This window comes from Triturus cristatus, chromosome 5_1 (genome assembly GCF_964204655.1).
Source record: "Triturus cristatus chromosome 5_1, aTriCri1.1, whole genome shotgun sequence".
NCBI lineage: Eukaryota > Metazoa > Chordata > Amphibia > Caudata > Salamandridae > Triturus > Triturus cristatus.
Window position 1 is genome coordinate 907,953,474 of NC_140587.1, and position 144,179 is coordinate 908,097,652.

At 43.7% G+C, this 144,179-nt stretch overlaps 1 long non-coding RNA gene across 1 annotated transcript; it reads left to right on the forward strand.

The window, feature by feature from the left end:
- The first annotated feature begins 138,607 nt into the window (after window positions 1-138,607).
- LOC146831586 (uncharacterized) lies at window positions 138,608-139,713 on the forward strand. Its single transcript, XR_014961315.1, has 3 exons — window positions 138,608-138,714; window positions 138,816-138,950; window positions 139,462-139,713. It is a non-coding gene; the product is annotated as an uncharacterized LOC146831586 (long non-coding RNA).
- The last annotated feature ends 4,466 nt before the right edge of the window (window positions 139,714-144,179 follow it).

A 144,179-nucleotide genomic window follows, 5' to 3' on the forward strand; every position in this document is an offset into this window, starting at 1 on the left:
TTTAAAGAGCTTATTTTATAAACCTCGTGTCCTAAGATGCAGTACTTTGGCTAACATAAGCAGACAAATGATTAAGATCAAAACCATCAGCATAGTTACAATACCATAGAAAATGAAAGGAGAAATCATAATAAAATGACAGTGGATTACAGCCACCTTCCTTTCGCTAGTAAACTAATATTATTATTATTAGACTAATAGATGGTCTCTAGGCTTGAATGGGGAACCCCATACTGTAAAGATCAGCTTAGTGGAATCACATCACAGGATCAGGTATACTCTGCTCATGGGAAAGCTCTTCTTCCGAATGTGTATAAAGCATGCAGCTGCGTGCGTGTTATGGCTAAATAGTGGGCCGATCAACCTGAACCCAACAACATGCACCGTCTAGCGACCCAGACTATTTCTTTACACAATGTTCCGACCAAGGTCGCAGCTCACTGTTAGGGATGTGAACAACAGACAGTTCTCATGGGAAGCAAAGGCGAGCAAGCATTTCTCAACATGTAACTGCAGTGTCGTGTGCAAAAGCAGCAAAAGTGGCAAGATGGCTTTCTAACATCTAACGCGGTTGTGCTAACTTAGCAATGTACGTATATAAACAGCAGTCCTCACTACACCCCCCCCTTGATCAGACCACTAACCAGTAGGGGCGCAATTTAAGAACGCAGAGTTCAAGTTCGATAGAACGGAACTAAGGGCACAAATTGTGAATCCATATAAGGTAAGTGAAAAGTTCGAAGAAAAAAGAGAGAAAAAAGAACATTTAAAGGGGAAAAAAATATCATCAATGGATTTTCAACGAAATAAAACTAAAAGGCATTCCACAGGAATTTTGGATGACCTCCAAGTTAATCCATCAAGGTATAAGCACAATAAGTCGCAACGGCTTCCAAGAGGAAATCATTGGAACGTTCTGCAAAATTATCTGCCATCCAATTCAGCAAGGGGAATGAACACACATGTTCCTTGACAACTGGAGCCTCCAGTACCATCAGAGGACAACTGGTGTGTTCTTCAAGATAACTTCTTTCCAAGAATTCAGCGGCAGCCGTTCCGATGTCCCAATTCCCTAGGACTCCATGTGCTGCTCCACAGGCCATAATCCTGACACCAGAACAGTCCAACTCATGAGCCACTAAGGGGCTCATTAGCCGATCATAATCCGGGGCGGAAGACACCGAGTTCGACAAGCACAAATCCAGAGCCCATTGGAACGGACACTCTAGGCAATGAAAGACAGGCTGTACGCAAGTAAAGTATGGAAACCGGAAGGACAACCCATAGGCTATGCTCAACGTTGCCAGTGGTAGTGTTCCATAGTATTCAAGCATCCGGTTACGAAGATGGAGCAGCCGGGACATGCTGTCGTGTGACGCAAGTTGTGCATCCATAGCGTAGTACGCAGACCAACAAAAGTACCCCAGCTACGAGAGCGAGAATCAACAGGAGACCTCCGAAGACGCTGGAAAAAATAGAATGAAAAAATGCCGGGATCACACCAAAAATAGTTTGGAAGGAGGTCACGAGGCCGGAGCCCACAATTTTGAAACAATGTGCCAGGCCACTTGTTGACGAGGCATTAAAGATAGTCTGAATTAGGGCCCCAAAATGAAGTGGGAGATCAGTATTCAAAAGCGCCTGCACCTCGGTGCGCGTGTTTGCTACGTGAAGGACAAATGTTTCCCAGGATGAAGTCAACGCGACTTCTTTTTGAGACAATAGAGCCCTTATTCTGCTCATCTTGTTGAACTCTGCTTTCAAGGTTGGAATGGAAGGCCAGATGGATACATCGAGCCGTCCATGCGGGGGTGGAAAAAGAACGTTATTACAGCAGACTACTCTCTGTGATACAGTCACTATGTAGGGAATTCTCACTAGCATCCCACAGCAAGCTTCATTATTTAACAGCAAATAACTACAGTTAGCCAGCAGCGTAAAATACGGTGTTATAACTGGCACCGGGATCCCTTTCAGGATGCAAGCTAAATTAGGAGCATGCACATTACATGCACCATGCAATTGAATGTGCCGACACACCACAGAGTGATCCGGAGTGGAAGTGCATTCTTCCCCTTTTAAGTAAACCTCTTTTCCGTCCCTCACGCATCTGTACGTGAATGGGAGTGACCAAACTTCATGCAGGAAGGCAGTACCTAGTTGTTCATATCTGCCTAGTGCATAATGTTTCATGCAGGAACTGAATTTAAACAGGGGAAACGGTAATCTGATTAACCCGTGGATAAGCCACACAGCGGAGTTTAGTTCGGCAACAGAGAAAGGTAAAGGTTCTAACTTTTCAATGTGCAGCAATGAGTATGTTGCATCCTTCATGGACATGAACTGTTGTTTTGCAGTCGAATTGAAAGGAAGGAACAAAGATGAAGTATTCATGTAATCCCAAGGGATTTTCCCAGCCTTTAACGTTTGCAATGTCCATGCAAACTGCATAATAGGACGCAATTGATTTTGACCATGATATAAAACAGACAAATCATCCTGCACAATAACAACAACAGATGAAACAATATTATCTAACGTATAAATTCTGGAAGACAGGGTGTTAATGCTATTATCTATAACAGCCAATACTTTCCCCATATTGGCTTGATCAATAGCTCGTAATCTGGATGCAGCTTCAATCTGTGATAGCTTCCAAACTTCGTTATAAACAGCATATACAAATCTTTTGGACCTGCCAACTGCAGGACCCTTAACAAAATCATTCAAATCTATTTTGTCGTTCAATTGTGATAAATAAAGTTTAACAGATGCTAAGGTGGAATGTTGCAGCCAAGATTGGCATAACTTCCCTACTGAGTAGGTAGTTACAGTGTGAGAGGATTCAAAACGGGGGTCCACACGAACTTGCGTATACCCCGGATTCAAATCCAGAAACCGATGTTGACAGGAATCTGAGCTCGTTTGCCATATTAACCACCCTTCCGGATTTAATTTGGAAATATTGAAGTATGTGTTAGAAATGTAGGACTGCAACATAGCAAGGGACAGATCAGTATGATTATCCCATTTAGGATAAGCACCCAGATCAGGAGTGGAGGGAGAATTTAATTTTTTAGAAGTAGCCAATCCAAAACAGGTGGTCTGAAAAATTGCCGAATTAAAAAATAACATGTGGTTCGGGATGAGGCAGGCATGATGCAAAGCTTCTGTTCCCTGTACCTACCACCGTTTACAACCCCAAACCGATTTAAGATCGATAGTAGCTTTCCACAGATCATAACCTCCGATTGCCAACTCGTCCATAAAGGACTTGGAATACAACAATTTAGTGTGTGTCAGTCTAACTTTCGAGGCAGACTCAGCCGCCACTTTAAAGTAAAAGGAGGAATAGGTCCCGCAGACATAACATTCGGATTCGAGGAGTGAAAGCCTCGGACGACACCACAGATCTCTCTGCCTTTGTCGTGGGCCTCTTCCGCCACATCTTGGCAGCACCGGATGGCGCTGAGATCGTCCTGGACAGAGTACATAGGGTCGGTCCACCCCGGGCATCCAACAGCCCTCCGGCAGACATACTGGTGTGTGTCCAAGACTTTAAAACCAAAGAAGCTATCCTCGCGAAAGCAAGGGCCCTCCACCCCGTCTCTTACCGGGGGCACTTTCCGGTGCTCTACCAGGACTTGGCCCTGATTACTTTGCAACGCCGGCGACAGTTCCGCCCTGTCACGGACCATCTGCGGCAGCGGGGCATTCCATATTCGTGGGGTCACCCATTCCGCCTCATCTTCCGCCTCGATGGCAAACTCCACCAGCTGCGCTCGCTCTCCGAGGCCTACGGAGTGTTGGACCTGGCGCCGCCGAGTGGGGAGGAGGACTGTTGAGCTGCGGACTCGGGGCCAGGGCCCTCGGCGTCAGGATGGCGGCGACAGGGAGGGCGCAGACGGGGCTGGAAGCCCAACAAAACAGACATAGCTAAGAGCCAGCAGGACGCGTTGGCCTCGGCGACGGACGCACTGGCCGGGGCGCCTTCCGGTGCTGAGTGAGCAGCGGACACCGGTGGCTTCACGCACCTAGTCCAGGGGTCTCCGGTGGGAAGCGGGCGGCGGGGGGAACCGATACTCCCCCTTTTGGTCACACTATGGCCCCCACGCCGACGTTCTCCTGGAATTGCCAAGGTGACGAACAATTTTTCTGGATCTTGACTTTGTTGTTGGTTTTTGCCAGTGTTGTTATCACTGGAACATTTGTTTTGCAGGGGGTTTTGGGGTTCTTTTTTGGGTATGGGTTCCCTCGTCCACTTTCCCCTGTTGCACCCCGACAGTTGCTGAACAATGGCTTAGAGGGTCTGAGTTGTCACTCGCACTTGCTTAGGATAGCTAGCGTCCTACAGTGACTCCTTCTTTCTCACTGGACCATAGATGCCACACACCCCCCTTAAAGTCCTTACGCTAAATGTGCGGGGGCTGAATAATCCCGTCAAACGAAGGACAGTCCTTAGTTACCTGGAACATTCGAAAGCAGATATATGCCTTCTACAAGAGACCCATCTTTTGGCCAAGGACCAACACAGATTGAAATCCCGAGCTTTCCCAACACAGATGTTTTCTTCTGCCAACTCCAAGACAGCTGGAGTGGCCTTTTGGTTTCCCGCTCCTTCACGGGCAGGGTCTTACAAAAAGGGGCAGAGATTAAGGGTCGACTACTCACCTATCAGTTTTTATTGGGAGGGGTGACCCTGGGGGTTGGCTCCATCTATGCACCCAATGAAGGGCAGATTGCGTTCCTCCTTAATGCTCTTGATGAAGCGGCCGCTGCTTTGAGCCGCTGTCTGCTGCTGGGCGGCGATCTCCATATTGTTTTTGACAACACACTGGACCGTTCCTGTCAGAGAACTGGTCAGGCGGGTGTTCTTACAGCTGTCGGGCGAGCTCGCCTTCGAGACCTGGGGCTGTCGGACCTGTGGCGCCACTTTCACCCGACCAATCAAGGATACACCTTTTATTCCGGGGCACACAAAACGTATGCACGCTTAGATTACTTCCTTAGCTCCCCATCACTTCAGGCACACGCATTGAACACTGACATCTTACCGGCCTCCTTTTCCGACCACTCCCCAGTTCTGGCCACCTTCCAGCTCCCGCCATCCTTGCAGCCTCTCCGACACTGGCGCCTGCGTGACACACTGCTACACCACCCCTCTGTCATCGAACAGCTTCAGAAAGCCATCACGAACTTCCTCACTCTCAATGCTAATCCGGATACGACTCTAGCGACGCAGTGGCTGGCGCTGAAGGCTGTCCTACGGAGGGAATTTATAGCCATATCCTCTGCCCACAACCGCGAGCGCAGCCGCAAACGGGCGGAACTCTCCAGACGTGTCTCGGAGCTTGAACAAATGCATCAGAGGACCAGCGCCTCCCGGGCCTGGCGGCAGCTCTGCATAGAAAGAAAGCAGCTTGCAGCCCTGGACCAGGACAGGGCCGAGTTCGCCGCAATCCGGCTCCGACACGCATACTATACGGGAGGAGATAGGTGCGGCCGCCTGCTGGCAAACAAACTGCGGGAGACCAGACAAAAGCAGGGAGTCCGCATGATCCGGACACCAGGGGGGGAGTCTGTAACTGACGACGCAGATATAGCAGAGGCATTCCGCGACTTTTATGCGGACCTCTACGCCGGGGACCCCCTGGAGACCCAGATCAGCGCTGATTACATAGCGGGGGCCCACATGCCCTCCTTAACCTCAGCGCAGGCAGACCTCTTGGAGAGGGATATTCGGACGGAGGAGGTTGTCTCGGCGATCTCACGCCTTAAGCCGGGTAAATCGCCGGGCCCGGATGGCTACACAGCTGCCTTTTATAAGACTTTTTGCAACCAAGTGGCCCCTCTCCTGACGAGTTTATTTAACACCTTCAACCAGGCGGGAACTATTCCGAGTGAAATGCTAGAGGCCGCGATAGTGGTTATCCCCAAATCAGGGAAGGATCGGACAGCTTGCAGCACGTACAGACCCATCTCTCTGTTGAACGTAGACATTAAATTATACACTAGCATTATCGCGGCTCGATTAGCGCCGCATATGGCCAGCCTGGTTGAACCTGATCAGGCAGGTTTTATTCCACAGCGGCAAACAAGTGACAACACTAAGCGCATTTTACATCTGATCGAAAAGGCATCCCGTACGCAAGGAGAATACATGCTCTTGGCCATCGATGCAGAGAAGGCCTTCGACAGAGTGCACTGGCCGTATCTAGAGATGGTCCTGGTGAGCGCTGGGTTCGGGGAGAAGCTACGCACCAGGATCTTAAACTGCTATCGTTCCCCCATGGCGACGGTCCGAGTGAATGGCTATACCTCCTCCCGCTTCCCCATTGGGAGGGGTACTAGGCAGGGGTGCCCCCTGTCACCCCTCCTGTTCGCACTCTACATGGAGCCTTTGGCTCTACGGGTACGGCGTTATCCCCTCATCACCGGGATTAAATTTGGAGGAGACATCCACACCATTAGTCTCTATGTGGATGATATTCTGCTCTCCCTATCGGATCCAATACCGGCTCTGCGCGCTCTTTTCATCGAACTGTATGGCTTTGCGCGAGGGTCGGGGTTCAAAATCAATTTGGAAAAATCCATAGCACTTAACATCTCACTCTCCCCGCACACTCTGGCCCATATCCAGGAAGAGCACACTCTGAGCTGGACATCTTCCTCGATCCCCTATTTAGGCATTCACCTAGCCCCAACCCTTCATGCCACTGCGGACATTAATTACTCTATCCTCCGCTCCCGCATTCGTACAGAACTGAACAGATAGAAAACTTACACACTCTCTTGGCTGGGCAGGATTGCGGCCGCCAAGATGACGGTCCTCCCGCAGATCTTGTACCTCTTTCAAACTCTTCCCCTCCGCCCCCCGTCCGGCTGGATCCAACAAACCCAGACGGACCTAGCGCGCTTTATCTGGCACGGCCGCAAACCCCGATTCCGACATGCAGTAGCGACTCTCCCACCGGAACGGGGGGCGGTAGGGGTGCCCGACCTTCAACTTTATTACCATGCTTCTCAGCTTCGATACTTAGTGGAATGGCACCAATTGGAATCGGAGAAACATTGGCTGTTCCAAGACCAAGCGGTGGCGGCCAGACCACTGCAGGGCATCCCCTTCCTGCGTAAACAGCATAGGCCACCCAATCTCTACTCTTCCTATATCACAAGTACGGTACTGGACTCCTGGGATCGCACTAACCTTGCCCACCGACTGACCTCCTTTCCGTCACCTCTCACCCCAATATTTGACAATCCAGAGTTCCGTCCTGGCGCGGACGCCCAGACCTTTCGCGCCTAGCGTTCCTCCTTTTGTAGATCCTTGGGTCATCTCTTCGATTTTGATGGCATAATCACATTTCAGCAGCTCAAGGAACATTATGGCCTCCCGGAATCAGAGCGCATGCCGTATTTACAAGTCAGACATTGGGCACTACACCAACAGGTTAGGCCTCAGGCGCAGCGTCTCCTGACCCCTTATGAAAAATTGCTGATGACGCGCACGTCCAATAAGAAAATAATCTCTGACCTCTACAAAATGCTCCTGGACACTACCACACACACATATAACGCAGGTCGGGCTCGGTGGGAAAGGGACCTGGGCCGATCCTTAAGCCACAAGGAATGGGAAGGTATCTATCATAGAGCACGGCACTCTGCATACCACATGGGACTCGCAGAGACTCTGACCAAAATTGCCACTTACTGGTATTATACGCCAGAACGCTTGCATCGCTTTGACTCTCGCCGAAGTGCGTTGTGTTGGAGAGACTGTGGAGAAGTGGGCACCCTAGAACATGTTCTCTGGAGTTGTACCTGTATACAACCATATTGGTCCCAAGTTTTGGACGAAATTGACCTACACTTCGAGACAGAGCTCCCGCGCTTCCCCGCGTACGTTCTCCTGGGCTTGCCCAACCCGCTGACATACCCACTCAAATCCCGGAGGGGCAGGCTGATTGCCATCGCCTTAGGCGCAGCGACACAAAACATACTAGTACACTGGCGCTCGGCCCAGCTCCCGACACACTCTGGATGGCTCCAGAGACTCTGGGTGGTGTTGGGTATGGAGAAACTTACTCTCACTTTAGCTGGTAGAGAATCCGACTTCCCAGAACTATGGAGGCCCTTTCTCACCCTATTGGTGTCTGAATTTCGTGAGCTGACCTGTCCCCGCTATCTTCAGTTATTGCGCCTAGCGGACACGCAGATCCCAAACGCCACTTCCCAGAATCGCCGCAAGCGGCGGCGTTGATCCTTAGAGGCTGTCCTCACCTGATCAGTTAAAGCGGACGAGGGAAAGGGAGGGGGGAGGTATAATTTGGGTTTATATGATTTTATTATGTGTTTTTATTTTTAGTTTTTGGCCTCAGTTGATGTCTATTGCCCGTAGTAATGGGGAACCCCATACCGTAAAGATCAGCTTAGTGGAATCACATCACAGGATCAGGTATCCTCTGCTCCTGGGAAAGCTCTTCTTCCGAATGTGTATAAAGCATGCAGCCTGCAATATTAAAAGCACTCGACTTTCAGGTATTTGCAGCTGCGTGCGTGTTATGTCTAAATAGTGGGCCGATCAACCTGAACCCAACAACATGCACCGTTTAGCGACCCAGACTGTTTCTTTACACAATGTTCAGACCAAGGACGCAGCTCACTGTTAGGGATGTGAACAACAGCCAGTTCTCATGTGAAGCAAAGGCGAGCAAGCATTTCTCAAATATTAACATGTAACTGCAGTGTTGTGTGCAAAAGCAGCAAAAGTGGCAAGATGGCTTTCTAACATCTAACGCAGTTGTGCTAACTTAGCAATGTACGTATATGAACAGCAGTCCTCCCTACAGTTCTGTCCCCTCCTCTATCATTTTGTTTTACCATTTTAGCTCCGAAATATTTTAGTTCTTGGATATTTCCTGAGTGTTTCTCTGGGAAATGCTTTGCCATTGGGTAAGAAAGATCTTTGCTTTTTAGTGCTTTGAGATGCTGTAGTATACGCAGTTTTAGTTTATTGGTGGTACTCCCAACATGGAGTTTTTTACATGGACATTCTAAAACATATACCAAGTATTTAGATTCACACGTGATATGTTCAGTAATCCTTTCCCTCTTTCCATTTGGCAGCTGACACGATTGTGTGTTACATCCATGTTCACAGGCCTTGCATTTGGAACATTTCCAAAAGCCGGGAGTTGTTAGCCATGTTCCTTTTTCTTTTTTTGATGTTTCCAGGTGACTGTGTGTAAGAAGATTGCCCAATGAGGCTGTCTTTCTGTACGTTATTTTTGGAGTTGATGGTAACTACCTCTTTAATGACTCATCAAGCATTAGAATACTCCAGTGCTTTTTTATGATGTTTCTTAGGCACTTATTTTCCACATTGAAATCTAGGATGATGCATGGTTGTGTCATCATTTTCCAATTGCTCATGATTTTCCAGTAGTTCTAATCATGTTTTTCCTGTTACTCTGTTCTTGGCACTTTCAATAACATCCAGTGGATAGCCCTTTGCCAGGAATCTGGTGCTGGTTTCATCTAGATTTTGCTCAATGTCAAGGGCTTCAGAACAGTTCCTCTTGGCACGGATCATCTCTCCATATGGAATGCTCCACTTCAGATGTGGTGGATGTCCGCTGTTCACGTGAAGGATACTGTTCGTGGCGGTCGGTTTCCTATGGATTCTAGTACAGAGCTTTTGTTTTTGTACAAATACTTCTACATCCAGATAGGTCACTTGTATTTTGCTACAAGTGAATGTGAAGGATAGATTGTAATCATTTTGGTCCAAGCTTTGGGTGAACTCTTCAAGACTTGACAGATCTCCTTCCCATATCACGAAAAAATCGTCGATATATCTCATCCAAGACTTGATATTCGACTTGTACCCGCTCTGTAGTATACCTGCCTACCAAACTGCCATAAATAGATTCGCATATGTCGGAGCGAATGACGTCCCCATTGCTGTGCCTTGTCTTTGGAGAAATATCTCACCATTAAAAAGAAAAACATTGTGCGTTAAACAATGACTCAACATACCCATAATCATTTCAGAGTATTCCAAGAAACTCAAAGATCTCGTCTTCAAGAACCTCCTGACTGCTGTTAAACCATCTTTATGGAGAATTGATGTATATAACGAGGTTACATCAATCGTAACCATAGTCTGATGGTTATTCCAATTGATGTCTCGTAGTCTGTTTAGGAAGGCCGTTGTATCCTTAAGGTATGAAGGAAGAGACATCACATATTCCATCAAGAACACATCAATGTAGTGGGAGGTCTTTTCAAATAGAGAACCCATGGAACTGAGTATTGGTCTCCCCGGAGGATTGATGAGTGACTTGTGTACCTTAGGCAGAAAATATATAGTTGCTGTTACTGGGTTTTCCACCTCAAGGTACATGTATTCCTCAAAGTTGATCAGTCCCCTTTCTTTCCAAGCTTACAGTTGTGAATGGTATTCCGTAGTCCATTGTTCCATTGGGTTCCTCTCCAGTTTTTGGTAGTGCTCTTGATTCCTCAGTTGCCTAAATGCCTCAGAGATATATTGTTCTCGATCTTGTAAAACAATATTCCCGCCTTTGTCGGCAGCCTTTATGACAATTTTCAAGTTTTCCCTTAGATCTTTCAATGCCTTTTGTTCTTTTGGTGTAAGGTTCCAAGACTGTTTATTATTTCTCTTCTTTATGGATAATTGATTAATCTCTTCTACCACAATCTCGCGGACAAGGTCAATTTTATTCCCTAGGGGTAACCGTGGGCAGAACTTGGACTGAGATTTTAATCCACTTTCTCCACCTTTATGTGTATTAATACCTTCTCTCTGACAGACTGTCATCATCTGTTCTTATAGTGGAATTCAGGCCATTATCTGGAGTGTCAGTCCCTAGATTTGACAGTGCTCTTAAAGTTGGTAGGTCGTTTTGGTTCAGGGGGGAGATTTCCATGGGTCTTAAATAAGTACCCCCTATTACGGCTGGTTTTTCCTCAAAGTATTTCTTTAATTTGGCTTTAAGACAAAATTTGTACAGGTCGATGCGGAAATTTGGAATGTCCATGGTGGAATTCGGACAGAAGGTCAGTCTCTTATTGAGGAGGCAAATATGGTCATCATTTAAAATCATGCTGGAGATATTTATTACCAGATCTTTATGTAATTACATCTTTTTTATTTTTGCTTTTTCTTGTCTTCTCCTCTTTTGGGCCTTGCTCCTTCTTTTGCTGCATCTGGTTGGGGTGGGTTTTGTCTCCTTCCCCTCCCCCACGTTGTTCCTCCAATTTGGATATGTCAGTATCCTCATCTGCGAAGCTCAGGTCAGAGCTGTTGTATGTGCCTTGAGTATCATAACTGATACATCTGTCCATTGCTGCTCTGTTCCTCAGGGAGTCGTATTTTCTCGCGAACGTATAAATCCGACCATTCGCATAGTCAATACGATCGCGATTGAATTTACTGGCCTTTCTCTTCTCCACATCAATCTCATGTTTAGTTATCTTGTTTTCCATTATGTCCATCAGTTCTTTTTTCTCATCATTATTCAGTAGTTTATCCAGTTCTTCCTCCAAATTTTAAATTTTTTCCAGAATACCTTCAAGTTTCTGTTCAGCATGCATAATTAACGTTTTCATTAATCTTAATGAGCATTCATTTGTGTCCATTTGCCACTGCTTGATCAAATCCAGGTCTAAATCGTATAGTGAGGGCATGATTAAAATTCGCAATCTCCTGGGCACTCTTTTAAATTCAATATATTTCTCCAGAGTTGTCTTCTCCCACCATTTATTGATTTTTATGATTTTCGCTTGTTGTAATTCTCTAATAAGGCTCTGGACAGTCTTTCTTCTCCCTTCTGTGTGCGTGCTCCCGGAACTGGGGCGATCCTTGGTCACCATGTTATCATCTAAGAGCTCATTGGCTCTCGGCACCCGGCTCGAGTTTCTTTCAGCCATGTCTGTTATTAACTTTCAGTCTGTAGGGTTAAGTAATACAATACTAGTTCGCACTTGGTGTATATTTGTCAAGAAGTTTATAATATTTGTTGATTCCTTGTACGGATTCTCTCTTCTTCATATACCTCATTAGTTTGAGCGTATACTGATCCACAAAATGCCACTTTTCGGATTTCCGCTGTATCTATCTTTAATGAGCGGAACTTTGCACGGGAAGCGGTTTCATATTCAAACTGCAGCAGGCTCCCGTGCGGCTACTCGCTGTGACGGCTTTTCGGCCGGGACGGAATCGGCTATGCGACACACCTCCCCCGCCGCACCTGTAGCATGGTTGGAATCCCACAGCGCCTACCCCAATCCCCTGTACTCACCGCCCAGCTTTCGCCGCCGCAGCTTCCAGCTTTCCGCCCCGTCCCGTGATATAGCAATCTTCCTTCTTTACTCGTGGCAGAGGCGTCGGTCCTAATACTCCGTCACTCAAAAGCGGGGCTTAGTCAACGGCATGGAACCGCTTCGCCTCAGTAGTGGAGTGCACGTGGTGTGCAGATCACCAATATTTTCAAACAAACTCGGCACGATCCCCACCAGAGTATCCACGGCACAGAGGGTGTCCACAGTTTTTTCCTTTAAGGTACTTTTATTCTTTAAACACCATCAGTGCAAAAAATGAAAGGACGGTCGACGCGTTTCGGCAGATGCCTTCAACTGGACCATAGAGTCCCACCGTCTAAACTGTCTATTTAAAGTGACTAGGTGCATGAAATTATATATATATATATATATATATATAATCTACTGGCGGTCGCCAGTAGATAGTTATAGTTAGGACCTATTTTCCATAGGAAATCCGCAACATTCTATTTAAATTAACGTTAGCGCCGGTTGACGAATCCTCGCAAAATTTTCCAAACTTTTGGCCAGCCCCGCTCCGCTCCTATCCTGAAAGTTTTGCGGTGATCCGTCAAGCGGGGGCCGAGAAAAAAGGGGGGTCCCAAAACGCGTTTTCCCCATGCAATTTCCCATAGGATCTGTTGTCGCAGCTACAGCCCGAACCGCTGAACGGAATGACACCAAATTTGGCAAAGAGGTAGTCCTCAGTTCGGACTCGTGCCTTTTGCATATATGGTGTGAATCTGTTCCTGAGAAAATTAGGGTAAAAAAGTTAGTGATATCTATGGCCGCGGAGGATCCGCGGACCGTACCTGCACCGTAAGCGCACCCTCCTCTGACCCTCTAGAGGTGCTTAGGGGATCCCAGAAGGACCCCCTGGGGCCCCCTTTTTAAAAAAAAAAACCCGGGGAAATGCGCGCACGGTGCGCGCATCCTATCGCGTTGGATGCACGGATTCTCTCGCGGTGGGTGCGCGGATCCACGGTAATGTTTTTTGAAAAACGACAAGAAATCATTGGTTGTATGACAACCTTCTACACTGAAAGGTAGGGTGTATATTTCTGTTTTTTAAAGGTATGATTCTTATTGGTTAACAAAAACAGATTGTAAGGAACATTATATATGATAAGCTGATATGTTGAAAAGTCAAGCACACTTCCTGTCTTGTGTAGGAACATTGTGTGCTGAATTTGTGACCTGTGAGCTCAGTGCAGTGTTCCATGACCTGTTTCTATGGTAACAGGCAGAAGGCAGATTGGGGGAAGGGTTGAAATGTATTTCAGTTGGAAAGGGTTGAAATGTTTAACCAATAGAAATGTGTGTTTGCTTTTGAGTTTATGTGCGAAGGATTGTGATTTGATGTTTACATGTATATGTGTGGAAAATAAAAGGGAAACTTTTTCATTCTTTGCTTTTGCTGAGAGGTGCACAGTGCAGAGATTCTGTAAAAGAAAATATGGTGAGTGATTGATATACTTCCTAATCTACAAAAGAACATGAAAGATGAGTTATTTAATTGTGAGGGGATGTATGTAGACTATTTTGATTTTAATCAGACTAATGTATTTTTCCTGCTAAAGTGTAGGGAGTACTTTTTTTCTCTACAATGTGTGTGCATGTAGAAACCATTCTGTGATAAGCATTTGTGTTTTTCATGTGTTTGTAAACAGATAACTGTGCAGTTTTTATATTTTGGTAGAATTAGAAACCAGTCATTGTTTATGAATTTGTGAAATGAGTTATGCTATGTTTCTATACTAAAATGTAGTACTACTTCTAGATGAAGAAATGTGTTTTGGTATAGTGCAAGGGATAGTGTTGTTTGTCTAGAATCACACAGTGAGTCTGTGTGCATTTGGGAACCACTGTGAGAGACGCATTTGGTAACATTGTGTATTTGCTGACAGATAACTGTTTTAACTTGTCATGTTGTGAAGTTCTAGTAGCATTAGAAGACAGTTATGGCTTATGATTTGATTAAATGAGTCAGGCTTTGATAGAAAAGTGCAGTCCTGAAATATGTAGATTGGGTGCAGTTCCCTTGCCAGTTGCACTGTAGTGAATACGTTTTGGTAAACTCCTAGGGATAGTGGTGCATGTCTAGAATCACAGTGTGAGTTAGTGTGTATTTGGGATCAGTGTGAGAGAAGCATTTGGTGATATCATGTATTTGCTTACAGATAACTTTTTTAAAACCTGTCATGTTGTGAAGTTTTAGTAGCATTAGAATCCAGTCTTTGGTTATGCGTTGATTAAATGAGTCATGCTTTGACACTGATGTGCTATACTTAAATATGTAGATTGTGTTCAGTACCATTAACTCTTCTAGACTAGTGAATGAGTTTTGGTAAACTCCTAGGATAGTGTTGATTGTCTAAAATCACACTGTGAGTCTGTGTGCATTTGGGTAAGGATTGTGAGAGAAGCATTTGGTAATATTGTGTATTTGCTGACAGATAACTGTTTTAAAACCGGTCATGTTGTCAAGTTTTAATAGCATTAGAAGCCAGTCTTTGTTTATGCTTTGATTAAATGAGTCAGGCTTTGACATAAAAGTGCAGTCCTGAAATATGAAGATTGTGTGCAGTTCGCTTACCACTTCCACAGTAGTGAATGATTTTTGGTAAACTCCTAGGTATAGTGGTTGTTGTCTAGAATCACACTGTGAGTCTGTGTGCATTTGAGAACCACTGTGAGAGAAGCATTTGGTAACATCGTGTATTTGCTGACAGATAACTAATTTAAAACCTCTCATGTTGTCAAGTTTTAGTAGCATTAGAAGCTAGTCTTTGCTTATGCATTGATAAAATGAGTCAGGGTTTGACACTAAGGTGCAGTACCATGTACTATTCTGTTCACTGTGGCAGAACTGAAAATTTTAAAGTTTTACCTACGCACTGTCCTATAAGTAGTCTGATTATTTAGTCAGTTTCTAAGTACCAAATAGACTGCTTCAAATGTCTATGCAGTATGCATGTAGTGTTCTAACATACTATACACTTGTCTTTTACACCTTCAATTCCCTAGTCAGTATCCATACACTTCCAGGAAATATCCTGTCACTTCCTTTGCAGTCCTCTAGAGACCCATTCAACAGCATGTACTAATCCATTCACTGTGCCAAAACCCAAACACTTATAAATTCACCAAGACACTCTCTTTCCAGTACTCTAATGATTCAGTCACTGCCTAAGTAATCATGCACAGAGCCAGGTCTTAGCATATGGACTTCTTCAAACCCCTATCTACTATACTTGCAGTCCTCTAAGCACCTACACACTTGTCTTTCACACCTTCAATTCCCCAGTCAGTATCCGTTCACTTCCAGCAAACACCCTGTCACTCCATTTGCACTCCTCTAGTGACCCATTAAGCATCATGTACTAATCCATTCACTGCGCCAAACCCTAATAAATTCACCCAGGCACTCTCCTTGCAGTACTCTAATCATTCAGTCAGTACCCAAGTACTCATCCAGTGACCCAGGCCTTAGTATATGGACTACTTCAAACCCTTATCCACTATGCATGCAGTCCTCTAACCACCTAAACAATTGTCTTTCTCACCTTCAATTCCCTAGTCAGTATCCATACACTTCCAGGAAATACCCTGTCACCCCCTTTGCAGTCCTCTAGTGACCCATTCAGCACCATGTACTAATCCATTCACTGTGCTAGAACCCAAACACTTATAAATTCACCAAGATACTATCTTTGCAGTACTCTAATCATTCAATCAGTGCCTAAGTATTCATACACTGAGCCAGGCCTTAGCACATGGACTGCTTCAAACCCCTATGCACTATGCATGCAGTCTTCTAACCACCTAGACATTTGTCTTTCACACTTTCAATTTCCTAGTCAGTATCCATACAGTCCAGCACTTGTGACTGCCTTTGCACTCCTCTAGTGACTCATTCAGTACCAAGTACTAATCCATTCCCTGTGCAAAAAGCCTAGCACCCAGTACCCAAGTAGTCATGCAGTCAGCCAGGCCTTAGCACATGGACTGCTTTAAATGCCTATGCAGTATTGATACAGTCCTCTAATCACCCACACAGTTGTGTTTCACACCTTCAATTCCCTAGTTAGTATTCATACTCTTCTAGCAAACACCCTGTCACTCACCCAGTGTGTCTCCTTATAGTACTGTAATCATTTAGTCAGTTAGCATGTAGTCTTTTAGTGAGGTAGGCTTTAGGGCATGAACTGCTTCGAAGAAGTATGCACTATGCATGTAGTGTTTTAACGATCGTCACACTTGTGGTTCAGGACTATAGTTTCTTAGTCAGTTTTTATATAAAATGTGTTTGTACAGTAATGGAATAGTATACATTTGAAAGTTATTAATATACATTTATTTGTGATTCTTTTTTACAGATACAGAGCAGGAGTGTTTCTCATCTGTTTGCACTCTTCTCATGCAAGATTGTTTGGATGAAGGGTCCTTAGGTGTTTCATCATACTTGCTGTGCCGCACGAGTATTTTTTGTTAGGATCCCCTCGTAACAGAACTCTTTGGCAAATTTTGCGAATGAAGAAGGTGGCATTGGTCTTTGTTTGCCCCTTGGAAAAAGTTAAAAATGTCTTCACCACTGAAGAAAAACGTTGTGGGCGTGGTGCCTTCTGCAAAAAAAAATCCTCAGATTCGGTAAATATTTTAAAGCGGCAACATTTACAGTTTTTGTAAGTTAAACTTATAAAATTTTGTTAGCTGTATACATTTTATATATCTGTGATTTGTTTCTTGAGGTATTTTGTTGAGAATACCATGTTGGTTCTTTTGTTAACAATCTTTTTGATTTTCCAGGTCTGTCGTCGACATCCGTGGTTCCCACAGGAGTGTTCCGCCTTGTTGTTTTGTATTATTGTTGTTACATTTTGTTTATTAGTTTATTGTTTATATTTATGTTAATAAAAAAATAAAGTTTGAAAATAGTTTATCGTTTATATATTTATTATTATAAAAAATAAAGTTTGGAAAAAAAATTAATAATGTTTTTGGTTGTTCTCTTAACTGCTGTGTGACTCTTTCTTGTTCTTATTACTGTTATTTGATGGAGTCCACCATGGTGTTAAATTTTGGGGCACTTATCGCTGGAATACTAGTGATATCTGCAGTTTGCACCAACTTCTGAATAGTGTGTTAGATTTATCTCAACTTTACTTCCGTTAAAGTGGTGATAATGAAATGGAGAGTAGCCGTTCCTGTGCAAAAAGACATGAGGTGCACCTTTGCGATTTATTCTAAATACTAAAATCCTGTATTCTATTGCACTGAGGTATTGGCTGCACTTACAGTGTACGAACAAAATCTATTAAGAAATCTCATTGTATTTATATTGATTGGGAATAGTGCGTCAGGTGCTGGATCTTGACGAGATACACTGCTCAGTTCGTATATTGTTGTGCACACGAATAAAATCACATCACAACTTTCACACCAATTGCAATGCGAAACAAATTCCGGCGATAAGACATGTTAGCACCAGGGATTTTACACCTGCTTTCTGTTGGTGTTAAGCAGGACAACTACCTGCACCATAAAAGGGAACACAGTCAAGAGCCACACCAGAACACCCACAGGTGCCATAGAGTCAATGAGCATGATACAGGGATACCCATGAGGGCCAGAAGACTCATCTCAACAACTCCAGGACCGCCAATGCCCCCCAAACCCACATCTTAGTAAGTGTGTCCCTGTGGTCATTGTCTTAGCATGATAGGCACGAGCCCTGCAACATCATAGTGTGCTGTCACCTCAGCGTTGGCAGTGAGCCTGGATGTGTAGATATGTACGCACCCTCCTGCATGCACAACTGGCGTGTGCTGGTCTGTTGTTCACAGGTCAGTGCAGGGGTGTGCCTATCCGGCAAGGGGAACGGGGTGTCTCGGACATGTCCGTGTACAGGAAGTACGGTAAGTGTGTCTCTGTGTTCTGGTGTGGCCTGTTACAAGAGCCGTAGCAGTCGATATTGTAAAGTGGCATGCACCACCTCCAAACGGCACTGTGATGTTGTTGTTGGATTGTAGCAGGACATGCGCAAATAGGCATTACAATGGCGTGCCGTACGAGTGCACGAGATACAACAGCTCACTGTACGAAAGTGTGGGGGCTCGTGGGAGGGAGGAGCAGCCGTTTGGCAACATAACACACAGTGAACTCGACCATGTGCCACATGCTGGGCCTCTCATCCATGATGACCACGGTCGCAGACATCCCACAACACCAATGACTGGCCTTTGTACACATCCTGTATGAATGCAGTGTGGTTTTCACTTCAATGCTCGTTCAGTGGTGTGATGTTGGCAGGTTGTGTGACTTGTGCTCCTTGTTGGTGTGTTTCATTTTGGCAATTGTTAGTCTATATGTGTGTTGTACTTAATTGTGCATGTGTGCCATTCTGCCCATCTTCCCCCCTCCCCCCACTCCCTGCTTCTTCCTCTTCCTAGTGCTGTTGTGTCTATAATTTTGTTGCTGCACACACAAATACATGTAAAGAATAAATTAGAATAGTTCCTTGATTCTTTTAGGTTTCAAAACTTCTCTATTGGTTTCTTTTTAATTTTCCATATGAACCGTTTTTTAAAATATTCAACAAAACATAGAAGTCAGAAGTGCAATGTATTCTATCAACACACTTTCTAGAACATTCTACAATACGTGCAGGTTAAAAGTTCATCAATTTTTTAAAACTTTACAATATTTTTTCGTAACATTTTCTTGAACATTTAACGACACATGCAGGTTAAAAGTTGACGACTGTTTTAAGTTCGAACAGTGCCTTCCAAATGCAAGTAGCAGGTGTGGTTGAGCTGAGCAAATTTTATCCTATGATATGTACCCCACGTTGAAACTGCTTTTTCTTAACAAATCACAAAGATGCTTTTCCACAAAACTAATGTGCACCCTACTTTTAAAAAAGAATGCTTTTCATGATATCTTCAGAGATAAGTTATAGATAGGAATTAGCATTTAAAAAACCTTTGAAATTCACTGAAAAAACCATAGGTTTCATGCACGTTATAGTTAGGAATTGGCATTTAAAAAACCTCTGCAATTCACTGAAAAAACCAAAGGTTTCAGGGGCGTTATAGTTAGGAATTGGCATTTAAAAAACCTAAGAAATTCACTGAAAAAACCATTGGTTTCAGGGGTGTTATAGTTAGCTGGACACTTCCCTCATACAAAACCCTAGAAATTCCCCTGTTATAGTTAGTTCAGCTAACTATAACTCGCGCCCCCGCAATGCACTGCTGATGACGTCACATATTACATCACTCATGACATGGTCAGTGACATCACTGATGACATCTCAAATGACATCACTGATGACATCACTGATGGCGTCATCCATGTGATAAATTAGTGCATCCTCTCACACCCTAATATAACCTTTGATACACCGACTCAAAATTTCAGACGGCCATTTTGACAACCATAGATACTCCAATACCAATAACTACTCACCCACTCATTGACTTTTAGGTCTACATACATCTTCACTCACTCACCTGTACTGTCACTCATACTTACAGTCACTCTGTGCATTTATACACCTATATAGACACTCACACACCGCCAATCATCCATTGAGGTACTGATACATCTAGTCAGTCATGCAAATAATTAATCACAGTAAAATTTACTCATCTATACAGTTAAAAACACTCAAGTTCACTTACTCATAAAAATACTAACAAATTCTGTGTCTTCCTGCAGAAAAACAAACAGCACATGACACAGATATCCTTGCACTATGGCGCATACAGCCACTCCCAAAATCACACACTCTCACATATAGATAGTTATATACTCTTACACACATATACACTGCGTTTCACATATGTAGTTACTGAGACATGTACAACTGAGATATACATTCAATCACTAACACACCCATACATACACTCACCCAACCATACAGTCCATCACAGATGCACTCTTAAAAACATGCACCCACTGAATCACCCACTCACACATCTAGTCACAGAGTCACACACACCCTACCCACACAAACACTCAGGCACCCATACAGATACTCAGACAACCAATCAATAACCCATATAGACACTCATATAGCTATTCACAAAACCGTGCAGCCACTTATACACCAACACACAGACACATACAGACATTCACACAGTTTAGTCACTAGTCTGCAGTAAGATACATTTAATGACTCACTTATAGACTCAGTTACGCACCTAGAAAATCATCCATTCACACACTTGTACACCCACTTATTCTTCAACAGGCCTTTCCCTATATATATTAAACATAATAAAAATGTTCAGAAACACATACTCAATGGATGACATCATCAGTGATGTCATCAGTGATGTCATTTGAGATGTCATCAGTGATGTCATCAGTGATGTCACTGACCATGTCATGAGTGATGTAATATGTGACGTCATCAGCAGTGCATTGCGGGGGTGCGAGTTATAGTTATCTGAACTAACTATAACAGGGGAATTTCTAGGGTTTTGTACGAGGGAAATGTCCAGCTAACTATAACACCCCTGAAACCAATGGTTTTTTCATTGAATATATATATATATATATATATATATATATATATATATATATATATATATATATACACATATACATATACACTTTGATATCCATTACCGTTTTAGAAATGCAATCTGAAGAAATTGGCCATTATAACCTTCCTTATAGGCTGCACATAACTATGCTTCTGATTTCCATTGAAAATCTTGACCATGTGCTGTATTTGTATTACTTTGTTGTTTAGGCTGAAACCGTGACTTGTAGGAGCAAGGCTCGTACTTCCTTTGCCTACATTTCTCATGCAGCTTATTCATTTTTTCAAAATATCTTGACTTATCTGTATGATTTTGGTTCTTAAGAGACACATGGACAACCACTTCTAACTCTTATCCAAGTTGACTTTTACATTTACATTTTCAACAACAAGATTTTTGAGATGCATCAAAGTTTCATCCGCCTAAATGGATCTCTCTTTTAGCTGCAACAAACTCACTTGCAGACATGGAAGAAGCTTTCAAATTATAAAAGGCTTTATTTGAAAGGTATCTTGCCCAAGTCTCCATTATTGCTAGCAATTGGGAGATACCCTTCAAATTTTGTATGATGCAGAAAGAGGTAGAACGTTTTTCAGTAATGACTGAGATGGGTATAAATCATAAATTCCTGCTCTTATTCCCAAGTTCAAACCTGAATAGGATGTTTTCAATGCTATTTCCGTTTTTCTTTCCACTATGTTTGCCAACACAATGTTCTCAGTTAAAAAGCAAGTCTGCCCTGTAATGTTCACAAGTAGTGGATCAACAGTGAGTTTCTGAGGCAAGTGCTTTCAAATTTAGCTAAGAAATATTGGGGTATATTCACAAGAACGTGTGATAACTGCCGCAAGAGTAGCGTAACGCAACTTCCAATATCGCAGCCCATCGTGGGAAAATTACCCCGTGTCAACGGGGAATTCACAACAAGGCGGTACCATGCGATAGTCCGCCGACACCGCGGACTTTGTTCGCAATACAACCACCACGACGGTGATAAAAATACAAACCACAACACCAAAAAACACGCGATGGGCCAAAGCGTGATGAGGAAATCAGCGATAAGCAGCACCAGGCCTGCAACACACACCTGGCAGGCCCAAAAACACACCATAAAAGTAGAAAAAACACCCACACCCAAACTGACCTACACCCAAGCACCATGGAGGCAGCCGGAGCAGGCGCAGAGGACAAGCGCAACCCCACAAGCACCCCGGATGACCAGCCTGGGGCATTGGGGACAGGGAAGGGCAAGGACAAGAAGACAAGGAAGACGATGTTCAATCCGCAGACGAACAGGACCATAGTCACAGAGGTGATGGAACACCACCAACAACTCTTCGTCAACTCCAACGTGTCATTGGGCACCAAAACTGCAATATGGCGGGATATCGTCGAATAGGTGAATGCCATCGGAGAGCACAAGCGGACAATGGACGAGGTCAAGGGGCGATGGAATGACATCAAGCAGAAGACCAAGGAGAAACTCTCCACCAACCAGAAGGCAGCAATGCAGACCGGAGGTGGGGGCCCAGCGCCACAGCTCGTGCTGGATGACATGGAGGAGCTGGTGTCGCTAGTCATCAGTGTGGATACTGTGGCCGGAGTCGGGGGACCGAACACTGCTCGACAGGACACAACACAACCGCAACAGGGTGAGTGACCACCAGGTACTGGGGGACGGGTGGAGATGGCCAAGATGGCACACATGCACAATCAAGCAGGGCACAGTACACACCCACAATGACCCTGGTACCTCACCCAGACCAACAAACTGTCACAATGTACAATGCCATGCTGTCAGAATGTCAACCTGTACCATGCGGCTACATACATGTGGACACATTGTAATACACCATCTCCCCTTCACATCACAGGCGCATCATCAACACCTCCTACAGAGCAGTCCCAGCCACTCTTCACTGATGATGAGGAGGACAACACCAGCATCGACACACAAGCCCTCCTAGACACCATTGACCTCATCCGCGACTCACCTCCAGGATCAGGGCAGCCCAGCTACATTGAGGAGCTCCCACCCACCACCCAAACCACCCAGCAGGAGGCACCCACAGCCCGGCACCCTCCCAAGTCCCCCAGGAACAACAAATGGCTTTCCAACGCCATGTACTGGAGGGCCAGAGGGAGACGGCTGATCAGGTGTGATTGGGGTTCAAACTCATGGCTGCCAAACTGGATGTCATCCATGGGTGTCTATGTCCGCCCCATGGTCTCCAACGAGCTCTGACTGACATCACTGGAGTCATGACGCGGAGAGTAGAACAGCTGTCCGCTCAGAGTGGCTCCAGCGATACCAGCTGTGAGCGCACACATGCGGAGGCTCATGGAGGACATGGTGCGTATGAAGGCGGAAAGAATGGCAGCCACCGCTGCACATCATCGGAATGTAGCTGGCATTTTTCATGCTCTCCAGACCGCCATAATGGCATTGCCACCACAAGGTGTGGCGCTGATGAATGCTGCTGCCCCCACACCATCCACATGGTGTGTCAGTGCCTCACAGTGCAGCAGACATATCCACCCAAGCCCCTGATGTGTGAGTGGCACATAGTGCCGCAGCCGGGACTGCAACACCCACAGGGGGGGCAGGGCACACATCCGGGGACGAGGACGTGGATGGGTTTGTGATTAGGAGGCACTAGCATTAATTTCCGCCACCTGGCCTGTTTCTGCTTGGTGCCGCACATGGCCTCATGACCTTCCACTGACCCCCGATACACTCCGATGCACTCACCTTGGACAGCGACATGGACTGCCACATCCTGTTCGACGACCAATGACACGGCGGACAAACTGCGGACTGTACCCTTCCTCTTCCGCAATACATGTCATCCCCGGATGGACTCTGGCTGGCCCTCCACGGCATGCATTTTCCAGCTGACAGTGAAACGGGGCCAGTGAGCTGTGAGATCGTAGATGTAAGGTCATTCCTTTGTTCTTTAGAGGTGAGACGTTTTCATTCTTAGGAGGATACATGTTCGCATTATTCAGGTTTGTAGCCCAGGTTACTTAAAGGGTTTGCCTTGTAATTATAGGTACCAGTTCTCGTGTATCCTAAGTCAGTCCTCATTGGTATTCATTCCATGAGGTCGGTTCATATATTTTTTGGTATTTTGACCGTGCAGCATGAACAGCAAGCGTTGGTGTTTTACTTGGGTGTATGTGTCTCAGAATACTTACCGCATGACCACCTTTGTACCAGGGTTCTATGTCAATTCGTTTGGGCAAAGTTGGGTTCCGTGTTTTGATACGTGACTCGGTTTGGTGTCGGTTTCTTTTCTTCTCACGAATCTTTCACACCGGATAATTTCGGATTCTCTACGTTTTTTCTTTTTCGTTTCTTCTTCTAGCATGCTAAAGTAGTAGTATTGTCATGAAAATTATTACCATTTCATATACATGATTACTTTATCTAACAAGTAGTTTGTCCTCTAATATTTTTGTAACTTTTGTACTTTGTACATTGGAATATCTGCTTCCCTGCATATTGTATGGCGGTTAGCGGGACGCGGGGGCTCCGGAGGTCGGGGCGGCTTTTCATCGCGTAGCAGAGCACTATAGCCGTAATACATGCGGGAATTTATTTTGAAGCTGCGGACTTAAATTGGGCCAAAATACAACTATTTTTAGGAAGACAAAACGAGAATCAGCGCAAGGCACCTCACCGGCAAGCCGTGGGCGGGTCACCGTCCGGGTCTCGTGTTTGAAGAGGCCAAGGTGAGCTGGAAAGTAAGCTGGAGCTCTTCCTTTGCCATTTCTTTGAGATTCACTCGTTGGGCTCTTCTGGGCATTTCTCTTCAGGATATCCCCCCAGAATTGTGGCAGAGGTGGCGGGGCTTGTTGTAGCCACCCCGGACGCGGTGCCTTCTTTCAATGAGCGAGAGGGAGAGTCTCGGGAGGAACAGGTTGCTTTATGGTCTCGGTTGGCCCTGGAACTGCATCGTGGACGGAGGGAAGCAGCAAGGCTTCCCATTCACGGCGGTAGGGGGAGAGGAGAAACATGCGGGAAACTTGAAATCTTCAAAAGTAACCAACTTACAACAAGAAGCAGAGCACAAGCGACCCCCTGTGAAGACATTGATTATCGACACATGTTTGCAACAAAAACTAAGTATTGCATCTGTGGAACAGGGTGGGGGAGGTCGGGCTAAAAAGGGGTTACTAGGGAAGAAGAGGGGATTAACTGGTAAGCTACCATCACGATACATCTTAAGGAGCTCAGGACGGGACTCACTCACTGGGTTAACAGAGGACTTAGAAGCAGTTGATTTTAGTGCAATAGCCCGCAAAGCTCCCCTTGCCGGTCTATCCCCTCATTGCAAGACCCAGACCCAGATAAGTTCAGCAAAATTAAAAGCTAAACCTAAGGCAAAGAAGAAGGCAAAGATATTAAATCAGGATCAGAAGAAAAAAACAATAAACCCTATACCCTCATTAAGAGATTATTTTAAGTCAGTGCCTAGTACATTGGTACGTAAACCGATAGAGAGCATGTCTAAAGAAATCACAGGCAGTAATTTGGGTGATAATACCGAGCTGCTTCAATATTCTGACGGTATACTAACCCCTAACAAGTTTCAGCCATTAGCAAACCTCTCAGCAGAAAAGGGAATAGACAGGCCCAGGGTCAAGATACAACTAATAACATTCCAAACCTGGAAAAAGACGGGACCTCTTTAATCGACTCCCAAGAAGGGGGAAAGGAGAAGAACCAACATGAAACATCAAGCGAAAAAGTAAGGAGCTTAAACACTCAGCGGTCATCCTTAGATCTCCTACAGGCTCTAACTGATGAGATGAGGAATAGATTTCAGGTCTCAGAAAAAAATCGAGCTGAAATTAAGGATTTCTGCGGAAAAATGGAAGACAAGCTAGATTCATTAACAGTCAGGCTGCAGCATTAGAGACAACGGTGGCTGAGTTAACAGCAAAAGTGGACGAAAATGTAAAAGATCTCATCAAAATAAAAAAACAAGAAACTAGACTCCAGGATAAGCTGGAATCTATCGAGAATGCTCAACGAAGGAATAATCTTCGCTTACTCAAGAGGCCTGAGGGTGTCGAAGAATGAAAAAGAATTTGTAGTAAAACTAATCAAGCAAACATCGAACATTGAATGCTCAGAACAACTCCTCTTTGCCGACATCCAAAGGGTGCATAAAGACACTTTCAGATTGAGTCGAAATAAGACTAGACCCAGAAAAATGTTGATTCATTTCTTGACATACAGTCTAAAAGATGAAATATTTAATAAGGCTTTGAAAGTGAACACACTGAGGGGCATATTATCGAGAACGGTGTTAAAATTATTGCCGCTTTAGCGGCAGAAAACTGCCGCTAAAGCCGCGGTAATGAGCTTGATAATATGCCGCAGAGAATTCCAATAGAAACCCATGTTGACACCAGAACATGGGCTTCTATGGGAATTCTCAAGGGCATATTATCAAGCCCATTATCGCAGCTTTAGAGGCAGTTTTCTGCCACTAAAGCGGCGATAATTTTAACGCCGTTTCTTGATAATGGCCCCTAAGTGCAGAAGGGTTCACTTTTCAAATCCGGTCTGATGTCTCCTCCATAACCGCATCTAAACAGTGGGAGCTGGGAAAGCTATTAGAACCATTTAGACAGTCAGATGCAATGGCACAACTCAAATTTCCAGCCACACTAACAGTGATGTTTAAAAATAAAATGCACACATTTAGACGGGTGGAGGAGGCAGAAACCTTTTTGCAGCACATCATAGTGAAGAACAGTGAACTAATGGCTCGTTAAAGAAATAAAAAAAAGAAAGGGAAAGCTTAACTGCTCTCACTTTGAGTCTTTAGGGTAGCTCCATCAGGAGACTTGGAAGCTCATCCTGAAATTAATATTTGATAAACACAAGTTAGCAGCTATTCAAGGAGCTATAAGAAAGTAACAACCGTCCAGACCAAAGAGAGGGTAGCCTCAAAGGCCAGGGTAGGGCCATAAGAGAAATAGTGGGGGTTCTCCAGGGGAGCACAAGGGTGGGAGAAGGGGGGGAGCAGGGCAGGTCACCGGGTGGGGAGCAGAGGGAAAAAAAACAAATAAATGTCTAATTCTTCATGTAAAATCTTTAAAAAGTTCACCATCTATTTTAATGAGCGATGACAAAGGCCTCAGCTGATTATGCTATATATCTGAGGGCGTTAACATGGAATCTAAATGGGTTGAGGGTAAAACACAGGATGGAAAGGATATTTCAGTACTTAAAAGATGTCCCAGAACACATTCTAATCCTCCAATAAACACATCTAGTTGAGAAAGAGATGAGGAGTCTGTGCAAAACCAAAAGTTGGATTAAGGAGGTTATTTGCACTACACAGCAAACAACAATGAAGGGTGTAGCAATTATCATAAAGAAACATACTGCCTTATCAGTGGAAGGGTTTCAAGTGGATAGGATGGGAAGATGGGCCATAGCAAACATAAGGTTTTACTCTCATAAATTCACGGCAGCAGGATATTATGGTCCCAATTTAGATGATCCAGCCCCTTTAAAGTGCCTTGAACATAGTCCTGGACCCTGTAAAGGACAGATTACTGAATAGTAAAACACTACAGTATTGTAAAATGAGATCTCTACTGAAAAATATGATGAAGCAATTAGGCTGGACGGATATATGGAGAGAAAGAGAGGGAGGCAGAAGAGGCTACACGTTTCATAACAAGAGGCACGGTCACAGGTCCAGGCTAGACTTTTTTTTAATCAGTTTGATGCTGAGGGGTTGGGTGACAGAAACGAAACATCTTGGGGGTCACTTATCTGACCATGTGGCTGTAATACTAACATTGAAACTTCCCAGTAAACCAACAAATAAAAGATGGACGTTAGTTCGAGCTATCCTGTCTGAGGAAGAAATAATAGGAAGATTAGTGGTAGAAACTAAGATCTATTTCTCAACTAATATTGATAGTGCTTCCATAGAAATAGTATGGGATGCCTATAAAGCTTTTTAAAGAGGCTGTATAACTTCCATTCAGATTGCTAGACAGAAGAAACACAAATTAGAGATAAACGAAATAGAAGATAAAATTCAGGAGCTAGAACATGACCTCATTGTTCAAGGAGATAGAATAGAAGGGAACATCCCTGACAGATTATTATCTCTTAGAATGGATTTGGCAGGGGTACTGGATGTGAGGCTGCAAAAGAGGTGGGAGACCAGTAAGATGGCACATTTTGAATATGGGGAAGGCTCTGGCAAGCTCCTTGCCTGGAAAACTAAACAAGAACTAGCTAGAAGTAATATAAGGGAAGTAGTATGCAATGTTACGGGGAAAGTGTGCCAGACTCCCGCAGACATCGAAGAAGCTTTTCGAAAACACTTTGAGAAAGTTAACAGAGAAGAACTTACCTCACAGGAAAGCATAATAGAATCTTGGCTTCAGTATTATCCCTCAAAAATAGTCAGTGATGAGGCCTCTAGTAATTTTAACAAACCTATATCTCAGTTTGAGATTAAGAAGGCAATAGAATCGGGCAAGAAAGGCAAGACGCCAGAACCAGACAGTCTTCCAGCCGAGCTATAAAAAATCTTTAGCGGAGGTTCTGATTCCAGTAATGGATACATTGTTTTCTCATGTTTTTGAAAAAGGTGGGAATATGCCCCCCTCATGGGATGAGGCCACGGTGTCCTTGATTTTAAAATCATCAGCCTGCGAATCAGTGTGACTCATATAGACCAATCTCTCTGCTTAACCTTGACTATAAGATCTTTGTTAAGGTTTTAGCAGAGAGGTTAAATGGTATTATGAGTGGTTTGTTACATCAGGACCAGAAGGGCTTCGTTAGAAGGAGAGGTATTCAAGATCTAACTTACAATTTGATTGGCGCTATTGATCTTGCAACATCTTATAAATTCCCATTGGCCATTATCACGCTGGATGCCACGAAAGCGTTTGATCGGGTCAATTGGGCTTACTTAACTAAGGTATTAAAGAAATGCAACTTGGGGAAAAAAATGTGTAGGGTTATTTCAGCAATCTACCAAGCTCCAACAGTTAGAATATTGATAAATGGCAATCTCTCCCCTTCTATACAAGTGCAAAGAGGTACAAGGCAGGGATGCCCCCTTTCGCCAATGCTTTTTAGAATCTTTTGCAGAAAGTATTAGGAGACATGAGGACATACTTCTGTTTAGATTTGGTAATTGGGAAAAAAAGTCTTGCTATATGCCGATGACATCATGGTATATACGTCAGATCCTGAGAAAACCATTCCCATTATATATAACTTAGCCCAACAATTTGGTAACATCTCAAAATATGAGATTAATCAGTCAAAAACTGAGTGTATGGCCTGGAATTCTACAGTTTGTTCCCTTCAATTGAAAAGAGAAATGAGATATCTTGGAATAAAAATTACTCAGGATATCAATGATATACCCAACGCAAATTTACGCAAAATTGATAAAGAAATCTCCGACTCCCTAAAAAGCTGGGCATATTTACCTTTAACACTAATAGGAAGGGTCAATTTAGTAAAAAATTATGCTCTTACCTAAATTGATCTTTATATTCCAAAATATACCGTTAGCCTTTAAAGAAGAAAGTTTGAAGAAAATTCAGTGAAAAATGAACTCATTTATATGGGCTTCTAAAGGTATTAGAATTTCCTGGAAGAAACTTCGGAGAAGGAAGAATAAGGGAGGGTTGAGTGCGCCTGATATAACTATTTATGCATGGGTCTTCCCAATGAAGGCAGGTAAAATGCCTATGAATGGGCCCAATTTTTCAGACATAGGAAAAATGTTTAGGGAAATGTTGGAAAACCCAAAAGGAGCTGAACATGCTTATTTATATAAATTTGGAGATCCACGCTTCTTCAAGAAAGTCCGACTGAAATCTTTAAGGGACCTAGCAAACACCTGGAGCAAAATCAGCAAGCTTTTAAAAATCAGCTACTATAGCTCTATGGCACCTATATGGGACACACCTGGCTCACCTGAGTGGACTAAAGACTCACTAGTAACACCTTTAAAATCCGCTGGCGTAAATTGCTGGGCTCAACTTATTCCAGAAGGATGTCTGTTACCCTGAGAAGATCTGAAGCTTATAACGGACAATCAATTATCTAAATTAAAATATTTACAAACAAAAAGTTGGTCTCAAGCAGTTGGCACATCGGTTGGTTTTACAAGTGATCTATTGACTGCTCTGAGAACCGGACAATGGAACAAGAAAGAAGTGGCAAATCTTTACTGGCTCCTGATAGATCTGGCAGACGGGGACTTTATCCTTCCAGCGCAGCTGTGGGGCGAGTGCTTGCCGGGGGTCAGCACAGTAGCAATATGGCAAGTATCTTTTGATCTACTATATTCTACAGTCCAAGCTGCCAATTTAGGGAGAAATCATCTTTTCTCTCTTCACAGAGTATACTGGTCTCCTTTTAAATTATCAAAGTTTGCAAAGGGTACTATTCCATGCTGTCCAAAATGCCAAAAGGATAAAGCTAACGATGAGCATATGTTTCTAAGCTGCCCTATATTACAGCAATTCTGGGGTCTTGTAATAAAAGGTATGGAAGACATATTTGGGTTCAACATTCAGGTGAGCATTTCTTTAACATTTTTTGGTATTCTCCCGAATTATGAACTGTTATCCTTAGATATTAATAAGCTGTGTTTTTACCTTAATCTACTAGCTTGTAGAGAAATTTGTAAATGTTGGATCAAATGTATCCCTCCGACTTTCCTAGATTGGCTAAACTCTATTAAATATGTATTGAAATTGGACATAGCCACAAGAAAAGAAAATAGCAAGAAGAGGGCCTTCTGGGCACCATGCATAGGCTGGTTGAACAACCTTTAAATTAGGGGTATGTATGTCCAATGATTATGCCTCTGCATGGAATTACTTCACCACTCGGGTCAGTTCTTGGGCCTTACAGACAGAAGAATGGAACAGACTAATTACGAGAGGTTCTGTGTAAAGTGCAAACCATTAAGATCAGAGCTCTCTTGCTGGTGCCAACAAACAGGGGGACAGCAGAGTAAATCAATCTAGCTCTGGAAAGATTTAATGGTGTATGAGGACAAAAAAAAAAAGATATTACTGTTTGTATTATTTCTAGATACTAGCCCCAGAAGAAGGGCCAATGGGGCCCGAAGTGCATTGGGCGGGCATGTAAAAGAATGATCTTGTGGAATTAAGAAACAAAGAAAGAAGACTCTTGCATATGTTCATCTGTGATTGCAACAGATTAAACGTTGTTTATGTATGAAGAATACAAGTTCATGTTTTATGTTGTATAACTGTACGGTGTATTATACATCAGAGTTTGTGGTGATTATTGGAATTAGCGAAACTATTTTGTTTGAATGCTAATATAGCAACAGCCTTCAGGTTACAGTGCACAAAGGTCAAGCCTGTTGACTTGAATTATGCTGTGTTGTCTTATGGGATGACTAGACAGCATGACAGCCCCTGTAGCACGCCTAATTTAAGTTGTTTGAGTTTAACTAATTACAAACAGAAGGAGTGCTCCTCTCTCTTATAACATTAGCCCTCCACGGGCCCATATTGTGTAGTGTGCTCGGCATTGCCATGTACCGCTCCGGCTGCATAACTGCACTGGATGTGCAAATAAACATCCAGTGACGCACTGCTGTGTCATGTCTTACATCATTCAGGTATGGATGTGTGGATAAAAGTGGGGACAGTGCCTTCCCTTGCGTCAATGATGTTCATCTTGTGGGATGATAGTCAGAGGGTGAGACATTGCATTTTGTGTACCTGGTCCTGTGAACACTACAACAGGGACACATGCATCAGTCACTTCCTTGACCAGACACGGACTGGACCACGCCCCAAGCCCACGAGTCATTGTGGTAAGCCCTGCGCTGGTCCGGCTTACGGCAGGCCAGACCGCTCCGATGACGCACCGAGGGGGGGCCATCATTGCTACCCATCGCAGGCGTACTCGCTGGTGGTGTGCAGGTCACTGGTCTAGTTGTCAGCATGTCACAGCCACTCCCTGAGGGCAGGTTTGCACACACACCACACCCATCCAGCACAGGCGTCACTGGCCATGTGACTCCGCCAACATAAGGGGCCGACGACCTCACATTCCCCTTTTCCGGTGGTGAGTGGTTGACGGCCGCTCCATGCTTCCCATTCATAAAGGGCCCATGACTTGTTGCGCACGGGGTTGGTGGCATCTGAGGCCTGACACACGACACAGTTCTACCGCCACGTGGCACTGACTGGACTTGCACTTGGTTAGTGGCACACGAGGCCTTGAGGCCGGCACGGGCCTGCCACCACGTGGCGCTGACTGGGGCTGCACAGGGTTAGTGGCACTCGGAGCATTGCAGCCGGCACAGGCACCCCGCCACAGGACGGCGACTTTGGGTGCACTGAGTCAGTGGCACCTTAAGCTGCTGAGTAGGTGTGCAGCCTGCAAAGACTCCCCGTCCTGGCGGTCTGGACAGCTCAGGTTTTGTGTACCCTGCTGGACCGCAGGGTAGGCCTGAGCCAGCAGGCAGAGCGGGCCTACCGCCATGTGGCATCGCTTCCGGGATCCCAGAGTTAGTGGCACCCATTGGGCTGAGCAGTTCTGCAGCGTGCGATGGTGCTGGGTGCACTGGTATGTCCTCTGCCATGAAGTAATCAAGACCCAGCACCAGACGTGAGACCTGTTGGCCTGCAGAGCGTGGCTGCATGGTGTGGAGGGTGCCATGTCCGCGGACCCCGGGCTCGTGGCTTGCAGTGGCACGTGGTGGGACCTCCCGTATATGTGCCGGTGGCGGAAGGTGAGCAGTGAGGCCTGAGTGTGCATGGGTGGGCATGCTCCAATGGGCGGCAGGAGAGGTTGGGGTGCCTCTGCCTGGGTGTACATGGTCGGGTAGGTGATCTTGTCTTATGCAGGTGTGTGTACTGTACCAGTAATGTATCTGGACTCTGTTTCATCTGGCGGCTCAGACTCAGCTGTGTGACCTGGTGAACTGTGATACATACCTGCACGTGGTTGGAGACACACCAGTGGCAGCAGGTGAGCAGTGTGGCCTGGGTGCGCACGGGTGGCACTGTCTCTCTCTCCCCCTCTCTTCTTCTCTCTCTCTCTATCCCCCTCTCTTCCTCTCTCTCCCCTTCACTCTCTCTCTGTCCTTTGATGTGCGGTGGACACACCTTCTCATCATGATTTTTGTCTTGCAGGCTGGGACATACGGATTGTCCTGAGGGGAGCGGCCATGTGTCTTCATTTCATTTCAGTGTTCATTTTGTTATGTTATGTTAATTTACTCTTAATATAGCGCATATACACCGCCAGGTCTCTTAGCACTCTGGAAGAGAGAGAAACATAATCAAAGAGATGGACCAGGTCTTTAGGTAATAGGGGGCCTCAGGGCTATATCAAAAGCTTCTGTGAAGAGAAAGGTTTTTAGTTTTTTTCAGAACGGTAGGAGTCTGGATTCTTTCTGAAGATCTCTGGGCAACTGATTCCAGAGTTGTGGCCGAAGGACCGAAAGAGCTCTCCCACCTTTGGCTGTGGTGTTGAAACGTGGGCAGGTCAGCTGACTGGCTTCTGCTGAGCGCAGCACGCGCCCTGGCACGTATTTGAGAAAGCGTTCTTTTAAGTACCGTGGGGTGTGTCCGTAAAGAGCTTTATGGGTGGTACACAACCCCTTAAACTTCGCTCTCTGCTTAATGGAGAGCCAGTGCAGTTCGCTCAGCAGGGGAGTAGCATGAGTTCTTCTGGGCAGTCTGAGAATGAGCCTGGCTGCATCATTCAGTACTACCTGCAGTTTGTTTGTAATTTTCTGGAGAAGACCCACATAAACGCAAGTCTTGAGACAATACTTGCTGCCACTATCGTTTTCATTGTTGAGATCGAGAGTAGAGGAACCAGTTTCCTCAGCTGTCTCAAAAGCGCTATACAAGTTCCGACCACCAAATTGACTTGATTTGTCATAGAAAGCTCCGAGTCGATCATGATGCCCAGACTTTTCACCACTGGTGCTGGTATGGGGGTGGCTCCTAGCTCCTGGGGCCAGAACTGATCGCTCCAGGGGTTATTTTTGGTGGAACTGGCTAGGACTTCCGTCTTATCTGGATTGATTTTTAAGGAGTTGGCAGTCATCCAGTTGACTGTAAACCTGAGTATGCTCCGGGCTGACTGTTGGGCGTGAGCCGAATTATCGATCCTTAGGATGAGTTGGGTATCATCCGCATAATTGAATACCCGGCAGTCCATTTGGCTAGCGCAGTCACCAAAGGCTGTAGGTATATATTAAAGAGGAGGGGGGATAGTGCGGAGCCTTGAGGGACCCCGCATAGAATGTTACCCTTTTCCGATAACTGCTCAGCTAATTGGATCCTCTGCGTTCTTCCTGAAAGGAAGGACTCAAACCATTTATGGACCTGCCCTTGAATGCCTAAGTCCGCTAGCCGAGTGAGTAATTTTTGGTGACAGACTGCATCGAACTCCGTTGACAGGTCTAACAGTATCAGGGCACTCAATTCCTTCTTGTCAGCCTTCAGCCTAAGGTCGTCCAGGACTGAGAGCATGACCAGCTCCGTACTATGATTGGCTCTGAAGCCTGCCTGGCGGGCATGGAGAAGCTCGTATTTTTCCAGAAACGCTGAGATGGTCCTCAAAACGTGTTTCTCCATGATCTTCGCCAAGAAGGGAAGCTGGGAGATAGGTCTGTAGTTTTTTAATACGTTCCTGTCTGCCCCTGATTTTTTCAGAAGAGGAGTAACTCTGGTCTCCTTCAGATTAGCGGGGACCCGGCCGGTCGCCAAGGAATTATTCAGAAGAGTGAGAATCTGGCTTTCCAAGGCAGGCAGAGCCTTTCTAAAGATCCGTGGCGGGCATGGATCTCCAGGGGAGCCTGACTTGATGCCGTTGGCCAATAGTGTAAGAGCCCCTGAGTCTAGTTGAGGAAAACTGGTGAGAAGATTGCCCGTAAGGGGTAAGGGAGTGGACAGTTCCGAGGCACTTATGGTTATATGTGTGTTTTCGATCTCTAAAAGAATGTCTGCTACCTTCTGAAGGAAGAAAACCTGCAGGACATTGCAGTCGGTGGGAGCTACTGCAAGGTTGGCATCCGACTTTTTGCAAAGTTCTTTTAAGATCATGAAAGTCTCCTTTTGTATATTTGACGCTTCCCTAATTCGCGCTGCGTAGTACTCAGCTTTCCTAGATGTGATGGCCTTTTTGTAAAGTATGAGTAGAGATTTATAGGTTGCTAACTCGGTGGAATCATAAGCTTTACGCCGCCTTCTTTCCGCTTGCCGAAGGCTTTGCTTCCTTTCCCTCAGTTGTTCATTATACCAGGGAGCCCCCTTAGCTTTATGTATAATTCTTTCCTTGCGTTCGGGAGCTACCTGATCCATAGCGGCTTGTAAGGTGTTAATAAGAGATTCGCTTTCTAGATCAATATTACCTTCCACCAAATTGGGTGAGGGTAGCCTATGAAGAGTATTCACCAAGTTCTCTGCTTGAATTTTTTTCCAGCTCCGCACCTTCCTCCATTTAAGAGGAAACTGTGGTAATGGGCTGTCAGTGGGTACCCAACACGAGATCAATGAATGGTCCGACCAGGCGCAGGGCCGAATATCCGTAAGCCTGTCCCGCGGGTCAGAGGACCAGACCAGGTCCAGGGTGTGCCCTTTGATGTGGGTTGGGCGATCCACCAGTTGATGAAGTCCCATGCATGACATGACCACTTCAAGCTGTTTGGCCTGTGGTTCTCGAGGGGTATTTTCCCAGTGGTGGGTGAAATCTCCAACCACCACGAGTCGTTGGTACCGTGTACTGAGATCAGACATGATCTCGTTGAAATGGTCACTAAACACAGGGGTTGCCCCTGGAGGGCGATAGACCACCATTAGAAAGAGGTAGGAGGATTTGAAGGAGATTTTGATACCTAGCATATCAGTGTTGTCTATGCTCTCTGCTAGGATCTGGATGGCCATAATCTTGGTGTAATAAAGAATCGCCACCCCACCCCCTCTCCTGTTATCTTGCCTGTTGTGCCACAGGGCATCGAAGTCACCAGAAAAGGCGGCGATGATGTCCGGGGCAGAGGTATCTCCCAGCCAAGTTTCCGTTAATGCCAGTATGTCAATATCCCCCTCCTGGAGAAGCGTGAAAATATCCAGATGGTGTTTCTGTAATGATCTGGTATTCAGAACGGCTATTTTTAAAACCGGAGACTGGCCTGAGCTGATGTTAGTGTGAGGTGCTAGCCTTGGTCCAGTGTGTCTGCCTGTCCCATGTAGCCTTTAATAAAGTTTCATTTGTTGCTTCGAAAGTGAATGTGTGCTGCTCTTTTCTGTGTCGACACATGCATGTCACCAGTTGTGATTGTGCGACGTCAGGCGGATTATTTTGTGCATGTTTAGGTGTAGCTGATGTGGCATGTCTTTGGTCGGGGGGGTGCCAGGGAGGGGTGGTCCTGGGGGTGGTGTCGGTGGGTGTTGTGGCCCTCTCGGGTGTCCGGGCCGCATGGTGGGTGGCTCCATGGCTTCTGTTGCCCTTCGGGTGTGGCCCTGGGCTGGTCTCCCTTTTGTGGTGCAGCCTGCCGTCCGACTTTAAACCAGGTCAGAGCAGGTGTAGATTTCCTGGTGCTAACGCGCCTTATCGCCTGTTTTGTGTTTTTATCGCTGATGTGGCTGGTCATTGCGAATGTTGTGGTGTGATGTTGTTGTGGATTTTGGCACGGGAACGCCCACTCTGCATCTCATTAGCGATAGGTGCGAGGGTCCTCTGTGGCGATGTTTTTTGCGGCTGCTATCGCGGGTAAACTGGTGCTGTGGGCTGTTAACACCAGCTTGTGACTGGGGCGATGGATTTATTGCTACTTTGTCTGCGATAAAGTGCCGTTGACTCGGCGATAGTTTCTTGTGAATATGCCCCATAGTCTCTCCATAAATCTAGGAACGTACGTTTTTTTCCGGGTCCTTCCATTCCCTTTTCAAAAGATTAGGAATTGCAGAACTCGCCAATAGGTTTGGTACAGTTTGTCTTTGCTCATCTTGGTGCATATGTAAGCATGATGATAAATTAATATATATCCCTCTAGAACCAACTTCCTTTTTAATATAGTTCCCTCTAGGACCAGTACCATCATTTTCATCATCATAATTTGGAGAGGACCAGGAAAAAGAAATCAATGAAGTGGACGAACAGGAAACTTGGGGGAGTTAGATCTTGTTAGGGAGTAACAAGCCCTGCATCTAATCTTCTGCTGCCTTTTCAATACCTCAGAAAGAGAATTGACCAGCCTCGTTATCTGTTTGTCAGACATCATGCCTGATGTGTCTGCTTCTTTTCTTGACTTTTTTCCCTCACGTACCTTATCATTAGGAAGAGAGGGAGACAGATGTTGTGGCTTCTGTGTATGTTTCCGCTAAGCTTCTCTCCAATACACTGGGAAATCACACACTACTAAGCTTATATAGCCAATGTAAGAACCCCACGAGAGACTAATGAGCTCAATCTTTTTAAACATTGACACGTGAACACAGTGACAATGCCATAAACACATTAAACATATAGCCTGAAATCATACATGCTTGAATGAAGAATAAAATAACTGCAATTATGTTAAAATGAGGTTCCTGAAAGACATTAACATAGACAACCGAAAGTCAGGACTCACCCCTCCCCCATTTTTTTTTAGAGAATTCTTCCTCACTGATCGCTTTGTGTTAGATGGTCAGATGCTCCAGATAAGAATCTCCTACATTCTTTGAAACTAATCTGAGTATTTGTGGCTTATCGTGCGTATTAACACCCTACATTGGAGTTGTGCCCACATAACACTGGAATCTACAAGACAAGGGGTTGGATCTCCTGTATTTGAATTATATCTCCTGGCTCCTTGTTTACCAACCAACATGGGCCTAAGCACCACAGTACTACTCCAAAAATAAATAACCCCTACCCACAGGATCTCAAACATTTGGACCTGTGTACTACTCATTACGCCAGTATCTAACTACGATACTATAATGGCAGGACCACGCGCTGCCAGATATCAAATAAAAACATCTGAGTAAAAATGCATTTTAATTTGATGCAGACACTTGCGCTCCACACTAACCTGTACACCGACCAATAAATGTGTAAAGCTTAACAAACGTAATTTATCCACCATGTTTTCATGTAGACCTCTGGCCGAGGCCGGACTAGCCATCAGGCGTTTCACCAGGAGGCTGGGAGGGAGGGAGGCTGGTTTTGTTACTGGGTGATACTTTTGTTGCAGTGCAGCAGTTTTGAAAGCACCCACTGCAGAGTTCCTTGTATATCCAGTAATTTTCAGGCAACAAAAAAGTGTCAACATAACTCTGGTGGTTAATGCACCTGCTGGAGAGAGATTGGAGTTTTGTCTAGTGGTAGTTTTGACTCATCTAAAGTAGCGCAGAGGGTTACTATGCCTGTTGCAAAGGATGTGTACCATGCAATTCACAGAACAGTATTTCATGTGCATAGCTCAGTGGGTTAATGCTTTTGCCACTGAGACCCTTTTGTAACTGTGCAGTTCATAAGTTACAATCATAAGTGTCATCAAAGAGTAGCATGCAAAGTACATGGTACTGGTTAGAACGTTTTGTTTATTTTGGAGTCTTTCATTATCCGAATGTTGCTAAAAAAGGGTTTTTATACGTAGAAATAAACTCTCTTTAGTAATTCTGAATTCTGCGTTTGCCCTTCTCCAGACCAAGCACTGTTAAAAAATGCCTACCAGTATAGATGACATGAATACTACACCTTGTAGTTCCCTTTGTGTACAATATGAAAATATAATTAAAAATGTATAGTAGAATGTACCATTGTTGCTCAGATTTTCTTGGGGGAGAACCCCCTCCAACCCTCCTTGTAAGGCTCACTCGCTGCACTCACTATGCACCGTACGGGGGATTGTCTGCCAAAATTTGCCAGGGCTGCTTTGGATTCCCAGTCCGGCCTGCCTCTGGCCCACCCATCCATTATCACTACAGGCCGATACACCCCTTTGCAAACCAATACGAAAACGGGCCCAAAAACCGGCTAACAAAAGAAATAGGACCAAGCAACCGCTTCAAACAAATATGAAAGAACCTTACGTAGTTTATGAAGAAAAAAATGAGTCCAAATGGGCATAAGGAAATACAGGAAAGTAGGAACGCTTCGTTCCTTTTGATAATGAAAGGGGGTGGTGCCTGATAGTAAATATAGAGGAATGATGTCTTGGGAAAGGGTGCATGATGTGAGGGCTGAGCCTCAAAGGCATAAGAAAGGGGACCAGAAGGACAGATGAGGAGTTGATATTAGGTTCAACTGAGAAGTTGGCCCTCACCTTTCCGTTTACTATCGCAAACAGGATTTCACAAACCAGAAATAATGATCTACTGGAAGCATTTGGTGTTTCCCATAGACCCACTGCAGACTGTTATTGTAACCCATTCATTTGTAGTAATTGGGAAGCAGCCATTGGTCACTTTAATCATCACAATTCAGCAGTTAAAAAGGTGACTGACAGCTCCAAACTGTATGGCAGTGAAGTGATGAAGAACGTGCCTGCTTATCTTTATGGATTCAATGCCCCTAGACAAGTAACTGGGAAATGAGGTCCACCCATTGCTATAAAAAACAATTCCGAAAGGTGTAGTTAACCTGCACTTGTAGTCCTGCAGCAAAGTTAATGGCAGTACTTGCACCATACCATTGGGAAGAACATGTACCACTTGCAACACCTCTCTTTAATTTTCTTCTGTCTGAGATCCAAGACTTTGTCCATTCTTTGGACCTTTTAGGTCCCCTGAACAAATACAATGTACTAGTAGTTGCTCAAACACATTTACGTTTTAACGGGACACAATAAAGCTCCCATAGAGCATAAGTCTAGTTTTTGGGCCCTCACTAAAGGAATTTTCCTTTTGACTTTGTCTAGATAAGCTGACCTCAGGCAATGTACAATGACCTAGTAGCATGTTGTACAGCCAATGGGATCACAATCCTACCATCAAAAGCTTTTATCGGCCCAAGATCATAGCATCATGTGTGGTCCTTGCCTTGTGGAGCCACTCTCTTGAGCACGGGGACCTCATTCTAAAGGAAAACCATTCTCTTTGGAACTTATTTGGAGGGAACAACGGTAAATGGTGCCACCCAGTGACAGCTGTTATTACCTGCGTCATCATGAGTATATTAAGAAAAAGTAAGCTAGACTCTCTTGACATGTACATAAACTTTAGGACTGCAGCCATCATTTCAATGATACTCGGTGTCAGTCATTAAATGGTTATTATTTTATTGAGATATTACTTTTTGCCTGTGGCATGCTATACTCATAGAAATATACAAAAAATTCCAATGTGAGCTAGTATGTTTCCCTTGTGGGCTAGTGACGTTTATGCCATGTGGGTGGTTGGCAGGGCACAAGTCCTAAAATAAGAAGTGGGGGGACTCACGTAATTAGGCAGTATGCAAGTGACATCACGGCGTATGACATCTTGGCGCATGACATCGCACGCGGCAACACAGGAATTGACATCACAAGAAGTGACATCACAAGAAGTGACATCAGATCTTAAGCCCTCACATATATGTTTAACAAGGTCTATCATGAGTACATTTGGGCACCTTTCAAGTATGCATGCAAACCCTCCTGATTTAGGCAGAGGATTCACACTCTTGTAAGCTACACATAAAATAAAGTTGCCTTTTGTCAGCATAAAGCTCCTTCTCCCCAAGGATTGAACAAACTAACTCTACTTCCAGCCTACTCAACCAGGCATAATATTCCAAATACAGCACATTTCCATAGATGTGATTGCTTTAGCTGCCTGTGCTCTCCGGAGGTCAGACCATTCTCCTATGCAAGGTATTCTTACTCAGTCTTACCACCTGCACTCATTTTAGGAGATTGGGACTCATGTTTTGCCAATAGCCCATGACCCAAAGCAAGAGAGAAAGACAGAAAGGGAAGAAAGGAGAGAGAAAAGAAAATAATGATAAAAGGCAGAAAAGGGGATGAAAAAAGCAACCTGCAAGAATAAGCAATTTTTGGGTGGTGGAAGAAAAAGGTTATGGCAACCTTGGCATTCAGCAATAGGACCGTAAGAAGGAATTTGGGGCTCCGCGTTTATGTTTTTACAAATTACACAACCCCCCTCCCCCCCACCCCTCCAAAATGTCACCTCCACATTTAGCAGCAGACATCTCTCATGTACTTATTGTTGGCATAACTTTAGCTAAACCACCCTCACATTTATCAGCACAACATGGCAACTCACCCAGGGATCAGAACCACCAGACAGCTCACACAAAGATAATTTCAAAGTAAGAGGTATCCGCTCCTCATCAAAATAAGAAAAAGTTGCACAGTATCCAATGATGAAATGGAAATGATGGCAAAGTTAACTCACAAGAAAAAGACACATGCGATGCCAGTCCCAACTAGCACTTTCAAGAAAATATTGGCCTTCCAGAGGAAATATTACTAGTTTGCATAGAAAATGCCCAAGTGTAGAGACGTAGGAACAGCTAGAGACACCACAAACTATCGCCAGTAATCAGAATCCACACTAGACTTTGCTCGCTGATAAGACCTCTGCATATTGTAGACATTTTACACTGCCAACATGGTACACCAGAGACGGCCTACTTGACCTATTTGCTTTCAGTAACACTGACCTGTAGGCTCACTATTCACTGTAACCTAATCCTGAAGGAGCCAGCCCTAGGTAACATGATCTTTCATTTCATAGATAGTATAACCCTGAATTACATCAGTATCCCAGACCTAAGAACATCATAACAAAAAAGACAACCTGTGCTATTGTGTTTTAATGCAGTACATTGCAAACTTTGCAACATCGCGGCAGTAAGTAGGTGTAAAAAGGGAAAAATACAAGTCCACCCATACCTTGGCATGGTAACGACTGGGCAAAATTTAACACAGCCATATCCAGAGCTCTCGAATTTCCAGAGTTACAAAAATGTAACTTGTCTTCCTTTCAAGGAAAACAGCTCTTTAACATTTAGTGATTCCCCACGTACTTTCTTGTGGCTTCAGTGCTTAATTTGTGCCGGTGCTTTCCGGTGTTCAGCACCGGCACTTAAATCACCGGGCCGGGTCTATAAGATCTTTCTCCTCCTGCAGAGGACCCGGTAATTATTAAAAATGAATTCCTGTTCATTCCTCTGTTGCTGCCTGGTATGTCCTCTTCGTGAGGCCCACCCCGGTCCAGGCATGGTAAAAGATCGACAACATGACATTCATCACGTCAGTGATGTCACGTCAGCAGATCGTGCCTGCCTTCCACAAAGAACATGCTTTCATTTCCGTTGGGGAACTGCCGAGGGCGGGCTTTTGGCTGAACGCAAGGCAGGCTGGAATTGTGTAATACTGAAGTCAAATGTTTTACAATAACGTAAAACTTCCAGCAGAAGTGAATTTAAATGAGCGCCCACGATAAAAGCAGCAGATATGAGTTTCATAGATTCTATTTACTTGCTTCATAAGTAGAGAGGTAACGTGGTGCAGTCGCTATTGGGCTTCTCAGAATCCCGTGAATAAATTGTTATTTTGTGAAACCGGGCATGAAATGCCTTATGTTACACGCATTCCCGATATTTTTCCCTGACACCCTCATCGCGATTTAGTTGGGCCGCTTATTTCCTGCTTAGTGTAATTTATTCGTTTGGGCCTTTTCACGTAGTTTAGCAGTATCATGTTTCTAGAATAGCTTTCGTTTGCTTTGTTTACATGTGCTTTAAATCGCTCCTTGTAAGAGAAAGTTTTATAGTGTCAGTTATGAATACCTTCGTGCACATGGACGCGTACTTGGTGCAACTCACGTTTTGCCTCCATGTGTTTGGCATTTGTATCAGTCAACCATGGTTGTATGTAAAGCGTGGCTACTCACTCGTGAGGGCCGGGGAATGGAGAGTATTATATCATTATTTTGTCATTTTTGAACGTTGACACTGTCTGGGAAAAGGTTTCACCTCCGCACCAGTTTGACACCCAAATACAGCAAATGACCGGAAAAGTGACAAATCAGCGTTAGAGAAGTGCCTTCCAAAATAACTTGACTAAAATCATTGTTGGAGCTTGTTGCAATGATACTTGGGTGCACGATTTGTCGACCATCCTGAATCGTGGCCCGCTCAGTAACATGAGACAACTACTGGCAGAAAGAGCTCTTTGAAGCAGATAACATATTTATCTGAATCCTGATAGGTTCACGCGGAAACGTCAGTGTGGAACATAGTAATATCTCATAGAATGAATGCTGCACGCCCTAAAAGCTGTTCTTCCCAGTGTTGGCTGAAGATTCTGGTGCGTTGTTGTGCACAGCTGTCTTAAGTGAGACCTCAGATTTTCCTGCCTCTCTAGTCCGAGTGCACTGTGGCAGAAGAGGGTGTGCCAGGAAGCCCTTTCCTGTGTGTTTTTGTATACATTATTGTTAACATTCTGCTTTACCAATTAAGCAAACGTAATTCAGTCCTATCCAAAGACAGGAGAAAGAGCATAAACAAGTGCATGCAAAGCCATTCTGCTTTCAAAATGGATGGCTATTCTAGCTTCCTGCAGCTAATCATAACATCTTATATCTTGTTTCAATAATGTTGCTTCTAGGTAGGTTTATTACTACAGAAGCCCTGTTCCGAACCCTGGGCTATCATTCTGAACAGTTTCCAGCAAGTTTAAAATGTAAGGGATTTTGAGGCGAATTCTTTTCTGGGCTTCATTCACATTGAGCAGCTGAATCTGGCCTAGTGACAGTTCTGACACTTCTGAATGTTGCCCATGTCCGCTTTAGTTCTTTCTGGTCTTTCGGGCCCATTTAAGACTGCCCCATGTTAGAGGTAGGCCTATGCAAGTATTGTTTAACATGGGCCATTTCTTTTTCCTTACATTTCAGTTTTCTGCGCTGCCTCCACTTTCAAGCGCACATTACAGGAAAGGTCTCTCCTGTGCTGTGACACATTTTCTACATGTGTGGTGGCTACGAATATGTTTTCTTCTGGTTAAATTGAAAAATAGTTCTTGTCTATCAAATTTGTTGCCATGCATGTTGCCCATTCTTGATTGAATGAACTGCAGTTGTCTAAAGTTGAATCTAGCAAGACAAAGTAAATGGTTGCAGGTGTATTGGAGGACCATAGCTCTTTTGTATACTGGCCACAAGAGTTAATGCTTGCCCAAACCTTTAATGCTGATATGCGGCTTAGGATTCCATTTGACTACATTCTTTCTGGCACCCCAGGGAAGATTGTTGATGTACGTACTTTTTCGAGATGAGAACTCTGGAGTAGTTTCTCGCCAAAAAAAAACAAAAAACGCTTGAACACCCCATCAGGGATAACCAGTGCTTTATAAATGAAAACCTTTTCTCTCTTCTATCCCTCCGCTATGCTTCTTAATCCAAATAACTGATTAATATCCACCACTAAAATTACTTTGATATTTCACGATGCTAATTCATCACTAATCCTTATGGGTTCTGGAGTAGCGTGCTACTTGCCGAAAAAAGTGCTTTAGCACACCATCAGGGGTAACAAACGCTATGTAAATATTAACCTGTTTCCCTCTTCTATCCCTCTGCTATACTTCTGAATCCAAATAACTGACTAATCTATCCACCACTCAAATTACTTTCATATTTTACTATACTAACTCAACACTAATCCTTTATGGGTTCCGGAGTAGAGTACTACTCGCCGAAAAAGCGCTTTGACGCCTCGTCAGGGGTAGTATGCGCTATATAAATGCAAATACAATACATTAAAAGCAACAAGAGCCGCACAAAAAATAAATACATATCCGGCATTAAGGCACATTATTAATCTCACGTCTTTCATGCTGAGGACCTGCGCTTCAGATGTATTGCCATGTGAAATCCGACCGATGGTTGCCAGAAGCTGCGCTTGAGTCATATATTTTGGGTTTGATAGCCTGATGCTATGAAATCCTCTGTAGATTTATTTTACTGCCCTGCCTTTCTGAAATTAAAAAAGAGTGCATTCTCTAGCATGAATTTTTATCAGCACTGACCTGGAGAGCTGTCTGTAATTCTGCTTTCGAACTTAGTACTCATAGCCCAAGACTAACTACAGTGTGCACCTGCTGCTCTGCACTTAGTAACTGCCAGCACTCTAATTGCGTGGCACAGGACAAGACAGCATTACGAGGAGCAGCCGGGCAGCAGGGATAGAAGGACATTCTGAACCCAGTCAGCACAAGGTGACCCAACACAATGTGACTAGCCCATCATCCCTCAGAGATCAGGTAACAGGAGCAAATAATTTTCGGCGCTGGGAGGGCCATTGCTGATTTTGTCAGTTGTGTGTTTGCCTTGAAAATGAGGACTCTGTGCATTTTTGTAGTGTTTTCATTGCGACAGATAGTTTGTACTAGCTCAGCTGTGGTATATAAGAAGTCCACTTTTGTTAAAAGAAATAGCTGAAAGAAATAGCAGATACCTGAAAAGAAGGCAGTTTCTAATCTACAAGTTGCTTTTGACTTCACCAAATTTAAAAGACTGGCTATCGAGAACCCTAAACAAAGAAAGCTTTTAAAAAAGGATACTCTCATTTAAAATTGCCACCTCCCATCATTAACTGCTTTTCATTTTTCACCTTCTCATCTTTCCCTTTTACTCTCTTTTCACGCACTCCCCACAGTCTGCTCTTCACTTTCTCCTCTTTACTTTTTTCATTCTCATCCTGCTCCACTCCAATCTCTGCTTTCTTCACTCCTCCTCACATTTTTTGTCTACTTATCTATCTTTGCCTTCAGACCTCTCCTCCTTCCTCATTCCCCCTTTTTTATGTTTTTCCTTCTTGCACATTTTTTTATATCCACTCCAGGAATCTGTGTTTGTTCTCAGGGTCATAAATTTAAATCTTGATGTGGCAACTCAGTCTTTCATCTTTCTGAGGTCAATAAAATGTGTGCAGTTGAGCTGGATCACAACATTTTAAATTCATTGTCAAGGCTTCTTTTGGTGAATATGTGCTTAACAAACATACATGGTATGTTAAGAACACAAATGTATTTCAATCTTTTTTTCAATTTCTTTGCAATATTGCACTGTCATTATTCTCTCAGTACCTCCTGGCCCCAGTACCTTTCATACTCGTATCCGTTCCCCTGACCTCCTTTCTTTCCTTCGTCCCATCTTTTTTCTTTTCCTTTTTCCTCTCCCTCAGCACCTCCAGCCATGCCTTCTTTCCCCTCTTGTTTCTTGCTTCCTTACACCCTCATTCATTCCCCACCCTTCCTCCCTTGGTGCATTTAATCCTTCTTCCTCCATTCATTTCGTACTTTCTTTTTTCCTGCTCCTTCCTTCATCCCTTCTTTAATTTCTTCCTTTCTTATCCCCAACCCTTCCTTCTGCGTTTCTTCCTCCTTTCCTTTCTTCTTTCTATTCATCTATCACGCATCATTGATTTCCTTTCTCCTTCTATCCCTTAATTTCTTTTTTTCACATTATTTTCTCATTTCTTCCTTCTTTTATCCATTACTTATTTATTTCCTCACTCCAGTATCCCCTTCCACCCTGCATTTGATGCTGCCTTCTATAACGAATTCCTTCCTTCATCCCTTCCTTTCTTTTAAACCGCACAGTACAAGCACATTCTCTTTAGTTTGCAAAATTGCCTCAAGTCCTCTATTGACCTTCCCTAAAGCTGCATTTTCAGATTTGCACACATTCTCTTATTTGAGATAACTTTTAAGTTGTCATAGGCTTCCCATATGTTACATTATATTATGTTGCAGTATTGATTTGTATAGCACACTAATCCCCAAGAGGGTATCCAGGCACTTGGGCAGGTGTGTAGGTGGGAGGTCCTCGAAGTGCTTATGTGAAGAGCCAGGTCTTCAGCTTCTTGCGGAACTCAAGATGTGAGGAGGTGGCTATGATGTGTTGAGGCTTGATGATGTCAGTGGAACCAATAAAGGAAGTGGGTGGAGCCTCTGGAGGAAGTCGGCAAAGCTGGGCAAGTGGGTGTGGCCTCCCCAAAAAATTTGAGCACCTGCACTTAATATTTTACAAGTTAAGCACTGTGTGGCTTCTACCTGTCAGCCACACTCTAACCTCATGCACCAAGAATTAAAGACAAAAAAATGACCTATGATGTGAAATAGGAGACATGAAGAGATGTCTATTTAGTGGCTGAATTGCACTAAGTGAAAGCAGAAAACCTGTGCGCTGCCCATGACCTCCGTATGCCAGGTGGGGGCATTCGGGGATGATTGAGTGCTGTCGTCCTCGCGCATTAGTGTGACCTGAGGGGGACATTTTCCTGTGTGCGCTGTCACCAACTTCATATGCCAGGAGGGGGCCGTGGTGAAGTGAGAAGGCTGTCGCCCTAGAGCAGCATGCAGCTTTGAAGGAGAAGCACGCTTTTACTCATGGAGGAAGTGCAACAATTCAACTACCCAACAATCTAGGAGGACCCAAGACCTGCCTCTGGATTCAGGGAGGCTTACCACATGGGTGGAGGAGCATGTGGACGCCTGCTGCATCTACCTTAGCATCCAGTCTTCTGCTCACCTCAAGGCCTCAGACGCATCACTGCATACTGGGCCACCAATACTGGGCTTTCTCTCACTGACACACTACAGCGAGGAGGCACTTTGGGTTTCTCAAACCCATGATGGAACTTCTAAGACTTGAACTTACTAGAGGGCCCTAGCTGGAATGCCGCCTCACATAAACAGGGAATAACCTTGATCTTTTAACAGAGAGGTGGACCTCAAGAGCTAATCCAAGGAAAGATAGTGTGCCTGCCTTTAGAAAACTTTGTAAATTATTTGCATACAAAATACAAGGGTGGATGTACGAGATCACCAAATCTCCACCCATGTCACACCTACCTGATGCATGGTAACACAAGGCAGTGCAGTGGGCTGCCTTGTGTATTTCTACCCCCCAAACACAAACACGCAAAACCATTGTATGAGGCAATTTCATCTTTGCATGTATGCTGCAGAATGCAACATATATGCAAAGAGGAACTAACAAGGAGAAATTGATAAATGTCTCCTTGTAACGCCAGCCTCAGGTAGACTCATCAGTTTGGTGCAAACCTAGGTTTACAAGACTTTGTAAATATGGGTTTGCGTCAAAATACATCAATGGATGCATAGGAATGCCCTAGCACCACCAATGTAATGCATACCTGACGAAGGTAACGCAAGGCAGGGCAATCTGCTGCCTTGCATTTGTTTTGTTTTTTGTTTTTTTTACAAACCCACATAAACGGGATTTCTGTGGTACTGTAAATCCCAAAATAGATTTTATGTCAGGGTTGTGCCAGAAAAGTGTCTCAACCCTGATGCAAAATCTGGGCCTCAACTTATACCTTTTTTTAAAAACTGCCACAAAGAAAGTGGCACCAAGGAGAAAACTGACAGTAAATCTGTTCTGCTTAATTGGTTGCAAAGATAGTACTTTAAAATATCTTATGGGGTTAAGGCACCTGCTGCAGAGATCTGTGTGTTCCCAGTAAATTTGAGTGAATAATAATGGTAAGATAACTCTGGAGGTTAATGCACTTGCTGGAAAGATCTGTGTTTTGTCTAGCCTTAGTTTTGACTCAAAGTAGTATATTGGGTTAATGTGTCTCCTGCAAAGCACATCATGTACCATGCAAATGACATATTTTATTTATGTATATAGGTAAGTGGGTTACTGCTTTGAACACAGAGATCCTTATGTTATTTCCAGTTGCATTGCCATCCTTCTAATACAGCACAGTGAGATATGAAAGATGATATGTGACTTCTACAGCTTGAAACTGTCCACTGTTTTATGTAACACATCCTGTACATTGATTTACAAACTTAGATGATTTTTTGTAAATGTAATATGTGCATGTGATATAAAGCGCTCTGAAACTCTGCATTTGTATGAGTAGAGCTATACAAAAAATTGTGGTATTTAAATTATTTCAACGCCTCCTCAGGGGTAATAAGCGCTATATAAATGCAACACATCTGACATTCTCACAGTGCATGCATATTTTCTAAACAGGGACTGAGCAAAGTGAAAAGCTGCCTCTCTTAAGTATGTGTGAAGTGTTAACAAGGTATGAACCTTTGTTTCCCTTCCTCTGCATTTTTGAGGTGGGAGGCTCCTGACCACTCCCAGCCAGGAGACTCGAACAAAAGGAGGCGTGATGACCCCTCAAATTCGGCCTTTGTTATGGGTCCGGCTGGAGTATGAAATAAGAGAGGCCCCCCCCCTCCCCACCTGTATGTTGTTGCGGATCGAAAACAGACAACGTGCAGGCGCTGCTTAATGTGCTCTGGTGTTTGAAAATGACAGCAGGACGAGTGCAGCACATTGTTCCGTGGGACCCAATTTCTTGGTAGGGTGGACAGCGTCCACCCTGTGAAAATAGTGGGTGGACGCCGTCCACCCGCGTGTACTCCTGATTTGTGCCCTGGGCGTTGGTGTTCTCTTTTGCTTACCATAATCCATTGCTCCTGCCTTTTGCATTTAGTTGTGCAGTCTACCAAAATGCTATGCACTGGTGGCATTGAATTTTGTGGAGGATCTGTTTCCAATTGGTCCGTGATACCAGGGAAGGGTTTAGCTTCAGATAAAAATGAGATGCAAGTAGTATTATCCCCTTTGGTTCAGCATGATTTATTATTATTGGAAAGGTCTGGGTATTAGAGAAAATTTCGAGTGGTAAGCGGTGGCCTGGTGATGCCCTGTTTGTCAGCTGGACTTGTATCCAGCACATGCCAGGGTGCGAATCGAACAGCTTACAAGGCGAATAACTCTATAGTCTTTTTGCCTCGACCCTAATCTACCAGTCCAAAGTGTGCATTCAAATCCAGGATCTCTGGTTGTGTTTCATGGGAAAAGTGTAACTCTCTTTAATTTCCTCCAAGTCAGCTTCACTTTTTGGTTGTAGCACAAGGGAACTATCAGTGAAATCAAACAAGACTGGTTTAGAAGTGAGCAAGCAGAGGTGTGTGGGGAGTAGTATCCTGCTCCCTCGGTTCTGGTAGGCCTCCAGCACGGCAGACAATAGGCACAGGGTTGGTTATAGTTCTTCAATCTTTGCCATTTGGAGTTTGGCTAAACTATTCCCGTTGGGCCTTGTTGTGACATTGAGTTATCCCTTGCTTGAATATTCTATTTCTTATGTCATTGAGAGTGTTGGGATGCATGGATTTCATCTGTGCCAGTTGATATATGCATGGCAGGATGGAAGCCATGTACCCGGCAGGCTGTGAATAAACGGTGCTTATTTATAACATTGAACGTCTTCAGTGTTCTTCACTACAGTTTGGCGATGACCTGCCAGCTTACAGCCTGCCGTGTGGCCAAGGACCCATGCAGTCCAAGTGAATGGAGCTCGTTTATGGTCGGATGTCAACCGGTATCGGATGCAGCAGCGCCAGCAATTTGTTAACGGGCACGTAGTCAGTGTATTATCACTGATCTCAGAGCTTGCAAGAACCTCTTATAACTAATAGGAAGACAAAAAATGTAATGTAAGAAATGTACGGAGGAATTATAAAGTGCAATTAATACACTGAGGGATAGAGAGAGGATGTGGCGTAATGGCCTGAGCTGCTGACTTTGGAGCTAGAGAACCAGGTTTTAGTCTCAGTGTTGACTCAACATCCCTTGATACTGGGCAAATCACAATCCTCCTATGCCTACCAAAAATGTATGTTGTGTGATGGAACTGGTGCACATGTAAAGCACTCCAATACCTTTGGATCGAGTTCCTGCTATATAAAACTGCAACAACAACAAAAATGCCTGAGCAATGTACTGATAGGCACTAGTACCTGACAGCTGGCCACCTAAATCCCCATCTTTTTACTCAATGAGCCAACACAGATCTTACACAGTCCTGAAACTCAGGCAACTCCTAAAGCCCCTTCAATGTGTAGTGTTCAGAATACTGATCTTCAAATGATCAATTAACTGTTCAAATAGCCTTTGAATAAGTTACTTACCTTCAGTAAGCTCTCTTTGTGGTAGATGCTCAATTTAATCACAGATTTGTTGCATAGAATATTCCCTCTGTGCCAGTCTGGATCCAAAGATTTTTTCAAAAGAGTGCTCTTGCTCATCGCTAGGTGGCATTGTGCAGCTCCATACTGGCTCCATACTGCCTAGAAGTGATGGAACAAGACGCATAAAAGAGACTCCCCTACGCACTAACATCACTTTCTTATCATTACAGTTTCCATGCCCTTAGATGCAGAGTGTGAACAATCGATGGTTGCAGTCTGATGAATATCAACTTGGGACCTTTTTTAGATGTTAAAGGGAGATCACTCCACAGAACCTGGAGGTCGTAAGAAATCTGCAATTATACAGAGTATCCATCAGAAAGAGAGTTACTGAAGGTAAGTAACTTGTCCTTCTGATGGATACTTCTAACTGCAGATTCCTCACCATAGAATAGATATCAAAACAGTACCTCCCATGGTGGAAGGTCTGTGGAGTGGGTTCCATAGTTGCCAACTGGCCCGTTTTTGCAGGGATAGTCCCGCCAAGTTGGAGACTGTCCCGGGTAATATTGTTGCAGAAACTTCCACTTTACTACACACAGGTATGCAAACAATAACTTTCTATCTGAAGAAGCCCTGTGCTGCAGTGTCCCAGGATTTATTTTTCAAATGTTGACAACTATGGGGATCAGACCAAAATGTCTTGAAGTACCACAAAGTCTAGATGTCCTTCCCACCACACCTGCCTGTGATGGCAGTAGTGCTTTGTGAACCTATGCACTAATGCCCATGTTTCACCTTGGCATATGTTAAGGGCAGGCACTCTGCATGCCAAAGCAGTGGTAGCAGAATTAGTCCTTGTGAAATGGGCTCTTAGACCTTCCAGGTGGAGCTGCTTCTTGGCCACTGCATAGCAGATCTTAATGCAGATGACTAGCCACCCTCACAAGGATTTCATAGGCATCACCTTCTTTTACGCTGCTCCAGAGAACCCCACAAAATGCTTGTTCACTCTATTGCCCTTGGTATGATTAATGTAAAAGCTTAAAGTCTATTTGGGGTCCAACTGATGGAGCCTCTCCTGCTCTTTCAAGGGGCAAAGGGGAGTAAAGAACACTGACGGAGTGATAGATTGCCCAATGCGAAAGGAAGTCACGATTTTTTATAAGAAGGCTGCCTGCGTCTTCAGCACCAAATTGTCCAATAAAAAGGTGGTGTAAGGCCGTTACACTGAAAGTGCATAAAGTTTATTCATGCGACAATCTGATGTAGTCACAGTGATCTTCAAAGTCAAGATCTGTAGAGAGCAGCTATGCAATGGCTTGAACGGCATATCAAAGATATTTCAAGACCAAGTTAAGGTCCCACTGTGGCATCAAAAAGGTTTGGAGGGAACATGTTTTTCAAACCTTTAACAAATCTCGTCACATCAGGTGATTTGAAAAAGAAGATAGGTCCATCAAACGTAGAAAGGCTGATTGGGCGGAAAATAATCTGTTGTAGTACAGACTGCAAGGCCTTGCTGGGATAAAAACAAAACAAACAAAATGATGTGCAACAGCTTTGCCTGTAAGGGGTCAGTGTTGCAATTGACACAGGGCGCCGAAAGGGAAGGATGACATCCACCATTTCAAACTGCAAATCGAGCACATTTAATTGGTACCATCCAATCTCCATGCATGTAGATGTAGATTGCATAGAATTGGGTGGATGGCCCTGTACTGTTTCTGAGATAGGACACCCTTGCGAAGTGGCAACCTGATCGCAGGACAGATTCTCATTCCTAGAAGTTCTGGGTACCACACTCTCCTGGCCCATTCCGGCTCCACACCAATGACTTGCTTTTATTGTACCTCTTACTAAAAGGTCTGTGCATAGGACCGTACTTTATATCTCTTGGCCCATTTCGCTTCTATCCCTTCATAATAAGATTATTGAAAGTCATGTATTATCTTATCTGGAAACGAACCAGCTATTAGATGAAGCTCGGCCTGGCTTTAAATCATCTCAGCACAGGTATCTGGGACCAGGGCAGCTCTGCTCTGTTTGAACCTCTCTGCAGCTTTTAAGGCGGTCCCTCACTTTGTACGCTCTTTATTTATTGAACAATGTATTAATTTTGGAGTTTCTGATCATGTCTGTGTGAGGATTTAATGATTTTTATCAGACAGATCTAACTGCGTATTTTTAGCTCCATATCAATCAGAGGATTTCAGCTTTCCTTGCGGTGACCCTCAGTTATCTTCACTTAGTCTAAACCTATTTATGATTTATACAGCCCCTCTAGCAGTGTTAATTAGATCCTTTGGCTTTTTCAACATGTCTTATGTTGATGATACCCAGATTGTCGTTTCCATCTCTGGCAGGCTGGGTGAAACCCAGAGCTGCTTTTCTGCGTGTATGAGGGCATTAGTGAATTGGAGGAATGCCAGTTTCCTGAAGCTGAACTCTGATAAAAAAGAGATTCTGCTCTTTGGTTCTAAATGTCCGAAATGCTGTTCGGATTGGTGGACTCAAGAGCTATGGCCCTTACCATCTCCCACACTGTGCTAGAAACCTCGGGGTACTGTTCGGTTCTTGTTTCTCATTAACCCCTCAAATCACGATGTTACAGCGAAATGATTTACTCTATTCAAAGCAGAAAACCCTTCCTTACTTGCCTGCATCCGTGTAAAAAAAACACAGTCCAGGCTTTGATTTCTTCATGTCTGGATTATGCTAATTCCCTCGATTCAGGTTTTACAGCAAGTCTTTTGAACAGACTATGGGTAGCTCAGAACTGCGGCTCGGGCTGTTCTTAGTCTCTCACATAGAACTTTAATTAGGCATCATCTTCCTACTCTCAATACTGGCTGCCTATCAAGAAAATATGTTCCTTTAAAACCTTCTGCTTGACTTCCAAAGCTATCAAGGCCCTATCTACTTGTCCAGGAAAGTTTGCGTCTATGTGCCAGCTCGGGCTCTTTGCTCCTCTGATCCCATGCTCTTGCTGGTTCCTATATTCGGAGAAGTCGAATCAGAAGCTGCACATTCTCTTACTGCAGCGCTAAGCTGTGGAACTATCTCCCTCTCTATTTAAGGTTTGCACTGGATTATGCTGTCTTTAGGAAGCGTCTGAAAACATGGTTGTTTAAACAAGGGTAGGTGTTTTGGCTCACCAGCAGGTTCCCAGCACCAGATCATCTTTTTCTGGGGTAGCAGCGTGCTTTAAAAATATCATTCATTAATTCAGTAATTTATTTACTCATTCATTCATTCACTTAAACCCCGTAGTTCTTAATCTTATTCAGGACTCAGGAGAGGCAGAGGCAGGAAGGTTTATAGGAGTTTGGTGTTCCATTGTAGCTGGAATGTGCCTCCTAATGTGTTTTCTTGTAGAAACTGCAACGTAAAAAATTGTTGACACTGTGTTCCCAATGGTGATGAAAAGATCTAGCCAGGGTTCTCCCCACTGTTGTAAGGCTCCTTGTGCCACCTCAGGATGTAGATGCCAATCGTGATCTGCCAGACAACGTCTGCTCAGTTCATCCGCTCTAGCATTCAGGAACCCTGCCTGGTGGTTCACAATCAAAAAGATGCCATGGTGCTCCAACCACCTCCAGAAAGCAAGCTTCTTGACAATGAACCCAGAATCTCAGCGCACCCTGCTTGTCACATTGCTACTTTGCAGTTCAGTTGTCTGAAATAACCTGGATCAGCCTCCTCTTGGTGGATGGCAGAAAGGCAGACTGAAACGGAGTGAGTCCTCTGCTGGCAACCAGAGACCTTGAACTCCACCTCCCTCAAATGCCCTCCTAAGCCCAACAATGACACATCCATCACTACTGTCAGCTGCTTGTGGTGAATGAAAAGGAACCTGCCACTGGAAGAATTGTGTTTGAGCAGGCAGCATTGCAAATCTCAAGCCATCTCCTCTAGGGCCTGGATGGTGTCAGTAGGATTGCATTGATACTCAACCCACTTGAGCTTCAAGTTCTACCACACAGCATGCATGTGCTGGCTAGCATAGTTGAAGAGGAGCCTGCATGAGATCAACAAGCCTCAAGGCTGCTCTCACAGTGATCCAGGACCTAGCCTGAAACATCTGGGACATAGCTAAAATGACTCGGACTTGTTGCAAAGTAGGAAAAGTCCTGATATCTACTGTGTCCAGTATTGTCTCAATGAATGGAAGCCTCTGCGAAGACATCAGTGGGACCTTGGCTTATTTATAGTGAACCCAACAATGCCAAAAGGCCTGCCATCATCCTGAGGTGGTCCACTGCTGAATGGGTGCCCTGGGACTGCACTCACGCTTGAGAATAGCTAGATTTGCAGCATTTTGTAGTGTTCTTGACAGAGTACACACTAGAGCAGCATGCTTTCTCATGATTACCCTTACAAAAGTTTTTCACACTCATTGGAATGCAATATTCTATATCTCATGTCGTCCGTAGGTGTTCCACAACTGGATGCAGGAAACCCGTCTTTAGCAGCCAGTCACCAGGGTACGGGGATATTATTTCTGGCCACCAAAAATGGGCCATGACCACTGCCAACATCTCTGTGAACAGCCAAGGGGCACTGATGTGACCAAGGGGAACACGGCAAACTGAAAGTGCTCCTGGCCAACCTTGAACAGCAGATAGCACCTGTGGGACTGCATGACTGGCATATGAACCTACATGTGCTGGAAGTCCAAAGACACCATCCAATTGCCTGGATCCAGAGCAGACAGAAACAGGGCCAGCAAGAGTATTTTTAAATTTGCCCTTCTGCAAGACAACATTCAGGGGTTGAAACTGCAGGATAGGCCTGAGGCCTTTCTGGGGCGTGAAAATAGCGAGAGTAACAATCCCCACCTCTCTCTGAATACGATAACCTCTTATGGGTACCCTTAGAGAGAAGCAGACACACCTCCTGTAATAGGGAGGACAGCTGTTCTTCCTAAATTTGTTCTGATGTGAGAGGAATCGTGAACAGTGAGGAGAAAAAAGGCTGGGAATACTATATTTAAAAAACCGATATATCGAATGTAATCGATCACCAACTTTTGAGAAAATGCGGAATCCTACCATCCACAGGTTGTGCACGTGCCCCTAAGGGCAAACTGTAGGCTGTTGTAGCAGGGGAGAAGGAATTGGAAGACTAATATCCCTACTGGCCCACACACTGCTTGCCAGACTAGCGTCCATGGCTTTGAAAGGACTGGGCTGTCTGCTTCAAATGAGGCACTCTCTTCTAATAGTGGGCCAGGTGGCGACTGGCCTGTGTCTCAGGAGAGGTATCAAGCCCACTGGTATTTTGTAATTCAGGCGTGTTGTGTCTTTAGCTTAACTTTGTTGTGCTCTTCCTCCCCCCCTCCCTTCCTTCCCTCGCCCGCGCGCTACCCTCCCCTGCGCGTGGCTGTTCACCAGCTGGAATGTTGACAGCTGGATGTTCTATTATGACAGTTAAGACAGTTGCTGATTACAGTTGGTAGGATACTTGCCATTCGCACTGAGCCTCCTGGTTTGGTGTGTCGTCCTTGTGACTTATTAAATATCTTACCTTCAAGCTGTCATCTGAAGAGTCTTCTTTACAATTTGGAGACAAGGTATTTGGACGGCACACAAAAGAACGGATTGACGGCAGAGTACAAGAAGTGCAAGTTCAGCAATAAAACTGTCACCTACCTGGGTCATGAGATTACTCAAGAAGGAATAAAACTTAAGAAAGAACTTCTTAAAGCTATCAAGGATGCCCCAGTTCCACAAAATAAGGAAGAACTTAAAGCATTTTTGGGACTGGTGGAGTACTACTCAAAGTTTGTAAGGAACTTTTCAATGAAAACTTACACCATTAGAACCCTATTGAAAAATAATAACAAATTTGAATGGTCTCAAGACTGCGAAGACAGTTTCAAGGGCCTCAAAAAGGAAATTTGTGATGCTCCACCTCTTAATGGGTTTGACACCAATCTTAAATGAGTGGTTACTACAGATGCCAGTGGAAAGGGAATTGGTGCAGTCCTCACACAGGTCGAGAGCGACGGTAAGGAAGTCACAATTGCATTCGCTTCCCGCTGTTTAACTTCCACTGAGGAGAAATACTCAGTTATTGAGCGTGAAGCCTTAGCTTGTGTGTGGGGGCTGGAACATTTCCGGCTGTACATTTGGGGAAAAGAGATCATTTTGCGTTGTGACCACAAACCATTAACAAAGGTACTTACAGTGAAAGGTTTATACAATGCTTCACCCAGGTTGGCAAGATTATCTTTGAGACTGTTGGATTACAATTATGAGGTGCAATACTTGCCTGGAACCAAAAATGTGGTCGCGGATTTTCTAAGCAGGTTGCCTTTGCAGAAAGTGGAAAAAGGGGTGAAGGAAGAAGAACTCTGTGTTGCTAGCATCAACGAAGAATTCCCTAGCATACCAAAAGAGGAATGGGAAAAAGAGTATGTGAAGGATGAAACGATGAAAGAGGTTAGTAAACTCATTGTTGGGGGATGGCCTAAGAAGAAATATCTTAAAAGAGAGCTAAGACCCTTCTGGGAATTGAGAAATGACTTATCTGTGGAGAACGACCTTGTTTTAAGACAGGGAAAGGTAATACCTCCTATCACATTAAGAGAAAGACTTGTCAATATTTGCCATGAGGGTCACTCAGGCATTAACAAAACAAAACAAAGAATTAAGAACTGGTATTGGTGGCCAGGGTGCGATATCCAAAGTGAGAGAGCTGTGAGGAACTTTATACAATGCGAAAATTCAGATAAGACTCATACGACTCTTAGACCCCCTCTACAACCGTTGAAGTGTCCGAACATGCCTTGGGAGAGAGTAGGAATCGATATAATGGGTCCTGTAAGATGGCAAGAGGAACATGTGCACATACTGGTCTTAGTAGATCACTTTTCTAAATGGCCAGAAATAAAGATTTGCAGGAGGGTGGATGCTACGGACATAATCACATTTATGGACGGTATATTCACGAGAGAGGGTATACCGAAAACTATAATAAGTGATAACGGAAGTCAATTCATGTCAGACAGTTTCAAACAATTCATTGTCAGGAATGGTATTAAGCACAAGACTACTTCCATTTACCACCCCGCTGGCAATGGGGCCGTGGAAAGGTTTAATAGGGTGATAAAGGGCATCATCCAGTTAGCAAACAACAACGGAAAATGTTGGAGGATGGAAGTGAACAAAATGATTTGGGGGTACAGGATTACTCCTGGAGAGAAAACTTTGATAAGTCCGTTTGAGATTATGAGAGTCAGGACACCCATCTCAAAAGATAACATAGGATGGCTCAAGGATGCAAGGAAATCTAAGTGGTCTGCGGAGACCGTTAGGAAAAGAATCCAAGAGGCACAGGATCTGAATAAAGAAAAGTTTGACAGCAAGCATAACTGCAAAAAAATCAACCTTAAAGAAGGTGACAGAGTGAGAGTGAAAAGGAGTGGACACGTTGTCAAAGGACAAAGTAGGTTTGCAGAGCCGTTAATAGTGGAAAAGGTGTTTTGTAACTCAGCGCTCCTCAGCGATGGCAAGGTTTGGCATGCCTCTGCATTGTCGGTTTGTTCAAAGTTGGAGGTTGTACAAAAAGACACTATCGAACGAAAAGGAAAGGATGTTGAGGAAGAGAGGGTTGTGCTAGACAAGTATGGATGGCTGCGCCAAGAATCATCCGAATCAGACAGAGAAGGTGATAGCATATTTTCACCATCTATTAAGCACGGTACAAGGGGCGGTCAGGAACGTGACATCATTGAATCCATTGGTGAGATCGGTGAGCTGAGCACAAGTACCTCTGAGGAATCCCCTGGCAATAGTAGTGTTACCACATCGGTGGATGACCAAGACGTTGTGGAGCAAAGTGATGAGAAGAGTGATCCTGTCACAAGTGCTATTAGTAGCTCTTCAGAGTCAATAGACAGCCAGGCATCTGGTCATGAACTGGTGTCAGAAAGAAACACCTTGGAAGAAGTGGCCAGCTCTAGTAAATTTGGTCGTAGCTTGGTTAAACCCAGCAAATACAAAGACTTTATTTGCGACTAGTTATATATTCTTTTGGCTTGTTTTCCATCCTTCTTTTCTTTCCCATTTATCTGCTAATACATAAGGGAAGGAGATGTGTTGTGTCTTTAGCTTAACTTTGTTGTGCTCTTCCTTCCCCCCTCCCTTCCTTCCCTCGCCCGCGCGCTACCCTCCCCTGCGCGTGGCTGTTCACCAGATGGAATGTTGACAGGTGGACGTTCTATTATGACAGTTAAGACAGTTGCTGATTACAGTTGGTAGGATACTTGCCATTATACTGAGCCTCCTGGTTTGGTGTGTCGTCCTTGTGACTTATTAAATATCTTACCTTCAAGCTGTCATCTGAAGAGTCTTCTTTACAAGGTGTAAGGCAAAATCAGTATAGGAAGGGGGAAGAAGTCATCTCTTTCACCATTATTATCATCAGCATCCTGAGGTGCCCCCTGCTCTGACACAGGATTAGAGTCAGAAGCAAAACGGTAATGGAGCCTCTGCTGGTAAATGCAACATGGCAGAGGAACAGAGTTAGTCAGGCTGCATGACAACAATTTGTACTTTTTACATTTTGGATTGTTACATAAGACTCTGGACAATCATCATCCTTGCTGGTGGCATCAGTACTGGTGTTGGGGTGACAGGAACTAATGTGTATCTTGGTTCCAAGGGAGAAGTCTGTACAGAGTCGGCATGGGCCCGGTAATGTTCCCAAGGGAAGAGATGGCATAGGGGGCACCTTTGACCGGATCGCCGTCTGCTGGGGCTCTGTGGAGCCTAAAGGTGTGGCAGAGAAGCGCACTGAAAATTTACAACATAGCCTCTATATATTTAACCCCTTCGACGCTCATGACGGAGCGGTTCCGTCATGAGCGTCGGTTGCGCTGTGCGCATGACGGAACCGCTCCGTCATGGCCCCGCCCGCGCACAGAACCTTCAGCACGGCGCGGAAATCCGCGCCGCGCTGAAGGGGTAAAGGCCTCAATCTGCTGGAGGATCAACAACAGCCTGGGAACTTCTGTGTGTATGAGGACCAACTGCGGAATTGGTTCCATGATCGGAGACCTTTAAGAAATGCGACTGACATCATGATGACCTCATGGCTTCTCTAAGGAGTCAGGGTGGAGGAATGGGGTTAAGTAATGCTTCCCTTTCTTATATTTGCATATGGTTTTAGGCTTTGACTTACTGGAAGACTATGAGCACAAAATTGACAGGCGCAGCAGCAGCCTCTGGACCGGGCCCAAGTCTGTGCCCATGACTTGGAACGTGAGACGGACTACAGAAAAGCTGTTACTTCTTCTTGTGTTCAGCAACATCCAACTTTGCTTCCCAATCATGGCTCTCCTCCAGGTGCATGAGGGCACACTTATTAAACGTCTGAGTTGTGTCCCAAAGCCCAGTCCACAAAGACATACCTCGTGCTGTTCTGTGATCGACATCTGCTTCCTGCAATCATGGCATGGCTTGAAACCTATTATGTTTCAGTGGCAACTCCATTCCTTAGCACTCTGTAGAAGTCATCGGACAACCAACAAAAGATCTATATCAGAACGGGCAGAAGGAAAGGAACGGATGTCAGCACACATGGATGGTGGTTATATGCAGCTATGCTCTGTCCCTTTCCATCACTTCGGAGTGGTATAAATCTAACACGGAACTATCAAAAAGCACCTAGCAGCATACAGAAGTACTGCTATCAAAAGATCTCCAGATTCAGCCTGGGGAGTAGTCCAAGATGAGGAATCTACGGTTAGGAGTATCCATCAGAAGACAAAATACATGGAAAGCATATACTCTGGCATTCCCTTCAAGGAATACATTGATCAAAAAAGATGAAAGAGGAACAAGCATTGGCAAAACCCAATACCCTGGCCTTCGCAAACCTGCAATGCTTTTTCAGTTATTTCTGTTTTTTCGGACATATGCAATAGGCATTAAAAAGGTAAAAGCAATAAAAAGAAAACATTATATATTTGAAACAAGGTGAAAAATGACTAATTGCAAAAATAAAAAAACACAAATTGACATCAGAGATTGGCGTCCTAGACCCAGCCTTGAAGACGACTAAGTTTTAGGTGATTGTGCATATGTGCACAGACAAAATGCTGTCACTCACTGCGAAGAGATGGATGGCGTTGGCTGAACCATTGCCCCTTAATGTATGCTGTAGTTAGTGGAAGCAAAATGTGAATGAGACCTGAACAAACCAATAGATGAAGAGTGCAGAACGAATACCCCTTTATGTACATATATGTGCATGTATTTGTTTTATGATTTGTTTTAAAGCATGACACTGGTGAAAAAGCTAAAGTTGCATAACGGAAACAAAAGCACCATCTAGATTAGCTCTTGCGCACCTCCAGACTCCCTCTAATGTGCCATGCACCTGTCCATTTGATTCAACTCTGATATTCTGAGAGAAATTGAGTTATTGCCTGAGGGGGGAGTGTTAACCCTTCTCAAGCAACAACCACAATTCCTATCGGGGTGAACCACAAAAGTCACTAAATTAAACTGTGTTTAACACTCCGGTAGCTTGGCACAAGAGCAGTCAGTATCAACTTAGAAACAATGTGTAAAGCAAAGATCTTGAAATTGTGGGGCGCACCCACCTGGAGATCCATTGCCGTGTTCCGAGGAGAGCACAAATGCCTTTGTAAATACTTGTTAATGAAGACAGCCTGAAAGCACTACTTTGTTTATTTATAGTGTTTCTAGACTGCCTTCATTTACATCCAGGAGTTGAAGTGCATAGAAAGTATAGCAACTGCAATTCTGAGTGCTGTGGTAGCAGGCTTAAAGATATGACAAAGTGTCTAAAAAGACCAACACTTTCTGTATGTATTTCGTTGTTTTTCCACCATTAGCCGACTGCATATAAAATAAGGCATGCACCATAAATGAAAAATAAATGCAAATTAAATTAAACATTAGGAATACTAATTTATGTTATGAAACCTCAATTGGTTAATGTGATCACTGCAGATGTTTTTTGTGAGACCAGAGAGTCAAACAATTGAATCCTGGTTGGTACAGTGTGAATGGTCACTTGTGTATTTATAATGCTATTAATTCCCTGCCTGTACACAAAGCACTGTCAGTATGCAAGTCATTATTCAAAAATTGTATGACAAAGTATAAGCAGGGCCACTGGAATTATGCAGCAGGGGACGATCAAATTATGTGGCCGGGTTGACTAAATTATGCGGCAACAAAAGGCAAAATATGCAGCTTAAGGCTGCACTTTTTGTGGTAGTTTTACTTCATTATTTTGTCAGTTTTACACATGCTAACACTGTCTGGGCAAACAGTTCACCTCATTAGTACCAGTTTAACATCCAAATACAACAATAAGCACCGGAAAGGTGACTCCTTAACCTTAGCAATGGGCCTTCCTCAGAACGACAACATGTGTTGATGCGTTCTTATTAACTTTTGATCTGTCTGAGGTAGAAACATTTTTTGTTGTTAAAATCAGCTGATTATACAGCAGATGAATTTGTGGCAAATGTGACAAATCCATAATTATGTGGAAAATGCAGCTGCAGCAAAATTGCATAGTTCCAGTGGCCTTGAGTATATGATAGGCTGACAGAATGATTTAATGTTTAAGATAAAAACAAGTGCTTTCATAGAATACCTTTTAGTAGTAGGTAATCACACTGCACCCAGTGTAAACCTTTTTATTATAAGTCTCTTAAAAGGATGCTTTTCAAAACTCACCTCCCTTATATCATCTCTCAAAAAGAATACCTTTGGCACCATGAAGCTTCAAGTGACTCCCTAAATTAAGTCAGCCTTTAGATTTGCTGATTAACCAGTTGCACACATTTACATTTATTTCAGGTAGGTGGTGCCCTTGTAAGAAGGCCTGGTTCTTCTTTAGCTCACTGTCCATGGATAGCATTTATGGCCCAGAGGAGAGGGTGTTATGTGGGACCTCATTTTTTGTTTACAAATGGACAGGCACAGCTTCCTCATGGAGATGCCCTGAAGAAGGTGGACAGAGATGTGGGGTCATTTCTTTAAATGGCCAGTACTACCATTAGTGAAGCAGGTGCAATGGCACTGAGGCAATGCTATAAGGGATGAATGCACTCCAATTATGGCTGTTAAACAAGCAAAACGATGAGTGGAAACCGTTTTTTTCCTTATTAACATAAAGGCCTATGTCACCCTTGCTGCGAAGGGAACAGGTCCCAAGCAACAGGAGGTGAGATGTGGGTTTTTGCCTTTTTTTACATGAAGGGGAGGACAGTCTGCTTTGGGCCCCATGCCAGTAGCGATGGCCCGAAGAGTGGATAAAGGAGTAGGTATCATTTGTGCAGCAGTCGCAGTGCCATTGGGCCCATGGATGTGAGGCGCCAACTAAACCCCAAATAATGTTGTTTTACTATCCTTCCTTCCTTAGTTAGGCTAAAGTGAACCATGGCTATCCCAGTGTTGCTTTGGGTCTCAAACCAACAGCCCAAGAGAGGAGAAAATTGAAACAGAGGAGACACCTTAGCTTAGGGCTCAGTGACATGGTAGAGCAGGCAATGGGGCAAGATGGATGCCCAGGTTTTCAACAAGGGGCAGATGGGACGGTCCACTTTTCTTAGTAGTCGCTCTCATTTGTGAAGCAGGTCCAGTGACACTGAGTCCCAGTAGTGTGAAGAGCCCACTACATTACAATTATGACTACCTTCTATTATAAAAGAGCAATAGAGACTCATTTTCTTTGATAGCATTAGGATTGAGGGCACTCTTGCTGCAAAATGGTAGGCAACACATAGGAGCGCATTTTATTCTGAAAGGGACACAGAAACTGTTTTATGACTGGAGTGATGACCAGGCATGGGGGAAAAGGGGGAAAGAGGCAGAGGACACAGCCTGCTACTCAGGCCCTCACCTACCATTAGTGCAGCAAGCGTGGTTGCATTAGGTTTTAGGAGTGTGAGAGACTCACAACACTTTCTGAATTTCTGTTTTTGTATGACATTTTTTCTTCTTTATATGTCTCACATTTAGTGTGAATAATGATCTACTGAATAAATACACCTGAAATGATAAGGCAACCCCTCCCACACTCAGTCCTGACCCTTACACTACTCCAATCACTACCGTAAAGTTTTGGAGGGGAGCCCGGCTTGAAACATTTTGCTTAGGGGGACTCACAGCTAAAGAGGTTGAAAACCTCTTGTGTAATGTATTTATGCAGCACTCGAACAGCAATAATGTGAGAACACAACACAAGAAAAATCCCACACCAAAGTCGAAAAAGGGAGCAACATTTAATAAATTATTTGACAACAAGACAAAAAAAATCCTATCAGTAGAAATGGAGATATGTGATTTCAAAGATTTAAGAAGATTTAGCACCTAAAAGCATGAAGCGCCAAATGGGATAATATGGTAGCGCCAAACTGGGACCAAGTCACAAATATAGGACCGAGATTACCTCACTAGGCAATGTACCTGCAAGGTGCTGCGATGCAGAGGACTGAGTTTAGTTGCATAGCGCTGCGTCAGTTCTGATGGGGGTGCCAAATGGGAGCTGCGAGGTGCTGTGATGCGAGGTCCTGCATTGCACTGCGTCACACTAGGTTGGTACCAATGAGGCTACTGATCAAGAGCTGCAAAGTGCTGCAATGCAAGGTCCTGCATCATGCTGCATCGAGTTGCATCCTGCTGCGTCGGTTCTGAGGGATCCTACAGTTCAGCCAGGAGGGGTACACTCTAATGCCAGCCAAGGGTCTAGGACATGGGGGGCACCTCTTGGTGATCAGGACTCACTCCAGCAGAGGCACAGGTGTGTCCAGTTGAGTCCGGGCAGTTAGGCAGATGCATGACAGGTCTATGTAGCTTGTTACGTCTCTGGAGCAGGTCCAGTCTTCCTTCCTCAGGCAGCAGGGCAGTCTTCCTTCTGAGTCTTCCACGGATTAAGAAGTGATGAGAGGAGTATGGCTGAGGGTCCACTATTTATACCTGGTGACAGCTTTGAAGTGGGAGAAACATCCAGACTTCTCCTCACATCTGGTTCTGGAATGTCCTTCCTTCCTTTGCCCTGGCCCCAAGGGGCTGGGGTGACAATAGACTAAAATGAAGTCCTTTGTGAGTGTGCTGATGTAGCCCCTTCAACTGGAAGTGTGGTAGGCAACAGCTCCCCCCTCCCATTAGGTCAGGATGACCCATCCTGCCAACACGAGCCCCCTACTGTGTGGCTGTCTAGGAGGAAGACACAAATATCAATAATCCAGGGCACAGGTTGCATACAGCAAATAGTTAGGACAAGAAATGGCACCTTTTTAAAAGTGACATTTTCAGAATTGCGACTTAAAAATCAGCTTTATTATTTAAGAGAGTTTTAAATTACAATTCATTTGAGACCAAATTTGATATTCCTACCTACTTCCAATCAAACATCATCACTTATTAAAGGTAATAAGGTGACCCGAATATTCTACGGGAGAGGTAGGCCTTGCAGTAGTGAAAAATGGATTTAAATGTTTTTGCCTACCATGACATGTCATCCGTAAAAGTGCATGTCCAACTTTTTAATACACTGCACATTGCCCTATTGCCTGTTTAGAGCCTATGCTAGGAATGACTTATATGTATCAAAAAGAAAGGTTTAGGCCTGGCAAAAGTTTGTTTTGCCAGGTTGAAATGGTAGTTTAAAACTGCTCACAGAGTGTCATGGCAGGCCTGAGACATGTTTTAAAGGGCTACTTTAGTGGGCTGCACAACAGGTGCTGTAGGCTAGTATTATTTAATTTGCAGGCCCTGGGTGCATGTAGTACAACATTACTAGGGACTTACAAGTTAATTAAATGTGCCAATTAGGAGTAAGACAATTTTACCATGTTTAAAAGAGAGAGAAAAAGCACTTTAGCACTGAGTAGCAGTGGTAAAATGCACAGAGCCCTTAAGCCAACAAGAACAAATTCAGAAAGACAGGAGAGATGAAGGCAAAAGGCTTAGGAGTGACCTTGCAGAGAGAGCCAAGTCCAACAGCGCCTGAAGGCTGCTTTGCACCATGATAATCTAGATCAAAAACTAAAAACAATCTCGAATAGGAGGATCCTAAATAAGAATCAAAACTATCAAACAAATTTCTAAAATTTGTTTGGGCCAACAGTTTTCCTTATCTTCACTGCTCATCATGCTTGAAATGAAGACCTGTCCTGTGACATTTGGAGAGCTCCATTTCATAAAGCCACATCTTTTCGTTTGGAGGAAATCAAGATGTTGGCAAATGTTTTAGTATGTTTCTGATAATGATATATGTTACCTCATATTTCACTACAATTGATGACAGTAAAAGTAAATGCAGACAGTTCAAAGACTTTGAATATTTACTTCTGATCTTTTCTGGTGCCACCACCAAATTGTTACAGTTAAATATGAACTAACTTGAGTGAGCAAGACCACCCAACATTAAATGAACACCTCATTAGCTCTGCTCTAAAAGTGAGACAGGAAGTAAATAGATGAAATGCAAAGCAATATTATACTCAAGTATGACACTCAACCCCCATCATCCACAACTAAGCAAGTGTCCTATAATACTCTTACAGTGTGGGGACATAATGAGCTTTATTCCCCTCACTTTGAAAGATGATTTCCTTTCAGATGACCATAAATTGGAGTTTTGTCTCATTGTATGAGGCCTGCCTCATGCATACATGCTCAGGAACCCTATTAGCCAAAACAATGTCAGTCCATAAAGGAAGCATCTCTGCAAGATTCCTTATTGTGTTTTGCTTTAGAAAAAAAGAAATTGCACTCAGTAGCGTTACATTAATAAAAACAACTCTCAAAGCAATTGAATAAAAGTATGAACATGTGGTACAACTAACACTATAGATATACAGTAATGAGCTGGTGCCAGGCTGTTCTTGTGGGAAGACTTCAAGAAGACATTGAAGGAGATACAGTAATTTAGAGTAAAAAGGCTGACTTCACTAAACCTGCAGTTTTCGCTTTGTTGTACTATCTTCAGAATGAGGTAACACAAGAAGAGCTTAGCTAAATATGCATCGTACAACACAAAATTACAAAATGGCAGTACATTTAAAGGCTAGTGTGCTTTAAGAAGCTATAAAAAGGAATTCGCAGATAATAATACAAAACAAAAGCTATGTGGAATTTTTTTGTCCTGAGGAATAACCCAGTTAAATTTGCTGACAAAAAAGGATTGGATATCACATGAACAACAAAACTATTAATGTGAAAGGTGTACACAAATAAAGATAAAATTACATTAAACAGTAATGGGTCAGCAATGAAATGTGCAACCATTAGGGCAAACAAACCACCATCTTCAATAGCGATGCCTTGGCCTAACTTGCAAATTAGGATTTCTCACAAATTTACGAGATTGGGTTTATTCACGTGTATATAGAGGGAAACACAGCTTGAACGCCTATATACCTACCCTGAAAGTCTAAAAGTGCAAATGTGTAAATTTGACCATACTGGCAGATTTTCTACATTTTAAGTGCACATATCAAGATAAAAATGTATTACGTGATTTTGCCCTCGCAATGCTTTTTGCAACCCTAACAATCCTTTTAAATCAGACCCAGACTTCACCCACTCTCACCTTTCTACTTACCTTTGTAACCAAACAAGAGGTCGAAGTAGGTGGGATCTGAGGGGCACGACATGCCCATACTTTTTTAATTTGACAAGAATCGATCCCTTGTTTTTTCTTAAAAGGCATCTTTCCAGGGCCGGTAAACTCTTAAAGTAAAGCTGCCTCACCTGAAGTAGACAGGAGTGAAGTCAAGGGAGAGACTAACAGCTAAACAAGAAACATGCCTTCTTGCCATGGTATCTGCTGCCTGAAAGAAATGTAAATGTGCGCAATTGGCTAATCTGAAAATATAAAGGCTCCTTGGAAGTCAGTATTTGCATTAATTGATGGAATTCTCTTGAAGCTTCGTATAGGCAAAGATGTATTCTGTTTGAGTGGTATAGCAAGGGTCAGGAGCGGCCCGTGCAGGTAAGTGTAGTGGGGTAGTGGGGCCGGGTTGGGGGGGATTCAACAGACGATCACTAGGGAAAATTAAATAAATTAATAATTTTCCCTCGTCGCCGTTTGTCGTAATCCCTCCACCCAGCCCCACCACCCCACAGCTCTTATCTGCACGGGCTGCTGCTGGCAAGGGTGTTACCAACTGACACGTGGAGTGCATGCTTTAAATAGTCATAAACATTTTTTTACACTGGGTTCAGTCTATTACTCAAATCTATATTTTGGAAGCACTTTTCTTTAATCTTATACTTAAATCTTTTTTGCGTATTTTGTAGCAGCCTATCTTTTACTGTGTGTAATGAAAGTTTAAAATAATGATTTACATATTTACAGTGCCTTCAGTCACAGGTTGGGACCTCCTAGCACAAAAAACAGGCAAGTCACTATTCTCCTAACCACCAACCAGAATTCAATTCAGTGGCTCTTTAAAACATACACAAACATGAGCAGTAATCACATAAACGAACAGAGGTTTCATAACAAAAAAGTGTATCTTTCACCAATAAGTTTAACTTGCATCTATTTTTTATTTAAAGTGTGCGTTATTGTAAATATGCAGTTACCTGAAGGTGACAGTCCAACATAATAGTTACAGAATATGTTTTCTTTTTAGTCATGCCTTTGATCTTGCCCCTATGCTCACTGACTTCGCCCCAATTGTGCTCAAGATCACAGTTCCCTTACTTTTTTTTAATGCACTTCGACCGCTGAACCACATTCATAATTTCTTTATACTAAGGCCTAGAATGTTAGCACACTGCTATTATTTCTGTTTTATCCAATAAATTATTTTCCCACTTATGACACCGATATATATATATATATATATATATATGAAAGCCAAAATCCTGGAACAATCCATAATAAGATCCAACAAGCAGGTACGGACCACGATGTGGAGAGTAATTCCTTTTATTGAGTTTAGCAGATTAAAGTGCAAAGTGCATAAAGAGTCTCACGCAAGTGCTCAGCCTGACGCGTTTCGACTGCCCACGGCAGTCTTGATCACATGACGCGCAGGACCAATGATTGTCTTTATATAAGGTAACCAATAATTTTGCCGCTTAGATAATTGCCTACACAGTTTACGAGTAAACATAAACATAGGACTGCGTGTTATGCCATGTATACAGATAAATGCTAGTATACTTCTAAACGCTAGCACATTACGTCAATCAATGTTGCATACAAGGAAATAAATACAATTTATCACCACGGTAGGTATGAGAAAACATTTGTCGAATTAGAACATAGTGTTCCTGTGTGCTCATTACCTAATCTGACGTTGCTGTTCTAATATTGAACATACAATGCTTTATGAAGTTTTATCTATTTGTGAACAATCTGATTAATTATTACGAAAAAATGTTCATAAATCACAAATCACAAATATCCAACTTCACTGAAAAGGAAAATAATTTATCCGTTAATGGTGATTCTATCTAAAATGTCTAATACATTCCCTTTAACATACATTGACTGGCATTATTGCTAATCAGCAAAATTAATTTATAATACTATATACATAATGTATTATTTCAAAACAAACCCACACAAGTCCAATTAAATATAATAGGCAATCTTGGCGGTAGTTATGAGCAATGGTGCAAAATCGTGCAAAATAACGTGCTGTTTTTAAAGTGCATGATAACGAAAGCTTAATAAATAAATATAAAGTACATAGCAGCTTATGAAACATTCTTCTGTCATTTATCCATTTTTCAAGAGATCTGGAATGCAATGTTCATACAGATACACGCCTTGTCTTCTTCAGAATTGATCATATTGATAATCTCTAATGAGGTAAGGAAATCAAAATATTTTCACATTAGAATTAAATACAAAAATAAGATATAGAAACTGCCAATTGGCGCTATAGGAACATATAAGTCCATCAACTTCAAAGCGTTGCAGCATGAAATCACATATGATTGCACAACTAACATGATGTCTAAAATAGATAAAATCTGATGGTTTAAAACTAACTTTAAAATCCCATAAAACCAAGTAAAATCTAGATACCTAGATAAAATATGGTAAAATTAAGGATAAAACGTCAGTTAAAATAAACCAGGAACCAATCAATTCCTCAACATCATTAGTTCATTATAAAAAGTTATGCAAATCTTCATTGTTATTCAACCTATTTGGCATCTTTGTATCTAATAACATGATGAATTCAGACTCTGCTTGTCTCAAACTCTTCTCCCTGTTTCCCCCTCTAATATTTTTAGGTATTGTACTAATAACATAGTAACTGAGGTCATTGAGGTTGTTCTTATGTACCAATTTTAAATGACGCGCTACAGGATATGTTGGGTCGGAATTGACCACAGCTCTCAAATGTTGTAAAATCCTGTTAAAAACTTGCAACTTAGTACTGCCTACATATAGTAAGTGGCAGGTGCATTCTAAAATGTAGATTGCATACTCAGTTCTGCAAGTTAGATGTCCTTTAATTTTAACTGGATCAGGACTGAATGCCGTAACATATTCTGTTACATTTTTGCCAAACTTACAAGCGCGACAAGAACTACATTTAAAAAAACCATTTCTAGCTGTTAACCTAATATTGGAGGTCACCACCTCAGGGCTATTTCTGACTAGAGCATCCCTCATTGAGGGAGCCCTTCTAAAAGTCAAGAGGGGGAGTTCTGGCAGAATTTGCGACATAGTAATGTCTGTCCTAACTATTGGCCAATTTTTATAAAGAATTTTGCGTATTTGCCTTTCTTGTCTACAATAGTTTGTTATCAATCTGATGTTATTCATAGGTTCTAAGATAGAGGAACCCCTATCATCGTTGCCAATCCTTGATACATCTTGGGCCTCATGAGTAGTTTGATGATATGCCACCAGGGCTGTATTATTAGCCTTGTCTTGAGCTAAATGCAAATCGGAAGCCGCATAGCCCCTATTTAAAAATCTCTCAAATGTATCTTTTTGACAGGCTATTAAATCATCCTCATGGCTGCAGATCCGTTTAATTCTTAAAAATTCCCCATAGGGGATACTACGAATAAGATGGCGAGGATGAGAACTTGTAGCGTGTAATACAGAGTTCCCGGCTGTTGCTTATATATATATATATATATATATTCACTGAAAAAACCGTAGGTTTCACACACGTTATAGTTAGCTGGACATTTCTCTCGAAAAAAAACATTGAAATTCCCCCGTTATAGTTAGTTCAGCTAACTATAACTCGCGCGCCCGCAATCCACTGCTGATGACGTCACATATTACATCACTCATGACATGGTCAGTGACATCACTGATGACATCACTGATGACATCTCAAATGACATCACTGATGACATCATCCAGTGACTGTGTGTTTCTGTAAAATTTAAATATGTTTTATATATTTATAGTGAAAGGCCTGTGGAAGAATGAGTGGCTGTACAAGTGTGTGAATGGAAGATTTTCTACGTGCGTAATTCACTTGAAAAGTGAGTCAATAAATGTATCTTACTGCAGACTAGTGACTAAACTGTGTGAATGTCTTCATGTTTCTGTCTGTTGGTGTATAAGTGGCTGCATGGTTTTCTGAATAGCTATATGAGTGTCTATATGGGTTATCGATTGGTTGTCTGAGTATCTGTATGGGTGCTTGAGTGTTTGTGTGGGTAGGCTGTGTGTGACTCTGTGCATAGATGTGTGAGTGGGTGATTACATGGCTGCATGGTTTTAAGAGTGCATCTGTGATGAACTGTATGGTTGAGTGAGTGTATGTATGGGTGTGTTAGGGATTGAATGTATATGTCAGTGGTACATTTGTGACTAACTACATATGTGAAAGGCAGTATATATGCGTGTAAGAGTATATAAGTGGGTATATGTGAGAGTGTGTGATTGTGAGAGTGGCTGTATTGATGAGTGTGTGCTTGTATCAATGATTGTATAAGAGCGTAAGAATGTGGTACTATTTTTATGAGTAAGTGAACTTGTGTGTGTTTAACTGCATAGGTGAGTAAATGGGAGTGTGATTAATTATTTGCATGACTGACTAGGTGTGACAGTACCTCTATGGATGATTGGTGGTGTGTGAGTGTTTATGTAGGTGCATAAATGCATATGTTAGTCTTGTACGGAGTGACTGTAAGTATGAGTGACTGTACATATGAATGAGTGGAGGTGTATGTAAACCTAAGAGTTAATAAGTGGGTATGTAGTTATTGGTATTGGAGTATCTATGGTTTTGAGAATGGACGTCAGAAATTTTGAGTTTGTGTATCAACGGTTAAATTAGGGTGTGAGAAGATGCAGTAATTTATCAAATTGATGATGTCATCAGTGATGTCACTGACCATGTCATGAGTGATGTAATATGTGACATCATCAGCAGTGGATTGCGGGCGCGTGAGTTATAGTTAGCTGAACTAACTTTAACGGGGGAATTTCAATGTTTTTTTTCGAGAGAAGTGTCCAGCTAACTATAACGTGTGTGAAACCTATGGTTTTTTCAGTGAATTTGCAAGGCTTTTTAAATGCTAATTCCTAACTATAACGTGTGTGAAACCTATGGTTTTTTCAGTGAATTTCAAAGGTTTTGTAAATGCTAACTCCTAACTTTAATGTGTGTGAAACCTATGGTTTTTTAAGTGCATTTGCAAGGTTTTTTAAATGCTAATTTATGAATGTTTTATTATATTTTTTAATTATTTATTTTACAATAAGCTACCTATGTATATAATTATAGATTTACTGTATCCTGCAATATGGAATGGCTCAGCTTTTTTATTTTTTATTTTGGATATAGTTGAACAGCATAGTTAATATCTTCTATAAACCTCTAAACATATATTTTGTTATTTTTTTAAGGGTTTGTGACCGTGCGCGCACCGTACGCGTACGGTACGCGTACGGTGCACGCACATGTTCCGTGTGCGCATGCGTACGTGCTCCACGTGCGCATGCATACTTCGTGCGTGACCCGTACGCGCGTGTTCCGTACGCACATGCGCGCGTGCTCAATACGCGCATGCGCGCATGCTCCGTACGCGCATGCGCGCATGCTTTGTACGCGCGTGCTCCGTACGCGCATGCGCACGTGCTACGTACGCGCATGCGTGCTTGTACCGTGCGTGCACCGTGTGTGCACCGTACGCGTACGGTGCGCGCACGGCAAGTCATGTGATCAAGAAACAACACTTTTCATTGGTTTATAGTAGTTTCAGGTCATGGGATTAAGAAACAACACTTTTCATTGGTTTATAGTAGTTTCAGTTCCAGAAACTTCCAACACCACACCCACTCCCCTCATTATTACTTCTGATTCCCTGGGAGAAGGAACTGAGCAGGTTTTCTAGTACTTCAGTACTTCAGAATGGCAGAGCAGCAGTCATCTTCTGGGAGTGAGCAGGAGACTCTTGTGAGACAGAGACAGAGGAAACAGAAAGACTCTTTTATTTGGCAATTTTTTACATTTCCACAGGGGCAGAACAAAGTGAATGCTCCCAAAGTCACCTGCACTCTTTGTGATCGTGTCTTATCAAGAGGAGATCCTAAAAAGAAATACTCTTTTAGTATCTTCACTATGATCAGGCACGTTAGAGATGTACATCCTGTGGCTTATGCTCGAGCTGCTAGAGAAAACCCTCCAGCAGCTCAGCCGAGCACATCCGCAGCAGCTCAGCCGAGCACATCATTGGCAGCTCAGCCGAGCACTTCATCTGCGGCGGCAGCTTCACCTGGTTCTGTTCCTCTGGATATACACCCTCTGTTTAAGAGGGTGCATATACGGTGCAATACGTGTAATGCTCTTCTCTCTTATGTGGACACCAGCATTCCGCTAATAGAGAGCAAGATACAGCAACACAAGTGCGGCACCCTATAATTTTTGCCATGTTTTTTTTCCTCTGTCCCTCCATTAACACAACGGCTCTTTTTAGAGCCACCTAACATCTAAACACTTAAATTTGATTTTTAAATCTATTTTTTGGGGGTGGGTTTCCGCCGTGCGCGCACCGTGTGCGCACGGTAGGCGCACCACGCGATTTAAAAAAAAAAAAAATAATGTTTTTCCACTCTTCATGGTCCTTCAGGGACCCCCTGACAAAAGCTAGGGGGTCAGGAACTCTGTACCCTGCCCCCTTTTCACGTTCTCCACCTTTCTTTTAAATGGAAACACACATTTCTTTTTTTTGCAAATTTCAACCCTTTCCAAATGATTTCTACCCCCAACATGACTTCTGCCTGCTAGCATTGCAACAGATCATGGAACACTGGTGTGAGCAGAGATGTCAGAAGTTCGGCACATAATGTTTCTAATCCAAAGAGCAAGATTGCTTAACTTTTCAAACCTAACAGCAAATCCAAAGTAATGTTCTGTGGGAACACATTTTTCTGGACCAATACAAAACATGCTTTTAAAAATGTAAACATACAGCCTAGTGTTTATTGTAAAATGGTCTGAAACAGCCAATGAGTTCTTTTTTTTTAAAAAAAAAAAGTATATAAGCCTCCATTTTACAACTACCTTTCTTTTCATTTTGTCATTCTACTGAAAGACACCTTCAGAGTGCATCCAGGTCTCCTCCTCACTCCCTGAAATACACTGCTGTTCTACCATTTTCAATTAAAATTGATTGCTGCTCAGCTCCTTGTCCCAGGTAATAAGAAGAAATAGTGACGGGAGTGGCTATGGTGTATGAAGATTCTGGAAGAGAAACTACTATGAACCAATGCTTCTGAGTGCATCCAGATGTCCTCCTCACTCCCTGAAGTAGAGTGCTCTTCTGCCATTTACAACTAAAATTGATACCTGTTCTGCTCCTTGTCCCACGAAATAAGAAGAAATAGTGAGGGGATTGGCAAGGCATTTATAGAGTAGACAGTGTACATTTCACAGATGAAGGGAACAGAGTCTTCCTCTTGATCTTTAGACTCTGCATCGATACTTACTTATAGGTACCAAAAAACACTCAATTAACACAATGGCTCTTTTTAGAGCCAACCAACATCCAAACACTTAAACTTTATTTTTAATTCTATTTTTTATACGATTTTTTTGTCGCATCTCTATGCTTCCCCTGCGCAGGCGTACAAACTGCAGCCATGCGCCGGCGCAGGCTCCCTTGCACCATGGTTCAAGGATGCCTGCGTGGTGGGGAGATTGTTCTTGTGCAGGAAGGGACACCTTCCTGCACAAAAACAATCACAAGAGGCTTTTTCCTCTTTCAATGCGTGCTGTAAAATGGAGCACGCACTAAAAGAGGAAAAAACGTGGAGAAATAAAAACATTTCTCCTCGTTGTGCCTCGCAACACCACCTCTAGGGTGGCGTAGCATTCACACACATCTCCAGAGTTACGATTTCTCGTAAACCTGGAGATGTGTCTAGTTCTTTGTGTGTTGCGTGTGAACACCCACAACAACACCCATGGAACGCCCCTTCAACGCACAGTGCTGCGTGCGAAGTGGCTGTATTTATGTGTAGAGGAAAAGTCACGCAGGCTAGCTTTTCCACTCCCTGTAAATATGGAGGACCTCCCTGCGCCACCAGTACGTTATGAAAAGTGACGTAGTGGTGGCGCAGGGGCCTTGTTAATCTTCCCCAGAGATGTTAAGCAAATTAAGGGTAAGACAGACAAAGGGAGAGAGACAGAAACAGAGACGAGAGCAAGGAACTGAGAAGGAGTAAGGCAGTTAGAATGACTGAGACACATGGAGACAGGGAGAGAAACATGGTTGAAAAAGTAGTGATGGAGGCAGTAAACCTAGGGGAGTAGTATAGAAGGAGTGAGGGAGTTACGAAAGAGCAGTAAAGGAAGAAGAGAGAGAGAAGGGGAATGAGAAAAGCAGGTTGAGGAGAAGTGAAGAAAAGGGAGCATGAAAGTGAAGGGGTGAGAAGTACAGATATTTCAAACTTACCTGACCAACAAAATAACTTAATTATAAATAAATGTTTTTTTTAATTGCTAGAAAAAAGGATTACATTTCCTAAATTTTCTTTCTTGATCTGAAAAAAAAGAAAAAAAGTAGTAATATTTAACAATATATTTTAGAATACAGTACACATATTTTCATATTTAACAAAGTAATTTTTTGCCCTTTTTTTGCTGTTTTCAGAATATATTGAATTTCACTGCAAATTGTGAAATCAATTGCATTTATCACATACCAGCGGGCAAAAAAATTAACAATCTGAAAGATTGTTTTAAAAAAGCCCTGAATGTCTCCTCAGTAAAACATACCTTGATAGAAATGTAACATATATATTAAAAATATCATCTAAGAACAATAACTATTTGCAATAAATAACGTCTGTAAATCTTGTTGCTTAAGCTCATACACCAAAATAATATCTGTCAAATAAGTCCACAATAGAAACAGTTACCTTTCCATGAGGCCAAATGGTAATTTTTAAATTCTTTTTGGGTGAAATATCCAATGGTAATCCTATAAAATCGAAATAATGGTTTCTTCAGATGCTGCAATTTGTATCTAAAATTTTGGTTTTAGAAAAATTAAGTAGGAATTTGGTAATTCTGCAGGCAAACGTTGCTTGAAAATCAATTGTGAATCATTACACAGTGTCCAGCCTTTTTCACATTTTAGATAAACTGTGTAATGACCAGAAGTTATAAAAGGTCCATCATGGAAAATTATTGCAACTGCAACAAAAGTCTTTCCTGATATTGATAATTGATTTCCTGTAAACTTCTTTATTAAAGTGTCCAATTTTGTTCCATTAGCTCTACAACGTTGCATCATTAAAATTACATACTGTCCATATTTCTTTAAAAATAACGTTGATAACATTTCTGATTTACATTGAGAACATTCCATGTTGTGATTTGCATCTTTAACTAATTTACTAAAAGTCACTGATTTACTCTCTGGTAATGTTAAATATATGAACCTTTCAGAATCAACATTAGTGCTGCATGTGTTCAAACAATTTTCACAAGAATGTTCCCATTTATAAGAGAGACCAAACATATTTTCTATTTCTACCCCTTCATCTTCCAGTACCATAAGCATGTACATTAAGAATTCCTGTGCATCTTGCTGGACATTTTCTGTAAAATGTATACATCCAGAACATACATCTAAAAAATTTCTAACATCAGAAGCACTTTCTATTTTAGTATTATCATTACTCAGCCTGTCATAAAGGAAACTCAGCAGAGAACAGAATCTTTTTTCATGATTTAGTATTATCTGCTCTTTCAAACTTTCAAGATAAAATACAACATTCAGCACTACATTAGCGTAGCAGTTGACACCAGAGCTATTTTCAAAATGACAACCAACAACCTCTTCAGCATTGACCTTTTTCTTTTTGCTTGCAATCACATCAGTCTCTATTTGTTTACTCTTCTGTACATCCTCATTACAGATATTCTCAATTCTCCTTTTCCGACAAACAACAAATTTTTCAAACACAGGATACTGACCTAAATGAGGAGCATAGCTTCTTCTTAATCTATGATATTCCTTTACACAGTTTGCATCAGCACTAACTTTTGACTCATCAAAGTCTATCATGAATAAACCAGATATTTTTTTCACGCGTGACAAAGCAACATATGCCATACCTACCTTCTGTAAACACACTAGATCCAATGTTTACAAAAGCACTTTCTACAGTTAATCCTTGAGATTTGTGAATAGTTACAGCATATGCTAGAGAAAACGGAAACTGCTTCCTATGTACATATAAGTCTTTCACAAGCAAGAAACGAACTGAACAATGACTAATGTCTTTAACCTCTTCAATCTGATCAAATTTTATTTTTAAAAATTCAATTCCATCTTTTTTCTGGTAATTAACAAAACCCACAACTTTACCCATAGCTCTATTCACTAAACCTTTTTCTACATCCAAATTACATCTTAAAATTACTCGACAGTTCATACATACATAAAGATTCTTTTCTAAACCAGCTGTTTTTGATATGTTTTTCTCTGGAGAATCCAATTTAGTTGTCAATTTGCTTGTCAATATAATAGTTATTCCTTCATGCTGTATTTTATCCACAGCTTCCAGTTTTACAATCTCTTCATTTTCCAATTTCAAAAGTTCTTGATTGAATATAGAGCATTCATGTAGTGTTGGCATTAAGCAGATTACAGTATTTTTTCCAGCAATTTTCTTGTATATTTTCTCTGGAACTATTTGTTCTGTTGGAAACAAATTACATAGCAATCGACTCTGTAAAGCTTTTCTGCCATGTTCTGTGAGTAGTCCAATTCTGATATCTTTGAGAATACTTGCATAATCATCATCATTTGCTTGCCGCATATTGGTAATGAGTTCTTTGTACTCAAAGTATGTCCAAATATTCACATTACCTATACTTCCTAACGACTTTTTCGCGTCTTCATGTGTAAGAGTTACTGGAGTGAGCTGCAGTAAATCCCCAAAAACTATAACATGTTTTCCTCCAAATAGCACGTCATAGTTTTTCTTTAGAATTTGCTGCATTCTTAAATGTACAAAGGCAAGCATTAAGTTTGATACCATGCTTACCTCATCAATAATGAGAACTTTCATTTTTTTCAATACTCTTGAAACTTCAAAACATGCTTCTCCTGTTAGCTTGTGGTATTGTATTTTGTTCTCATGCTCTACTGGTAACATTAGCAAACGATGGAGGGTAATTCCTTTTATGTTATTTGCTGCTAACCCAGTTGGAGCAGTAACAACACAAGACAAAGTTGAATCAGTTTTTTTCTGTAGGTAGCTTCTAATTACTTTAATTAAGAAACTTTTTCCAGTTCCAGCTTGTCCACTCACATACATTCTGATTGGTTCAAATGATGTGCATGAGCACTCTTTATTTTCATGTAGTAATCCATGATCAATTTGTTTTGTGACTTCCTCATAAATGTGTTGTTGTTCATCATTCAGTTGCTGTTCCAAATTTGGTAAGTTTATTCAATCTTCCTGAGCTTGATTCATAGCTGTTTCAATTTCAGTCATGGCTATTGCAGCTTCATTTTCTATGATTGGTTGTCCTAGGGGATCTTGACTGAGCGTCCCAGAACTTTGACTGTCTTAAGAACTGTCTCTAGCTACTTCAGCTTCAATTGTTGCTTCTTGTTCAATTTCTTCATTTAACATTTGTACATAAGTTGTGAAAGTACTGCATTCTATGGTATCTTTGCATGCATTAAAGGAATCTTCATAGCTTTGAAAATGTCCAAGTAATTCATCCTCTGAACGCCATGGTTTAAACAACTGTAAAAGTGCTAAGTGGTAAAATTCCTTCTTGTCAGTAGTGTCGCAACTCAGCTTTCTGTGATTAATCAAACTTCCTTTTGTTTGTTTTACCAAACATCCTTCCTCACCAATGACCTTATATTTACCATTGTTGATGTCTTCTGTGGTATTCCGTTTAAAAATGTAGTTCTGCAGCACTTCATAGAGACACATGTTCTCAAGATGATGACTTCTCTTTGGGTAATATGTGTCCAACATGTTTGTTCTTAAAATGTCTGTACTTTCTGGTTCTTACTCTGCTAAATATTCAATTTCTCGAATAGATTTCAATACCCGATTTCGCCTTCCTGCAAGGCCTAAACTTACCCAAATTATTCTTCTGGATTTTGAGTACAGACTTGCAGATGATAACCTATCTGAGCATTCGTAAGAGCCAATTTCTCGATGCGATAACATCTTTAAACTGAAACTGTAGAGCTTTTTACTGAAAGTCTTCTCGTGAGAAATCTCTTCCCACATTTCTTTCAATTCCGTTTTCTCAGATTTAGTGATGTAAGATGTGACATACTGAGCAACAGCAATAGAATTGTCTGCTACATACTGAATATCCATGTTAGCATTCCACATGGATAAAATGACTGGGTTGTAGTCATTTATATATTTTGACTCTTCTTTTCTTCTTAGGTTGTAGGTATTTTTAGGCGATTTTCTTGTAATAGTATATCGCACAGCTGACATAAAACTGTTTACTCTTCCTTTTGAAAGAACAGGTCGTGGAAATCCAAATCGACATTTTGTGTAGAATTTATCTTTACTCTTGTACTTTCGTCGACAGTATTTTCCACACCGATGACTTTGGAAACGTAAAACTTGCTCTTTTAAGTTTTTTTCTTCTGTGCTTTTAGGTATACCACATGTTGCATATCCTTCAATGAAAGATAAAACTGCATCATCAGAATCTGTTCCAAATTTTGGGGCATCCTTGATCCACAACAGCATATGAATATGAGGAGCACCTCTTGCTTGGTACTCTTTTCTCCAAAAGAAATCCACATCTTCTCCAAGAGGTGGATTTTTTTATTGCAGATGAAGGACATCATAGCCTCAAATCTATGATTGAAATATCTGCAAACATTAACTGGATCCAATGAGCACAATTCTCCTGCTGTCTTGTATTGGATGTTTTCAATATTTGAATTTGCCTCTCGAAGAAAATCCAGTAAATCATCCCAAGCGTACTCAGCACAGCTTAGGGTAAGGAACCATGTAGGAGTTCCTAAATTCCGTAACATACATTTCAATTCTCCATGGCGTCGGTACCAATATTCATTAGTCCTACGCTGACAAGCCATCAGATTAATCAATTGTGATTCCAAATGATCATCTCGCTGTTGCACTTTGTTCAGAAAATCCTTTGCAGACACATTATGTAGATGTACTCCAGTTTTCAAAATGTGATTTACTGCATAAGATAGTGCAGATAAGTTACTTTCAAATAAAATATGGAACAAATAAGGAATACTTTGACGAAATCTTGGATCTTCTGCATATAATCTTGTAGTCCGATACTCAGAAGCAGGAATCTGTACTGGACGTTCATCATATCGTCCACCTTTTCCTGTAGGAAACAGCTGAGGAAAACAACGAGCTTCCAATCTCTCCTCCCATACACTCACGGGAGTTCCTTTTGCTTTTTTCATCTGAAACAGATCAATAGTGTTTCCCATAACTTCTTTAGAATGAAGAGGATGTATACTGAAATGTTCATAAATTTCTTCTTCTTTTGACTTATCCACTTTTTCAATTTGCCCAGTTGGTATTTCTGTGTCTGCTAGTAAAACTTCTTCATCTTCATCCATATAAATTGATTCATACCATGTATTATTTCTTTTCAAATATAAATTTAATCTTTGTACTTTTCGTACATCCACCAGCTCCTGCCAAATTTTCTTATTCTTTGTGGGTACACCATTAACCAGAATAACTAATGGTTCAGTTTCCAAACTAGCTGCATCAATTGTTTCAATATTTTTTTCAAATCTAATGGCAGATAGACAACTCTTCCTTTTAAACCTCTTTGTAAATCTGAAGGAGGTAATTTGCCTGTTTTGGGCTCCATACGAACTATAGTCTGAACCGGATGGACACATTGAATGAGTATAGACTCATACGTATTTAAATCACTAAGTTCTGCAGGAATATCAACCAATTCTAAATTATTATGTACAGCTCTAGCTGGCATTTTATTTTCTTCTAACTTATTATAACAGTATTTACAAATACGCTGATCTTCACCCAATTCAAAACAATTTTCCAGAAACAAATATGTAGCAAAATCCTTCCACTCATAATTATTTTCTTTTTCACTTTTTTTATAGAGATCAACATTCCTTGTTTGAGTTTTATAATGGCTTTCTGGCAACAAATACAAGTACTATTTGGTCTTTCATTAGAGATGATAGTAAATTTTGTCATTTGATCTTCAAATGTTTTACTAACAGTGGGTTCTACATTCTCTTCCACATTTTCTTCAATAACTGTGTCATTTCCTGCACTTTCTTGCTCTGGACCAAAGTAACAAAACTCAATATCCTCACAAACCTTCTTCACATCTGATACAGATCCACGGAACAGAGCACTATTCAACTCATGTAACTTTAGTGCTGGACTTTTAGCAAAATACAATCTTCTCACAAACTTTCTCATTTCAGTATGATGAACTGCCAGCATCCTAAAATGGTGAAAAACACTTTGACAAACTTTCCTAGAAAGACAAGCCAGAGAATGTCCTTGCAAACCAGTATTCTCTCTCACTCTGCATGGATCTAGTCTTTGAAGCACCTTAATCTTCTGTTTAACACTTTTTTTACTATATTCTCTTAGAAAGTCACGAAATTTATCAATAGATTCCTGTCGTACAGTACAAATACTACTACAATTCCAAGTGTACACTGGGGCTTTAGGACGTCTCCCCATAACCTCATCAGCTAACACTTCTTCCTCATTTCTTGGAACCATTTTCTCCTTTTCCATTACACAACCATCCTTAACTTCATATGCTCGACCACTGGTGTCAACTGCATGCAGCAAACTATTACTTTGAAGATAACTCTCTTCATTAAAAAATGGTTCAGTACTTGAACTATGCTTCCATTCTCCTAAGAAAACTTTACAAAAGTTTTTTTTTTCACTTCTCTTTTTCTTTTTCTTTTTGACTTCATTACATTCAATAATTCATCTAATGTACGGATCCTGTTCAAAATTAAAATCAATAGTTTTCTTTTTAATCCCAAAGCCTTTGCAACAATTGATTCAATATGTTTCTTTTTCTTATAAAATTTGGCTTTCTGCCTATATTTTTTCACATCCTTTAGCAAATTGAAAATCACTCTTCTCTGAAACATTTTTCTACGAATGTTTTTAAAATCTAATTTTCTTTTTAAGTCATTCTTTCTTACTTCTGATTGTACATTAGCATTTAGTATATTCTGTCGATTGTCTTGTTGTTTTCTACTTGAAACACTATTTCCAGTGGATATATTTTTTACATTTTTTCTTTGCTGGAGGATATTTTTTATAAAATCCTTAGTCTGCTTACCAGAAGGCTTTTTCTTTTTTTCCAACATGAGGTTCTTCAACTAATTTTTGTTGTCCAGTTGTCTTCAAATATAGATGTTGTTGCTGTTCTTTTCTCTTTCTTTATTTTATCGGCATCTTTAATTTATTTCAGTCTTGTTCAGCAATACCTGAAAGAAACTAAAAAAAAAATACCTTTATGTAATTTAAATATATTACTATATTTTTTATGAGCTTTTCAAAACCTATCATATGAGCTGTCCCTTTCCTATGACTGCAAGTCTTACACAATAAAAGCTGCACAAATTAAATCTCTGACAACAATTCCTGTGTGCACACAGACTCATGGTGTGATTCTAGGCAGAAAACGATATTTGATTGGCAATTTCAAAGCACATTTACTACTGTGATAGAGCAAGTCATAATTACTGTAACAGCCTGACACATTTTCCTTATAGTTTAGAGAGGCAGAAAAGAGCACATGTCCTAACAGCTACTTGAGACCATGAGCATGTGGAACCTGGGTGAGTGATTAGACTAGAGCAAAGGAAATGAGCCTTGGTGATGTTGAATGTGGTAGCGTTACACACTACTATCTGAAATACCACACAGTGCTGAATACTTAGCATGGGAGTGCAGGAGAAGCTACTGCCTGTGTGCTAAAAGTATGTTTCTGGAGACTGTGTATTGTCAGGTGCAAGAGAGATCTGCATGGACGCTTGCACAACTGCATGAACACTGCAGAGATGTATGTAAGATCACCTGTGCTAAGGGTTAATTGGAGTTTTGAACATGTAGGAACTACCTCACCCATTGCAGGAGTGGAAGGAAAATCTACCCTGTTGTTTTCAAATGTGTTAGCATTTGCCTCTCATCTGTGAGATAGTGATTTCTGCTGAATGTTAACCATCACAGTTCAAGAAAACAAGCTGCCCCTTTCCTACGAGTGCAAGTCTTACACAACAAGAGCAACACGAATTAAATCTCTGACAACAATTCCTGTGTGCACACAGACTCATGGTGTGATTCTGGGCAGAAAACGATATTTGATTGGCAATTTCAAAGCACATTTACCACTGTGGTTTTGCAAGTGATAATTACTGTAACAGCCTGACACATTTTCCTTATAGTTTAGAGAGGCAGAAAAGAGCACATGTCCTAACAGCTACTTGAGAGCATGAGCATGTGGAACCTGGGTGAGTGATTAGACTACAGCAAAGGAAATGAGCCTTGCTGATGTTGAATGTGGTAGCATTACACACTACAATCTGAAATACCATACAGTGCTGAATACTTAGCATGGGAGTGCAGGAGAAGCTACTGCCTGTGTGCTAAAAGTATGTTTCTGGAGACTGTGTATTGTCAGGTGGAAGAGAGATCTGCATGGACGCTTGCAGAACTGCATGAAGACTGCACAGATGTATATAAGAGTACATGTGGGGTAACGGTTAATTGGAGTTTTGAACATGTAGGATCTACCTCACCCATTGCAGGAGTGTAAGGAAAATCTACCCTGTTGTTTTCAAATGTGTTAGCATTTGCCTCTCATTTGTGAGATATTGATTTGTGCTGAATGCTAGCCATCACAGTTCAAGAAAACAAGCTGCCCCTTTCCTACGAATGCAAGTCTTACAGAACCAGACCAACACAAATTAAATCTCTGACAACAATTCCTGTGTGCACACAGACTCATGGTGTGATTCTAGGCAGAAAACGATTTTTGATTGGCAATTTCAAAGCACTTTACCACTGTGGTTTTGCAAGTGATAATTACTGTAACAGCCTGACATATTTCCCTTATAGTTTAGAGAGACAGAAAAGAGCACGTGTCCTAACAGCTACTTGTGAGCATGAGCATGTGGAACCTGGGTGAGTGATTAGACTAGAGCAAACGAAATGAGCCTTGGTGATGTTGAATGTGGTAGCGTTACACACTACTATCTGAAATACCACACAATGCTGAATACTTAGCATGGGAGTGCAGGAGAAGCTACTGCCTGTGTGCTAAAAGTATGTTTCTGGACACTGTGTATTGCCAGGTGCAAGAGAGATCTGCATGGACGCTTGCAGAACTGCATGAAGACTGCACAGATGTATGTAAGAGTACATGTGGGGTAAGGGTTAATTGGAGTTTTGAACATGTAGGATCTACCTCACCCATTGCAGGAGTGTAAGGAAAATCTACCCTGTTGTTTTCAAATGTGTTAGCATTTGCCTCTCATTTGTGAGATATTGATTTGTGCTGAATGCTAGCCATCACAGTTCAAGAAAACAAGCTGCCCCTTTCCTATGAATGCAAGTCTTACAGAACCAGACCAACACGAATTAAATCTCTGACAACAATTCCTGTTTGCACACAGACTAATGGTGTGATTCTAGGCAGAAAACGATTTTTGATTAGCAATTTCAAAGCACATTTACCACTGTGGTTTTGCAAGTGATAATTACGGTAACAGCCTGACACATTTTCCTTATAGTTTAGAGAGGCAGAAAAGAGCACATGTCCTAACAGCTACTTGAGAGCATGAGCATGTGGAACCTGGGTGACTGATTAGACTAGAGCAAAGGAAATCAGCCTTGGTGATGTTGAATGTGGTAGCGTTACACACTACTATCTGAAATACCACACAGTGCTGAATACTTAGCATGGGAGTGCAGGAGAAGCTACTGCCTGTGTGCTAAAAGTATGTTTCTGGAGACTGTGTATTGTCAGGTGCAAGAGAGATCTGCATGGACGCTTGCAGAACTGCATGAAGACTGCACAGATGTATGTAAGAGTACATGTGGGGTAAGGGTTAATTGGAGTTTTGAACATGTAGGATCTACCTAAACCCATTGCAGGAGTGTAAGGAAAATCTACCCTGTTGTTTTCAAATGTGTTAGCATTTGCCTCTCATTTGTGAGATATTGATTTGTGCTGAATGCTAGCCATCACAGTTCAAGAAAACAAGCTGCCCCTTTCCTACGAATGCAAGTCTTACAGAACCAGACCAACACGAATTAAATCTCTGACAACAATTCCTGTGTGCACACAGATTCATGGTGTGATTCTAGGCAGAAAATGATTTTTGATTGGCAATTTCAAAGCACATTTACCACTGTGGTTCTGCAACTGATATTTACTGTAACAGCCTGACACATTTTCCTTATAGTTTAGAGAGGCAGAAAAGAGCACATGTCCTAACAGCTACTTGAGACCATGAGCATGTGGAACCTGGGTGAGTGATTAGACTAGAGCAAAGGAAATGAGCCTTGGTGATGTTGAATGTGTTAGCATTACACACTGCTATCTGAAATACCACACAGTGCTGAATACTTAGCATGGGAGTGCAGGAGAAGCAACTGCCTGTGTGCTAAGAGCGTCCTTCTGGAGACTGTGTATTGTCAGGTGCAAGAGAGATCTGCATGGACGCTTGCACAACTGCATGAAGACTGCAGAGATGTATGTAAGAGTACATGTGTGGTAAGTTTTAATTGGAGTTTGCAACACGTAGGAACTACCTCACCCATTGCAGGAGTGGAAGGAAAATCTACCCTGTTGTTTTCAAATGTGTTAGCATTTGCCTCTCATTTGTGAAATATTGATTTGTGCTGAATGCTAACCGTCACACTTCAAGAAAACAAGCTGCCCCTTTCCTACGAATGCAAGTCTTACAGAACCAGACCACCAAAAATTAAATCTCTGACAACAATTCCTTTGTGCACACAGACTCATGGTGTGATTCTTGGCAGAAAACAGTATTCCTGGGTGATACCAGTACACCTTAACTTATGGTGAAGACATACTCCATAATATCTTACAAGTTCAAGGCAGTTAAATATCTTCCAAAACATAAAATGTAAAACACAACTTTAAAACAAGAATCACATTTATATTTTTTATATCAGAATGCACCACATACATCCCCTCTCAAATTCATAACTCACCTTTAAAAGTAGTTAGTTGAGAAAGAAATGTGGCACTCACACAGCAGATTATCAGAGCCAGAATCTCTGTACTGTACACCTCTCAGCAGAACCATAAATGGCAATGTTTCCCTCTCTTTTTTCACACATATACATGTTAACTTCAAATCACAGTGCTTCCCACATTTTTTCAAATGGACACACACATTTCTATTGGTTGCAAATTTCAACCCTTTCCAAATGATCCCTACCCCCAACATGACTTCTGCTTGCTACCATAGCAACAGGTCATGGAACACTGATGTGAGCAGAGAGGTCAGAAGTTCAGCACACAATGTTTTTAATCCAAAGAGCAAGAGTGCTTGACTTTTCAAACCTAACAGCAAATCCATAGTAATGTTCTGTGGGAACACATTTTTCTGAACCAATACAAAACATGCTTTTAAAAATTTAAACATACAGCCTAGTTTTTAGTGTAGAATGGTCTGAAACAGCCAATGAGCTCTTTTTTATTAAAAAAAAAGTATGTAAGCCTCCATTTTACAACTATCTTTCTTTTCATATTGCCATTCTACTGAAAGACACCTTCTGAGTGCATCCAGATCTGCTTGAAAGATGTTCACAGTGTGGATTGTAGGTCATAGCTATGTGTTCTGGAGTGAAAAGTATGCAGAAAAATAGGTATTTTGAAAGACCTTGCTTTGCCAAATGTAGACATTAAATGGATAGGTCAGAGAGGGTTAAATTGGCACAAATTAATGCCTTTGGTGAAATCCTTTCTACATCTCCCACAGCCTGACCTTATAATTGTGCACTGTGGTGGAAATGACCTAGGCACTTTAACTGGGGTAGGTCTGGAAATGCTTGTTAAGGACACCTTTGTGCAATTGATGTCACTTTTTCCACAAACTACCTTTGTATATTCTAATATATGCCAAAGGCAAAAGTGGAACTGGTCCAACCAATATTGTCCGCAGATTGACAAAGCAAGAAAGCACGTCAATAAGTCTGTTTCTGCTTTCCTCAGAGACTATGGTATGGGTTCTATATACCACAACAACTTGCGTTACAACATTCAAGGCATTTATAGAGGAGACGGTGTTCATTTCACAGATGAAGGCAACAGAGTCTTCCTCTTGAACTTTAGACTCTGCATCGGTACTTACTTGTAGGTACAAAAAAACACTCCATGAACACAACGGCTCTTTTTAGAGCCAACCAACATCTAAACTTTTAAACTTGATTTTTAATTCTATTTTTTTATGATTTTTTTTCCGCCTTGTGCGCACCGTACGCGCACTGTGCGCGCACCCCGCGATAGTTTTTCAATTTATTTTTTTTTGTGACCTAAGGGGTCTTTCATGGTCCCCCTGAGAAGGCCTAGGGGGTTAGGGACTCTCTACCCTGCCCCATTTTCACGTTCTCCATTTGTTTTTTTTGCTCTCTTCTGCCTCTAAAACTCAAAATGGCGGCTGGGGGGTGCGCACACCGTTCCCCCCCCCGTGATTTTTTGAAAAAAAAAATGTGTTTTTCACCCTTCGGGGTCCCTCAGGGACCCCCTGACAAAGGCTAGGGGGTCAGGAACTCTCTACCCTGCCCCCTTTTCACGTTCTCCACCTTTCTTTTTCCCTGTCACACACACAACACACAAACACAGGCCGACACTTCCTGATTTCGACCGATTCGAATGTTGACTGTCATGAATCCACCAATCAGAATTGCGCTCGCGCACGGCACCGTGCGCGTACCGTGCGCGCACAGTGCGCGCACGGTGCGCGGCTATAGATATTTATGTGCTTTAACTGCAATTTTCTCAGGAAATACTGAACAGATTGACTCCATACATGCAAAAGGCACATGCCTGACCTGAGGACTACCTCTCTGCCAAATCTCAAGTAATTCTGTTCAGCCGTTCAGGCTGTACCTTCGACTAAAGGTCCTATGGGAAAATGCATGGGGAAAACGCGTTTTGGGACCCCCCTTTTTTCTCGGGCCCGCTTGACGAATCCAGCTCCCCACACATGTAGAATGGATCAGCACTCGAGTTACTTAAATCTTTTTACAGATTTATTGGCGAAATAAATTGAAAAACAAATGTGTTTCGGCAATCCTGCCTTTGTCAATGTCGGCGGGCGCCATTGTCATGGCAATATTTAAACACATGATTTATTCGTCATTCTGAAAACGGACAAACAAAGTATTGCATTGCTGTGGGCGCCATCTTAGAACATGTTTGGGGGATAATTCATTGTTAGCTCCTATACAACAATTATGTGTATAACTCCATAAACATATATTGTTTCTTCACAAAATCATTCAGGAAATTCATTATATATAATCTTATGTGCAAATTGTTCACATGCAGCTTCTTAAATTCATATGTTTACACTCTATCCCGCTACGTGCATTGATCTGTTAACCTAGTAATCAACGGGGGGATACACCAGGCACCTAATCAAAGGTATAACTTAATTTCGCCCTGGATGGGCTATACATCTGATACTTCCTCGCCGGTAATAATACATATGTGTTAAGAACTTGATAAAATTAGAAATCGCGCTGTGGTTACCACTTATCAAATTAGGCTGTGTCGTGTGTCTTATCCTGCCCTGGATGGGCTTATACTCTCAACATAAGATGTTACATTTACACACGTCCCTTATTCTGTCCGATGACGGGCCCATCTAAAACCTACAGTTCTATCAAATCCCTAGATGAGCAGTAAGTTCCTCCCCACTGTTCAGTCCCCCTGGAAATTTGCATTGGAGGTCTATAATATATCTTGACTCCAGCCTCCTTAATCTCTTATTCCTGTCACCTCCTGTCCACGTGATCAAGGCAGTAATACTGCAAGAGCGCCCTGTCGCTCCTGTGATGGCTGGCAAAATGCCGAGCAACAGGGTAGTTTGTATCATTGCTGGCAATGGCCCTTTGGTGCTCTAAGATCCTCATCTTCACCTGGTTGATAGTGCTCCCCAAATATCAATCAATCAATCAATCAAGATATTTATAGAGCGCGCTACTCACCCGTTAGGGTCTCAAGGCGCTGGGGGGGGTGCCTCTACTGCTCGAAGAGCCAGGTCTTGAGGTGCTTCCTGAAGCTGAGATGGTCCTGTGTCAGTCGAAGGTGGGAGGGGAGGGAGTTCCAGGTCTTTGCTGCTAGGTAGGAGAAAGATCTTCCTCCGGAGGTGGCTCTGCGGATCCGTGGGACGATGGCGAGGGCGTGGCTGGTGGAGCGGAGCTGGCGGGTGGGGGTGTAGAACGTGAGACGGCTGTTGAGGTATTTCGGTCCCATGTTGTGGAGGGCTTTGTGTGCGTGGGTGAGCAGTCTGAACGTGATCCTCTTGTTGACGGGGAGCCAGTGGAGATTTCTTAGGTGCGTTGAGATGTGGCTGCGGCGAGGGATGTTGATGATGAGTCACGCCGAGGCGTTTTGTATGCGCTGGAGACGGTTTTGGAGTTTGGTTGTTGTTCCAGCGTAGAGGGCGTTCCCGTAGTCCAGTCGGCTGGTGACGAGGGCCTGGGGGACTGTTCTTCTGGTTTCGGCGGGGATCCATCGATAGATCTTCCGGAGCATGCGCAGGGTGTTGAAGCATGCGGAGGAGATGGCGATGACTTGCTTGGTCATTGTGAGTGAGGAGTCCAGGATGAAGCCCAGGTTGCGTGCGTGGTCGGTGGGAGTTGGTGCGGCGCCCAGTGCCGAGGGCCACCAGGAGTTGTCCCATGCGGAGGGGGATTGTCCGAGGACGAGGACCTCCGTCTTATCCGAGTTGAGTTTGAGACGGCTGTGCTTCATCCAGTCTGCTACCTCTTTCATTCCTTCCTGGAAGTTTGTTTTTGCGGTGGCTGGGTCCTTGGTGAGGGAGAGTATCAGCTGGGGGTCAGCTGGGCGTAGGAGATGATGTTGAGGTTGTGTTTTCGTGCGATGGCGGCAAGGGGGCTCATGTAGATATTGAAGAGTGTTGGGCTCAGTGAGGATCCTTGGGGTACGCCGCAGATGATTTCGTATGCCGAGGAGCGGAAAGGGGGGAGGCGGACTCTCTGGGTTCTGCCGGTGAGGAAAGAGGTGATCCATTCCAGGGCCTTCCTCTGGATACCCCTTTTGTTGAGGCGGTGGACTAGGGTGCGGTGGCATACGGTGTCAAAGGCTGCTGAGAGGTCCAGGAGGATGAGGGTGGCTGTTTCTCCGTTGTCCATTAAGGTTCTGATGTCGTCTGTGGCTGCGATGAGGGCGGTCTTGGTGCTGTGATTTGCTAGGAATCCGGATTGGGAAGGGTCGAGCGAGTTGTTGTCCTCGAGGAAGGCGGTCAGTTGTTTGTTGATGGTCTTCTCGATGACTTTGGCCGGGAAGGGGAGGAATGAGATGAGCCGGAAGTTCTTGGGGTCCCTGGGGTCAGCGGTGGGTTTTTTCAGAAGAGCGTTGATCTCATCGTGCTTCCAGCTCTCCGGGAAGGTGGCTTTCGTGAAGGAGCTGTTTATGGTGTTCCGTAGGTGGCCTAGTTGAAGATGTGATGGGGGCAAGGGTCAGCGGGGGAGCCAGAGTGGATGGTGTTCATGATGTGGATGGTGTCTTCGCTGCTGATGGGGGTCCAGGAGTTGATGGTGGTGGTGGGGGCCGTCGGGCTGGTGTCCCGAGGTGGAGGCTGGGGACCGAAGCTGTCGTGTATGTCAGCAATCTTGCAGTGGAAGAACGTGGCGAGGGAGTTGCAGAGGTCTTGTGAAGGGGTGATGCCGTTGTTGTTGGCGTCTGGGTTCGAGAACTCTTTGACGATGCTGAAGAGTTCTTTACTGTTGTGGGTGTTGTTGTCTAGTCGTTCTGGCTCAGTGATGTGGTGAGTTGGTCCGTGGTGATTTTGCTCCAGCATCTGCGGGGGATCCGAAGCGTGTGTTGGTGATGGGTGGGCTTCTTGAATGTGAAGTGTACGCAGCTGTGGTCGGTCCAGTGAAGTCCGGTGGCGTGGTTGAAGGTGATGTGGTTGCTGGCGGAGAAGATGGCATCGAGGGTGTGGCTGGCGAGGTGGGTGGGGGAGTCTACTAGTTGCTTGAGTCCGAGGCTGGTGAGGTTGTTAAGCAGTGTGACGGTGGCGCTGTCGTTGTTGTTTTCAAGGTGAAAGTTCAGGTCTCCTAGGAGGACGTAGTCTGGTGAGGCTAGGGCGTGCGGGCTGATGAGGTCGGCTATGGTCTCGCTGAATTGTGCGCGCGGGCCCGGGGGTCTGTAGATGAGAGTTCCTCTGAGGTTGGCTCGGGGGGTCGGTGTGGATCTGGAAGTGCAGATGTTCGGCGGTGGGGAAGGTGTCTTCGATGTTGGTCGTGATGCTGATGGTGTTCCTGTAGATGACGGCGACCCCTCCTCCTGTTCTGTTGGTGAGGTCCCTTCGGGTGATCTTGTATCCGTCCGGGATGGCTATAGCAATGTCGGGGGATGGGGAGGCGTTCATCCAGGTTTCTGTGATGGTGGCTTGGTAGCAGGCGGGTGGTCGTCCGGTGTTGAGTGCGTTGAGGGCGGTAGTGTCGTATCTCAGTCGGTTGGTTTGGGTCCGGCGAGGTCCAGGGGTTCTTGCGCTGAGCACGGTCCAGGCGTGGACGGGTATAGACGGGCTTGCCTTTGGTGCGCCATCGGCGCGCCCGCTGCGCGTGACCGCTGCGCTTCGCGTGGTCTCCGCCATAAATGGTGAAGTGGGAGGGAGGAGCAGCTGGGAGGCGGAAGCGGGGCAGCGAATGGGAAGGGAGGTGAGAATACAGAAGAGAAAGGGGGCGGGGCCGCAGGTGAGCAGCGGCGGGGAGTGGGGAGCTGGGGGGAGTGCACAGGCGGGAAAACGGTCCCAAGGGGCGGCGAGGGAGAGAGAAAAAATACTATCACAAAACAGTTGCAAAAACAGTCACGGGGCAACAGTACAGTTACAGGGCACAAAATACAGGAGAGCACAAAATACTAGTTAGCAGAGGATGCAAACTCGCGGCAGCAGAGGTGATAACCTGAGCGCACTCACGAGGAGCCGTGCGGTACGTGGTGCGACCGGCCCTTCAGCAGGGAGATTGCATGGACAAACCAAGCAGTATACCACAAATGTGGTACTGCACGTCATGAATTTTGTGATCTTCCTTGCTGTCTTCATTCCTGGAACCTCATACGAGGTAATCCTTTTACTAGTAGCACATGCCCTGCAGGGAAAGAAGCCATGTAAATCCACCAGACCCTGTTGTTGTTTAACTGTCACCAAGTGATTCTCCACTAGATGATCCTTAATGGACCTAGATCTTCTGAATGTTATACCTGGTTGCTCTGGTAAGTCTTTCCCAATAATTACATCTGACTTGACAATCCGCCAGCTCCTCTGAATGATTGCCCTGACTTCACTCGCTGCATTGGAATATCGTGTAATCATCCTGAAATTGTTGGTGTTCTCTTTTGTTTCTCGTTTGCCTTCACTTTGTATAAGGTCAGTCCTGTTCTTACTCTCTGCTTTGAGTTCTGCTACCTTTAATGTTTTATGTGGGTAACCCCTTACTAGAAAACGACTCAAACTTTGACTTGCTGCTCTTGAATAGTCTTCCTGCCTCGAGCTGTTCCTCATGACCCGTAAGAGTACCCCATAGGGGATACTCTGGATCAGGTTCCGTGGGTGACTGTTGGTTACATGCAGGACAGAATTGCCCGCTGTTTCCTTCCTACATAGGGCTGTGTGTACTTTATTCTCACTCATAAAAACCTTCAAGTCAACAGTTTCGCAGACACCAATGACCCTCTCCAAATTATGAAGAGGTCGTCAATGTACCTCCTCCAACACACGATACTGTCCACCCACTCATCCATAGTATCGGCCCAGGCCACCTGCTTCTCCCACCAGCCAACGAACAAGTTTGCATAACTGGAGACGAAGCAGGTGCCCATCGCTGTACCCTGTATTTGCCTGTATCTTTCGTCCTGGAAAAGAAAAATGTTGTTGTTCAAACAGAACAAGATACATTCTTCCAACATTTAGTTGTGTTCCAAGAACCTTAAGGGCCTTCCCTTCAAGAAATATCTTACTGCCTCCAGCCCATCGGTGTGACTTATACTAGTATAAAGACTTGACACATCGAGAGTCACTATCACAAAGTCTGCTTCCCACTCAATCCCTTGTATCTGCCTCAGAAAATCCTTTGTGCTCCGTGTATATGAGGACACCTGCAGTACAAAAGGGAATAGAAAATGGTCCACATAACTTGATACATTTTACATTAAGCCTCCTATTGAGGAGACTATTGGACTTCCTTTTGGGCTAGTGGCATTCTTGTGTATCTTCGGTCGGTGGTAAAATGTCAGGATTCTGGGATGTTTGTTCTGTAAGAACCGATATTCCTCTGCAGATAAAAATCCCTTACAGTGCCACTTATCAATCATCCGTTCGAATGACTGTATGCTCAATGTGTAGTCCATCTCTGTCACACCAGTGTAGTTCTCCTTACATTTTAGCTGCCTAAGGGCCTCTTTGCACTAATTCTCCCTTGTTTGGAGAACTATATTGCCCCCCCTTGTCCGATGGGTTCACTATAATTGTTTTGTCATTTCTTAGATCCTTTATCACTTTCATCTGATTATATGATACATTCCATCTGCCAGGTGCTCTTTCCTTTGACCTCAGTCCCAATAAATCTCTATTTACATTGTCAGAAAAGATATCAATAGCATCAACCGGTGTTTGTGGGTAAAATTTCAAAACGGTTTGAAGGGACTTAGGGCTTGTTAGAAATGGAATTTCTGGATGGCTAAGGCTTGCAACAAAGTCAGGCAGAAACCACCACTCTAGTCAGGGCAAGGGAGTTACACGCCAAAGATTACCCCTGCTCACCCCCTTGGTAGCTTGGCACGAGTAGTCAGGCTTATCCTGGAGGCAATGTGTAAAGCGTTTGCGCAACACACACACAGCAACAACACATTAGGCACACCACAAAAGGAACTCCACACAAGGTTATATCAAAAATAGCCTTTGTATTATCATAAAACAACTTAGAATAGTAATCACACAATATACACTGTGCCACCTGGCACTAGGCAATATTTACAGGGGATTATATACACATGACCGGGCCACTTGGACCACTGTCAGAACCATCACAAAGTGAACTTAGTAAATGTAGAACATATAATAAGCGTAGAACACAACCCGTAATTACTGGCAAACACTGTACTCAGCATCATCCTGCAACACAAATCATATTATGCACAGTATCACCTCAGGCGTAAAATACATTATGCACCAACCTCATAAGCCTAAACCTATTAGACCATAACCTCCTAAGCATAACTCACATTAGAGGATAACCTCACAAGCATAAACCACAATATGCAAATAACCTCATACATAAACCACATTTAGAGGCATAACACAGGGTGCATAAAGCACAGTACATGAATCACATTTCCTGCGCACCACAAAATCACATTAGGGCCTGGTGCCCTATCAAACTAACAGCCCCTCTGGCCAACTGGCCTTCTGAGAGGGCTCAAATGCCCTATGTCCAAAATGTCAGTGCGGCTGCGAATGCAGCAGAATTCGCAAGTGCGCAATTGCGCTGGGGCAGAGGAGTGCATCTTACTCCTATCTCACTAAAAATGCCCCCAAAGAAATGTCAGCCTAAACGTTGCAGCTGCCGCTAATTGCTGTGCAGCTGTGAAAATGAAATGTGGGCACTGGCACCGACTGTGCCATGAGAACCCAACGGGGACTCTATAAAACAATTATGCCCAAAATGTTGCAGCTACCTGCGCTGCTGCGGCGCAGCTGTGAAAAAAGTAAAGGGGCCCTGGCACATCTGTGCCTCTTCAACACCACTGGGCATCCCTAAAGCAAATTGCCCCCATCGGTGCAGCTGCCCTCTAGCAAGTGGGGCAGCTGTAGAAAATGGCCAAAACTGGATGGGGCACGGGCCCCTATGGGCCCTATAAAAACAAATATGTCCCATTGTTGGAGCCCTCACTCACCGGGCTCTTGGAGACTCCGTCTCCTCTCTCTCGGGACTCCGCACCTCGTGCAGCTACATGCAGGGCTATCCCTTCGCCATAGGAGCCCCACTGGCCTGCCTCAGCACTTCTCCTTCCCAGCAGCACCGGGCTAAGCTGGGGAGGCTCTCCTCCCGCTGGACTCACTCAAGGAAACACAGTCCGCTGCAGGGACTTCTCTCGACTCTTCTGTGGACGCAAGACTTCCCTCGGTGATGCGGAAGTCCCGCCTCACGTCAGGCACCACATTGCCTGACTTCCTCTCCGGCCGGGCCGCGGCGGTGAAACGCAGGGTGGGCTCCCGCTTTGATTAAAGATACTGGTGGGTTGGGCACCCGCCAGAACAAGCACACAAGCGGGGTTGGCAACCGCTATAAAAATAACATGAGAGCGGGGTGGGCACCCGCTCTCCAAAACAATAAAGGCAACCAAAATCCAAATGCGGGGTGGGCACCCGCGAGAATAAAGAAAAACGCGGGGTGGGCTACCGCTCGGTACGGCATCGCGGGGGAATCCCTACGATAGGGATTCCCTCTCAAAGGGCCGCAGCTCAGCGCTGTGCAGCCCACACTCCTTTTCTTGGGGAAAGCAAAATAAAGCACTCACAGGGCGCAAAAGGTCCCAGAAAGTCCTTAGCGATCAAGGGGGCAATGCTGGGACCAGGGAGGCAAGACCTCATTGCGGTTCCTCCTGGGTCCCAGCAGCAGCACGCCCCAGCAAGGTCAGGAACATCACAAGCAGGACAGAACAATTTCATGGGGTCACAGCCCCTTTATTTATATGAAGCATTCCGTTTTCTGTAGTAGAGGGCATGGGGGAACCAGATGCAACTGGTTCAGGGAGAAATTGGAGCACTTTGTTTACCAAGCTCCTCTTCCCCTTTGTCAGGTGGGGGCTAGGTGATCAGACACACCACAGGGGGCGAAGCAAGCATTGTAAAGGCTGGGCACAGTCCTATTCAGGGTCAGGGGATTACTCCTCCCACTACTCCCAATGCAGATGTCCCATTCAGCCTAGTGCTGAGTCACCCTGCCTCTCCTGGAGCCACACACCTCCCAGCCCCTGTCACTCACAAGCCAGACATGCAATTCACATCAGGCAGACACATAGCACACAGAAATGCCAACTTCCAAAAGTGGCATTTCTCAAATAGTCATAATAAATCTGCGCACACCATTGCGCAGCATTTATTATTACAAATCCATACATACTAAACTCGACCACGCTGCTCCTCCCCTATGAGGAATTACCACTAACACACTGATCAGGGAATCCCCAATGCATTCCTATGGGAGGGCAGGCCAACCTTACCAAATGGAACACAGAGAGCGCACACACTTTACACTGGACCACAGTGCTAAAGTGCCCAGAGTTCTAAAACCACCAACACCATGTCAGAGAAAAGGCAAAAAGTTTAGGGATGAACCTGCCAAAAAGGGCCAAGTCCAACACAACCCCCTTCCAGCCAAAACGCAGGGTAGACCAATCACTCCCTTGATGGGCTGCCCTGCTTTGGACGATAGAACACGGACCCGCAATGCCGGGACACCCTCCAGTTCTACGCACTCTGAACCCATGTGGTTCCCTCTGCAAAAAAACTCTCAGGACCAACTATGCTACCCCACTGGTACTCCCTAGCTGTCCACGGTCAGGACCTGGCCCTAGACCATCCAGAGACCTCCGGTCCTTGCCAATCCACAGAGTGGGGGGCAGTAACCCCTGGCACATATTAGCAATTCTCCACTCTTCCTCTCAGTTTAGTTCTAAACTGCCACTGATCCTCCAACCTAGGGTCCACACCCTCAGGCTGACCAGAGGTCACGGGTGAAGCGTCTCCTCACCCTACCTCCCTTCTGGGGTTCCGCAATCTCCCAGGTGAAGCACCCCCAGAACACAACTCTCCCACCAGTTCAGGACCTCTCTCGATCAACTGGTCTACCCACCTGGGATCGAAACCCTTCAGCTGCACCGGGGTCAGAGGCAAGGACTCCCTCCCTTTGCACCCCCTTCCGGAGCCCTATACCCTCCCAACTGGAGTGGTACCCCTAGAAGACAACCCGGTCAGGACACCGATTACAGTTGCCCTTCCCACCAGGTCAGGGAACACCTGAACCTGTCCACCCAACCCAGGGACGGTACCCTTTGGTTGGACAATTGCCCGGCGAACCAGGATTTCCTGGGGAGTACATATACCTCCCCAAGGGTGACACATAACTAATGTGTCGTGTGACAGTCTGCCTGGCGCAGAGCTCATGACCTCCTGTCCCTCTGACAGTGCGTGAAGATGACCCAGGACAGAAGTGGTGTTACCATGGTCTCACATTGGTGACTTAGCCCTTCTGGCTGGCCCCTGACCCAATGGTTCTTCCACTGGGGACTCTTTCCCCCTCTCACCCCTCAATCAGGACTTCTGCACCCTCCACATAGGAGTGGCACTGCCAGACACCAGAACTGATAGAGGCCTGATTACAAACACTCCCAGCTCATCTAACAAGGAGAGATCCTCCCTCAAAGAACGGTCTAACAGGACAGACTAGGCTCCCTACCTGGTGTTCCATCTAAGAACCATCCAGGACTTGAGACTGAGGTGCGGGCACTCCTTCTCCTGCGAGACAGGATGTGAGTCCCTACAACCTCCTCACTATAAGTGTACCTAGCTGGGCTACTCTGAACCATATCCGCCGCTCTGGGTTGGAAGATACCTGCACCATTCCTCTAGGATCACTCCCCAATGCAAGCTCCCTAGGATCAAAGAACTTACACACTCCAACAGGTGTTGGCACGACTCCAGAAAACAATTACGGGGCATGTGCTCTCTGACGAAACAGATTGAAGAGGCCTTTAAAACCATTTACCGTGCTAACCAATAACCCAAACGTCCAGTGCACCACAACATTCATCCACACTCCCCCCAAGACTGGTGAGACAGCATCTTACTGCCCCTGAATCTCAACCTGTCCCTCTCTTAACTGGGAACCAGGTACCATACTCTGGGAACTAGTAATGGGACTTCCTGCACTGGACTCCATATTGCTGCCACCACTGGATCCCACCCTTACTGGGGAATCCAGAAAACTACAACTGCACTTAGAAGATAATCTACCCTCCCGAGCTAGTTACTCCATGCCAATTAAGTTACCACTGTAGGCCAACCCTAGAAATAGCAGACAGCACAGGGGCAGTAACAACTCCTTTAGCTTGCGCTGCAGGCCAACCCCATAAATAGCAGTCTGCACAAGGCCGGAACAAAACTCCTCCAGATTCTCTGGTTTCTGTCATTGGTAGGACCCCCAAATCATAGTGCAACAAGAAAACACATTTCAACGAAATGATACTGAAAACAAACTCAGAAACAATAATCCCGAAATATGTGACTGTCTAAAATGCAGAGCTTATAGTGCAACCAGTTGTCGCTGTGGTACTGCGCAAACGCAAGTCCTATTCTCACCGCTGACAACCAATGTTAGAAAAGGGATTTCTGGTTGGCTAAGGCTTGCACCAAAGCCAGGCAGAAACCACCACTTTAGTCAGGGCAAGGGAGTTACACATCGAATATAACCCCTGCTCACCCCCTTGGTAGCTTGGCACGAGCAGTCAGGCTTATCCCGAAGGCAATGTGTAAAGTGTTTGCGCAACACAAACACAGCAACAACACACTAGGCACACCACAAAAGGAACTCCACACAAGGTTATATCAAAAATAGCCTTTTTATTATCATAAAACACATTAGAATTGTAATCACACAATATACACTGTGCTACCTGGCACTAGGCAATATTTACAGGGGATTATATACACATGACAGGGCCACTTGGACCACTGTCAGAACCATCACAAAGTGAACTTAGTAAATGTAGAACATATACTAGGCGTAGAACACAACCCGTAATTACTGGCAAACACTGTACTCAGCATCATCCTGTAACACAAACCATATTATGCACAGTATCACCTCAGGCATAAAATACATTATGCGCCAACCTCATAAGCCTAAAGCTATTAGACCATAACCTCCTAAGCATAACTCACATTAGAGGATAACCTCACAAGCATAAACCATAGTATGCAAATAACCTCATACATAAACCACATTTAGAGGCATAAGACAGGGTGCATAAAGCACAGTACATGAATCACATTTCCTGCGCACCACAAAAATCACATTAGGGACTGGCGTCCTATCAAACTAACAGTCCCCCTGGCCAATTGGCCTTCTCAGAGGGCTCAAATGCCCTATGTCCAAAATGTCAGGGCGGCTGCCAATGCAGCTGAATTCGCAAGTGCGCAATTGCGCTGGGGTAGAGGAGTGCATCTTACTCCTATCTCACTAAAAATGCCCCCAAAGAAATGTCAGCCTAAACGTTGCAGCTGCCGCTAATTGTTGTGCAGCTGTGAAAATGAAATGTGGGCACTGGCACCGACTGTGCCCTGAGAGACCAACTGGGACTCTAGAAAACAATTATTTCCAAAACCTTGCAGCTGCACGCGCTGGTGCGGCGCAGCTGTGAACAAAGTAAAGGGGCCCTGGCACATCTGTGCCTTCAGTCCCACTGGGCATCTCTAAAGCAAATTGCCCCCATCGGTGCAGCTGCCCTCTAGCAAGCGGGGCAGCTGTAGAAAATGGCCAAAACTGGAAGGGGCACGGGCCCCTATGGTCCCTCTAAAAACAAATATTCCCAATCGTTGGAGCGGCCGGCTGTCTGGCGGGTCCGCTCATGGAATCGGCACTTACAATGTGCCAGGACAAGCCCTCACTCACCGGGCTCCTGGAGGCTCCGTCTCCTCTCTCTCGGGACTCCGCTCCTCGTGCAGCCACACACAGGGCTATCCCTTCGCCACGGGATCCCCGCTGGCCTGCCTCAGCACTTCTCCTCCTTCCCGGCAGCAGTGGGCTATGCTGGGGAGGCTCTCCTCCCGCTGGACTCACTCACCGAAACACAGTCCGCTGCAGGGACTTCTCCTGGCTCTTCCGTGGACACGGGGCTTCCCTCGGTGATGCGGAAATCCCACCGCACGTCAGGCACCACGTTGCCTGACTTCCTCTCCGGCCGGGCCGTGGCAGTGAAACGCGGGGTGGGCTCCCGCTTCGATTAAAGATACTGGCGGGGTGGGCATCCACCAGAACAATCACACAAGTGGGGTGGGCACCCGCTATAAAAATAACATGAGAGCGGGGTGGGCACCCGCTCTCCAAAACAATAAAGGCAACCAAAATCCAAATGCGGGGTGGGCACCCACGCGAGAATAAAGAAAAACGCGGGGTGGGCTCCCGCTCGGTACGGCATCACAGGGGAATCCCTACGATGGGGATTCCCTCTCAAAGGGCTGCAGCGCTGCGCAGCCCACGCTCCTTTTCTTGGGGAAAGCAAAATAAAGCACTCACAGGGTGCAAGAGCTCCCAGAAAGTCCTTAGGGATCAAGGGGGCAATGCTGGGACCAGGGAGGCAAGCCCTCATGGTGGTTCCTCCTGGGTCCCAGCAGCAGCACGCCCCAGCAAGGTCAGGAACAGCACAAGCAGGACAGAACAATTTCATGGGGTCACAGACCCTTTATTTATATGAAGCATTCCTTTGTCTGCAGTACAGGGCATGGGGGAACCAGATGCAAGTGGTTCAGCGGGGAATTGGAGCACTTTGTTTACTAAGCTCCTCTTCCCCTTTGTCAGGTGGGGGCTAGGTGATCAGACACACCACAGGGGGCAGAGCCAGCATTGTACAGGCTGGGCACAGTCCTATTCAGGGTCAGGTGATTACTCCTCACACTACTCCCAATGCAGATGTCCCATTCAGCCTAGTGATGACTCACCCTGCCCCTCCCGGAGCCCCACACACCTCTCAGCCACTGTCACTCACAAGCCAGACATGCAATTCACATCAGGCAGACACATAGCACACAGAAATGCCAACTTCTGAAAGTGGCATTTCTCAAATAGTCATAATAAATCTGCGCTCACCATTGCGTAACATTTATTATTACAATCCATACATACTAAACTCGACCACGCTGCTCCTCCCATATCAGGAATTACCAATGACACACTGATCAGGGAATCCCCAATGCAATCCTATGGAAGGGCAGGCCAACCTTACCAAATGTAACACAGAGAGCGCGCGCACTTTACACTGGACCACAGTGCTAAAGTGCCCAGAGGTCTAAAACCACCAACACCATGTCAGAGAAAAGGCAAAAAGGTATGGGATGAACCTGCCAAAAAGGGCCAAGTCCAACACAACCCCCTTCCAGCCAAAACGCAGGGTAGACCAATCACTACCTTGATGGGCTTCCCTGCTTTGGGCGATAGAACATGGCCGCGGGCCCGTAATGCCGGGACACCCTCTGGTTCCATGCCATTCTGAACCCATGTGGTTCCCTCTGCAAAAAAAACTCTCCGGACCAACTATACTACCCCACTGGTACTCCCTAGCTGTCCACGGCCAGAACCAGGCCCTAGACCATCCAGAGACCTTCGGTCCTTGCCAATACACAGAGTGGGGGGCAGTAACCCCTGGCACATATTAGCAATTCTCCACTCTTCCTCTCAGTGTAGCTCTAAACTGCCACTGATCCTCCAACCTATGGTCCGCACCCTCAGGCTGACTAGAGGTCACGGGCAAAGCGTATCCTCACCCTACCTTCCTTCTGTAGTTCCGCACTCTCCCAGGTGAAGCACCCCCAGAACACAACTCTCCCACCAGTTCAGGACCTCTCTCCATCAACTGGTCTACCCACCTGGGATCTAAACTCTTCAGCTGCACCGGGTTCAGAGGCAAGGACTCCCTCCCTCTGCACCCCCTTCCAGAGCCCTATACCCTCCCAACTGGAGTGGTACCCCTAGAAGACAGTGTACACACTAGGGGGGGGGTAGCTGTTCCTAAAGAGATGGGAAAGGAGAAAAAAACAGTGCAGGGTAACTAAGAACACCCAATTGTAAGTAAATATGGGTGGCGCAGAAAGGGGGGATTACTCCTTGAGTATATAGTGCCCTCACACACCTTTGCAGGTGTCATGCTTCATCATGGGGCGTAGCTCCTCGTGGGGGTGGCGCTGCAGTCCCTTGAGGGCGGACGTGTAACTAACCGCTGCTCTCAGGATAAAATGCGTCCAAGCGCAGTAAGGCACTCTAGTAGTAGGAGCCCGGCATCCGATTTGAGGAGGGTAGGTGTTTCCACCCTAACACAGGCAAACAAACTTTCTCGTTTTGCCACTTCTGCTGCTGCCGATGTTGCCCTTCCGCAATAATTTTTGGGGTTGGGTATAGGCTCCTACTATTAGAGTGCCTTACTGCGCTTGGATGCATTTTGCCTTTAATCAAGGTACTATAGGAATACAGGTTTTTCTCGAAGCCTGCCTTTTCCCCTTACCTCACTACACCCTCATTTCCTTTATTGGTCCTGACGAAGCGCTAGAGGATCCCTTATGGACCACCACCGAGCGCGAAACATGTTGACCCTATTTTAGATAGACCTCATTTACACCACAGCACTTATCCTGAGAGCAGCGGTTAGTTAGACGTCGGCCCTCAAAAAAAAATTCCAAAGAGGAGCCCCAGGATTCACAACGTTTTTAACCTTCGATCTGGACCCGTGAATTAAAACTGTGTTTACAGGGTTCCATTTAGTTATTTTAACATTCACTCACCTCACTTGTCTAGGCCCCCACACCCCATGCACAACTGCGGCGGCTCCACAAAAGATCTCCGCTGAAGAGCCCTCTTGCGGGGCCCGTGAGGGACTGCAGCGCCACCCCCACGAGGAGCTACGCCCCATGATGAAGCATGACACCTGCAAAGGTGTGTGAGGGCACTATATACTCAAGGAGTAATCCCCCCTTTCTGCGCCACCCATATTAACTTCCAATTGGGTGTTCTTAGTTACCCTGCACTGTTTTTTTCTCCTTTCCCATCTCTTTAGGAACAGCTACCCTCCCAGTGTGTACACTTAACTCTTGAGGAGCCTGGGTACTGGACCTCTATTTTTCTAACTTAGCTCCTAGTCCCCCCCTTTTTTGTGTGAACACCCCTAGAAGACAACCAGGTCAGGACACTAATTACAGTTGCCCTTCCCACCAGGTCAGGAAACACCTGAACCTTGCCTCCCAACCTAGGGATGGTACCCTTTGATTGGACATTTGCCCGGTTAACCAGGATTTCCTGGGGAGTACATATACCTCCCCGAGGGTGACACATAACTAATGTGTCGTGTGACAGTCTGCCTGGCGCAGAACTCACTACCTCCTGTCCCTCTGACAGTGCGTGAAGATGCCCCAGGACAGAAGTGATGTCACCATGGTCACTCATTGGTGACTTAGCCCTTCTGGCTGGCCCCTGACCCAATGGTTCTTCCACTGGGGACTCTTTCCCCCTCTCACCCCTCAATCTGGTCTTCTGCACCCTCCACTTAGGAGTGGCACTGCCAGACACCAGAACTGATGGAGGCCCGATTACAAACACTCTCAGCACACATAACAAGGGGAGATCCCCCTCAAAGAACGGTCCAACAGGACAGACTAGGCTCCCTACCTGGTGTTCCCTCTAAGAACCATCCAGTACTGGAGACTGAGGTGCGAGCACTTCGGGACACAGCCCAATCTCACTCCTTCTCCTGCGAAACAGGATGTGATTCCCTACAACCTCCTCACTATAAGGGTACCTAGCTGGGCTACTCTGAACCATGTCCGCCACTCTGGGTTGGAAGATACCTGCACCATTCCTCTAGGATCACTCCCCAATGCAAGCTCCCTAGAATCAAGGAACTTACACACTCCAACAGGTGTTGGCGCGGCTCCAGAAAACAATTACGGGGCATGTGCTCTCTGACAAAACAGATTGAAGAGCCCTTTAAAACCATTTACCGTGCTAACCAATCACCCAAACGTCCAGTGCACCACAACATTCATCCACACTCCCCCCAAGACTGGTGAGACAGCATCTTACTGCCCCTGAATCTCAACCTGTCCCTCTCTTAACTGGGAACCAGGTACCATGCTCTGGGAACTAGTAATGGGACTTCCTGCACTGGACTCCATATTGCTGCCACCACTGGATCCCACCCTTACTGGGGAATCCAGAAACTACAACTGCACTTAGGGGATAATCTACCCTCCCAAGCTAGTTACTCCATGCCAATTAAGTTACCACTGTAGGCCAACCCTAGAAATAGCAGACAGCACAGGGACAGTAACAACTCCTTTAGCTTGCGCTGAAGGCCAACCCCATAAATAGCAGTCTGCACAAGGGCAGTACAAAACTCCTCCAGATTCTCAGGTTTCTGTCCTTGGCAGGACCGCCAAATCATAGTGCAACAAGAAAACACATTTCAACGAAATGATACTTAAAACAAACTCAGAAACAATAATCCTGAAATATGTGCCTTTCTAAAATGCAGAGCTTGTAGTGCAACCAGTTGTCGCTGTGGTACTGCGTAAACGCAAGTCGAATCCTCACCGCTGACAACCAATGTTAGAAATGGGATTTCTGGTTGGCTAAGGCTTGCACCAAAGCAAGGCAGAAACCACCACTCTAGTCAGGGCAAGGAAGTTACACACCGAAGATAACCCCTGCTCACCCCCTTGGTACTTTGGCACGAGCAGTCAGGCTTATCCCGGAGGCAATGTGTAAAGCGTTTGCACAACACAAACACAGCAACAACACATAAGGCATACCACAAAAGGAACTCCACACAAGGTTATATCACAAATAGCCTTTGTATTATTATAAAACACATTAGAATAGTAATCACACAATATACACTGTGCCACCTGGCACTAGGCAATATTTACAGGGGATTATATACACATGACAGGGCCACTTGGACCACTGTCAGAACCATCACAAAGTGAACTTAGTAAATGTAGAACATATAATAAGCGTAGAACACAACCAGTAATTACTGGCAAACACTGTACTCAGCATCATCCTATAACACAAACAATATTATGCACAGTTTCACCTCAGGCGTAAAATACATTATGCGCCAACCTCATAAGCCTAAACCTATTAGACCATAACCTCCTAAGCATAACTCACATTAGAGGATAACCTCACAAGCATAAACCACAGTATGCAAATAACCTCATACATAAACCACATTTAGAGGCATAACACAGGGTGCATAAATCACAGTACATGAATCACATTTCCTGCGCACCACATAAATCACATTACGGCCTGGTGCCCTATCAAACTTACAGTCCCCCTGGCCAACTGGCCTTCTCAGAGGGCTCAAATGCCCTATGTCCAAAATGTCAGGGCGGCTGCCAATGCAGCAGAATTCTCAAATGCGCAATTGCGTTGGGGCAGAAGAGTGAATCTCACTCCTATCTCACTAAAAATGCCCCCAAAGAAATGTCAGCCAAAACATTGCAGCTGCCGCTAATTGCCGTGCAGCTGTGAAAATGAAATGTGGGCACTGGCACCGACTATAAAACAATTATATGCCCAAAATGTTGCAGCTGCCCGCGCTGGTCCGGCGCAGCTGTGAACAAACAAAGTAAAGGGGCCCTGGCACATCTGTGCCTCTTCAGCCCCACTGGGCCTCTCTAAAGCAAATTGCCCCCATCGGTGCAGCTGCCTTCTAGCAAGCGGGGCACTGTAGAAAATGGCCAAAACTGGAAGAGGCACGGGCCCCTATGGGCCCCCTAAAAACAAATATGCCTTATCGTTGGAGCGGCCCGGTCTCTGGCTGGTCCGCTCATGGAATCGACAATCACAACGTGCCAGGACAAGCCCTCACTCACCGGGCTCTTGGAGGCTCCGTCTCCCCTCTTCGGGACTCCGCTCCTCGTGCAGCCACACGCGGGGCTCACCCTTTGCCACGGGAGCCCCACTGGCCTGCCTCAGCACCGGGCAGTGCTGGGGAGGCTCTCCTCCCGCTGGACTCACTCACGGAAACACGGTCCGCTGCAGGGCCTTCTCCCGACTCTTCCGTGGACGCGGGGCTTCCCTCGGTGATGTAGAAGTCCCGCCCCACGTCAGGCACCACATTGCCTGACTTCCTCTCCGGCCGTGCCGTGCCGGTGAAACACGGGGTAGGCTCCCGCTTCGATTAAAGATACTGGTAGAACAAGCACACAAGCGGGGTGGGCACCCACTATAAAAATAACATGAGAGCGGGGTGGGCACCCTCTCTCCAAAACAATAAAGGCAACCAAAATCCAAATGCGGGGTGGGCACCTGCGAGAATACAGAAAAACGTGGGGTGGGCTCCCGCTCGGTACGGCATCATGGGGGAATCCCTACGTTGGGGATTCCCTCTCAAAGGGCTGCAGCTCAGCGCTGCGGAGCCCACAATCCTTTGCTTGGGGAAAGCAAAATAAAGCGCTCACAAGGCGCAAAAGGTCCCAGAAAGTCCTTAGGGATCAAGGGGGCAATGCTGGGCCCAGGGAGGCAAGCCCTCATGGCGGTTTCTCCTGGGCCCCAGCAACAGCACGCCCCAGCAAGGTCAGGAACAGCACAAGCAGGAGAGAACAATTTCATGGGGTCACAGCCCCTATATTTATATGAAGCATTCCTTTGTCTGCAGTACAGGGCATGGGGGAACCAGATGCAACTGGTTCAGGGGGGAATTGGAGCACTTTGTTTACCATGCCCCTCTTCCCCTTTGTCGGGTGGGGGCTAGGTGATCAGACACACCACAGGGGGCGGAGCCAGCATTGTACAGGCTGTGCACAGTCCTAATCAGGGTCAGGTGATTACTCCTCACACTACTCCCAATGCAGATGTCCCATTCAGCCTAGTGCTGACTCACCCTGCTCCTCCTGGAGCCACACACACCTCCCAGCCCCTGTCACTCACAAGCCAGACATGCAATTCACATCAGGCAAGCCACATAGCACACAGAAATGCCTACTTCTAAAAGTGGCATTTCTTAAATAGTCATAATAAATCTGCGCACACCATTGCGCAGCATTTATTATTACAATTCCATACATACTAAACTAGACCACGCTGCTCCTCCCATATCAGGAATTACCACTGACACACTGATCAGGGAATCCCCAATGCATTCCTACGGGAGGGCAGGCCAACCTTACCAAATGTAACACAGAGAGCGCATGCACTTTACACTGGACCACAGTGCTAAAGTGCCCAGAGGCCTAAAACCACCACCATGTCAGAGAAAATTTTGAGATGAACCTGCCAAAAAGGGCCAAGTCCAACAGGGCTCCCACCTGTACTATCCCAAAATCTTCCGGTCCCTCTTCAATACTGCCAGCTGCCATGCTGTTCATGCTACCTCTGAGTCTTAATTCTTCCATGGTCGTCAGGGTTTCAAGATCATTAACAGTTAGGATATCAGTTTCATCTGACGTATTGATGTTCGTTGCCCTTTTTTGCCCTAATTTTATAATTTTGAAATATTTGTACAGTTTCAATTTCTGAATGTACTTAAATAAGTCTATCCTCGTCTGGGCATATACAAACTCCTCGGTGGGGCACAATGTCAAACCTAAAGTTAACACGGATTTCTCCGTGGTTGTTAAGACTCTTGTTGTTAGGTTGATAATCATCAGGTTGTCCGTCATTGTTTGGTGTTCCTGCCCCTCCTGTTCCTGGTATTCATTATGTTTGTGCCGGTGTTATATAAATACATTCTAAATTAACTGTTATCCTTTATGTCTCATCCCACTCAAGTTGCTCATATTAATCCAGCTTTAAGTTAGCTGTCTCTAAATCTGACACAAATCTCATTTCAAACGTACTAATGTGATAATCTTGCTATTATCAACAGTAACACATACAAGACGAAGGGGACGTGCTCATGTCAATGAGCTGCTTTCCCGAAGATTGGGTGATGACCTTCAGTAGCCTTGTGTCTTACCACAAATTAAAATAAATTGGTGACAAAAATAGGTGTCTCTTCCTAAGGGTCACTTTCAGGGCAAAAAGTCAGTGGCAAAAAAACCAAAGTGGTAAGAGCAAAGATTAGCAGTTATATGTTCATTCAGTCTAGGCGCTTAACATCAAGGACCCAGGCTTATCCAAGAGCTTCAGAAGAAAAATACAGGAACTACATGAATTCTTAGGGGGTGATTAGGATGGCGGGCGGATCGCCACAGCCGTACAGTGATTTACCCCCGCCATATTATAATGGCGGGTGTATTGCGGCAGACGCAAGGTGCGTCTGCCACTTTTCCGCTGGTTGACAATCATTCCAATTGCCGGCCAGGCAGACTTGGGCCACAATATGGTGGCGGTGCCTAGCAGGCCCCGCCATCCATATTATGATGAGTGTGGTGGAAAGCGTTTCCATGGTGGCGATGCCACCATGGAAAGGCTGGTGGGGATGTGCTTTGGGGGCCCATTGCGTGCCGGGGTGGGTGGGGGGTGCACTTGGGTTGGGTACCCATGGTACCCTACTCCATGTCCATGCACAAGGTGTCAGGCACCGCGCGGTGCCTGCCACGTTCTGCATGGAAATGCACACCATGGCACTTTGGCATTGCAGCGGGTGCTGCTTACAGCAGCACCCGCTGCAATGTAAAAAATGCAGAATGCGACCGCCAGGGTGGTGGTCGCATCCTAATTAGCGGTACGGGACTGCCGCATGTCTAGCGGCCGGTCCCTGCACCGAGAGGATGGTGGGTGGACTTTATCCTAATCACTCCCTTAGTGAAGCAAAGATATATCCAGAGGTGAAGACCAACAAAATAATTTTCCAACTGCATTGCAACACAGAGCAGAAGGTCTCCCAGCTCCTTGTATGGAGAGTCAACAGAAAGATGTGCAACATAAAATGGGATGGCCATCTTGGAATATGAAACTTGGATGGAAAAAGATCTTCATTTGGCATCTTGCTTTGGGTGGTTTAAAAATTGTGTTCTGGATCTTTGCTTTGTGGAAAATTGCCAATAGGGCCACAAATGCTCATCCAGAATTATTTATTCCCAGCATCGCCGGTAAACCATAACATTCCATCTCTTGCATAATCCAACCTGAAACTAAAGCTGGCAAGAAGAGTATGTTAACCAATCCCCAACTAACATGCCTGTGAGCAATGCAAGCCAGCACAGCCAATTGAGAGCCGGGGACTTTAATGAACATGTCAGGTAAGTGAAAATCCTGGATTCAACCAGTTCAATGCAGATCATGTGGATCCACAGGGATCCTGATCACTCTGCAGGTGCACTGAAAGCCAATCCAAAATGAAGTTTGGAAAGATATATTTACAAACTGCACTTCCAAAGTTCCTACAGCCAAAAGGGATGCAAAACAGTATTAAATTACTCCAGCTTAAAGCTGAAGTAAGTATAGCATCACACGTGGCCAACCACTGGTACTGCAACACCTTCTCATGGAAATCAATGGAGTTAGGGACTTAAAATAAAACAACATAGGAATTAATGTAAAATTAAATTAAATTATTTAAAATGGTTAAAAATATAAATAATTTAATTTAATGTTGAAAAAATATATAAGTAAATTTGTTCATTAATTATAACATATATAATATACTTTTTCCAGTTTAAAAATAATCAAACATATATTTTATTAAATAGTTAAATTACTTTTAATTATTTGTAAACATCACTTTTAATAAATATTAATGCATAATACAAATGTTTTTTACTTTAGTTGTGAACTTTCTTTTTTTATTAAAACTTGAGAAAAATAATTTTAATGTAATTTAATATCTTTACATTAATTAAAGATTTCAACTTTAATCAACTTATTTACCTATCCTATACTTCACCATAGACACTGCATTGGGGAAGAGATCTCTGTAAGGTAAAGTACAGAGAAAATATCTGTATCCTTTACCATAGACAAATCTGCACAGTCAGGGCAGAGAGCTACACACAGGAAAGTATGGGGAGAAAGTCCATATACTTCACCATATGGAGATCTCCACCCTCGTGGCTGAAATTTCCGCATGGTAAAGCACACGGAAAAGTAAAAAAGTTTATTATACTTAAAAAAAAAATTACATTTAGTTTTATGTTAGATATTCTTGTAAATAATGGTATGCGTTTATTTTAAAAGAAAAACAAAAGACATAAAAGCTACAGCACTAATAACTTAATTTTGAATTAAAAATTACATTTTTTTTTTAATTTATTTATAGCTCCACAGTATCAAAACAACACAATACATCAATTATACTGTACATTCATATGATCAACAAATGTCCCCCAAATACACATTCCAATCTTGCGTTTCTTTGCACCTTTTGCTGATTATAAACTAAATTCGAAATTAGATAGATTATACATTTTAGCACACCATCGCTCGACAGGGGGAGGCTCAGGCTGAAGCCAATCAGCAGCGATACATAATCGAGCTACAACCATTGCAATAAAAATTAAATAGCGATGTTTAAACATGGGCATCCTTTTTTCTAAGTCCTTGCCAATACCTAACAACATTATAGCTGGAATAACTGTGATGGGTGTCCCAGTGATCTCTGACAAAGATTTCTCAATGTCCATCACATACCTAGACATTTTATTACAACTATAAAACACATGCAGGCTATCCCCCCCACATCGAAAAACATTTGCCATCATATCTCTCCCCCCATTTTGACATCCGAGCTGGAGTATAGTATAAATTAAAAGCAGTTTTAAAGAACTGAGTTCTCAAATTAGCAGATAATAGAGTTTCCCTAGACATTATATTAGCTTTCTCTATAGAAATGTCATGTTCCCCCAACACATTAGACCATTGAATATTGGCAAGATGGCGTCTGCGCGAGTCTTCGCGCTGGCTGTGTGAGCTGATTCTCCTCTGTCCCGCAGCTCTACACATGAGTCTGCTGTGTCCTGCCCGCGATCGATGAGAACGGGTGTGTCTTGCTGAGAGAGCGTTCTTCAGAGGGAATTCGCTTTATTTTCCTCCCGTGTCTGGACTTACGGGAATGTCGAAGGCTCTGTGAAGAAACGGTGATATCTTTCGAGGCGTGGATGCTGGAGGCAGTCACCGTTGTTACCGCGCTGTGGAGGTTGCGAAGAGCGTGGTGGGCGGCAACCGGCACAGGTGTATCGGCTTGGCTTCGTGGCGAGTACTCCGCCAGTAAAGAGACGGTTTTGCCGAAGACGGGAGAAATGGCTCCAAAACAGGCTCGGAAGGGCCGCGGACAAGATTTAAAGACTTCTATCCCCGCAACAAAAAAAGGTGAGAGAGACTCTGGCGTTCACCCAGGGAAAGTTAAACAAACAATTATGACTTTGTTCTCTAACACCAATATCGAGCAAAAATGCTCGGCGACGCCGACTAATGAGCCTTTTTCGCTTAATAATAGTTCTACACCTCAGCTTGATACTTCCATTACAAATGAAGTTTCGAACGATGGGGGAGATAGCAACATAGTAACAGCGGTGGGCAATAATGTAACTGCAGAGAAAGAACCCAGTTGTTTAATCCCTCTCGAAGTTTTAACTGTAGCGGACAATTTAACTCTTGAAGAGCCTGCTAGACTTACGCCAATAGAGGTTGAATCCGGAGATTTTTATTCTGTCTCAGAGAACTCAGCATCATCGTGTGAGGACCTGGTAATACAAGGTATGAGTCAGATGTCTGTTGAAGGGGAACGTGAGTCTTCTGAAGACGAGGTGAACGCTAGTGGCGAGCCTGGGGAAGAAGACACCCCCATTACAGTAAGAGGCCGTGATACACCTTCAGTTGCCGGCATTGCCGATTTCCAAGTAGCCCAAACGGCTGATATCACTCTTACTACAATCTATCAAACAATTTTGAGCCACATGGACAAGACTGCACTAGATAGCCAGAAGATACAAAATTCCTGTCGGAAACTACAAGGCTCGATTAGGCGGCTCGTGAAGGCTCAATCCGATTTCGGTGAACGATTTACAGAAGTTGAAACACGCATATCTAATATAGAAGATGAATTGTCCAATCAAAAAAAAACTACCGAGCTCTTGAGTAACAACAGAGACGATGTCCTCTGGCGAATGGCCGATTTGGAAAACCGATCACGACGTAATAACCTAAGGATAATGCAGATCTCGGAAGGTGACGAAGGGCAAGACCCACGGAAGTTTGTGGTGGACTTGTTTCAGAAAGCTTTCCCTGGCTTAAATAAATGGGACTGGGATAGAGAAATTGAAAGGGCCCACAGATTCCCTTTTAATGTTCAGTCTCGACCCGAGCAAAGCACAAGATCTAGACCGAGGCCGATCCTTGTTGCCTTCAACAGCTTTCGAGCAAGAGAAGATGTTTACTTGCAAACTCGATTAAACAACAAATCTATGGCAGACGGGTATACCTTCTTCACGGTACCTGACTATTCGAAGTACACAATGGATATCCGCTGGCAACTGCGACAATTGGTGGACTCATTTCAAAAAGAGGGTGCGCAGGCTTACATTATGAATCCCGCAAAACTTAAAGTGACTTATAAAGACAGATCAAGGTTTTTCACCAATGTCGCTTTGGCTAAAGAGTATTTACATTCTTTGAAGAACCCTTAAATGTATAAGTTATATCCTGATTATAATTTGCGAATGTATGGGGTTTATTAGATCTATTTGGTGTATTAGACAACTATGTTTTGTAATGTTTAGCTATGTTTCGGGTGGTTAAGCATTTGCCAAGAATGGAGGGCAAAGACTAGATTAGACAAGATTGCGGGGGGGTATAGCAGGTAGGGGGTCGTTTCCCCAGAGTTGATTTTCTTTCTTTTTCACAATAGAGCAGATAGAGCTGTGGGGGCTGACAGAGGGGCTGACGCTCACTCCCATCCTCAGGACTGGGTCCTAAAGCCTCGATTAAGGGAGAGGGGAAGGGGTCACTGGGGTCGGGGAGGGGCAGATGGTGGGGTGGGGTAAGGGATGGTGGTGGTGGTGGGGGTGGTTGGGGAATAAGGGGAAAAAAGTCCTTGGCGGTTCCAAATGATAACTCCGTAGTAGATGGTCTTGAAAGATTCACTTGTATCAAGAGCTTATGTTTGTTGAATCCCCAGTTTGATCGGAATGATACTGTATTGTGGATATTCAGAATAATTCTTAATGTCTCGTAGTATAAAAATCTGCTTGTTTAATGTATCCGGGCTTAACTCCAGCAATAAAAGACGCCAAATAGCTGCAGAAGTTCGATTTATTCAACCTGATATTCTCTGCTTGCAGGAAACACATCTCTCTTGGGATAATAGATTTTTGATAGCTGATCTAGGTTATACGTTGCATGGAGCCTCCCAACAAGCTAATAATACTAGAGGGGTTATGATTTTATCGAGACCTGGATATTGTACAGTCGGTCGTAAATTAGCTGACAAATGGGGTAGATGGGTGATTGCAGAGTTCACAGTGCGGGGTAAGATCTTTACCATATGCTCCATATATGGTTCTAATATGGATGAGGCTGAAGTCCTTGAGTTTCTAAATATAGAGTTAGCTAATTGGGGAACTCCGCTAATTTTATGCGGAGATCTGAATATAAATTTAAGTACCACGGAATTAATGAGAGGTTCAGTACACTATCAGGGACGTAAACCACGAGTTTTTAAAGCCCTATATAATTTAGTTGAGGATCATGGTTTAGTGGACATTTGGAGTAAAAAAAACGCTTCTCTTCCTGGATACACGTATTACTCAGCACCTCATAAGAAATTAGTTAGACTAGATTACTTTTTTATATCCTCAAGTATTCAGACATTGACAAAGATACAGATTTACCCCAGAGTCACTTCAGATCACTCTCCCCTTATGATTGACTGTTCAATTTTGGTCGAGAAGAATATTGTAAAAAATTTCTCATTTGATAGGAAGCTTTGTCTTGAGATACAATTTAGAAATCATATAATCGAATGGATGACAGACTTTTTCAGTATTAATCTAGGATCGGCTAATATCCCGATAGTCTGGGATACATTTAAGGCCTGCTTCAGAGGAGAAACGACAAAATTTGGATTATACAACCAAAATAAAATACGAGCACAAATGAGAGTGCTCTATCAGCGATTAGAGGCAGCTGAAGTAGGTCTGGCCACAGCTTTGACAAAAGAAGACAACCTAAATCAGATACTGCTTGTGGAAGAAAAAATTGCACAATGTAAGGCTTCTATTACAGGAGTATGGGCCGAAGAGATAGCGTGCAAATATTTAGCAAATAGAAGACATATTTATGAATATGGGGAGTCTATCGGCCGCTCTTTAGCTTTGAGATTAAAAATGAAGTCTACCTCTCGGGTGATCTCAAGAGTTCAGGATCAAGCCGGGGTGGTTCGGGAAGCCCCCTCGGAGATCCTAGAAGTATTTCATCAATTCTATTCGGAACTTTATACTCGGCAATCAAACTCCACTACGGCTCAGATCCCTGATTGTGCAGTGATAAATCAATTAAACAAGATTGAAGCAGATATTTTAGATACCCCCTTTACTATGGAGGAATTAGAAGAGGCGGTTAGTCAAATACCTAATGGGAAGGCCGCCGGCCCTGACTTTATTCCGGGGGAAGTCTATAAATGCTTCTTTGAACCACTAAAGAATGTACTGTTAGCAACATTCAGGATGGCACAAAAGGGAATAGCACCCGGTACCTGGAAAGATGCTTCTATAATCGTTTTTAGTAAAAAAGGGAAACCCCCTGAATTACCTGGATCATATCGTCCAATATCTTTACTTAACTGCGACAGTAAGCTATACTCTAAAATGCTAGCTAATCGTATGTCTAAGGTTATATCATCACTAGTCACCATAAATCAGCATGGCTTCATACCTAAAAGAGGAACGGTTTCTCATATCAATAAAGTTATTACTTTATTTGACTATGCTGATGTGAAAAAAAAGGATTTAGCTCTGATACTTCTCGATGCTGAGAAAGCTTTTGATCGCGTGGAATGGGTTTATCTATGGGAGGTGATGAAACGGATGGGTTTTGGAAGTGCTTTTTTAAAGGCAATTCAGGTATTATACAGTGCACCAACTGCCAGAATCTCAGCTATGGGCTTAAAGTCAGAGGAGATCAAAATTACTAGAGGAACAAGACAAGGGTGTCCTTGCTCCCCTTTACTTTTTGCCTTATATATCCATCCTTTTATCATAAATCTACAGAACTCTTTATGTATTAAACCCTTTCCAGTTGCTGACAGTTTATTTACAGTATTTGCATATGCGGACGATATAGCCATAGTGACTACTGATCCCAGGGAGGCAATAGTGGAGATCGAATCATTAGCTAAAGATTTTGGAAGTATGTCAGGATACAAACTAAACGCTGAAAAAACCCAAATTCTTTGTACAAAGAATATACAATTTAATGATGTTCGGGTTACTAACGAAGTAACTTACTTAGGTATTCAAATCAAAACCCAAATGCAAGAAATTGTCCAGAGTAATTGGGAAGCGAGCATAGCTCAAATTAAACACTCATTGGATAAATGGAGTAGACTTCAATTATCCATAATTGGAAGGGGGAATATAATCAAGATGAATATATTAGCCAAAATTTTGTATTTATTTCGAAGTATACCCTTGGAATTCCCACTTAAACATATACAGTATTTACAAAACATTTGTGGGAAATTTGTATGGGCTCCCGGTAAACCGCGCAGAGCCATGAAATGGCTTACATTGCCGGAAGAAAGAGGAGGACGTGGTCTACCCGATTTTCTTTTTTATTATTATATCTGTTTTTTACAAAAAATGGGCTATATACTGACAGGGGAACCTCCAAAGAATGAGGCGGATATCCCATCTATTTTCTTTTTACTTTTAGGAGAACAGGCAAAAGGTTGTTTATTAAAAGAATTAGAGGGCAATTATTACAAACATACACGATTTAAGATACTTGCCTCAACATTTAAAGTCTGGAGAAATGTTAAGAAAATAATTAAACTAGGTAAAATTACATATTACACTCCTTTTGAAGCTTACAAAATACTCCCCTCGGTGTTTTGGGATGACATTGCTAAGATATGGTTAAAAAAAGGGATTTCAAAAATTGGGGATTTATATCATAAAAATGCTATATTTGCAACATATGCAGAATTATCGGATAAATTCCGGCTTTCACCGGTGTTTTTTTTTAAATATCTTCAAGTTCGCGATTTTTGTTTAAAAAATCACATTGAGGCTCTTCCTAATGACTTAATTGAGGGAATCCGGCTTCAGAAAAGGATTGGTCCATTATATGCGATTTTAAACGAATATAGAAATGATGACATGCAAAAATACAACCAGTACTGGACCATACAATTGGAAGACCCTCAAATTGACATAGGGGAATCGTTATGTCTTGCTAAGAAAATCTGTTTGGCTGCTAATTTAAAAGCCCAAGTCTATAAAACTATTTTTAGGTTGTACTATACTCCTAAACGCATGGCGACTTGGGGCGAAAAATACGATGGTAAATGCTTTCGGTGTGGGGAACAAGAAGCAGACATGGTACATATCTTTTATAATTGTATAAAACTGGCGCATTTTATTGCTGAGGTTGAAAGATTTATTTCATCGGTATTAGTTTGTCCTTTAAAGATTTCTCCGTCACTGATGATATTGGGAAGATGTCAAAGTATATACAGCCATCAGGTTTTAAAAGAACACTCTTATTTTCTTTTTCTTGCAATGACTGTCGCCCGTTTATGTATTGCAACAGAGTGGTTATCACCTGAGGCTCCGACTTTTGAATTTTGGAGAGCTAAGTTGTATCGTATGTATGAAATTGAAATGCATTTATATGCCCTAAAAGGAATCAGGAAGAAACGTCTAGGTATTCTAATTTGGGGAACCCTCATGAATTTTCTGTCCGACGATATGGGTACATTGCAGTATATGTGATCTGTTTTTTCTTTCATGTATGTTTACTTTTGTGAATCCGTCTTGGAAACAATAAAAAAAAAAAAAAAAGAAATTTCCGCATGGTAAAGCACACGGAAAAGTAAAAAAGTTTATTATACTTAAAAAAAAATTTACATTTAGTTTTATGTTAGATATTCTTGTAAATAATGGTATGCGTTTATTTTAAAGGAAAAACAAAAGACATAAAAGCTACAGCACTAATAACTTAATTTTGAATTAAAAATTACATTTTTTTTTTAATTTATTTATAGCTCCACAGTATCAAAACAACACAATACATCAATTATACTGTACATTCATATGATCAACAAATGTCCCCCAAATACACATTCCAATCTTGCGTTTCTTTGCACCTTTTGCTGATTATAAACTAAATTCGAAATTAGATAGATTATACATTTTAGCACACCATCGCTCGACAGGGGGAGGCTCAGGCTGAAGCCAATCAGCAGCGATACATAATCGAGCTACAACCATTGCAATAAAAATTAAATAGCGATGTTTAAACATGGGCATCCTTTTTTCTAAGTCCTTGCCAATACCTAACAACATTATAGCTGGAATAACTGTGATGGGTGTCCCAGTGATCTCTGACAAAGATTTCTCAATGTCCATCACATACCTAGACATTTTATTACAACTATAAAACACATGCAGGCTATCCCCCCCACATCGAAAAACATTTGCCATCATATCTCTCCCCCCATTTTGACATCCGAGCTGGAGTATAGTATAAATTAAAAGCAGTTTTAAAGAACTGAGTTCTCAAATTAGCAGATAATAGAGTTTCCCTAGACATTATATTAGCTTTCTCTATAGAAATGCCATGTTCCCCCAACACATTAGACCATTGAATATTGTGTTTCTCCAGGTCGTCTGCCCTAACTGATAGAAAAATCTTGTATAACACCCCTATTTTTTCCTGGCGCCTAATACTTTCAATAAATTGATTCGGAGATAACACCAAGTTTTTCCGAGCAGGAAAGTCCCGAACTTGCGGAAACTTAAAAAAATGTGTTTAGGTCAATTATATTGCTTGGCCAAATCCAAATAGTTAGGGAAGATCCCCCCAGCCTCATAAAATTCTCCAATCTGCAGAATACCTTTATTTCTCCAGCTTAATGCCACCCGATCCCAAAAAATGGGAGGGAGAATCTTGAAAGCATTCGTAGGCGTATAATATGTTAGCCCTTCCAACATAAGCAGCTTCCGTACACTTTTCCACACCTTGAAAGCGGCTTCCATTACTTTAAACTGTGCCCTTTTAAAACAGCTGCCATCAATTTCTTTAAACAAACAGTTCTTTACCTCAGAACCAAGCATCAACTAGAAAAAAGAGGGAGCCTCCGCTACATTACTAATCTCTTCCCAAGTCAATAATACTCGCATCTTTAACAAAAAGCAAACATAATAGTAAAGTCTAAAATCGGGTATCGACCACCCCCCCCCCTCTCTTGGCAAAGTCATAAACCTTATAGCGCGTCTAGGTCTACCAGGGGCCCAGAGGAATTTAGTACAGAGAGATTGCAATTGTTGAAGCTGGACTCGCGTCACTTTAAGAGGGATAGATCTAAATAAATATAAAACCCTAGGCAAAATGTTCATTTTTATAATGTTGCCTCTCCCAACCAATGTAAAATGTAGTCGCCCCCATCTTTCTAGCGATTCCTTTATCCTAACCATTATATTCAACCAATTAGCCTCAACCAGGTCTTTCATCGATGTTCGAATTTTGATGCCCAAATATGTGACTTCTTTCACCAAACTCACATCATTTAAGACAATATTATCCGTACATAGTATTTGCGTTTTAGCTACATTAAGTTTGTAGCCTGAAACCGGACCGAATTCTTTTGCTAGATGCTCCACCTCTTTAAGAGCAGTGATTGGGTCTACTGTGGTAATTGCTATGTCATCCGCATAGGCGAAAACAGAGTACGAAATCTCCTGGGCTATAAAAGGTTTAACTAACGGGCTTTTTCCCAACATATCTACAAAAAGGTTAATATATAAAGCAAACAGCAGTGGAGAGCAGGGACACCCTTTCTGAGTTCCTCTGGTTATTCTCACTGGCTCTGAAACCATACCCATTGCAGCAATTCTAGCGACCGGTGCAGTATACAATACTTGCAATGCTGTCATATAGCCCTTCCCAAATCCTGCCCGATACATAAGATTCCACATATAATCCCACCCCACGCGATCGAATGCTTTTTCAGCATCTAACAATATTAACCCTAACTTCCGCCTTTCAGCCTGAGCTATATCAAAGAGCGTCACCACCTTGTTAATATGAGTATCCGTCCCACAGCCCGGTATAAACCCATACTGATTTAATGACACCAATGGGCAGATAACCTTTGCGAGACGATTAGCCAAGATTTTTGCATATATTTTCCCATCACAATTAACCAACGATATCAGTCGATAAGATCCAGGCAACTCTGGTGATTTCTCCTTCTTCTTAAAGACCACAATTGTGGCCTCATCCCATGATTTGGGAGCGCGCCCATTCTGTGCGGCCCTAATAGTGGCCAACATTTCATTCTTAATCTGGTGGAAAAAAACTTTATAGATCTCCTCCGGAAGCTTATCGGGTCCGGCGGCTTTTCCCACAGCCAGACTATTAACCGCATCCTCTAGTTCCACCATAGTAATTGGGCTATCTAACAACTCTACCTCATCTGGTTCTATCTGTGGTATATTCCCCACCATAAATATGTTATTACTAGCGTCTAACGTTTCCTGTTGTGTATATAATTCTGTATAAAACTGGTGGAAGATTGACAATATCCCTTGCGGATCTTGACGTAATACACTTGAGTGATCTCTAAGACCCAGAATTCGATGGGGGGCTTCCTTCATCCGTAGCCGTAATGCTAAGCACCGACCAACAGCTTCCCCATTCTCGTGGCATTGTCTCTTATAAATCAGATATTTCCTCACGTTTTCCCTATTCCAAAGAATATTAATATTTGCCCAACATCTAGCAACATTAGCCTCAGAGTCCCCTACAGTTTTCCTTTGTGCAATCCCCTGAGTCAATTTTTCCTCTGCCACTCGCAACTTAGAGTACAATTCCTGTAGTTCTAATTTAGCTTTCCTCAAATGGTATAAACCAAAACTCAATACTTCGCCTCTAAAACACACCTTAAAAGTGTCCCATATAATTGCAACATGAGCTGATTATCTATTGTTTAAAAAAAACTCCTTGATCCATCTAGACATATGTTCTTCAAAGCTATCATCTAAACACAGCTTCCGATCAAATGAAAAGGCTCTCGGTATGGACGTGAGACCAATTGCCAATATTTCTAAGCCTATTTGAGCATGGTCTGAAGTGATCCTAGGAAATATTTGAACTGATGCACCTGTTAGATATGCTGTAGATAAAAAAAAATAATCAAGCCGTACCAATTTCTTATGAGGAAAAGAATAAAACGTGTACCCCGGATCAGTTGGATGAAGATTATCCCATACATCAACCAGTCCATGATCATTCATGAAATTATATAAAGCTTTAAAAGCTCTTGGTTTTCATCCCTTATGTCCTTGTGGCCCGCTATGCAATTCCTTCTTTACCAAATTAATATTAAGATCTACACATACCACTAAAGGAGTCGGCTAGGATGCAAGCTCCAAATTTAACTCATCCAACACTGCTGACTCATCTAAATTGGACCCATAAATAGTACATTTTGTGAGTTTACTACTGCTGATCACACATTCGGCAATAGCCCAATGCCCCACTTTGTCCGCTAAACAATGGCCTGTTATCTGTACAGCAGGTTTGGCTAATATTGCAACCCCACATGTCATTGAGGTTTGCTGTGAGGCAACTAATAATGAGAACCCTAAATCCGTCAGCATATTGCGCTTGCCCCAGGGTATATGCGTCTCTTGGACGCATAACAAATCTGATTGAATTATACGGAGCTCTGCCGCAACCCTTTTTCTCTTATTGTAATTGTTTAGGCCACACACATTTAAAGAACAAATTTTAACCCCTCTGTAACTCATAATAACAACAACCAAAGACAATACCCATTCCGGATATTACTGCAATTATACACATCTTACAATATCTTCGGGACTGTATCATTATTTTATTTCCTTTTTAAAAAAATTAAATAAATGCAGATATATTAAATGAAATCAAAAATGTCCTCAGGTTTAAATTAAAAAACTAAATACCCACCTAAAGTAAACAAATTCCTTTTATTTATTAATTATTATCAAGAGGGTGTATAGAAATAATTCATAGTATTTTAAATATATTTTATTAAAAATTAATCTTACATGAATTCTGAATGCATAAATGGTTGGTAAGATATTTTATCATTAAGTAATAAATGTTTATTTTTTTATATTTTTTACAATAAATTATATCTATTTATATTTTTACCTGCTTTAAATATTGTAATTTAATTTACCATTGTTTCTTACAGGGTTTTATTTTATGTCCCTATCTACATTGATTTCTATGGGAGGGTTTTGTAGTATCAGTGGTGGGCAATGTGTGGTGATAGATTTACTACTGTTTCTTTTTTTGTTAGTAGTAACTTACATACATAACTTTTGCTCCACCCTATTTTTCAGGTGTGGATAAATGTAAGTCTACACTTTTGAGTAACTTTACTTTTGGTTTTTGTGAGTAGGACAAAGCAGTAAAGTTACTCAAAAGTGTAAGTGTAAATTACACGTGTAAATTACAGACAAGTGTAAGTTACTTTTATGAATAGCTGGAACACACACATTCATCTGAGACCATATTTTCACATATTAGAAAGAGGGTCATTAGGGGGCCCTACCCCGATGGTTGCCTCACTAAATATAGAAAAGTCCTTTGATACAGTTTCAAGGCCTTACCTCTTTGCTGTCCTTAAAAGAATCGGTACTGGCAAGGATTATAGAGATAGGTTCAGATGCTTTACATCTAGCCTCTAATCAGGGTCCAGACCGGGCAGATAATATCAGAGAAGTGGATGGTGGCTAGAGTCACTAGGCAGGGAAGTCCATTGTCCACTGGTCTGTTGGCTCTGGCGACGGAGCTAATTAGAAGATACCCAAACAACACAATTTAATGACAGAGGTAGACTCACTACTTCCATCATGTTAGAGTTGTGTAAGGATTATTTTCGTTCTGCTGACAAAATCACTTACACAGTCCAACAAACAGGGAGATTAATATTCTCTTGAAAAAAAGTTTCATCTCGTTCAAAATAGTTTAATATCAAAATATAACAGCGAGCAACTGAAAGGAGACCAGCTAGCCTTTGCAAATTCCCTATATTTTACCATATGTAGATCTATGCAGTCAGGGCGGAGAGCTCCACATGGGAAAGGACAGGGAGAAAGTCCCTATATTTTACCATAGGGAGATCTCCACCCTCCTGGCGGAGATCTCCACATGGTAAAGCACACTGAAAAGGCCTCCTCTTTATTGCAGTATATTTTGCACATTGATTTTGTGATAACGTATATATTTGAGCTACGAACAATTTTTATAGTTCAAGTTTCTATAATAAACAGCAGATTGGGAAATAGGTGTCAAATATAATAAGTCATGTAGAAAATGCAGCAGCTGCAGAAATCAAACCATATTTTAAATTCTTAGGGCCTCATTTATGAGAAGTGACGCATCGCTGCGTGAAAGCAGCGATGCGTCACTTCTCAGTGTGCCCTCCTTGCGACACCAATGATGCGCCATATTTATAATATTACGCATCATGTCGCAAGAAGAACAGATACGTCAGTATAACTGACGTATCTGTCGGTGCAAAAAGTAGCGCATTGCTGGAGTTGTGTCGGAAGCCTGACGCAACTCCAGCAATGTTACTTTCACATGGGGCAAGCCCCATGTGAAAGGGCCTGCGTCACCCTTACGCATGCCATGAGGCAGGCGTAAGGTTTTGATGCATTGGCATCCTAGTAGTGGCACAGCGAAATCTCATAGATTTCGCTGCACCACTCCTACGACCCTTTCATGCGGGGGTACGCCCACCCTGCATACATTATACCTGGCGCAGGTATAATGTAGCGCAGGGGTTTACGAAGTGACGCATCTACCTAGATGCGTAACTTCGTAAATATGGCGCGACATGACGCATGTTTTACGCCACTGGTGCGTCACAAAAAGTGACGCACCGGTGGTGCAAAAGTGACGCAGGGGCTCATAAATGAGCCCCTTAGTTTTGGATGACAACTCCACTTCATCAATAACTTTGGGTAGATGATGTTCCAATGCTTCCTTGCAAAAAGTACTCCTATTTTTGCTCTCTTAACAGTCTCTAGAGACAGTACTAAAGATAATCTGAGGCCAGTCAATGGTGAGATAATGGATGAACAGATAAAAGTATTGCTGCCACAGATAGTCCAATCCTATTTTTACTTTCTACATGTTTACTCTTGACTTTAGTATTATGAAGTTTAGTGGAGAATACGTGGCTAGGGATCACACTGTTGTTCTTCTAATGCAGTGAGCCTGTGAAACATGTGACCTTCTCCCTCAAATTTATCACAAATCTCACAATGTGTTTCTCAGTGGAAGCTTTCCCAGTAGGACATAGCGAGGTAGAGTTCCACAACTCGACAGTCATGACCATGGCCAGTAATCAAGCTGATGACTTATGCTCAGGCTCTCAGAATATTTGCTTACTGCCTATTACATGCACACATGGAGGCATTCTAAGTGATCATCCTTGATCCAGATGCAGTGCACATTCGAGAATGGGAAACGGCAGCTTTATTGTGGTTGAGAGTGCTGCATAGAGTCCCCTGCCCTTTGCAAAGGCCACTATAGGTCCCTGCCTTCTCATCAGGTTGGCTGAGTCTGGGGCTTGGTAGGAGATGGAGCAGAAGACGACAATCACCTCCTCCTGTCCTTGCTTTCTGTTGTGTCTCTCACATTGTGATGTGTGTCTCCTGGCGACTGTAGCCCTGAACAGGGCTGGACAGATCAGTCTGTATGAGCCTGTGCAGGGTGTGCTATGACAATAAGGAGACAGAGAACAGGTGCAATAGAACTTAATTGTTTAATGGAAAATGTCCCTAAGTACATCAACCTATAATTTTACTACACACGGGGTAGAGGAACTCTGCATCATAGCGAATACTAGGGAAGAGACATGGGGCTGATTTAAGTTTGGCAGATGGGTATCCTGTCCGCCTTATTACTAGTGCATTATGATAAAATGCACTTGTAATAAGGCAGACAAGATATCATCAAGTTTGTGATGGAGTCCCCCTCTGCCAATAGCTATATCAGGCTATACGTTTCTTCTCTAGACTCCTAGACCCTGGGCGGATAGCCTGTCCATCTCATTACAAATGCATTAGGTCATAATGCACTTTTAAATAAGCGGAGATGGCGGATGGCATATCCCTCATGTTTGTGAGATGTACCCGTCCACCAACCTCTAAATAAGGCCCATTATTTACCTTCCAGCAGAGAGTATTAATCTCCACTTTGTGATAACTAAAGCCTAGCCTTTAATGGGAAATTCAAAACAGAGAAGACTCTTGTCCAATAATACTTTACCTGACAAGTACGGGATGTCAACTTTTACTTGACTGAAAAAATGAAACTACCCTAAGCTCTGTTTATGGACTAAATATTCCCCATGAAATTTGAACCCGTGTTAAGCAATGTAACTATGCACAATAAAATGGTACTTGTGAAGGAGTAATGAGTTATTTTTCATATTAAATGTTTGCATTCATATCAACATTAACATATAAACTTGCAAATGTTTTAACTGTGTATTTTTATTTTTCATCTCTAGATTGACCATAGCTAATGTAGGCCTGTATTTAAATTGGCTAACGTTTGGTTGCCATCTTGTTTCATACCATGTGCGTAATCCCTTAATTCCAGGAGAAGCTTTAAAAAGACAGGCCTCAGATGCCTTTTGCGGCCTTTTATTTCATCAGTAGTGTAAATCATTTCACCTAGCCTGGTAAACATCAACATTGTGAGCATGCATGCTGGAAATGCCCCTTGGGGCGGGGGACAATGCGCATGCTCAGTATTGCTGTTGCCCCGCCACGCCTTTGAAGTTAGCACTCTAGGCTAGACACGCCACTCGCGCAGCACAGGTGACGTACTGCCGAACGGCTTCTTCCCCGTGCTTTTGCACTACTAAACAATACAGCGGGACTCCATCCGGGAACCATCCTGGTCCTGCGGAGCCCGAATCAGGTGTATATGAGGGTGAGCCCTTCGTTACAAGTAAGTCCAACCGACCAGAACTGGACGTACGCGCTGGTCGCGTACTGTCGGAATTCGTGACCATTCTTCCTGCTTATCTAAAGAAGTAAGCCTGATGCGGCAATCCTTTATTTCCTAATAAACAGATAGTGATGTAAGGGTTCTCCCCACCCGGGAGCAGATTTATGTTGTATTTCCGTAAACAAGCGTAAATATACCTTCTTGCATACTTTCCTATCATAGGACTTATTTAACTCACGGGTCCACAAGATTAATTGCGGGCCACGCTCGTCACAAAATGTAATGATAGAGCTATTGCACATACGGTGCTTCGTCATCTAACGACACACGAATTCCTTTTTCTCCCATACCAGGCTAGTTATCATTGGGCCTTCACTCGTTTTTTAAGCGCCGCAGGAATCACGTAAGTAACCACGATGGAAGCGCCGTGTCTAGCCCTGTCAAGAGCATGTTTTTCCTCACATATAAACGTTGATGGCATGCATGACTTGTGAATGAGTGGTTTTACACATCTGATTGACACTGCGGGTTCCTTCCTTTTTTTAATTAAATCACCATCATCACACATTTGAATGATTATTTCATATGTCTAAATTTTATGTGTTACATGTTGTATTGTCTTGTCTTGTAAAATTCCTTTACAGGTATTTTTCAGAGGTGGACGCGAATTACGGTCAGTCTGCACAGCATAAGTTAGCACACCTTAGCGTGGGCTAAAAAATGCGTATACATGTGGCGTAATTATCTTTTGCCACTCACTTTTCACTTTTTCACCTACACCACCATTTTAATTCACTGTGAGTAAGGTCCTGAAGAAAGCCCCACAACCGTTTTACATAGGCTGAAACATGTCGACCTAGCTGATAACTGAGAAGCAATTAACTGTCTCTTTTAGTTATCCACTTGTTTTGTTATTATACCCTGGACCACTTGGTAGAGACCCAGAGGTATTTTAAATACACCACTTCATCACACTCTCACCCAAAAAAAAACCAGCTCCACTTAAATCAGGTGTCGCAGCACAGCTGAGTAGCATTCAGCTACTCAGCTGGGAACCCGATGATGAAGCATAACACCAACTAGGTTGGTGTGTGAGGGTTCTTCTAATAAACCCTTGCGGTGCCGAGCACTGCAGTGTTGGACAAACTGCTAGACAGGTCCGTCGTAGTTGTTTTCCAGTATTTACCAAGGGACAAGGACTGCCCACAAATAGTCCTAGCTCTCCCATTTGTTTATCGTAGGAGATAACTAAGGGCCAGATGTACTAAGCATTTGTGAATCACAAATCAATCGCAAATTGGTTTGCAACCATAAAAGTGGTGTTTTGCGATGTACGAATTGGATACCCAATGTATTTTTAGTGATGTGAGCGTTTTGCAACTCAGTATTTTTTGCAACCCAAATTTGTGAGTCGGAATTACAGAACCCATATTTGCCACTCGCAAACCTTATGTTCCTGCCTGTCGCAATTAGCAACTAGTCGCAAAAAAGTCTGTTTACACATGCAATTTAATTTAACACCAATTCGTTACAGGTTGTAACTGTGTGCAAACTATTAAAGCTGGCCCAAAATACATCGAAAGTTTACAGAATGGCTCCTCTGAATGTGATAGTGAAAAGGATGCGACTAATGGCTGTTCAGCAGAGGAGGAGGTGACAGGAGAGGATATTCAGAGTCAGGCTTACCATTTTCCAACAAACAGGAGGAAATACAAATATAGGTTAAGTAGTGCAGTGACATTAGATGTAATTGATTTGCTGAAACCACAACTAGAAGCAGTACTCTGTGCAGCAATTCCATCCCCACCCATAGGCAGCTTTTGTCCTCACTGCACCTCTGGCCTCTGGCAGTCACCAGGGTGTGATTTTGGTTGCTTGTGGGTGTCCCAAAGTGCGCTCTCCCATTTTTACAGTAAATTTAAAGATGCCATGCTCCTCCATGTCAACCGGTACACATACCTATCCAGGAATGGCGACGAAATGCAAAGCACAAAATTGAAATGTTATAATGTTGCCAGATTTCCCCATGCCTTAGGGTGTATAGATGGAACAGATGTTCCCATTCGTCCTCCAGCGCATCTTGAATACTTTGTTAGGAATAGGAAAAACTAGCATTCCCTCAATATTCAAGTTGTATGTGATTCAAACAATGTAATTACTGATATTGTGTCACAATACCTAGAGAGCACCAATGACTCATTCATCTTCAGACACATTGGAATACACCAACGCCTGGAAAGACAGGATTTTGATGATGACTATTTGTTAGGTAACATAATGTAATAGAATCACACATGTTTGTGCTAATCAAATACATCATGAAAGCAAGCTCACAGGTATTTGTTTGTAGCAGGTGACAGTGTGCATGAGTGTTGGTAGTTGACATCATATTAATCCCCAGCAACCTCAAATGAAAGGCAAAATATAATTGCCCTTATTCACAACAGGACTGTGATAGAGCCCACATTTGTCGTTCTGAAAGATCGATTCCGTTGCCTCCACAAAAGCGGAGGTAACCTAAAGTATACTCCAGACACCGCCTGTAACATAATGGCAACCTGTGCCATCTGACATAATATAGCAACCAGGCGAGGCCTACCCATCACCATGACTGACTCTGAATTTGAGGATGAGGATCCTGAGTCACCTCTGCAGCAACCAAGTACAGAAGTGGAAGGGAGATGGTGACGGGACCACATTGCAACCAATGACTTTTCAAGGTAAGTCGTATGTGACAGCACACTAGCAAGAAAATGCTGAACACTGAATTAATGCCTCAAAGTAAAGCAACCTTTATTATCAGGTTTGTTATCAAATTGCACAAACTAATTGTAAAAGTCTCACATGCTTGATGGTAATGAATGTCCACAGACAATGTTGTTTGCATCACCAAAATGAGAAATACACAGCATTATTTAAACACAGCAGCAGGCCGTGCAGGTAAGCACAGTGGGGAGGTGGGGCGGGATGGGGTGAGAGGGATGTCGATAGATGACGGAATAGGAATTATTTATTTATTTCATTTTCCCTATTCCGTCGCCTTTCGACTTTCCGCCCCGCCCGGCGTGCTTACCTGCACGGACCGTCGCTGTTTAAACAGCCTGCGCTGTGTCCTACAATGCTTCCTGGGGCTATGCCCCAATTGGGTTGGACCCACATATTCCCCAGCAGGAATATGTCGGCTGCTGCGTCACATTGCACATGCCCTCTCCTCAGACATGCTTTTACTGAGAAACTACCTCTGACACAGGATGTAGGGCAAAGCAGAAAGTATGAAAGCAGAAAAGATTTTGGAGTGTCATAAGAGGCACTTGCCTTGTTGGGAAATGCATTTTAAAAAATCCTGCAAGAACCATTTTCATGTTTAGTGGTTTACATTCTTAAGGGCTATAGCCTGCAAAGTGCTTTCTGCTCAAATATACACCTGGTGCATTGGCTAAATAAAGAAAAGGTATATTTCAACAAAAATGTGTGTATAGGAGAGAAAGCCATTCTGTCTGGGGTGCTTTCATGTCTGCCATTAACCCATAGTTATTTTCATAAAATTATCAAAGAATTAGCTGTGTAGAAAATAATAATTGCATCTAATGAACAACACCAACCACTCTCCCAAAGGTATAACTAAAAAAAAACTTTACAGCTTGTTTCACTCCCCACAATAAAATCCGAAATAACAACACAAAGTGTCACTTCTCCGCTTTTCTCTTATCACATTTCTCAGGAGTCTGTACCAATTTCAGAAGTTTCCACCATTCATTGTGCAAGGACAACAAGGATAAACGATACATGGGATTGGAATCCATACCCCTAAATAATAACTGATAATGCTTGGCGGTATACTGTGTTTGAGAAATTATGCTGGGCTGGAGTAAATAATTGATGTGTTTTGAAACCAGGAGGCGACACACGCCTGGATCTTCGCTGCTAACTGATGATGATGGTGGTTTAAGGAGCGCATGACAAGCTATCATCCTACCCTGATCAGGTTCCTCTGATATGATTGGGTTTCTAATATTATGGAAACTGAAAACTATTGCCACCAAAACAAACAGGAGTACGTGGACACACACCTTAGAAGCAGAAGGAGCAGTGTCAGATGCAAACAAGACAGGCATCACAGGATCTATTGCTTTTATTAAAACAATTATTAAGTTTCTTCCTTGTTTAGAGAGTTAGATTAAGCAGTGAGTGTCACACGCAAGCAGGGGCACTGTGCTCAGCTCACAAGATCTAAACAATAAGATGCGATATTATATGTAATTCATAATGATACCGGTGTAAGTGACGATATAACCATTCCCTACTTCATTGTCTATATGTTTATGTGACAGTTATGCCAATATATATTAAATGCATTGATTTATGGAGGATTCTCTTTAATCATCAAGATAGAAATATCTGTCTCGCCAGCCTCATGTAAAATGAAATATCATAAATAATAAATACGTAAATATATCCACACATGGATGGGTTTGAGGCAGCCCTTTTCGTTCACTTGTCTGTTCAAGGATCAGTCGTATTTTGCTTCCATTCACCTTAGTATACAGCACGAGAGGATGGGTCACATCACTTTGGCCATTGACTCTCTGGCATAATGAGGGATGGGTGGCACTTTGTCTAATCAAACGTGCACATCTGCGTGAAAAGAAATACAATTCAGTGCCACAGCAGGCGGGCCAATACCTTACTTTGATTGTTTACACTATGCTTCCACGTTACAATAATGCATAGCCACTAGTACCTCTTCTTTGCACAAATCACAATCATTTTTTCCTGTGATGATATAAAACCAACAAGCATTGCCATAGCCTATACGAAATATATTTGCTTTGTCAATGTGTTTTTACACGTAGCAACAGCAGCTCAAACTGTTGTGCAACATGGTTTACATTTTCTTTCAAAAAAGCGCTATGATTGCCCGCATTATAGAGCTTTTAGTTTTCCTTTAAGCCATGTTGCACAGTGGCCCGTGTTGAGCGGCAGGAGGGCAGGGAGAAGGTTTTAACAAGCATTTGAAATGCAACAGGTCTCGCATTTACTCGAGTTTGAGCTATTGGCATTGTGAATGGCAATGCCTTTTATTTATGTTTTAGTTTTTGAAACAAAAATAAAAGGCATTGTCATTTACAATGCCAATAGCTTAAACTCGGGTAAATGCGAGACCTATTGCATTGCAAATGCTTGTTCTACCCAGGCTTTCTAGTCTCATACACGTGTCCAATATAGTACACGACCGGGTACAGCTCCTAAAACAGGTTATGTGATAATAGGCAACTTTTACAAAGATTATAGGTTTCTAAGCTGCTCTCAGAGAGATTATAGGTGCTTGGCCAGCCTGCATAAGGATGATAATGTCTTTCTAATCGATGGCAAAAAATTATAGCTTCTGACCACACAGGGTTTACATGTGTAAAAACGACAAAATAGTAAAATATCAATGTTTCAAAATGTGCCTCATTTCACACCTAATGTGCTTTTTCTAACCACATAATTAAGTCAACCCTGCCACATAAATTGGTCCTACCCTTTTGAACCTGTTGCATTATTCCAGTTTCCTGCTTATTACTCTCCTTAAACCCCATATTTAAGCACGTGATTCTTCTGCTTTTGCATCCTCCAGTTTTATGGATTGTAACCTTCGCTTTGGGGCTTCCTCTAGTTTTCAAAAGTCCTGCGTGTTATGGACGTCATTTTGGAGCCTAGTTCTGGATCTCCAGTGCATTGACCCCAGGACACATCTCGAGCCCTGTCAGAGGACATGATGTCACTTCTACCTTGATAAGGTCGTCTGGATCTTCGTCTCCGGTCTCCTTGTTACCCTCACTGGGGTTTATATTGTGTACACACAGAACAAGCAACACACACACACACACACACACACACACACATGACAAGAAACAGTACAGACACACCAACTCACACTAAGTGTACAAAGAACAGCAGCACAAACACACACACTTGGTACACACAGAACAGAACCAGCACAGACACCCACACTAGGGGGCAGATTTACAAGCCCCTTGCGACACTTTTACGCCACCGTTGCGTCACTTCTGTGATGCAGCGGCGGCGTAAACCTTGCGTCACGTTGTGCCTTATTTACAATGTGACGCATCTAGGGAGATTCGTCACGTTGTAATGCCCTGCGTGGGGAAGGATGTCAGCAAAATGATCAAGGAAATCCCCGCTGCGGATGCAGGAACGTACGCCAAGGTATGAGAAGCCCTGGATAAAAAATTCGTACACAAGAAGAATGTAGACTATGAGAGGTATGTGTTCCAGCGGGCGCGTCAGGAGAAAGATGAGATAATGGGCGCCTACATAACGCAACTACGGCGGTTGGCGCGTCACTGCAACTTTGAATCGTTCTCGACGGACGACGCCATACGCTTGCGCGTCATCGACGGCTGTCAGTCGGAGACCCTCCGAAGAAAACTATTGAAGAAGAGTCACACCGTGGACGAAATCGAAGAACTAACGAGGGTGCATGACCAGGCCGAGGAACAGGCCAAGTCCATGGAATCAGGGTGTACGGAGCGAAAGGAACTTGTATGTCAAGTGCGCACCAGTCGCCCCCGCCGAGGGTCGAAAGAGCGCGAGCGGCACGCCCGGCCATCGTCACACCGCCGCCACCCTGGACATCGGCGGCCAGACTCAGGGAGGAGGAGCAGGCGGCATGATCACGCAAAGAAGGCGACTGCACGACGATGCTACAGATGTGGGTATGACTTTCCACACAGCGGAGTGTGTCCAGCTATGGGACAACAGTGCCGCAAGTGTGGCCGAAGCCATCACTTTGAAGCCATGTGCGGGGAGTATCGCCGTGAGAAAGATAAGAATGCACCTGAGTCGTCACGAAGCGACACCCGCCGGCACCATGTGCGAGCAGTGCACGATCGCCAGAAGTCATCATCAAGATCCTCCCATTCTAGCAGGGAGTCGCGGTCATCAAGGTGGTCAAGGAGATCTCCGTCTCGAGACTCTGGGTCAACCTCAGACGAACGAGAGTACTCGGTGGAGTACGCGAACATGATCGCCGACCCAGACCAACTTGAAAAATATCCCCGACTGGACATCAATGTCGGTGACCATAACACGAAGTTCGTGATGGACAGTGGGGCGTCGCTAAACTACATCCCAGTGACAGAATACAGGAAGATGAACCCTCGCCCCCGACTGAGCCCTGCGCACGTCCGTGTCTACACCTGGATGTCCAGGAAGCCACTTCCGTGCCTGGGAAAGTTTCCAACCGTACTGAGGCACCAAACGACATCGGTCCCAGCTGTGATACATGTCATAGAGGGGCCGGAGGCGGACTGTCTCCTCAGCCTGCCGACGGCCGAACGACTAAAACTGGTAGAAATTCTCTACCGTGTCACCAACGACAGCGACATCATCCACAAATTCCCGAAACTGTTCACAGGACTCGGGAAAATGAACAGAGGCCAGATTCGCCTTCACATCGATGAACAGGTCCGACCTGTTGCCCAACATCCTCGGAAGGTTCCTTTTCACCTTCAGCAGGCCGTGGAAGACGAACTGCAAGACCTCCTGACAGCCGACATCATCGAGCGTACAGAAGGCCCCACGCCGTGGGTGTCACCAATGGTGATTGTCCCAAAGAAAGGAACTCCGGGGAAAGTCCGGCTATGTGTGGACATGCGCATGCCCAACACAGCTATCGAGAGAGAGCGCCACCCAGGACCCCACTTGAGTGACATGATAGCCGCACTCAATGGTGCGCAAGTGTTTTCCAAACTGGACCTTAACAAAGGGTACCATCAACTGGAACTCCACGAAGGCTCTCGGTATATTACAACGTTTGCAACGCACCTGGGGCTATTCAGGTATAAAAGGCTAAACTTCGGCATATCATCAGCTGCCGAGATATTCCAAGAAGCCATCCGGCAAACTATCCATCATATCCCCAACACACTGAACTACAGTGACGACATCCTGGTGTATGGGGCGAACATTCAAGCTCATGACACAGCCCTAGACCGAGTCTGCCACGCACTTTTGGAAGCGAATCTCACACTCAACAAGGAGAAGTGCGAATTCCATCAAGCAAAGCTGAAGTTCTTCGGGCATATCTTCTCCGGGGCGGGGATGAAGCCTGACCCAGACAAAGTGAGCTCGTTGAACGACACCAAGAGCCCACGAGATGTCAGCGATGTGCGATCCTTCCTGGGAATGGCGAGCTACTGCTCACGGTACATTGAAGACTACGCCACCCTCAGTCACCCCCTCCGGAGGCTCACCAAACAAGGACAGACATTTGAGTGGACTCCAGAGTGTGAGCGAGCCTTTCAGGACATCAAACAAGCCGTAGGAAAAGCTGACAGTTTGGCATACTTCAGCCCGGACCGCAAGACCGAAATCACAGTGGACGCAAGCCCCGTCGGTCTAGGTGCCATCCTGGCTCAATACGATAAGGACACTGACCAGCGTCACATAGTGGCCCATGCCAGCCGAAGCCTGTCCGACACAGAGAAGGCCTACTCCCAACCCGAAAAGGAGAGTCTCGCGGTAGTGTGGGCCTGTGAGCACTTTCACGTGTTCATATATGGAAAACATTTCACCATGGTGACGGACCACCAAGCGCTCGTCACCATCTTTGGGAACCCGCGATCCAAAATGCCACCTCGCATCGAGCGCTGGGGACTACGTCTGCAAGAATACACATTCACCATTGTTCACAAGCCGGGGAAGTCAGCCAACCCAGCCGACTATATGTCAAGACCCCCCGAAGCCCCCCAACGTCCCGCTCCATCTGTAGCCGAGGAGTATATCCACTTTGTAGTGGACCAGGCGCGGCCGCCGGCTGTTCCTTTAGAAGCCATCCAACAAGCCACCTCGCAGGATGAGCTGCTACAAAGGGTGATCCATAGGGTACAAACACATCGGTGGCGACAGGACGACGCGCCTGAAGAGAGTGATCCGCTGAAGCGTCAAGAGCTGCAGGCGTTCAGGAACGTGAGCGAGGAACTATCCATCACAGCGGAGGGCCTGCTCCTGAGAGACCACCGGATCGTCATCCCACCTTCGTCACCAGCTGTCGTGTTCCCCTGCGGTCCCCCCACAATAACGACAGACGCCGTACTTTCACGGAGGGCTCTTTATTCCTGCCGTCTCACTCGCTGTCCCTACTCTAACTGCCTTTCCCTTTCCTCTCGCCTCCTCTTCCCCTTGCTCCTCCCATGCTCCGCCCTTCCCACTACTAGACCGCACAACGGTACACCTGCGTCAGGTTTCATGTGGGCGTTCTGTTGCAGGGTGGGCGCTCCGTCGCAGGAACGCCTCATAAAAGTGACACAGTGAAATCTACAAGATTTCACTAAGTCGCTTTTCCGAGGTCGCTGCAACAAAACCTTACGCCTGCTTGACGCAGGCATAAGGAGTGGCGCACCACGTTAGGTATGGGCGGCTGTTGTGCTTTGCTGGAGTTGTGTCGCGCTTGCGACGCGACTCCAGCAATGCGCCGCCCTTACGCCAAAAGATGCCACATGTATCTGCCTATCCTTGCGCCACGGTGCACCGCATTGTAAATGCGACGTATCCGTGGTGGCGCAAGGAGAGACTTGCGTGTCGCATCTGTTCTGGAGCATCCCTGCTGATTTGCAAAGATGCGCCAGACATTGTAAATATGCCCCCAGGTGCACACAGAATAGCAGCACAGAGACATCAACCCCCACTATGTGCACACAAAAGAGCAGCACAGACACAACACTTGGTATATACAGCAGTGATAGTGGCACTACCGCATGTTCCTACAGGATACACCCCGGCGCCAGACCTCTTGTCACTCACGTCGCTCAGTGCTGCCGCCACAGCAGTGTTCGCACCGTGGTGAGAGTTACCGGATCCAAAGAGCAGCATGCACCATTTGCCCAAGGTAAACAGTGCGACAGCTCAGGTCAGCGAGGCTGGGAGTCACAAGGGGGCTGTAACAATGTTCGAGGTGGGACGGACACCGACACATTATCAGCACCACTTGTAGGGAAGCAAGAGTTACTGGGATAGTGCCTGCACTTCTATTCTAAACAGGACTGCACCACTTTCTGACAGAGCAGTGTCAGTACTGCTCCAAGGGACAGGGAAGGGGCGGTACTACCACTTCTCAGATGGGGGTTTAATGGGACAGTCCCAGCACTTTTCTGGGGCTGGGAGAGCAGTGTCCTGTATTTCACGCCGCCTGGCTCGCAGCAGCACCCCCCGGAGTGTGATAACTCACGCGCCTCTGCAGCGGGCCTTGTATGGAGATATTACGGAGATAGGTCTGAGAGACCCCGGCTTCCATAAGGAGAAAGGTGGCCTGAGCTGTCACTCTCCTGTGGGAAACCTTTGGATACCTCACAGCCACCCTCTGCGCGGCTGTACATCTGTCTGAGGCATCCACACGGACCCCAAGTGTCTCGTATCAGCTGTGAATGTGGGCGTCCTTTGGCCTTGCATTTTTCTATTGCATTCTATGATCTCTCTTCCTCTCCTGCGCAAGAGCCCTTCGCAGTGCTTTACCTCTTCTAGCGGAGGGCACGCTCGGCAGCTCTTTCTCTCGAAGAGTGCAATGACCCCTGGGTGTACCTAGGCACCAGCTGCTACACAGGGCTAGGAAGCGGAACCCTGCTCACCCCAATAGCCCCAGAGTCTGGTGCAGAGACAACAGCGGACTGTCCAAAAAGGGCTCCGAGGGGTGGGGGCATATGCTGGATATGGGAACCGCACCTCTGTGAGAGAGGGAGGGGTGGGAATTATACATAACGACACTCGAAACAGTATTAAGTATGAGATACTCTTTATGTCGACCCCGCAAAGATAAAGGTCTGAGTTACGCAGCATTAAAACTTTCGCCTGCATGTTTTGCCCATCAGTGCACGGACAAAGAACCCATGCAGCTGCCTTTACATTGAGAAGGATGTCTCGCGGGGCCTGTCCTGTGAGGCCCTGTTCTCCCACCCAAGTTCTACTGCGATCTCTCTGAAGGTTGCTGCCTTCTCTGCAGATCTCGTCCAGATCGCCTAGGCTTTGTCTGAGGTCCTTCACCTCTGTCTCTATATCCTTCAGTCTCTATATCCTTCAGCTCTGTCTCTATGGCCTGTGTAAGGGTGGGGAAGTCATCCCGTAAGATCCTGAACAGTTGCTCCAGAAATACCCTCGTGACGGGGGCTTCGTTACACTGCGAACCACTCATCGCAGAGTCCTCAGATCGTGGCAGGGTTGAAGAGGGTGCCTGGACCTGCTCGGACTTTTTTATTGCCATTTTGTTAAACAAATCTTTCACGTTGCGTTGGGTAGTCATGGTGGTGATGCTGGCAGGCCCCGGCACTAGCGGAGACACATGATGCAGGGCACCAACCCCTGTATTAGACTGTGAAGTCAGCACTCAGGGCCCAAGAGAGTTTTTTCCAGCAGGAGAGCATGCCAGCAGTGGGGGCCGAGAGCAACACCTGGGATGAAGAGAGTCCATGCCTCATGCTGTGCCGTTGAAAACCCCCGTGCACCAGCGCTGGAATGTCGGATGAGCTGCTCACAGTCCCCACCTAATCCTGGCAGGTCCGCACCTATGCACCCACTTCTCGGAGTTGGGGTGGCAGGTAGGGTGAGAAAGCAATAACGTGGCACGAAAACTACAGCGGGCCCAAAGGGAAGCAGGATTACAAGGTGCCCAGCAGCAGTGAGGAGTGCCCCTGGGGTATAACCCACGCTGCGAATGGAGGGTGGGTAAATCCGGATGGCCCTGCTCCCCCACTCGGGAGGTATCACTTGCCTGAATGGTGCAGGGGCGGGGGGCAGCGTCCCAGAGGGCTCCCGTGTTGCAAAGCCTCGGGTGCGTAGAGGCCTACCAACCTATTTCAGGACTGTCATTCCCCACTCTTCCCCTGTTCAGGGCGGACCCCAGTACATGGCAATTCAGCCCCCAGGCCCTAATCAAAGGAAGAGGCATGGGGTAGTAGGACCGGGCTCCCGAGCTAACGATTAGGCTGCAGAAGGTCCACCGCCACAAACCGCGCAGTCACCCGGCCGTAACTCAAACTAAATAGGGTTAGACCATACGATTGGTTTTATACTGAGGCTAGAAAATTTATGATAGGGATATAACAGGTTATTTTGGTTGAGGTGGACATACATGTTTTAATTAGGAGGTTCCAATGTGTAATGAGATTATCATGGGACGTAATAACCACTAAGTGCCTGAATTTAGTCACAATAAGGCGGGGCACAGTAATTTGGCCTTGCATTTTTAAAACGTGGGAGAAAACTGCAATCACTGCTTCATTAAGGTTAATGCGAGGTTAAATTCATTTAATAAAAATAGTAGATTATTAATAATGGAACTGGAAGATGAGAATAGATTATGTTTCTTTATGGTGATGTTGGCTGACTTTATAGTCTTTAAACTTGACTGAGAAAAAACAACAATAAGATAGGAAATAATTCTATAGTTTTTTATTTTGATTAACGTTTGATAAGAAAGGATTCTATTTCAACTCGGGTGATTGAACAGCGGACTACAGAGGAAACTTGTGCATAACATTTAATTGCTAGTGATTGGTCGCCCGGGGAAGTTTTTTAACCAGATTACGCGCTAACTGAATAGACCTTGACTTTGTTCCAATATAAACGGTGCTTTTTGAGTGGTTGGTTTGGGAATGGACTAAAGACAGCAAACAGGCGGAAATATGCAACACGATATAGTGTACTAAACAATTTCATTGCTTCCTGTTTCTCAGTGACTTACGAAAAGGGAAATTATCTGTATTCAGGAAAATACGTGATGTTACTAGCTTTTTAATCTTAGAAATAGAGTAGCGGACCACGGAGGAAACATGTTTGGAATACATAAGTGCTTGTGATTGGCTGATCGGACAAGCCTTATAATTGGATTGTGTGTTAATCTCCATGATTTTGATGGGGTTTTAGAATAAATAATAGACCGGCGCTTTGGATTGGTAGATTCAGCTTTAAGATATTTACGGTTCCTATGTGAAATAAGGACGAACTTGTCAGTCATTTTGACCAGAAGGGAAACAATATAGGGAGCTTGCTGATTGGTTGACTCCTTAGCGTGAATTATGATTGGTGCGTAGCAGCTTTAAATAGTGTAGTGGCGGATACACGTGCACCAGAACGGATTTATCGGACCAGCTGGAGTGACGATGTGACCATTGGAAAGAAATTGAGCAGGCAACAAGGTATGTTCTCTAGTGGAAAAGTCTAGCTTAAACGGGTATATTGTTATCCGGGGTCTCTTAATTTTTAGTAATGAGGATGCCCTTTGTCATTATACTTTTAGACTGTGACTGAGGAAGTGGCCATATCATGGGTTTCTTTATGTGAAGATTTAAAGGAATAAGAAGAAAAAGCAAGAAAATAATGCACAGACGATAGTCTAGGTGGTTATAAAAGTGACGCTTGGAACAAGTAGGAGGTATGTTACAATTTATCTACATGATTGTAGGTAGGATAATTAATAAGGGATGCTTTTTTAATTAGTAAGCACATAAGCACATAACTAGAAGAGTTGATTTTTTCTGCTTTAATAATATATAATGTGGGAATAATCTTTAGTCACAAAAAAAATTTGCTAAAATCTTTTTGCATTTGGCTGTCTCATGATAATTCACACAGCATTGGGACCTAGAAGAGGCAATTGGTCATATTCAGCCTAATGAACTTTAACATATTCATGGTACGAATGATTGTGGGTAAGTTTAGAAACATTGGAACTATTAATAGATTTTGTGAGTATATATGATTCTGTGAATTTTGTCAATAGGATCTTGTTTTTTGGGCTAAATCTTTCTCATCTAAGATTGTTAAATAGGTAGGACTTTCAAAGCCAAAATGGTATATACATATTTTTGTTTTCGTGACAATGAGATAATGATATTTATAATGTACTGTTTAAGTGATATTATTTTCTTTTTCTATTTTTACAGCCCTGATGATGTCCCAAAAAAGACGAAACACCTTGGCTGTGGTTGCTTAAAATATGGCTATGGTTGCTTAGAGTTTATAATCAACTTATTGAATATGCACAAATTGTGAATGTATAGGAGAAAGATCGCTTATGGAAATTCTTGAAAGAATAAAGGCTCTGATTGTTGCAATCAACTTGGTGGATATGTACTAATCACGACAATTTGTTGGAGTAATCCATTTGAAAAATATAAATAAAAGAATCTAACCGGAAGAAGATTGTTTTGGACTGCATCTTTTGGATTGCAATATTTAATTGCTTGAATTGCTATTATTATTATTCCGCTCCTTCTACTATTTGTTTATCTTGTATACATTAGTGGCTTTGACGGTGGGCCACTGGAAGTCGAGTGGAAGAATTTATTATTTGAGATTGTTTGAATTTTACACACTCACTGGTGCACACTGAGTAGTAAACCCTCATCGTTGTGACTAGTTATTATCAATAAAAACATGTTTGTAACCTTTTGTTTAGAGACCTTTCAGCAAGCCAGTGGGTTCTTAAACAATTCAGGGAGGCCAATCTCCTTTAGAGTAGATTCCACATAGCTAAGCCATCTAGAGGTCTTCCACTTATCCATGCTTAGACAACTCTTTATTATTGTTTGAGTGAGTGTCACTGTATCTCTTTGCCAGATTGAATGCCAAAGAAGAATTGGAGCCAGCTGTATAGAATCAGAAATGTAAGGTAGGCCCAATTCCAAATGTAAGATATAGTTTGAAGACGAAGGAGGAAGGCCCACTATAGATTTGAAGAAACTGTTTTCAGTGGATTGAAGTGGTGTCGATGCTACCATACCCCACACACCCGCCCCATAAGTCGCTGCTGCCTTTACTTTAGCCTAATAGATGTTTTTCAAGGGAAGAATAGGCTTAGCGCCCAATTTCCGAGTGAAGGATTTAACAGCGGCGATACCTCTATCCATTACCAACTTCCTTCCTTCTATCAACTTTGACCACGAGAGGTCTTTATCGAAGAGAACCCCCAGGTAAGGGAAGGAATCCACCACCTCTATTCTTTTGGCATCCGCGTGCAGATACGGCGATTTATCTCTTTTTTCCGCCCCTGCTATTATTACAAAGGACTTAGTTTGATTTACCTTCAAATGAAGTGAATCCATGAAGGAAACATATGCATTTATCATTCGTTGTAAACCAAGTCCTGTTCTGGCGATTAACACCGCGTCATCCGGGTAGGCCAATATTGGTAGCAGTTGGGAGTCAAAAACAAGGACACCTTGGGAGGCCATAATAAGTGCTTTCTCAACTCCATTTGTATATAGGGAAAAGAGGAATGGGGCTAGGACGCAGCCCTGCCTTACTCCCCTAGCAATTTTAAAAGGGCGTGTACAGTCTCCGTCCTTGGTATAACGGACTGTTGCCACAGCGTTTAGGTACAATTGTCTAATGAAATTTAATATGGGTTGATCGACCCCCATCGCCTCCATTATGTTCCATGCAGCTGTCAGGTCCATGAAAGCCATATAGATCCTTTCACCTTTCATTCTGGTGTATTTTTCTATGGTCAGTGCTAAATTTAAGCACTGGTCCTTCCCTGCTGAAATCCATACTGGGCCTGGATCAAGATGTTATTTTCCTTAGCCCACCCCTCTAGCCTAGAGAGGAGGAGGTGGCCCTTCAATTTCGATGTTGTATCCAATAAGGAAGTTGGTCTATAGTTTTTTGGGTTGTCCCTGTTTCCTTTTTTATGGATTGGTACAATTACACCCATTGACCATGATGGGGGTGATCTACCAAAGCTATGCTTTCATGACATTCATCAGGAGTGGTGCCCATTGATCTAGATTTTCGTGAAAGAAATCAATTGGGACACCATCTGGTCCTGGCGCCTTTCCCATACTACAAGATTCTAATCCTACTTTAAATTCGTTGAGTGAGAATGCGAGGGGGGCATAAGACTTTTGCTCTGCAATCATTGAAGGGATTGAGGAGAGGGATTTTAAAGCAAAGATATTCTCAAAATAGGAGACCCATGTTTCCTCGTCTACATTTATGTCTATTGTGGGGTCGCTGTGATTTTTGAAATATGGTGCATTTACAAGCTTCCAGAAATTTTGGCTATTTCCTGAACTAGCCGCCTTGTCAAGATTCGCCCATAAGTCCTCCTTGATGACCCTTTCTCTGTTTTTCAGTACCAGTTTGTATGAGGCCCGTAATGTTTTTATTTCTTCCGGAGCTCTAGGCCTAATTTTCAATGCTTGGATCAGTGCCTTCCTCGCTTTAGAGCATGGTGAGTCAATCCAGTCCCTGTCCTTTTCTTTATTCAATTTTTTTGTCCGAGCTTGTGCGAGCAAGGGCCGATTTTACCTTCTCTAGAATATCACAGAAAGCCAGCACCTTTCCCCCTGCGTCAGCCTCTGGATCTAAATACAGTAATATATTGTCTTGTGTATTTGTTATGACATCTGGGATCATCTTTAATTTATCGATGTGGGCCCATTTCAATTGGACTCCATTTTTCCTTGCCACTTTTGGAGTTCCAACTTGCTTGTGGTTGTGTGTGTCCCATGTAGATACTTTCATTTCCATAGATAAAATGGAATGATCACTAAAAGTCGCAAAACAGTTTCCTACCCTGGAAACCCTTGATCTGAGGGGGGTTGTTATAATCAATCGTTGACTCCTGCCCGTTTCGATGGAAAGTTCCCACTGAATTTTCTGTAGCGAGGTCTGCATCACAGACTAATTCCATGTTTAGGGAGGCTAACAACCTATTTAGGGAGTTACCATACTCATGGTGAGTAAAATGATAGATTGAGTTGCCCCCCATATCCTCTAGTCCACAGACGGGGAGTGCCTTATCATCGCAAGGGTATATATTAAAGTCACCCATCCTAATAATATTGGCATTCACATCCTTCAAGTTGTGTACAATGTTTTCTATTGCCTTAAGGACCTCACCCACAATTAGGTGCATGTTTGGGCCAAATCTATTATTATAAAAATGTTTTAGTAGCCATATCCCTTCCTGTTGTATCTCCGTCATCAAAATGTGGAAATTCGGATTTGCACAGTCAAGAAAGAAGAAAAACTTTATTCGGTTTAAAAAACAAAAACCATGAAAGCAACAACATCAGATTACAAATTTCACAGGGAAAATATTAAAAAGAAGAAACAACGGGTCATATTATATTTCATCCAAGCCCAATCGTTTTCCGAAGTTTAAAAACATTTTTTTAAAAGCTTAAGACTACGGTAACAGTTAGAACAGAGTCCATTCGTTGAAATTCTAAAAAAGCTGGGCGGCATTTATTTAATTTCAGTTCTTTAAGGAATGGTATAATGAACTGTCTACGAGGTAAAGTATAAAATTTACAGAAAAATAGAATATGGATGTCAGATTGGGACGAAGAGTCATCGCACGGGCACAAGGGCAGATTAGACGACCATAAGTACATTTCCGGGAAGGTCAGAAGTCTAAACACAATGTTTAATCTAAAACGGGTCAAAAGAAATTGATCATAGTTAGACAATGGCAAAGTTAAGTAGGGCTGTACTTTGAAATGAGTTAACAAACAAAGGTGCAAAGTAACTGAATTTTTCTTCGCTTCCTCATGTCTTCTTATGTCCTCGAGGTATTCCATACATAACTTAGACAATAGGTTTCTGGATATACTATCCATTGAGAGTGGGTCTTCATAATATTGTAGAGAACCAATATTGATTATAACATTTTTGACATCATTTAGCCAATCAGATCTACCCACATTATCCAAAGGTAAAACATCCTGTAAAACGGCCCGGTTCATAACACACTCCCTTATTGTCCATACCCTATGCCACAAAAGTATGGGTTGAATTCTAATGGTGTCAGATATACAAGATAAACCAAGTTCAGTGTGACATATATATGTCGCGACACTTTGAGGGACTGTCAGGATGTACCTCAGGAACCTATTCTCAGCTTTTTGAATTAAGTCAATATTGGAATACCCCCAGAGGGCCGAGCCATACATAGCTACCGAGGTGCATGTGGCTTTATATATTGTTATCATTTCTTTTATCGGTTTCTTACCCAGTTTTTTAATAAAAATTTTCATGGCCATTATAGTTTTTTGGAACAGAAAGGTTCTGGCCTTAACCGCACTAGTCCATGCCCCAGTGTCATGGAACAAGACTCCCAGATAAGAGAAAGTAGGGACAATTTCCAAGGGGACATTATTCAAAAACATTATTTTTTTCTGCTTTCCAAAACCATTACCACAGTACATAGAGAAAGTTTTACTGCGGTTAACCTTCAAATCTAAACTAGACATGAAGGTCTCAAATGAATTAACCAAATTTTGTAGTGCCATGGGGGTACGGGCCATCAGGACCGCGTCATCCGCATACAGGAGCGCGGGGATAGACCTCCTCCCAACCTTAGGCATGTCCCCACACTCCTGCAATAGGTGGCGCTCCAAGCCATTTATATATAGCAAGAATAAGAAGGGGGCCAGGACGCAGCCCTGGCGCACACCCCGGCCCACCTCAAACCTTCTAGTGCACTGACCCCATTACCATAACGGACCGATGCTGTGGCCCCAGCATATAAGTCTTTAAGAAAGCAGACAATGGAATCTTCCACACCCATTTCTTTCAAAATTGCCCATAGCTTGGCATGTGATACACAATCGAACGCCGACGAAAGGTCCACGAACGTGAGATACAAACGTTC